The sequence below is a fragment of the Malaya genurostris genome, chromosome 2 (assembly GCF_030247185.1).
Source record: "Malaya genurostris strain Urasoe2022 chromosome 2, Malgen_1.1, whole genome shotgun sequence".
Classification (NCBI taxonomy): domain Eukaryota; kingdom Metazoa; phylum Arthropoda; class Insecta; order Diptera; family Culicidae; genus Malaya; species Malaya genurostris.
Genome location: NC_080571.1, coordinates 283,310,080 through 283,422,460, shown reverse-complemented (window position 1 = coordinate 283,422,460; position 112,381 = coordinate 283,310,080). Strand labels below are relative to the sequence as shown.

Genomic DNA, 112,381 nt, shown 5'->3' with positions numbered 1-112,381 from the left:
TGCTGACGATTTCGGCAATATTTGACGTTTGTCAAATTTGAGGGTGCCGAGACGTTTAGTAATTTTATTTCTGCCGAGATGATTGCTGATTACTCGGCTGTGCGAATCTCGGCATATTTTTGCCGAGACTCAGCTATAAAATTTAAGTGTGTACACTTTATTACGAGTATAGGGACCCTTGGTGGCGAATAGGCGAAAAAACTCTACCATAGCTTTACACTGTTACCATATGTTCATGCTGAATAAAATAGTCAAAAACCTGTTTTAATACAACATAGTGGTGTAATGATCCTTTTCTCACATCAATCATATTCTCATATATAATACTGTGGTATACTATTAAAAATGTTTCTCTTCGATTCTTAAAATAAACCAAAGAGGTTGTTTGTGCATCAGCTAGTATAACCTACAGAATGAAACAGTTCTCTGACATCGATGAGAAAACGAAGCGAGTTCCACTATTGTAGGTATTTCGGGCAATGGAACCCGAGAACCGGTATAATCGAAGTTGGTTCGTATGACCATCAACCAACATGCTCTACAAACTCTACAAGTTTTTATTCAAATTTTGAAGATTTAATATGTTTTTTACATCGTATTCTAAACGACGGTAGGAGCATAAGATCTTCCCTTTGAACCTATGATTAGAAATACCGGATTTCCATCTCTGAGAAAAGTAAGTGAGATACTTTTTTGAGTATATGACTATTTTTTGCCATCTTTATTCGAAAACCGGCAACCATAATAGCCGGAATCGGTTTGTTTTGCTGCCTAATGTCTACCTTTTGGAATACTTTCAAGACCAATTTATTTTTTTTTTACTATTTTGGTATTGGTACACAATTTTTAGGACACTTTACCCTATCATTCCGGAACCGAAAGTCGGATCCGTATGAAATTCAGGTATTCCAAGTAGAACCACGAGACCTTTCATTTGAATCTAAGTTGGTCAATATCGATTACGTCATTTCTGAGAAACACACACACGCACAGACAATGCTCAGCTCGACGAACTAAATGAAATGGCATATGAAACATGGCCAATTTTTACTAGTCGATTTTCAAGTGATTGTATAATCTTTCTGCATGAGAAAGGCAAAACAGTTATCCTATTCAAAGAATATGAACCATCCTGCGAATTATTTGAACTTTTAGTTAAAATTTGACAGTCGAGCAGTTATTTTTTATCAAGTAGTTAAATTTATCTAAAACTGCGGCCAATTTCAAAGTTGGACGGATGGAAAGTTATTTGGGTCTATTTTGCTCTGAAAATAAAGTAATAGCAAGTGGTGTGATAATTGCAATTCAGCGAAAGTAAGAATAACTTCGAGATAAACTTACTTCATTTAAAAATATTAAACTTTTTATTGGGGTATTTTCTTTGAGTGAAAGTACAAAAATAAATTACACACAAGCAATTTTTACTAAAGATATGAAATTAGAATGTTTTAGCAAGATATTTTTCAGTGTTTCCGGTCAAGTCGATTAAAAAATCATTTAATGTGCTGCGAATATCGTTTGAGTGTTTGAGTTTGAGTGAATATGATAAATATTATACACAAATCCAACTGCAATGACAGAAAATGACGTGGCCGTATTTAGATACAGAATGAAGAATTCGATTCAAAATATAATAGTTATCCTATGTTGAATAATCGTTCGCACCACACGCGAATAGTTCCTGGGTTCGGAAAAAAAAATCCACAGAGAAAATACGCTAGAAAGTATTTTCAAACTCAGTTTACAAGTTTTGCTATGGTAGGATTATTTTTTTTTTTACTTGCCGCCTCGTGCGCTGTCGTCGCTGGGCCAACAAACGACGCCCTCGTGTACGGTCCCTATACCAATAATCTTATTACCGAAACAATAATTTTTATTTCGACATGTCTTCAAAAATCACAATCAAAATAAAATTATGTTAAAACCATATGTTTTGTATATAGGGCTACGATTTCAAAATACGGAAAATAAAATCTTGTCAACAGTGCACAGTTGTCAAAATCATGTCAAAACACGCATTTTTTAAAAATTTATACAGACTTATAAAGACACTGATGAAGAACGCAAAAAGAGGTTCGAAATACCGGTATCTGGTCGTTCACTATTACGTTAGTATCATAACGAAATAGTTTTTTTTTCATAGTGGAATTCAAAGAAACCTTTAATTTCTTTAAGACGGTTCACGTATTTTTTTTGTGCTTCAGGGGTTGATTTTGAAGCTTTTATGTTTCCAGAATATTTTAGGTTTGAAATAGTCTGCTTCCACCTACACAGTTTTAAAATAGCATGTCCTAACATTCCCCAATGTATATTTATCACCCTAACATACAGTATATTAAATAATCCTGCACCTTAAATTCAATATGGATCAAAGTAAGCGAGAAAATAGGAGCAACAGAATAAACAACTTTCCACAAAATACTGAAACATAAAAGAACTGCGAGGTCTCCTGATACAGTGTTCCTCCCAATCAAAAATGGGTTGCAGGGTTGGTGAATACTGTTTTATAGGGTGCTAAATGTTGCTGGGGAATGTTGGGACATGAAAAAAGGTGTGTTTTCATAAAAATTTAAGCGAATTTAAGTTGTAACTACTAATTTTTCTGATAGTGTTCTGATAATACTTTGTTGAAAGGTACCACATATTTCCACATTATGGAGATATTGATACTTGAATATGTAGTGTTTTGTAATTAAATTGCTCAAAAACTTTTTAGCTTGTGAACTTAGAAATATGTAACCTTTGACAAAAATATGTATTTTGATAATTAAAATATAATTGTACAACATTCTAAAATTCATTGAAAAAAGTTATGATGGAAAAACTTGATTTTGGATTTTCTAATAAATAAAGCATCATAACACATGGATCAATAAGTCCCGAGACTAAAGCAGAGATGACGCTCGTAGTAAACCAGTAACCACAGCTTTCTAGAGTACTAACCTTTGCTTGAAACGGGTCAAAATTTTAAGTCGATCCGACCAGAAACAGCTGAGTTATCGAGGTTGGAGTAAAGTCGTTTTGTAGTTTGTTTGAAAAATGGAAAAAACCGAGTTTCGTGTTTTGATAAAACATTGTTTTTAATGGGTAAAAATACCGTGCAAGCGAAACAATGGATTGAAAAATGTTATCCGGACTCTTTTCCATCAAAAGCAACGATTTGTCGGTGGTTCGCCGAGTTTAAACGTGGTCGTACCGACACAAATGACGCGGAACGCTCGGTTAGACCTGTGGAAGCCGTTACACCGGAAAATGTGAGTGAAGTGACAAAAATTATAATGAAAGATCGTAAAGTGAAACTCCGTGAGATTGCTGAGATGACACAGATACCATATGGAAGTGTATTTACTATCCTTAATGAAAAATTGAGCATTAAAAAGGTGTTTTCCAAGTGGGTGCCGCGATTGCTTTCGATGGAAACAAAAACACCCTGCCACAAGTCGATGAAAACAATGGCGAAATTGAACGAATTGGGCTTTGATCTGCTTCCCCACCCCCCCATACTCGCCAGATTAAGCCCCCAGTGACAACTGGCTCTTTGCTGATCTTTAAAAAAATGCTCCAGGGAAAAAGATTTGGCTCAAATGAGGAGGTCATCACTGAAACTGAAGCTTATTTTGAAGCGAAAGATAATTTTTTTTATAAACATGGTATTGAAAAATTGGAAAAACGTTAGAACCATTGCATCACCCTAAAAGGTGATGTTGATGAATAAAAAAAATTTTGCAAAAAAAATGTTGTTTCCATTGTTAGTCTCGGGATTTATTGATCGATGTGTTATCTAGACACCGATGCATTTTGAAGTGCTCATGTCTTCGGTATGTTTCCTTGTTCAAACATGATCTATAATTTTTCTGAATACAGAAATGCTCTATCGCGTATTGTATGCAAAATATTTTTTTAGCTAACTTGTAGGTGGATAACAGACAACTTTGATTATATTAAAAGAAGCAGATTATTTCAGATTGACATGATTGGGACCACTGGCAGTGGTCAGGTTTTGAACATCTATAGCTCGACCAATTTGAAACAGATCTCGGTTCGAGTATATAAAACTATATATAAGTGGACCAGTTTTGAATTTATTGGCCTTATGCGACAGACAATCTTTCGACGTAAATATGTCTTACTTTACTATAGGGAAACCTATTCAAAATTCGCTCTTTTTTCAACATATCGGTGAAAATTTCGGCAATTTCACGGCGAATGTTGTCCCGCAGATCGCCCAAGATCCTGGACTTGTTGTGGTAAACTTTACTTTTGAAATAGTCCCATAAATAGAAGTCACAGCTCGATTTGTCCGGTGATCGCGTCGACCAAGGAATATCAGTGCTTCGCAGTGTTCAGTGTTTCTCGCGTTGAACATTCTGTGGTGTTTGAACAGTTCGGACGTGTCCCGGAGGTTTTATTTTGGTCACAGAACCACCTGCTTTACAAAAATTTCTCACCTACAGCCTCCCAGTATTACACAAAGGCATCGACATTTTCCGCTCTAATTTAAAATTTTTTTAAACTCACGAATAGTTGTACCGTAGGACTGATTCTTCAAAAACTAGTTAAAAAAAAACGTGGCGAGCGACATTCCAGTGCTCCATGATGGAAAACTACTAGATGAAAATAAACCTTAATTCTTCTACTTCTACGGCATTGAGTACGGTTTCTCCCTCTTTTAATATGGAACCGGAGAATTAATTTTTCATCAGTGCGAAATAACTTTAAAATTAGGTTTTTCAAAAAAACTTATCACGCTTGCTTGCCTTTCTCGTACCCGCGACGACGGCTTTGAGGTAATCAGGCACGTATCAGTACCGATGTTCAATCAAACGAGTATAAAAGGAAAACGATGGTCGAAAATTGATCACGAAACTGGACGCGGTGTTGAGGATCTTCCATTTTTGGATTTTGGACGTCGTTTCGAGCAGTTTTCAACTAGTAGCAGCAACAACCACATTATTGGTTCTGTTCCAGATTACCCAGGTTCAGAAATTAAAAATTCTGACTCTGGAACGGATTCCTTATTCTGGATTCTGGATCTGGTATTTTGGAACTAGTATTTGGAACTGAATCCAGTTCCTTTCTTCAGGTTCGGAATTCAGGTTTAGAGTTCTACAACTTCTGGGTTTTTAAAAATCAGTTCAGTTTTATAATCCCAGAACTAAATCAGGAACTTAATTTTTGATCTGGATTTCGAGCCAGGATTTTGCAACTAAACTCAGAGTTTGTTTCATATTTCGAATAGAGCTCTTGAATTCAGTTTCAGACCAGAGTTTTGATTCTTAAGTATAAATAAATAAATGATGGCAAAAAGCACTTAACAAAACATGGGATAAATTCCGCAAATCAGTTTTTTAAGAACCTTTTAAATATTTCAAAAGGATTATGTGAGGTATTTCTCTATTAAGTGTGGGAATTCACATCAAAACTACTGAAACATTGTTTGTTCTATTTGTTTATTCTCAATTGTTATTTAATTTATTGTAAGGTAGAAAACGTCATCATTAGGCAGCACTTTAATATAGAAGCACCGGTACAACCCTGCAAGCGAGAGCAGTAAAAGTTGTAAAGTTCACACAATCAACTAATTCGAACAATTATCTATATTCGAAAGTGTGGAAGAAGCAATTCAGTTCTATTCGTATTCACATCCTCCAGTTATGTCTGTGACATTACCCATCCGCCTTTTTCATAGGAATTCTTCTGATACTTCACATTCGAACAATGCTGGATAACCGTGATCATCAAGTGTTGGATGACCTTTTCCAACTGCCAACCTAGAAACTAAACTGTTCTTTCCAAGACATCCGATATTTTCTAGAAAATTGTTTTGAACTGAACAAAAATGGGTTACCGAAGTTCGGTTCAGTTTTACCGTTTATCGAGATTTCGATAAGTTAAAATTATTAATTTGCTGATTTCAATAAACGGTCAATTGCTGGTAAACACGATAATTTACAAAACCGAATATCAGTATAATATTTTGAATTATCGAGAAATCGAGAATAAAAAGAAAAGTATTTTGGAAAAAGATATCTTTCCCGAAATTTCAGTTCGTTTTTAGGCGACATCAAAATTAAGTTTTGAGTGTGTAAGAAGAGCTTCGGAGTAACAACGTGACGTTAATGTAAAACGAATTTAACATAAACTGCTAATGCACTCACGAGTCAAAAACGAACCTAAAAAAATAAATTCAACAATGATTGTCGAAAGATTTCTATTCCGAACCTGAATTTCACCAGACGTACAGCATTCCGGATATGAGAAACATTTGACGATGAAAAGATCTTTTCGGTGGTATACTATGACTGTATCGAAAGGGACACGAAAGCAAACTTATTCAATTTAAATTTTAACAAAGTAACTCTTTTATCAGTACATAACCAAAAGCGATTTTGGTAAAAGTTAAACTAAGTTGAACGTGTATTAAAAGCATTGAAATTTGTAAATTTGGCAACGATCTATCATATTATATGCCCTTTTTACATGTTGGTACCGAAATAGTCTGAAAGCTATTATACATGGAAGACGTTAATACAATTTCTCAAATTTTATACTCTTTTTTGTTTCGGTTACATTATACGATTTTGAAACAAAACTTTTCAACACAGAGAAGATTCAATTGTCAACAACTTATTGGCAGGCATTAAATTTTGGTAACAAGAGCACAATATCACAGCCATGTGATTCAATCGTGAAAATGAAACTCACTATGCAATTTTTATTCTGTCGATGAATAGCCCGGATTGAATAATAGACCAGAGTGACATCAATCAATAAACTGTTTCCTGGTACCAGGTTTGAAGCATTCCCATTCATCACCGTCCGCGAATGTTTTTCCTTCTCACAGAGCCACTACGCAATATTGTAATACCAGGTCTATATCGTTCAAATACATTCGAATCGGCAGCCGTATACGCTAGAGATGAACCGCACTTGAATATGAATCGAATTTTTACTTTGCTTAAACAGTGATCAGAGTTGCACAAAATTTTCCCGATCCAGCACTGAACCTTTTTCTGCAGCACTTTTCCGAACTGTTATTTCGGTTTAATCAACGAAAACTCACACAAAACAGACAATTCATGCCTAGTAACATTCATTCGGTTCATTCATAACGAAATATTATCAAAATAAACGAACGAAACTGATGCCCCGTTTACACTTCTGCTGGCTGCCAGCATGCTGGTGTCAGTGTACTGCCCTCTTAGGAAAAAACGTTTAACGGTGGTCCAATGATTGAACGTATTGGACCAACGAAGGACCACCGTTGAACTTTTTTTCCTAAGAGGGCAGTACACTGACACCAGCATGCTGGCAGCCAGCAGAAGTGTAAACGCTACATGACAGCTGATATTCCCCGTCAATTACATATTGCACTGTTATTCACTGTTACTAACTTTTTGGAAATTAAAGCTGTTCCTAAAACACTGCTTCAACCTAAAAAAATGATTCGGCGTTATTGAGCCGACGAACTCCAATAGCGTGCTATAGACCATCGGGCATCAGCTGTGCTCCTTGTTTTGGTATCTCTTCATTCTTTTGCACTAGCGATACACAATGTGAACGTCAATCTTGTTCGCACGATCACTTGTGGCTACTCGCAGTGGCATAAAAGGTGTTTAACTCAAAATTGGGTAGAGCCTTATCAAATTGATTGATATTATGTATGTTGAATGTGCCACTGACTTCGAGAGACATCCGTTATACATCCACAGATAAACAGACAGGGCACTTAAATTAGATTCTTAAATCATTTTAACGGTAATTTCGAATGTTTCTTTGTTTGTGACAGTTCTCGCACGTACCATGATGCTTCTACCAAAGATAAACTCAAGATGAAGTACTCTATGATTTTTCATATACCATTCAAATGGGACCCCTCGAAAAAATCGGTTCACCGTCAGTTGCAGTACGATTCTTAAACCAAACAACAAGCGTCGAATAGCTACATGCGTCGTAACTATGACAATGCTTGTTTATGTAGAGTTAATCTTAAATTGCAATATGTTTGAAATCGTGGTATTTTGATACATATCGAGTGGATTTTGAAACAGGAAAACAAAAATCAATTAGAATTGTTGCTAAGAATCTGTTCAATTTGCAATATTCTTATCTTAAGTAGCATTAAAGTGAATGTATGTTACAACATATTTTGTGCGGTATGTTTACATATGTTTACTTCCTTCCAAACTTGTTTTGTTGCTATGGCATTTTACCGTCATTTTCAAATGTTTATCGACGCTTATTTACGAAGGGTCAACAAAATCACACTATTACTTAGTTCACTGGTTCACGATTACTGGTCTGGTATTTTTCGATGGATCGTATGGGACATTGTAATCTTGAGTTTTTCTTTGCTTCTACGTTACTCTATCAAAAACATCATGTCTGTCATCAAGACTTTGTTTATTTTTCCATATAACAACAGAGTTGCCATTCATACACGATTACCTGTAATGTGCTGGTTTGTATGCGCCTATGAAGATTTTATACTTATTGCCCAAATAAATTCAGAATTGAGCCTACTTCTCCAAATATATAAATATTGAAAAAAGTTTGTCTGTATCATCTTCCAAAGCATAGATTTTTTCTATGAACACCGACAAATATATTTTGAATGGGGTAATGCATTAGTATATCATCTCGTTTTATCAATGCTTGGTACAAGAATTTGGCTGATGCAACAATGACGTGGAATACAATCCAGAGAAAACTTTTTATTTTTCCCAAAGACATACGAATTATATATCTTCTATTCGTTTTTTTATCTTCTAAATAATACTGGTTAGTTCGCAGATATGTGCTTTATGGGTGCAGGGTCATTAGTTCATTTTTCATCGTACTCAATAATAATATTTTTAACTTCCCGTACAATTTGCATACTTTTGGAAAACAAACTAAAACGAAGAAATATTATAGCTATGTGTATACCACAAAGCAATAATCTGTTTCACCTACCTGAGAAGTAATTTCTCTAACAACGTTGAGAAAAATAAATCGTCGCTTTCAAACATCGACAAAATATGAAATAAATAATTATCAACGTAATCCCATAATTTTTGCGTCGTTAAATTTTCATATATAGTACGAAGCCTGACAGCTGATATTTGTTGACAAACGAGAGGAGTGAACTAGTGAAAAAAGGTTACATAATACAAGGGGTGTACTGATAGTGCATAGTTCGCACAGTTTAATATATGTGAAGTAAGTGCCCCTCGAAAATTTATATTTTGAAGCATTTACTTATAGTGTCATGTCAGTTTATCTGTCGTACATCGGCCAAAGTATTCTTTTTACTACTACAGCCTGAATTCGTTAGATGAAATGTTTTGCATTCCATCTAACGAATCATGTTCGTTAATCTGAATAACTGACAGCTGGTTGATATTTTCAGGTTTTATTTGTTTGTTGCCTGGAACTAGTTTGTGAACGTTTACGATAACGAAAACGTATTTGTTATTTTTAAGTATGCACAACGACTATTCCTTTCCAAAAAATGAATTTTAATATTATTTTTCTCTACCAGAAGATGACATAACTTAATTCGATTTTAAGATTGCCGTTTTCAAATTCATGGGTTCTTATCTCGCTTTAAAAAAAACATCTAAAAAATAGTTATAAAACTTTTTGATCTAACTAACGAATACTCAATCAACGAACACTCCAACTAACGAGTCCCATCTCTAATCGATTTTTGGATAGGTAAAGCTTTTGAAAAATTGGGTACTAGCTCATCATTTTTTTGCAAAAACCATGCCTACCAAAAAATTGAGTATTTGTATAAAGAAAAAATTGGCCGATGTGCAACGGATGTTATTTGAAGTCAGTGACACTTTCATCAGACATCAATCATTTTGATAGGGTTCTACCAAAGTTGAATGTATTGACAAGATATCCAGCTCTCACATTTCCCGAACAAATCATTGGCAACATCATTTTTTTGCGAGCATGACGCCCTCAGGCGAGTCCGCATCGAATCTTGTACATACAAGTAATTGAGAGAAATGTCAAATTCGTGCGCACCCAAATAGAAGCACTGCGCACTCATGCAGTTGACATGATATTTTGAATGTTATGCCGTGCGAAGGCGTTGCTGAACTGAAGATTAATTTCGCTCTATGCTGGCAGGGTCTGGTTCTACCAATTTTGGGTAAAACACTATAACACTTGAGTAAGCGTGCAAAACGCAATCATATCCAGTTACCTCGATTCTATTACTACAACCGATTCCGAACCGATCCGAATCGGAGTCGGTTGTTGCATCTGATTCGGTATCCGTTTGGAAATAATACTGAATTCCGCATCAATTTTCAACGAGTTGGCTGGGTAAGCTTTCGTGCTCGAACCGTCCGATGTTCAAATTTACTGTTTTGGAACGGTTTGTAGTAAAAGTAATGTACAGGTATTTAGTGTTTATGAGAAAAACAATGGAAGTGACACATCCAAATAGCAATCCAATCCAATTTACATTAATCGACGTTACCCTGATAGCGTGCTATAAAGCATCGGGCATCTGTCGTTCTCTTTGTTTTTTATCTCTTCATTATTTTGCATTAGTTATACACATCGGACCGACAGAGCACGATGTCGGCCCGATCGTAGCGCTGCGATCTGGTCATCATCAGAAAAATTCGGCATCATCTACATTATTGGGTCGATGTCAGTCTGTTAGCAAACTATAGAGCATTGGACAACCGTGCTTTTTTCTTTTCTTCGTTTCTCTTTTGTTCTACACTGAAAGTCGAGTTTATTTTGAAGAGAAATCGCTCATTGTCGAGCTCTTCTGTGAGTTACTCAAAGTTAGGTAGTCAAAAAATTTGGGTAAATAACCGATTACTTCATAGTGGTTTAGTAACTGAATCGTAAACTTTTACTTGATAGTAAAAAATAGGCAGCGGCTTTGGGCAATCTTACATTTACCTAAACATTTAACCCTTAAAGTTGCGAAGATTCACTTTAGTTGATTTTGGGTAGATTTTGACCAAAAATTGGGTAGCGGCTAGTGAGATACAGTGTAAACGTTATTTTTTCCGAAACTCTGGGAAGTTGTTACATATTTTGATTAGTTTTTGTTTCGATTATAGAGGTTTTAACATTAAGGTCATTTGCTTCTTCGAGCCAGAAAAACTTTCTGACCATAAGTGCGGGGTTGAGGATTGAATCCAGGCGGAATCCATCACGTTATACTCAGCCGCTACCTAATTTTGGGTCAAAACCTACCCAAAATCAACTGAAGTGCATCTTCCCAATTTTGGGTAACGAGTGATGACCTCAAAATTTAGGTAAATGTAAGTTTAGTACAAGTGTTATGACATAACAAAGCACGCTTCCCATTTTTACCGATCTTTGAGTAGATAACGACCTAATTTTGGTTAGCTTATATACCCGCATACGCATGGCTGCCAGATGGCTGACTAAACGCTGCGAGCTGGACAAATATGGTTGGCAGACATTCTGGTGACCGACTGCCTCACCGCTGCCAGATATACAACTCAAACGATACAACCGTATCAACCAGGATTTTTCCACATTGAAATCTTTGACATTTTCGGCAAAGGTGAGAAGATGGAAACGCTCGGCTAACTTCGATACAGGCGACTTTGTTTGGTCAAATTTGATTTGACTACCGTCACTGAATCAATATTGGTAGCCGTCTGGTGGCCATGGCTGCCCAGGTAGCCAAAACGCTATGCTGGTAGAAGAGCTCGACAATGAGTGATTTCGGCTAAAAAATAGGTAGAAATGATTTTTAGTGTACAGATTTTGCTTATTTAAGCAAATTCAGTGAGCTGGCAACAGTTACCGCCCAGTTACGATAAATTTGTTACGTCGATTGTATCAGGCCCCGTTCAAAGCGATAAACTTAACGAAGAAACAAGTACTAAATTCATCGCATTTCTGTCAAACTGTTCTGAAGTCTGAATCCGATTCGCATTTTGATCTGTTCGGTTTGCTTATTTGCAAAATTAGTGAATATATTTGATTCGTGGACATAATTTGTGCTCGTTTGTTTGCCTCCACCGATTCGTGTTACTATTCAGAATGGTAAATTATAAATCTAGTATTTGGCAGTGTTCGTTGCTTACACCATCTAACTTCTTCGTTTTCTTTGTTTCCCCAGACCAATTTTACGGAAGATCAACTCGCTGGTAAGTTCAATGATTTTTCTACAATCGTGTTGTACCGAAATTCGGTTGATTTTACTAAATGTTGAAACAATCGCTGCATTGCATTGAACCAATCCATCGTACCTAGTGAAAACTAAACCATACAATCGACATCCTGTTAAGGTGACAAAATTCCATTACTATGACGTCACTCGAATGAACGACATTCACGAGTGAGTAATGCATTCAGTGATATCACTTTGGAACGAAAGTGACCAGCTGTCGATAGTGGTTTATGCCCATCATATGGTTTTCGATTCACTATAGTCCGCTGTCCCAGATCTGAGTGGAAGTTACGTGGAAATTTAGCTGAAAACGTAGTATTATGACCATGTTTTTTTGGATTTTTGCATTCTTTGACTGCGGAGTGAAATGAAAAAAAATCAAATAAATATGAATGCTAAAGTCTGGTACAGTTAATCTTAATCCGTAATAATCAATTCAAGACTGGAACAATTAGCACGTCAACTTTTGTGGAAGACTCTTAAAGGCAGTTTCAACGTTTCTTTAGTAAAAATAGTTCCCTTTTCGTTGAGTCTTCATGTTTTCCACCTGGTACCCATTTGTTGTACTCATAATGAGTATAACATTGTCGTCATCTATGAATTACAAAGAAGAGTCTGTTAATTTCGAGTACTGTAAATGTCCGTGTACGGATTTGGTTGAAATGGTGGTAGATGACTGGACGATGAAGAGCGATGCACATTGCGTGATGATGCAGAACTTGTACAGTAAAGGGCTGATGTTTGTAGCCGCTTATGCATATAATGGCAAACGAGCGGTATATCATGACATAGCGAAAAAACAAAACAATAAAATTCGGAACCAACATAAGGGTTTCTGGAAAATTTTCCATCCGTGGCAGAATTACACCGGCCCGGAAAACAAGATTCCAGTGGTGATTAAAAACATCTACGAAGAGGAGTATTTGGCTACGACGAAAGAAATATTCAGGACAGAAAATCGTGTTGTAAGAACGATAGAATCGTTGAACCAATATTGCTTCTGGGAATATGCGGGATCTGCGAATGAGATGAAATTCAAGAACGTACAAGAACAGGAGTGGTTATTCGGACATGAATACTTACAGGACAATTGGGAACAAGGTGGAGTGTATACGGATGTCCTCAAACGCAGCACGTCAGTTAATTACCCGGGAAAGTATGCTTTCTCCGTTTTTTCATGTTATGTGTAGAAAAATGTAATAAAAGGCAATAGCAGAACATTGTTCTGTTAATGATTCTTGTTCGACATTTTGTACGACAGCAACAAAGTAACGATGACAAATTAATAAACGATAACACGATCAGTGAACCAACCAACTCTCAACCTTTGTTGGGTAATAGTAAGAGCTAGAAACAGGATGAACAGTTCATCTCAAAGAACCGTTCAAACTTGATAATTCTACCGAAAGAACTAGTTGACGTGAACCGTTCTTTCGTTTTTCACAAATTTGATTTTTTTCTGTTAAAACAGTACGATAGCAAATAATTATATTTCGTTGGTAAAAAACTGTTTAATGTAAATGCAGTAACTCTTTGGACGTAGTTTAAGTAGCAATCGTTTACTTTTGTGCATTTTTTCTTTTGGTAAATACATACCATTTATATTTTTTATTATTCTCGAAAATATTCTTCGCGCTCACCCACATGGCAAGTCCGTTTGTGCATAAACTACTACATGTAATGAAAAGTCCCGGGCCTCTTACAGAAAAGACATGATAAGTTTCGAATAATGTATATTTTTATTGAGAACAACCCTCCAGATGACCCAATACCAGTACAGATGACCCAATACAGGTACGGATTGTTTCACCATCCCCCTTACTCTCCAGACCTGGCCCCCAGCGACTATTATCTATTATTATCGGCTATTATTGTGGACTGCTATGCACTGATGAGTCAAAGACGAAACGTAAACATAACAGACTATTATCTATTTCCCAACCTGAAAAGGTTTCTCCTGGGAAAATTTTTTTCGTTCGAATGATCTCAGATTGCAGAAACGGAAGCCTATTTTGAAGACCTTGACAAATCTTTTTTTTTTTCAAAGGGCATCAAAATGTTGGAACCGATGGGTCAAGTGTACTCTAGATGGATACTCATTATACTGAAGAATAAAAAAAAATCAAGTTAAAAAGTCGACTTTTTCTTTATTAGGCGCGGGATTTTTCTTTCCATGTACTACTGTGGGCAAACAATAGTAAAATTTTGTCCATAATTTTAAAAATCTTTATTTACTCTTCCAAATCTTTTTCGTCCCCCTCAAAGCAAAACCCGAATACTCTCGTGCCAACGTTTTTTCCAATTCTCGAAACATTTGGTAAAGTCAATTTCCGGAATAGCCTTCAATGCGCTTAGCGATTCATGTTTGATGTCTTCAATTGACTCAAAACGGTTTCGTTTGAGTTTGCTGAATAGCCAGAAATCAAACAGAGCTAAATCAGGCGAATACCGTGGTTGTGCAACGATATTGGTTGAATCAATCAATTATTGATTTTAGAACGAATCGTGCTTTCGCTTTACTAAGGTCCAAATGATCTTTCAAAATACTTTTTTCTGATCCTTCCGATATTCCAACGATCCCAGTAAGATCTCTGACTGTTAATCATCGATTCTCGAGCACCAATTCCTTGATTTTATTGACGTGTTCATCATCAGTTGATGACTGTCCTGGACGTGGTTTGTCGTAAACGCGTTCTTGACCCACGTTGAACAATTTGTATTAATCAAAAACATATGCAATTATCACCGAAAGCCTTTCTGAACATTCTGAACGTTTCGGCACCAGAAATTCGATTCCGCACAAAGAAAGAATAATGAACTTCTTTGTTGAATAATTTCACTCATTGTAAAAATCGTGGATTGTACTTTTAATACTTCAGAAAGACAGACGAAGACTAGTGAATATTTTGACGTCACACTTGGCACAGATGTCACTGAAAGTCTAGAAAGGGAATATTTCGACGAATAAGGTTTCCGCGCGAAATATAATTCAAAAGTCTTACTACTTTTTTTTTGCCCACAGTAGTAGTAGTATAACCTACAATATGAAAAACTTCTCAGATTGGTTAGACCATCTCTGAGAAAACAAAGTGGGTTCCACTATTACAGTTGCTTCCGGAACTGGTATCATCGAAGTCGGTTTATCTGATCATCAACCAACATGATCTACAAACTCTACTTGTTTTAATTCAAACTCACAAGATTTTATACGATTTCTGTCTTTGTTATGTGCACTTGCCATAATGAATAATATTTATCTAAAACGTGAACGAAAGCAATATTTAAAAAATACTAAACATATGCGATTTGGGCCTGTTCGACAAACCGGGAATTTTTTATTGCTGTGGATTATCGATTCAATCGGTAGAAACTGTCGGAACTCGCTTCAAAGTATCTGATTTGGCAGGCAATATGCACTTCTGCTAAACGAAGTAAATCATTCGTGACTGAGGACAGTATGAACGATGACATTAGCAAAACTCAAAACAATGCCTCGATGCAAAACGTTAAAAAACTGCTATTTTGGTACGATTTGGCTATGTCACTATTTTCGAATTTCGCACTAAATCGTATTCGGCGTTGGCAGCACTCTCTCAGATTTTGATGAATCTTTTTTGATACGTAGACTTTGTCACAAAAAGCCACTCTGCATAGTTTGTTTGGTCTAGACTGTCTTTTGAGAAGTGTCAAACTTTTTTTAAACATTTTTTTTTCAAAATTGATAAAAAATCCTTGACTCTTTTCACGTCACGTCGAAAAAGGATAAATCCCGCAAAAATGTGTTGAGATTTTCCCAAAATCAGTCATATTTTCGAATAAAAATATCGAAAAAATTCTTAATGTTGTCATAAATTGTAAAAACAAACGATTTTAAAAATTTAAAGTCGATTTACAAAAAAACGCTATTTTTGGATCTGATAAAAGTTTTTCCCAAGATCGGTAATTTAGATGCAAAATAGAAACTTTTAAGAGGAACAAGCTTTTCTAACAACAGTTTTTTCTTGTCCAAACTGTTTTATTTTGTTTAGTGTCTTTTTATCGAAAAAAAACTAAACTGGAAGTCATAATCGTCCTAGCATTTAATGGAATTCAATTTGTGAGGTGATTTTGCAGAATACTCTTTTGCTAGTTTTCGAATAAGGCTTGTTCGCTACAAAATCTGGACACCCCTAAAAACCTATATCTTTGGAAATATTTCATTTACGCGTGAAACATTTCGCAGGATTGACAGAACGTACGTACGAGTAAAATGAATTTTTTAGATCGAAAATGGCGTCGAAACAAGAGCAAATAGAAATCAATGATGTGTGGTCACAATGAAAATCCGGAACTTTCAGTAAGGAAACTAGCAAAACATCTTAGCTTTCCTGCGAGCACTGTCTAACGTTCTTAAATGTTTCAATACACGTTTGACAACAGCCAGAAAGGCTGGGAATGGAATAAAACCGGATCTTAGGAACCATCAGAAGGATGCGATGCCGAAGCACAAATTGCAGAAAAGACCAGATCTTTCGGTACGTACTGTGGCTAGAAAAATAATAATCTCTCCAACTTTCGTGTATACTTCAAAGTACCCGCAAGGTATGAAGTTGTCCATGGTGAAAACTGTACCGAACCGTAATGATAAACAGAATGTGACGGCTAAAACTCGGGCTCGTAAGTTGTATCGCGACTATTTTCCTGTGTGATAATGGACGATGAAACTAATGTGTTTTGAAAACTTTAAGCTACTTCTCGGAATGTCTTTTTTACACTGCCATGCAACAAAACAACGTAGAGGAGCTTTTCAGGATGAAGGAAATGGCCAAGTAAGCGCTAAACAAGCAGATATACCGCGAAGAATGCCTAAAGATACAATTTTTACCATTCCTACATAGTCATGACGCTCGCACGCTATTCTGGTATGATTTGGCATCTTGCCACTACGCCAAACATGTTTTGAATGGAGTCCATGTTTTACCGACAGAGGCGAATCCACAACAAGCTACAACTATAGAAAAATTTGGGAAATTTTGGACATGAACAGCTGAATTGGTTTTAGAGAAGTGGTCAAAATTTCGTATTTTCTTCATGCATTCTATAAAAGTCACTGTTATAAGTTTCAAGATGACAAACGATGCACAATTAAATGAATAGAAAATACATCTTGGATTGAACGAACAGCTAATGAATTTCTTTTATTCCAAGTTCACTCTGTCCAGATTTTGTCACGAACAAACCTTATTAGCAAAAATAATAAGACTGGATGAGAAAAAGTTCTAGTTAAGTTGCAATATATGGACGATTGGTAAGGAACAAAATTTCATCAAAATCAAAAATGGTATCGATTTTGAATGTTTGAAAATTGAATAGTAGAATTCGATTAGCAATTTTCCCAATATTTTATTTAAAAATTCGACTAAATTTCGTGAACATGACTAGCAAAACACATTTTTGGTAGGATTTTTCATCGACTATAACCATTTCTGTATAAAATTTTCATTACGACAGTAAAGTAAACAGTGTTGGTGATTGCCGAAAATTTGACAGAAGATGCTACATGAACTCGAGTCTCTCAATACATGAGCCGCGAGAGATTTTTCTACATTTCTTCGCTCCACTTCATACTCTGAGTATGTCACGAAAACTTAGAAAGAATACAGTCTGATAATGATTGGTGCTGTGTGGAGTTTACCAAGAGAGAATCGCAAGTTGACAATTATCGCAGAAAATCGAATCGATTATTCAACTTGATGATTCTCATACTAGGTTGCAATATTTCAAAACCCTTGTGTGGAGCATTCACATACATTTTCATAGACACAACTTATACAAAGGTTATATGCACATAGTTAGAATAAGCGGCAATAGTAAAATGATTCTATCGCAATTATCAACTGCCTAGATAGAATCGGATCGCGAAACGAGAATAAGCGACCGTTTGTTGCTTCAGAGAGGATCCCCACAGCAGCGTGCTAACCTTTGATTCTCAGAAATGTCATCGAGAGAAATTCGCTCTCGCACTGGTGTCGATTCTATGTTAAATGAGCCATGCCAGGCTTTTGTTGTTGCGATGATTTCCGTTTCTCTTTGATGGCACTGATTCAATCATTGAAGAGTTGCCAGTGAACGTTCTTTGATACGATAAAAGCCATCCTTGAATGTAAACAAAGTAAATAAACCGAGTTTTTTATTGCATTTTGTTAGGATTGTTTTAATAGGGAGCGGGTCATTTCGCCGAAACCCGTTTCGTCATCGGAAGCGGCGTTTGACCGGTCTATTCAAAGCTAGGTTTCTTTGCTTTAGTTAGGTCCGAACGAGCGGTAGCGAGGTCGGGCAGCACACGAATCAAATCGATTTATCGAAGCCGTATTAGATATTTTTCACTTAATAAACGGAAAATACCACATACATTTGCTTGATAGATACACCTATGCAATTGCTTTGATGCTTAAACGCTAATAGTCAACAAGTTTCTTTGGGTTCTGAGGTTCATGAATCAATCTTTATTCAAGAAGTACAATTGCAGGTCAACAAAACGAGCATTAACTTATTATCATTCATTTGTGTTCATGTTAAATCAATTCCAATTATAATATTAAGACAATTGCAGGAATCGGCGATATGACCCTCTCGGCGAAATGACATTCGGCGAAGTGGCTCATTCGGCGAAATGTCATTCGGTAAAATGACTCTTTCGGCGAAATGACTTTCTTTATTAAACGCCGATTAATTTGGAAAGAAACTGATTTGTTCCCAATCGTCAAACGAAAGTGAAAGTTCTCAAAACCCACTAAAACCGAATCGACTGTCAAGTTTTACCACTTGATATGCGAAACCAGCTATCACTAATGTTTCGAGCAAAACTGACTTTCACACAAGTGCGAGTAATAAAACGACACGAATGTACACAGCGACTTTCGCAAAACGTCTTAACAAACAGAAGAAAAACGACTTATGTGTCAAGTCAACCATAAAAAAACGACCTGTCACACTGTCCAATGTACACGACCAAATTACAAACGACGTAAGTGTCGTTCTTGCCTAAAAGTTATTTTTGGAGCTTTAGCGAAGAAATGAAATTATTTCAAATACTCATTTTGAAATAGCCCTTAAAATTGTGCGATTATTTTTCAACATCGCTTATGCAGCTTTGAAATAAAGGAAACAATAATCTTTTGCCTTTTTCAAAAAATGGTCTAGATCAGTTTTGAAATTAAAAAAAAAACAAAGTTTCATTAAAATTCTGAGACAGTGCTGCCAAATCCGAATACTATTTGAAGTGCGATGATGAAGTGCGAACTTCGGAGAGATGAAGGATGAAAAGGAAATGATAAGACAGCGGGAAACATTGAGTAAACATTCCGGAGGAAGTTGACGAGGGGTGTCAATCGCAAATGTCGTTCTAAACTTGAACCGACGTATGTAAACTGAAATAAATACCTACACTGAACAGTTCGCAAACAAAATGGTTTCATTTCGATAACTGTAACTGATATACCAATCAATCGAAATCCCATCGACTCATTCTTCGGTGGATTAATCCGGAACAATCGATTAGAGATCGGTGTAATTAGCGAACGAAATCATGACGAACAAAACTGTTGTGTTCTGGAGTGTAGTGTCAGCGTTCAAATAGTGTGAAGCAAGAGCTCCCAACTCCCGTTGATTGCATACCGATGTCATATAACTGGTTCTCGTTGTTAGTAGTGCTCTTAATGAGCACTTCCTTACTAGCTCAGTATACCGAAGAAGTTATCGACTATGAGCCCTGTGTTTGTCCGTGCGTTGACTTGGAGAAAGTTCAAGTGGACCCACTCTTCGACACCGACGCCAACTGCGTGATGGCAAAGAATATGCGCAGTAAAGGACTCATGTTTTCAGCGGATAACGAATATAGCGGCAAGCGAGCGGTGTATCACGACCTCTCGGATAAAAAACCTCCACGGCATCTGCATAAAAGCTTCTGGAAAATGTTTTTCCCGTGGCATAATCTGACCATCGTGACCCCACAAACTCCGATGGCGATCCAAAACATCTACACGGAAGAGTTTCTGGCGTCGACCGAAGAAACACTTGCGGGAGATAATCGCGTAGTGGCAACGTTAACGCCTCTGACAGAAGCTAGTCTATGGCTGTATATCGGAACTCCTGCTTCGATGAAATTCAAAAATGTCTTCGTAAACGAGTGGCTGTTTGCTCATGAAACCTACAAGCAGAACTGGGATCAAGGTAAAATGTTTACGAGTGATCTGAAGCATCTTACTCCACAAGATCTACCACCAAAGTATGCTTTTAATATCTTTCCATGTTATTAGTAGGAACATATGATTTTGAATAAAACTTAGTTTTTGGTAAATCTTCAAAATGTTGGGCTTATTTTTGTTTTACAAGTTGGAAGTGAATTAGCTGCAGTCTCCTAACGCCCTTATTCTGAATAACGTTGTATCGTTTTTTCCCTCGTATTTCATTTGTATTCCCCATAACGCTAGCAAAATCAAAGGTAGCTATGATTCGATAGAACCACATTCGATCGAAAAATCAATACGTCGTTATTCAGAACAAGGGCTTAAATGTTTGGTAAAAAATAATCTTATGCAGATTGCTGTTTGTTTGTTTCTATATCGAAAAGTGATCAGATTTTTAATATCGATACTTCAGCCAACTATGATAGCCTTCTGCGAGTCTAAGACCCTGTGCTGATTTACGGACTTTCCCTATCACAGACGACGACGTTGTAATAAGAAGCGACTTATGAGCTGGAAAACACCACTCATTCAAAGTAAAGGTAAAATAGTAAAGGTATTCGCCTCCATCTATAAATACAAGTAGCTTTTGGTTTGCAGAGTTAGAATCTGTGTGTAAAGATTCGGATATTGAGTATATGTGACTGGCGTCATCATTAGCAAATTCTACTTATTTGTACAAAGATAACGAATTGAAAAATTTTTAAAAGTAGTAACTGCATAAAAATTGCATGCTTCTGGGCGTATTGAAATAAATTTCTCCAGGTTCTTGAAAAGCTGGTGCGTACTGTGGCTAACCTCTTGATTTGCGTATCGGTCATTTTTCGAATATTTACACATAGAACAAAATCTTTCGATTCTATTTGACTAACGTACGATTGTAGTCTTGTATGATCTTGTACTTTGATTTTCATTCACGACTATTGGTTTCACAGTTTCACAGTTAAGCCTTTTTTCTCAATCGTTTTCAAACTGTGGTTTCGACTGCTGAAAGATATTTCCTGAGATGGGCCTTCGTCAATGCCCGAAATTCTTTAATTGGTCGAATTTTTGGACAATTTGTTGTTTTTTGGAATGATTTTTTAAACGAACTGGAATTTTTGGTGGTATACAATTCTACCGTTGATTTCGCATAATGGCAAGCCGCAAGATCCGACCAGAAGACAGAAGGATCCTTGTGGCACCGGGATATGGATAGACGTCGTTTTTGTAAACATTCCATGACATTGATTTCACTGTTTATCAAAGCAGTTTTGGCGAAGGGTTTCGAAATTTCACCGTAGCTACAATAAGCTTGCCAATCCATAGCTTTTTTCCAGTGGCGTCTCGTGACAAAATTAACTAGTTGTGCACTGTTTATGTGGTATGATAGCAGATGTAACACTTCGCTTGTTTTTCAATACAATGAGATAACGATATACTTTCGAATGGGATTTTTTATTAAACAAATCTCAGAGCTGAGTTGAGTAATTATTTCTCTTCTTGAATCTGTGCAGTAACTCATGTGCACGGAAAACACTAACACAGCGACAACAAATACTTGAAATTTTATGTCTGATGTATATGAGATGCGTGTAAATACACGCAATTTCGGTGCGATCCAACCTGCTTTCATCGAATATCAAGATTCTAAAAAAAATTGAATTTGGATGGGGTTGGGAACGCAATTCATTCCTCCAATTTGACCGGTTGTGCAGTGCACGAGGTGCACATGAGGACGAGACGCCACTGTTTTTTTTCCAAATTTTACGTCGATGTCTCTGACTGTTTCAATACTTACCTTTCTCGTAAACTATTATTATATGATTATATAGTTCGAGTACCCAGCAAGCATCGCATCGTACAACTTTTGATCTCTGAGCCTGATTGATGTTTTTTGTTTTTAGCACGGCGAATATTTGACTTCGAAGTGCTAACATTTTTGACCCCATTCCGCACTGAAACCTCATTTTTCTGCTTGAACGCCTTCACCTACACGTTTATTCAAACCCGGGATGGAAGTACATTAAAGATATTATCTTCAACGAACTTCTTGATCGCCTTTCGTATGGGTTTCTCACTCAATCCTATTTTTATTTTTTTTTATCAGTGCCTGTGCGTGAACGTTGTCGTGGTACGAATTGACTCTCATGTCTTGTGGAGCATTCTGACTCTCATGTCTTGTGGAGCAGCAATATCGTTTGAGCAGCTCCTCAAAGTACAAGACACATTTTTGATCCCATCAAATGTACAGCATTGCTTCCTTTTTGAAGCGATTAGGTTTTGCAGTTGATGTCAATGGTTGGTCAGGGCCGTCACATGATTTTCTGTACTCTCAGAATATATCAATTCATCATCTTCCGTCACAATCCATTACCGAAAACCCTTTGCTTTATGCCGAGAAAGCAAAATTTTGCTAGCCGTTTTTCGCGTGTTCTGCTGTCTTTCATTTAGCTTATGAGGAACCCATTTTCTCACCTTATGAATCTCATCTCACAGAAATGGCTTGGCGGTTAGCGTTTTATCTCTCCGCCATTTGTTTTTGAATTTGGATGTTGTATTCGTTCAACAATTGCGCATCTTCAAATATTTTGTGTTTGTTCCCTTCTTTGTTTTCCACACTAAAAGCGACAGATTTAAACCTGTTTTAACAGTCGCGCATGCTCCCCGTAAGTTTCAACAAGAATTTGATGGGATTCAACAGTATTTTATTTTCAAAACATAAGGAGTGTATCGAAAATAAGCTATCCACAAATTTTTCTTTCAAATCATGATAAAAAACGATATTTTATTCAAACTCAATATTGTTCCTTTATTGTACGAGGTTGAGCTTGAGCATAACGGAAACCGGATGAAATTTAAGTTATTCCTTCACGGATTTTCGAGCTTTTGATCGAACGCTCTTTATTAAGTTCCGGACAAGTGTTGCATCGCATTTTTTAGACGCTTGAGCCCAAATTTTTTGAACTGCATGTTCCCAACTGCCTTACCAGTCTTCTTGAAGACCCTCTTCCCGATTGCCCAGTAACGTTCGATGGGTCGAAGCTGAGGGCAATTTGGTGGATTGATATTTTCCTCAACGAAATTTATACCCTTTTCCGCAAACCAATTGAGAGTGGTTTTGGCATAGTGAGCCGACGCTAAATCCTGCCAAAACAGTGGAGGTGTACTATACTTCCTGTATAAAGTTAGCAATATCTTCTGGAGACACTCTTATCGATATATTTCTGCATTTATAGTTCCGGTAATGTAAAAAATCCGACACTCGTTCCTGCTTTTTTGGCCAAATCAAGTATTGACATTGATTTGTTCTTCATGATTAGAGATACCACTTTCTGATTGGAAAAACCGGGTTTTCTGTCTCTTCCTGGTAGCTCGCAAGTGTTCCCCAAACATATTAATGATGGTTTTAACACTGGCATGATGAATTCAAAACCGCTTCGCAAATTTTCACAAAGTAATACCCTTCTCACTTAGCCATGTGTCCAGAACCTTAATTTTCACTTCCTTTTCAATGCGCGACATTTTGAAAACGCAGAATTTCAACCGCACAAACAAGTAAACAAACGAAAGCTGACAGCCAAACGCACAGCATGCTGTGATCTGAGCATTAAAAACCATCACAAATACATGCGTACAACACAAATGTATGTGGATAGCTTATATTCGATACACTCCTTAGTAATGGATTTCTCGCAAATTCTTTTTATTTGGAAAAAATTTACACAAGTTCACTTCACTAAATGCATATGACACTAACTTGCACTTGACAAAAGAGCAATGTTGTTGTGGAATGTAATGTTACAGAAAAAAATGACTGATTTCTGTTTTCATATCTCTTGAAAAAAAAGTCCGCATTATTACCTGGCACACCTGGACAATCGAGCTACATATTTACCAATCTCAAGCATCTCGTCTGCGAAACCATCATCTACATCCAGCTTACAGCGTTTCCCAATTCTGAAAAAAATAACAACGATAAGACAGTTAAACCTTATAACAATGATTTAGTCGACAGCACCAATGGAGGAGGACACGAATGGTGAACCATTGCCCTGGATTCGCTGGACTTTTCTCCTTCGAAATGGATAACAGTGTTCCAGTAATGAAAATTAATTAGTCATTTTAATTTTTATTACACAAAATATAAAGCTTTAGCTTCACGGTTACGAGTCACGTCGTGTCAAATGAATTAAAAAAAGGTGTATGGGTAATGACAGAGACATAACTGGAAGACGTGAATATAAATAAAATGTCGTGTTTCTTCTACACTTCCGTATATCAATAGTCGTTCGTATAGATTGATTGATTGTGTGAACGTTTACTGGTTCCATAGTCTATACTTAAGTATGACTTAACTTCGCATGGTTCTTTGAGAATATTTCAATGGTTCTAAAAATAACCGATTTGTGTTCAGTACTTTTTGCCATCGTTTATTTATCTACACCAGAATCTGAATTCTGGCCATTCAGGAACTGAATTAAAGAACTTAAATTGGACGCTAGGACAGGTTCCGAGTGAATTTGTTAAATTTAGGTTCGGAATCCGGATAAAGAATTCAATTCATGAATTTAGCAAGCTCTGAATGCCATTCCAGCATGCATGGTTCTGTATACTGAACCTGAATTCTGGAAAGTCTGGTTCAGAAATCTGTTCCAAAATTCTGATTCCAGAACTCATATCTAAAACTTTGTTCCAAAATGCAGATCTTCAATTTTGTTCCAGAATTTTGAAGTTGAATTCCCGAATCAGAATTCTGGATACGTATTCGAAACTTAAATTCAGTTCCAAAATCTATACACCAATTCCAGAATCTAGAATTAGGAATCAGTTTCAGAATCTAAGTTTTAATTTTTGAACCTGTATTTTGGAACTAAATACTGAAACTGAATTCCGAAAGAAAATTCTAGACCTTAAAGTTTAGAATTGAGTTCCATAATCCATTCGAAATGAGGCAGAAGGTCTGTTTTTACTGCTACTGGTTAAAGGCGACTGTGCAAAAGTACAAGAAGAAGCTATTGATTTTTGAGCTGTAAAGCAGCTCAGAATAGATTTTTTATACTTATGGAATAACAAGTTACAGTATTTTTTAGCTTGACTTTACCTTGTCTAAGTTCCGCGTAATGATTTGCTTTCATTTTCGTCTAAATTGTGTGCATTTAGAACGCTGTAATTGTAGAAACGAGCTTCCTTGACCTTTGCTGAAGGTTCATAATCCAGTTGTTCCCAATTATTTCATTGTCCCATGAGTTATGGCGAAGGAATTCGGTCGAAACACGTTATTTTGTGTAATGAAATCAGCAAACATCAAGCAGCTCGTAATTCGTTACTCGTTTAGGTGAATTGATCGTTATCAGCAACGTCACGATCCGCTTTGGGAAAAAATCACAACAATTCATTTGTGTTTGGAAACGCTTAAAAGCGATACAAAAAGGTTCAAATAACTTAGTTTGCAGACGTTGAACAGCAATGTCGTCTCACACGAAGTGTTCGTTATTTTTAGTACTTCTGATTACCGTTACACTGTTATGCGAAGAATTCATCGAGGATTTCATAGACTATGACTTCTGCAAGTGTCCCTGCAAGGAGGTGACTGAAGTTGAGGTAGATCCAATGTTCGCCGGTGAAGCCAATTGCGTAACGATGATAAGCCTGTGGAGTGGAGGGCTCGTGTTTGCGGCGACATATGCTAAAGACGCTCTACGGCTAGTGTATCACGATTTATCACCAAAGAAAACCAGAAAATTTCGAGTTCCCCACAAAAGCCACTGGAAGATCTATTATCCGTGGCGAAATATTAGCAGCACCAAGGACGACGTCCCACTGGTGATTCAGAATATTTACACGGAAGAGTATTTAACGGTGAGAGGTGAAATTACTCCTAGGTACGGTTGTCGGGAAGTGTCCACATACTTTTCACTGATATCCTTCAGTCTGTGGCATTTTCATGGTACCTACCAAAATCAGTTTCGAATGAAAAATCATGTCCTCGGAGAGTGGCTGTTGGCTGATGAGTTTCTCACGGATGCGTGGGATCAAGGAAAAATGTTTACGGACATTTATAAAAAAAATCGATCAAGTGAATATGCCGGCCAGTTCAAATTTGTAATTTACCCATGTTATATGTAATAATGTGTTCTTAATAAACGTTGTTTTGCTAAATCAAGATTGGTGCTCAGTGTTCTTAACGTTACCGAAATCGTTAGGTGTTCGTAATTGCTGGTATTGAAGAGCAGATCCAATAATTTAGGTACAATTTTACAAAATACTAAATTAGAACAGAAAAACAATTTTAACTCATCATTGAAACGACTATGAAAAAAAAACTGTTTAACCACTACTTCCTGCGTTTCCGACATGGGAATAACAGAAGTGAGTAGCTAAAGAGATTAATGTTTTGAAACTGTTTTAAAACACCATTTGCATCGTTTTTTTTTGAACGGGGTATGATACTCATCATCCTATAATACTGGAACCAAAGGTCGGATCCGGATACAATTTAACAATCATTTGGAAGCATTCGAGACCTTTTGTTATATTTAAACTCATGAAAATCGGTGAAGCCATTTTTGAGAAATCGAAATAAGTTTCGTTTTGCAGTTTTTGTCCACAATTTCCGGTGCTTCCGGAGCCAGAAGCTGGAAACGGGAATAACCAAAGTTGATTTGTTTGACCTTCATGTTAACCAAATCAAAGTTTTTACATCCATTGCATCGTCGGTATCATTTTGTTAATATTCTTCTTCACCCTCTTATAATTATGATAGTAATATAGTAATAATGCGAAACTGGTATAACTGAATTGAGTGAATTGGTAGCAAATAACAAATTTCACGAAATTCATCCAATATTTTAGGAAATATAACATAATCCCCAATGACAAGACATTCTTGAAAAATTAAATTTTCACACTAATCCTTATGTAACCCAGGAACTGGAAATCGAATCCGGATAAGATTATATAGGATCATATGTCTTTTGTTTTGAATCTTAGTTCTGTGAAAATCGGTTTAGCCATCTGTGAGAAAATTGAGTACAAATTTTTCAAATTTTTGCGCATGTTATCTTACGACTGCAGAACTGGAAGTCGAATCTAGACAAAAATCAAAATGATGCCATTGGATTTTTCTATTGAATCTAAGTTTGGGAAAACCGGTTCAGTGCGCATCTGGGTTAAACACATTTTGCAATCTCGAGGATCTGAGTCGAATGGTATATAACATTCGGGCTTTCAGGCCTCGGCTCAAAAGCTGCTTTTCACGATGATTGCGTTGCCTTTTTATGTGAGAAAATCAAATCTTTGAAAATTAGCTCCAAACTTTGCCTCTTCGTAGTACTTGTTAGTTTATGGTCACACAAACTCACTTCGACTATACCGGTTACCGGTTTTCCATTCCGTAAGTACCGGAAATATTGATCAACAACTTCTTCCGGCTCCGTTATTATTGGGGAACGGAACTAATCTTGGCTTTTCAGAGAAGACTGGACCAAATTTCGCCAAAATAGGTTCAAATTAATCTGATTAGGGTTTGAAACTATTTTAAATTGTAAATCTTGTAAGCTGATATCCAAACAAATATTCTTGTTTTGTCTTTCTCTATAGAAAGGTGTTAGAATTGCTGGAAAACCCAACTTTTGAACGAAGCCTCGGAGACCCACAGTGTAATATACCAAACAAGATTGGAAAATGTATGTTTGTGTGCACCTTTCAACAAGTTTTTTACTGCGTAATTTCCTCAGAGATGGCTAAACCGATTTTAACAAACTTAGGCTCTTCCGAAAGCTACTATCAGGCCATTGATCACGTTCAAAGATGTGACTTCTGATTCCGAAGATGTGATGGTATAAGTGACGTAACCGACAAAACATGTTGTTTTCTTATCACTAAATTTTCTCAGAGATGGCTCATCTGATTTAAAGAAGCGTAGACTCGTTTAAAACCTTCTATTGGGCCTTTGATCAAGATCGAAGATCAAATGGCTGGCACTTCCGTTTCCGGAGATATAATGGTATAAGTGATATAAGCGACAAAACGCCTTTCATTTTTACTTTTCAATTTTCTCAGATATGGCAGAGCCTAGGTTCGTTTTAAAGCTTCTATTGAATTTTTTTTATAAAAGTATTTTTTTTCAGGCCATTTTGCGTACATGCTTTACGTGGCCGATTGAGCCATGTTTTTTTAATAGATAAAATAATTTTTTTACCATTGGATCTCGTTGTCACCCTTTTTATAGGGGGAGAGGAGCTTCCATTTTTATCTTGCGATGATTGAGGGGTACTTTTTTCGAGGCTCGTCTTGTCATCCATTGTTGCATCGGTGGAATCGTTGTTGGTTCCCGTGTTTTCTTCGTTTTCCTTGTAATTCGCAGTCTTGGGCTCGTTGTTAGTTGCTGTAGACGCGCCTTGTTGTACATTAGTTGCAGTTGCTGGTTGGTTTGATGGTGAAACAGGAGTACTGCGCTCACTAGTTTCCGTTGTTGGGCGGTTGTCCTTGTTTTTGTTTGAAGATGTCCTTTTCGCAGTTTCAGTGCAAGACTTGCCGTAGTGTGCAGGTTGTTCACAAAACTGACATGTAACCAGTTGATTTTCATACGTAATCAGCGTTTTACACGGATGTATCCCGTCTTTATAACAAATTATGTAAGATGGAATTGCTTTACGTAGTTCCATACGTACCACTCGAACGCCATTCCGCACGGAAAAAAAATTCCGCCATACTTCTCTTTCGATGGAAAGAACTTCACCGTATTGCGACATACTTTCCCGCACGAACCCATCGCTGATCTGCGGAGGAAGGTCATGCACGCATACCAGGCATGTCCAAACACTGCACTGCACTGCGTGCTTCATATAACCACCGCCACCGCGTGTATTGAGAATGCCATTGCGTGCCAGTGCACAAAGAGAAACACGAAACGCAATATCCGAAACCACGGTGCTCGTGGAGCTGTTTTATTTTCGGCGCTGGTGTTTCAAGCTTCGGTATACACCGAAACTGCGTGTTTTCAGTTTCGTTAAACACCGGAGCCGAGTGTTTTCAATTTCGCGAAGGCACCGAAGAGCACCCATGCGTTGGTTATAATGTCAATCAATTGAATTCAATTAGACGCGTATTGATGAAAAAAGAATTAATCATTCAAACGCATTTTTCGTCATACCGTGGTGCTATAGGTGCTTATAGTACAAGCAACGTATATGGCAAAATCGGAAACACTCGGCTTCGGTGTTTGCCGAAGTCAGGAACACTCGACTTCAGTGCTGCCCGAAAATCCAAACACCGTTGCTTGGCAATTACACGACCACCGGTACGGGTGCTTTTTCTACTGCGTTCGGTGTGTGTTTTTCAACACGGGCACGAAGCGTAGCATTCAATACTCCTGGTGGTGTGCTCACGAGTGATGGTGAGTACCGTGCAGAACGGATCCGTGTTTTTGCCATGCCTGACGCATACTTCTATGGCATTGTCCACCATGTACACAGGGATTTTATATTTAACATTGTCATGATCAACACTGTGCACCATTATTAACTGAAGCAAATGCAATTGCATCTTTTTCACGTTTGAACATAATGTACACACAGTTAGACGCCTTGTTGAATTCGTTCCTTAAGCAAAATTTCATTCTGAATTCGTTCCTTAAGCAAAATTTCAATTTCGGTTGCTGCTGGTCTAACTTTGCAGCGCTTGAAATCAATACAAACTAAATTTGGCCTTGTAGGCCAAGTTTCAGGCTTTTTTAAATCGTATTTGCCCATTTCGTACACTCTATTGTTCACTGCTCTGTATTGTCTTTGTTTCTATCGTCTCGACCGTAAGCAATTTTCGCTTGTATCGGATGAGATGCAAGCAAGAACTCTTCTATTGAATTGTTGGTGAAGTTGGAAAACCAAATAGTTGACACTTCTGGTTCTGAAGATATATTAGAAGATATCGGCTGAATTTTCTCGCAGATGACTCAACGAATTTCGATAAACTTATTTAAAAGCTACCAATGTCAATCAAATTTGGAAGGGTTATGGCGAATATTTCCGGTTTGAGAGATGTAATATTACATGTGACGTAACCGACAAATTCCAGTGTTTTTAATGGAACAAAATTTCTCGGAGATGAAAGAATCAATTTCGACCTAGACTCGTTTGAAACCTACTATTAGGTTATTTGATAAGCTCACAATACTAATCACCTAGGATAGAATCTTACAAATGCTTCAATGAGACTATTTGAATGGCAAGAGAAAGGCATTATCGCACTACTAGGTGGATTAAGTAGGGTTTTGATGGTTTGAAAAGTGCGACGGGGACGAAAGCAAACCATTTGTCGGTGTGATGCTGAGTTTAAACGTGCTCGTACTAACGTGCTGACGTAAAGACATTATATGGTAGTGTGTATACTATTTTGCATGAACATTTACCAATGAGGAAGCTGTAGTCAAGGAGGGTACCGCGTTTGCTCAAGGTGGACGAAAAACAATAACGTTTCTTTAATTCCCAGCACTGTTCGGAACTGCTTCGTCGAAATTTATCATTTTTTTGCGTCGATATGTGACAATGGACGAAACCTGGTTCCATATCTACACTTCTAAGTCAAAGCAGTGGTCATCCGAGTGAACTGCAGTCGGTGAGCACCGTTTGTAGTGGTTAAACACGCAAATGGGGGCTGGTAAGGCTATAGCTTCAGTATTTTGGAATGCTCCTGGAATCTTGATCGTCGACTACCTTGAAAAAGGTAAGATCATCAATAGCGAACGTTACATTGACCAATTGATGTGTTTGAGGAATGAAATCGGTGAAAAACGACTCCGAATGAAGAAGAAAAAAGTGTTCTTTCATCAAGACAATTCGCCGTATCACAAGTCATTAACCATGACGACATTGTATGAATTGAGCTTCGAATACTACTAACTACTATAACTCCCATATTCACCGGATATGGCCCCCAAAGATTACTACCTGTTGACAAACTTAAAAAAGAGGAAAGAGATTCTACTCCCACGAGGAAGTCATTGCTGAACCAAACTATTATTTTGAAGCAATTGTAAAGGTTGAAATATTAGAAAAGCGTTGGAGTGATCGTGTTACTCTCGAAGGAGACTGTGTTAATGGATAAAGTTGAGTTTTACCATAAAAAGGCGGGTGGGTAATGTCAGAGACATAACTGGGTGCGGGGAACGACCCAAACGTGGTTAATGCCGCTAATAAACGACAACAACAATAACAACATAACTGGATGTCATGAATACGAAAACAACTGACATATTCCTTAACACTTCCGAATATCAATTAGTTGATCAATTGTATGAATTATGCAAGCATTCCCCCTTCTCACATTTTTCACAAAAACAAAGGCTTCACTTGATCTCGATTACTGTGAATTTTACAGTGCACAAATCTAATCAAACTGTTCCAGATTTGCACTAAACTGAGGATATTTACCTTCGATATGCCAGCAAGAAATACTATAAGTTCTTTAGAAAACTTTTAGAGCCATTAGAACGGCTGATTTCGTGTGATGCTCTCCACCGTTGTCCTCTTTTCGTTGTTTTTTTCACCAGTGCAAACGACTGGCAGCTGTGACATAATCGCTCTTGTCGGAAGCGAAACTAGCTTTGCAAACGACACAAAATACATCTGCTCGCAGTGGCGATAGAATCCAAACTGATCCAATTTTTGTTAAGAGGTTTCTTTTTACCTGATTTCGTTTGTAGCTTTTTCACTAATGGGCGGTCCTAATGGCTATAAAAACAGTCGCATACAGAATTTAAATTTCGATTATTTCATTTCGGCTTTGCATTTCATTGAAAGAAACTATCAGGATGCAGTACGGGATTCATTCCTGCCTTTCAGAAGGACCAAATTGTAGAACTAACTACGATATTAAGCACTGTTCGGAACATTTTTCTCGAACGATTTGTTGTAAAGCAGCAGATATTTAGTTCTCTTCCTCAGAATGCGTTCTGGATCAAATGAGACAGGTTTTTCAATAGTGTACTATTGAAATGAATACTTCAATGCTGTTGCTATACACGTTTAAGTTGAAAAATTTCGATTCTATTGGTAGTTAGATTATATAAATCCTTTCACAGATCACGGAGCTATGAGCTTTCAAAATACGAGAAAGGCAAACGCGTCTTATGAATTATCGTCTTTGATACTCGTTTATATCAAACATTTCAGAAAAGTTTAATTTTGAATTATTTGAGATTATGTCACACAACTGAAAATTTTATCATAAAATTGTGATCATATTTACGATGGCATGTAGCAAAAATTATGTTGATTCGTTAGATACAACAAGAGATATTCACGATCAAAAACTTATCACTCTCTCAGAGAGTAAATTTTGAAAAGGCGCCCCATAGTAAGTAAGTCTGTTCTGTATCGGAAAAAAATCATCCTGCTTGTCTGTAGTCGGTTGTCTTCGAAATTTCTTTGTTAGGCCCGGGACTTCTAATCCCATGCTTGGGAATGCTGGTTGGCAAAACTGCGGTTGTACTTTGCGGTTATTCACCTTACAGAATATCATTGGAGTATAAATTAGTTTGTGCCGTTTTCTGATAGACGGCGTAACTCGATTTTTATTCCAATGATTTACCTTTCTCATAGTTTGAAAGCTACTGCTGAAAACAATACTTATTATTATTATTATTATTATTAAGATTATCGTTTTTTATACCCGGCTTCAACCTTTAGTGGTCGTTCGCCGGGTGAACAATACTTTTTTTACAATGAAAGTGTAGAACTTTACGGCGAATTAAGAGTTCTTGTGCAACATGTGAAGCGAATCTATCTGCTTACAATCTGTCAGGCAACGTATGGATATTCCGACCATACATCATCATTGACGGCCGTTCAGAATATTCATGGCCTGAAGGTTATAATCTGTATATGTTGAGACCAGCTGGGTGTGGTGTATTATAAGCTACTGTAGCTGACCATCTCGCGAATTATTTTAACTTTTAGTTAAAATTTGACAGTCGAGCAGTTATTTTTTGTCTAGTAGTTAAATTTAACGAAAACTGCTCCCCAACCTAGAACAGCTAAAACTAAAACAAACGTATCCTCTTGTTTCAGTTTTAGTTCTATTATGAATCGCTCATATAAAACTTCCAGCTGCTGAATTTGTTCTAAGAAGAACTCCGAACAAAACTTACGTCGTTTGACAATGTGTTGGAGATTTCTATTTTTTTGACTGAAATATAAAAAAAAAAGATTACATTTTTTGTGATTTTTACTAAAGATCTGAAATTAGAATTTTTCCCAGTGCCGGAAAATAAATATCGAAATGTAAAATTTTAACTAAAAGTTAAACTAATTCGCGAACTGCTAATTTCGCTTTTTGCACAGCTCGTAAAAACATACTTGGAAACACTCAAATGGGAAGGCCTTCACCACCCGTCGTATAGCTCAGACATTGCTCCTTCCGATTACTGCTTGTTCTGGTCGATGCAGCATGGCCTGGCTGATCAGCACATCTCTAATTATGATAAAGGCAAAAAATAGAATAGCGGCTAAACCGGTCGAATTTATCATAAAGGGGATTCGTGAATTGCCAGAAAGATGGAAAAAGTAGTGGCTAGCGTTGGTCAATAAAGTTTTAAATTTCGAGGCAACGGCACGAATTTTTTTATAACCTTAATAGGAAAATGAACCATTGTTGCTAATGGACCATTATCATTAGAAATACAGGATCTAGGATTTCTTATGATGGATAATTTACGACGTAAATGAACTCTTTCGGTGAATAATTCAAGTCGATTGGAGTAAGAAAACAATATTGAATTGGCTTTCGGTAAAATATTATGACTCATTGCACGAAAACTTTTTATTCAATACGAAAATGAAGAAGTTGTTATCGAACAAAATATGATGAATAAAGCTACGGAATAATAACATATTAATTTCAATAACCAGATCTCAGGAATATTTTGAGGTCGATCTGTACAATCAGGAAACTTTTTTTTCAAATATCAGTTGACACCATGTACTTGGTATGGCAGACCATTTGCAGCTGCGGTTGAAAAAGACTAAGTTTTGAACACCATGAAGATTACTCTAAATATTTTGTTTATCTTGGCATGGACAGAATGTAGAATCGCATGGACAGAATGTAGAATTTGTTTCGTTCTCATGCACTTTTCGATAGCAAATAAATAAATTAGATATATTAACAATGTTAGTGTTTTATATTAAACAGTCAATAACAATTCCCATTTAAATTTCTGCACTCACTCATTTTCACACATAGCATGGAGCAATATAAAATTCATACTTTTGAGGAAGATTCCATGTTTTCCCGATCGGAGTTTTGTCAGTTTTGTCCGTCAACACTTTGGCTTTATTCCACGCGTCGGTTATCTGTTCGTCCGCGAGCATCCATTCTTCAAAATGTTTGTTTTGGATTAGGAACTGTCCGTGATCGCCAGCGACAAATTTCCAGAGACTGGTGTGAGTTAGATCCTTCTGAGTTGCTACCTCTCGGAATTCTATGCCCACACTTTTATCCGTTGCAAGTACGTACTCAAGCGTTTGAATATTCTGAATGGCCAAGGGAACGTCAGACGCGCCGCTCATGTTTTTCCAGGGGTAGTATATTTTCCAGTACGCACTTTTCGGATATTTCAACTTATAGGTTTGCGTATGCGACATGTCCAGGTACACTCTTCGCACACTGCCGCTTTTCTTTTCCGATGAATATATCAGTCCCTCGACGATGGGGTTCAGCATCACCACGCAGTTATTGTCAGTCGAAAGAGGTTGCTCAATTTCAATCTCGCTGAGGCCAGCACACGGACAGTTACAGAAGTTGTAGTCTACATCTCCGTCGTTTTGCTGAAACGTCAGCTCCGCACACAGTAGAAGTACCACAATCAACCAGCGCACTTCGCAGAACATGTGCATTCTATGGCTAAGAACGAATTCGATCCGTAATATGCTTTTGGAACTGCATTTAAGTTCTTTGGGTTGTCATACCTTTTCGCTAATTACTGCCGATTAAGATAAAATTTGCAGTGCTCCCAGTTAGTCGATTGTATTAAATATCAAAAAAGTCGGCTCTGGGACTTTTTTTTGATATTTTCGATATTTTAACACTAAACCCCGACGAAGCATCGAAAATTTTTTCGATATCGGAAATTTCATTGGTAGTTGGTGTGTTTCAAGTTGGAAATTGAAAAATGGTGACCGTCGAATGTCACTAACCGGTAGTGTCCAAAAGCTTCGGCAACTTCTACACAGTTCCTATGCCAAACTTTAGTCAAACCAGATCATGCACGGTTGAAAATCCATCGCCGGTACCATGAATAAGAAATTATGAAAATCATGAAACCATTCTTCTTATGGGATCATGCCTATTACTGAAGATTCTATGAGCAAAATGATGAGTTTTTGCTCATGATTTGAATCATTTTGCTCATAGAATCATCATTAATAGGCATGACCCCATAAGAAGACATGTTTCATGATTTCCATAATTTCTTATTCATGGTACCGGCAATGGATTTATATTCGTGTGGGAAGTCTCAAAATTGATGATTTTTGAAAAATTCAAATAATTCCAGAGTCGATTTTTTCACGAAAATTGTTTTTTCGAGATGAGATACTACTGTGGGCAAAAAGTAGTAAGTCTTTTGAATTACATTTCGCGTGGAAACCTAGGTTGGCACGACTGTCAGTGACATCTGTGCCAATTGTCACGTCAAAATAATTATTAGTGTTCGTCTGTCTTTCTGAAGTATTGAAAGTGCAATCGGAGATTTTTACAATGAGTGAAATTATTCATCAAAGAAATTCCATCAAATTTTGTGTGTGGAATCAAATTACTGGTGCCGAAATGTTCAGAATGTTGCAAAAGGCCTTCGGTGATAATTATATGTCGCGAGCAAGTGTTTTCGATTGGTACAATTTGTTCAAAGAGAGTCAAGAACGCGTTGACGACAAACCACGTCCAGGACGGCCATCAACATCAACTGATGATGAACACGTCAATAAAATCAAGGAATTGGTGCTCGAGAATCGACGATTAACAGTCAAAGACCTACACACTTAATACCGCTCGGCATAATGAAATGCCGAATTAGATCGGCAATACGAAATTTTATTGATTGTTTAATAATCCACATGCTCATTGCCGAAATTCATTATTGTACAGTTCTGATATGTCGGTAAAGCGCATTTTATTGCCGAAGTTTGGCATAATATGTTACTGAACTTGTCCGTAAACAACAAATATACCGAAATCAGCAAATGCGTTTGCCGAGATTTCGAACAGTTTGTTAGCTTTTATTGAAATTCGGCGCGACACTTGTCATCGAATGTCACCTATTGATTTTGTACAGCATCGAAATGTCGCCATTTTTCATGGAGCTGAAAAATATATACGCTGGCTTCCGTGATAAGTTTTTCGTGCAATAATAAAGCAAAAACCTTTCTACACTCGATTACTGATGACTCGGTAATCCATGATTCGATCCCGATCGCTTTTGCCGAACTATCAGCAAAACTGCTGCTGACTAGTTGGGCAATAATTGACAGTTCAGGATTGCCAAGATTCTCAGTAATTATACATTTTGCTGAGACGGTTACGGTTATTTCGCTGAGATTCAGCAATAAAACTTAAGCGTGTAACTGGGATCGTTGGAATATCCGAAGGATCAGTTTGGGCCTAAGAAAAGTGAAAGCACGATTGGTTCCAAAATCACTAATTTTTTTTCGAAAAACAACCTTGCCAGAAATTCGACCAATATCGTCCGTAACCACTGTATTCGCCTGATTTAGCTCCGTGTGACTTCTGGCTATTCAACACACTTAAATGACCGATCCGGAAAAAAACGTTGGCACAAGTGAATTGGGGCCGGGGAGATTACTTTGAGGGGGACGAAATAGATTTGAAGAATAAAATAACATAAAATTTAGAACATATTCATGTTTACTTTCTGAGCTAAACGAAGTTTTATGTCGAACGCACTACGATTTCTCTGTGATGGCTACACTGAATTTCAAAAAATTCAAATCTAATGAAATGGTTAACAATCCATTAAGCGAATTTACTGACTTCGGCTACACCGATCTCCGAGTTCCGTTTCCGAAAGTCTCGGGAATAGACAAGCTAAAAGAATGTCAAAACGTGAATTGAAAAAAACTTATGGTCCCATACAAAATTGGTGAATTTTATCCGATTCTGACTTCCGATTTTGAAATTACAGGGTTAAGTTTTTAAAATTCAAGCGGTCATAGAAGATGACGGTGCCAAAAAATCTTCAAAGTTGGGCTCCAAACTATTTCAATTCACTCGTCTTACTAATTCATGGATATACAACCTTTTTTAGGATATGCTGGTCTCTGAATACTGTTTCTGGAAGTACCAGAAATAATAACAAAAACTTCAAAGAGGAACTCACTTCTACATCTCATGGAATGCAATGAAATGAATCGATTGTCACACGTTTAGATTGAAAGGAATAAATTCAGAGTTTCATACCATTTCTATCTTCTATTCGTCTTGCAGTTCCAAAATTTTAATAATTTATTCATTAAAATAATATCATAAAAACTAAACACAACGAAGAATATTCACTCGAAAAACACATGCTGATTGATAAAAAAAAGGTCATCTCACTGCTAGGTGGATTAAGCACATTTTTCACCATCACTTATTGAAAAAATACTCAAGAAATTGAAAATATTCCACTTATTAAAGACTTTCCCAGAAAGTATGGACGCAACGAAAAACCGCTGCCATTTCGCAATGGTCAATTGTTCTGTCAATTTTTATGGCTGCGTCCTGTTGTTTACACTCTTCTCTAACCACTTGTGCAGTTGTTTATTCGTTTTCATTAGTTTGTTTCGAAATGCGTGGACTTTCAACAGAACAGCGTCGAAAAATTGTGTAGCAAAAATGGTAGGAGTAAGCGAAAAAGCCGTGCGAAATGCAATCAGGGTTCGGTGGGGATAACACTTTTGAGGATAAGCCGAAAACGGGTCGAAAAAAAAGGTCCTGCTAACCCTCAGTTGGATAAACGTATACTGAAGGCGTTCGAGCAAAAGAAGTTTGAATCTTCGAACCTATAAGAAGCAGAAACAACCAAAACGTAGTCCGAAACAAGAAACATCGATCAGGCCGAGGGTTCGAAAGCTGTACAATACGATTCTTGCTGAAAATTTGAAGTGCATAATCATGGACGACGAAACCTACGTGAAACTCGATTACAAATCCTTGCCGGGACCACAATATTATACGGTGCGAGAAGGGCAAATGTTAAACCAGTCCGAGACATCGATTGAAGTCGAAAAATTTGGTAAGAAAGCTATGGTCTGGCAAGCAATTTGTGGCTGCGGTAAGATTTCGAAACCCTTCATCACCACTGCTTCAATGAACAGTGAAATATATATATCAAGGCATGTTTACAAATATATATATCAAGGCATGTTTTTCTACCCATGATTCGAAGCCACAAGGATCCTGTTGTCTTCTGGTGAGATCTTGCTTCTTGCCACTACTCGAAATCAACGGTAGAATGGTATACTACCAAAAATGTCACTTTCGTCCCAAAAGACATGAATCCATAAAAATGCCCACAACTTCGACAAATTGAGGAATTTTGGGCATTAACGAAGGCACATCTTAGGAAACATGTCTCGTTAGTCGAAACCATTCAACAGTTCGAAAAAGATTGGAAAAAAGTGTCAAAACTTGTCGCCAGGAAGTCTGTACGGAATTTAATGAGGAACGTACGCAAGAAAGTGCGCCAGCTAGTCTACAATGGCTAAGTAGCAAATGTTGAGAATAATATTCTGTTGTTGTAGTCTAATATTATCAGTATATCGAATAAAATTTGAATATCTAACACTTGTGAATTATCTACAGCGAAATCAAAGTGCGTCCATACTTCCTGGGACAGTCTTTAAACGAAGTTTTATGTCGAACGCACTTCGATTTCTCTATTCTAGGAAACGGAGAATAGAGAAAACGTAGTGCGTTCTACATAAAACTTCGTTCAAAGACTGTCCCAGAAAGTAAGGACGCACTTTGATTTCGCTGTAAATAATTCACAATTGTTAGATATTCAAATTTTATTCTCTATTCTCCGTTTCCAAAAGTCTCGGGAATAGACAAGCTAAAAGAATGTCAAAACGTATTAAATGAACAAAAGTTCAAATTAAAATAAACTTATGGTGCCGTACAAAATTGGTGAATTTTATCCGATTCTGACTTCCTATTTTGAAATTACAGAGTTAAGTTTTTAAAATTCAAGCGGTTCATCACTTGAAAAAATACTCATGAAATTGAAAATATTGGCCTTATTACGCTGTAACTCCGAAACCGGAAGTCGGATTAGAATAAAATTCAGGACCATTTCAAGAATTCTTGAAGCCTTTCATAAAAAAATCCCAGTGTGTGAAAGTCGGTTAAGAAATCTTCAAGGAAAATGGTTGCACAATTTTTTTTATTAATTTGCACATTTCCCCCAGTAACTCCGGAACCGGAAGTTGGATCCAGATGAAATTCAATAGCAGACTGTGGGACTTTAATAGCTTTCACTTAAACCTAAGTTTGTGAAAATCAATTCTATCATCTCTGCGAAAAGTAAACGCATATTTTTCCATTTTTTCGTGCATATCACCCTGTAACTCTGAAACTGGAAATCCAATATCTGCACCCTATGGGACCATAGGACATTTGAATCTAAGTTTGTGAAAATCAGTTCAGTCATCTCCGGGAATTCACACAGACATTTACTTTACATTTATCGATTACTTCTTGTGACGGATTGTACAAATTTATAACAAGCAACCGGAGTGGAAAAGGATTGACGAATTATAAGGCAGAAATGAAAACAATGGACGAACCACAGCGAACATGTGCGGTGGTTCTGTTCAAATTTAGCTACGCAGAGTTGTTTGTCAAATTCAGAGTAGTTACACTTGCCACCAAAATGACCAAATGACCAAAAGGTTAAAGTAGAGGAAAAACAAATACACTGAGGGTTATTTTCATGCGGTTTTTATGAGTTTTTTATGCGGCTTTTTCACGCGGTTTTCCGAAGCTGCGTGGTTTTCTTGGTTCGTCTTAGAAATGCATCTAGAGCTGGTGTTATCCCGAAATTTCAATGTCAACTCTCTGACACCTAGAAAATTTCTTCAATTTTACGATAATAATTTTCTGCTGTAAAGCCGATTTTTTCAAAAAAAAATTTTTTGGGAGTACACCAGACGTTTCATGCATTTCTAAGACTTTTGGAACAAAAAAAAATTCGATTTCGGAAATTTCTAAATTTGTCAAGTCCCCAAGTCCCAAAAGTTTTTTTTATATAACAGCAGATCTGGACATATTATGCATTTCTAAGATATTTGGCATCAATTTTTTTAGTTTTGTACGTATCCCTCGCGTCAAAAAAAGAGACTTCAGAACTGTAATAATAGTAATAGTTACACCGGGTTGGCGGTTCAATGCATAGGGCGCTGGTCTTTCAAGTCAATTGTCGTATGTTCGAGCCCCGACCTGGAAGGATTCTTAGTACTAGTCATGCAATGATTTTGAACGCTAAGAATCGGCCACAAAAGTTTCCAGTAAAACAGTAAATTCCACAAAAGTAATGTTATGTCAAGACTTAACTTTTTTACACTTGAAAAACGATTTCTCCGGATAGGGAAAGTGACGTGTTTGGGTACCGTCTCAATGGTAGTTTTTTCGATAAAAAATCAGTGGCTTTAAATTTTGGATGTCGTCAAATCTCTGGCTTAAGGGGCGGGTAGGGTCTAGCACTTTTGAAAAATCATTTATTATTTTCTTTATATTGTCATATAGTAAAACATTTAAAGAATATTTTGTGAAATTTTCAAGCCTATTATAACGAAACTATGGAAGTTATGGACCTTTCTGCGAAGAAGCAAGAGCTCGTCGCACAGGCCTAAAATTTCTATTTCGATTGACTTCAAAACTTGACAAAACATTCTTGAAATGCTTCATTATAACAAATTATAAAAGATAAAATGTGATTTTTTGAAAATTTTAGACCCTATGGGCTCACTGGAGTAATTAATTGTTACCATTAATTTTATAGACAAAAACCTGCAAACGCATTTTTCCCGAAAGCAGGTTTTGAAAGTCCGTGTCCATCGTCATTCGAAAACTACTGCACCAATTTTTTCAATTTTTGCACACATTTTCTACATATAAAAAACCAGACCCCAACGTTTTCCTTTTCGTTGTTTGTTACTTTGGGGAGGTTTAACAGCTACAAAATGACGAATTTTCTCGTGAAAATCGTAGTTTTCACTTTAAACAACCACCGAAAAATAAATAAAATTAAAAAAAATTAAAAAAAATCAAACTGAAACGTTGGGGTCTAGAAGAACTTCTTCTCTAACTATGCTGCGTTCATTTGTTCACTTCTGATTAGTCTGCGCTGAGATACAGTGGACACCGCAAATCATGATTTTCAAGAAGCTTCTTTAATTATTTGGCCTTATTGAATTAAGAGTACATAATAAACCTTTGAACGAAGCCTCTGTTCCCTTATGCAATGTATTTTTTTTCTGCAAAAGTTACATCATATAAAATTTATCCACTTTACTATCATCACACGCGGCACGAGTGTAGGAAAAATTCATACTCTTCCGGAATTTCATCATGATTGGTGAAGTCCATGCTGCCAAGTAACATTTTTCCTTCATCCCAACCGTCTTTGTACTGGTCGTCTCCGAATAACCACTGCCCCACTATTTGGTTCTGTATTCGGAACTTGTTGTCCCTTCCGTCGTAGAATAACCAGAGACTAACCTCGATTAGAGCTGAGTATGTCGCTACAACGCGATACTTGTGTGCCACTTTGTTGTTCGATGCCATCATGTACTCTTGCGTTTGGATATTCTGTATGACCAAGGGAACGTCATCCGTGTCGCTCACATTTCGCCAGGGATAGTAGATTTTCCAGTAGGCACTGTACGGATACCGTTGCTCTCCCGATATGTCTTGGTACACACGCCTTATGTCTCCAAAATATTGATCCGAAGAATACAGTAGTCCCTTGTCAAGGGTGCTAAAGAATACCACGCAGTTATTGTTGCCTTGATAGAGCGACTCGATTTCAGCCGCCGCTAGGTTGGTGCACGGACAGTGACATAACTCGTAGTCTATTGCTTCCTCAGTATACTGGGACAGTAGCGCTGTACTCATCAGGAATAGCACGAATAACGAACAAACTTTGTAGGACATTAGCGTTCAACAGCTGTGGACGATTGAGTGCAAACCGAGCGTCAACATTGAAGTTGCATCAAAGATATTCACAGTTATGCATGTCAACATGTTCCGCGAATTACTTCGGATTAAGATACAACTTCTCAGTGCTCCCAGTTTGTCTGCAGATTTTGCAATCATCGTTATTGGAATTTCAATTCACATATAACCGTTGAAATGTTAGTAGTTCAATTTACTACCGTGTCTCGTTCGGAAACCATCATTCCACAATTTCCCGGATGATGGAATTATTCAAGGAGACCGACACGTTCGACCAGCGGGGGTAGACCGCGACCAAATGGTGAGGATAATTAACCTAGTGAAGATCAGAAAGCGTCAGTCTATTCAAACGAAGAGCTAAACTTTCGATCCGTTATGCAACGTTATGATCAGACCTCGTGCAAGAAAATTGCACCAAAAGTAACTGACGAAATCGTGGTAGGTCATGATGGATGATGAGACTTTCATCAAAACGGAATCGAAACAGTTTCCATAGAACGAGTTTTTTCGTTTCCAAATCACGATTGAACCCAAAAAAGATTCCTCCAAAAATTCTTGGTTTAGTGCGGCAAGATGAATGATACGGATATCACTAACGGACAAAAGCTATCAGGACGAATTTCTCCACTACACCTCCAGGTCTCACGGAGATGAGATCCTATTTTCGGTGAAATTTGGTATCCGCATTACGCAGTTAGGTTTTACACGAACATGACATAACCTCACAAAATGAACAGAATGACAGCCGCCGCTGGTTTGTTTACCGCTTAAAAATTCATCAAAGGATACTGGGAACGCATACAGAGCAATATTTTTAGTTTATTTCACACGTTTTTAACAGGCACTTTTTCGTCATTTTACAATGTTTACTATGCAGTCACAAAACAGAACAAACCACCGTAGTTAGACTTATTCGACTAAAAATGAATTATTTTCGAGCATGAGGTTTTACACGATGACGACACAAATGAACTGCCGATTAATCAAGTTCATCCTTGACAGCTGCCGGTGGTCAAAAGCAAAGCCTTGGTACTACATTCCTGTAGTGGAATTTGACCTTCTGTTTCAACAGACTTCGCCGCCGATTCAGTGTGTACAGAACCATTGCATGGCTGGTGCTACGATTCTACTGACACTACGAATCCTTCCAGGTCGAGGCTCGAACATGCGACAACTGGTTTGTAAGACCAGTGCCCTATGCATTGAATCGCCAACCCGGGACGATGCCGGTGGTTTCTAATTCTAATTCTGGAGTATTTCATTGACTTTCTTGTGGTGTAGATCATGAAAACGATTGGTAATCAATTTCATTTATTGAAAGATTGGTAACAAGAGGATTTGTTTCTGACATTAGAAGTGCTGTGCGTGTTTTGTTAATATGTGCTCAATAAGGCCAACCACTTCATTGGTTGTGCTGCACTACCTGATAGAATTATATCCAGAACAGATCGTTAAAAAACCGATAACACTAATTGATTAATCTTTGCTTCCACACGGTGCAGTTAAACGTAACCGACACAAAACGTTTTCAAATCACATGGTAATGTTATGGAATTCGTTTCTTTGTGATAAAAGCGTTAGTTATGGTTGTACTTCCCAAGTGAAACCATTTCGAATTAGATTTGCAACGGAAGGCTTTGATACTTTTCAATGGCCTGGATTGAACGCAGTTTTTATTTTAATATATAACACATGGATCAAGAAGTCCCGAGCCTAACAATGGAAACAACATTTTTTGCAATTTTTTTTTATTCATCAACATAATCACCTTTTAGGGTGATACAATGGTTCCAACGTTTTTCCAATTTTTCAATACCATGTTTATAAAAAAAATTATCTTTCGCTTCAAAATAAGGTTCAGTTTCAGCGAAGACCTCCTCATTTGAGCCAAATCTTTTTCCCTGGAGCTTTTTTTTAAGATCAGCAAAGAGCCAGTAGTCACTGGGGGCTAAATCTGGCGAGTATGGGGGGTGGGGAAGCAGATTAAAGCCCAATTCGTTCAATTTCGCCATTGTTTTCATCGAATTGTGGCAGGGTGCATTGCAGCAATCGCGGTACCCACTTGGAAAAAACCTTTTTCATGCTCAATTTTTCATGAAGGATAGTAAATACACTTCCATATGATATCTGTGTCATCTCAGCAATCTCACGGAGCTTCACTTTACGATCTTCCATTATAATTTTTGTCACTTTACTCACATTTTCCGGTGCAACGGCTTCCACAGGTCTACCCGAGCGTTCCGCGTCATTTGTGTCGGTACGACCACGTTTAAACTCGGCGAACCACCGACGAATCGTTGCTTTTGATGGACAAGAGTCCGGATAACATTTTTCAATCCATTGTTTCGCTTGCACGGTTTTTTTACCCATTAAAATACAATGTTTTATCAAAACACGAAACTCGTTTTTTTCCATTTTTTAAACAAACTACAAAACGACTTTACTCCAACCTCGATAACTCAGCTGTTTCTGGTCGGATCGACTTAAAATTTTGACCCGTTTCAAGCAACGGTTAGTACTCTAGAAAGACGTGGTTACTGGTTTACTACGAGCGCCATCTCTGCTTTAGTCTCGGGACTTATTGATCCATGTGTTACTTGCGTGTTTGCGTATGTTATGTTTCCTACCAAGCGTCTATACGTAATAAATCGGACAATTTCAAGCTGAAAAAGTTTTTCTAACACGACGGTGGTAATTTGAACCCAGCTGCCAAGTATGGATTATTTATCAAGCAGATATGTGTTTCTGTGGCTCAGTCCATTAACTGAAGTGCTTTATGATCTAATGTATCTCGGTTCAAGTCGCGCTGTTGTTATCGATCTTTTGTTTTTATTTCGTTCGATTTCAAGCCATGTTATTTTCAAAACACAATTTTACATGTTCTTGAATATAAATTTGTGTGAAATACGACACTCCACTTATGTGCATCGTATGAGATGTAAAATCAGTAAGATTTTTCCGAACTGTGTATATCCCATACTGCAGCCTGGTTTGGATACTCCTGATGAGTGTAGGCAGTGCATCGACATCGGACTATCGACTTTAAATAGGCCTCAAATAATGTGTGACTACTCCCTAAATTTAAGCATATTAATAAGGGGAGGAAAAGAAACTATGTTAACAAGCCGAGCGAAACAGGAGAAGCTCGCTACGTGAAGGCAGTACCGTAAAATTTCTTTTAATTTAATTAAATTGAAATCGACTATACACAGCCGAGCAGTTGATTGTACTATACTTCATACTCAATGCATACACCGTTTACTGACACACTGAGTGCAGAACACTCAGTTATTCATCCGTTGTGCCGTCAATTGAAACTCAGTTGAACCGACGTCAGTTTCTCCCTTGAAATAACAAACATTTCTTTCAATGAACTCCTAGTGAATATTCAGTTGGTTCAAGATAATAATTGAATGGTAAACACGGTCAAACACAGAATGTACTTAAATTTATTGCTTTATACTCCAATCTTCAAAGCTAATACTTTGAAATACATCTCAATGCAAACCAAAAATTTCAACTCAAATGGAAACCGATACCTTATGTTTATTGTACCAGTGGGAATAATTTTCTGTCATCGAGCTTATTTTTTCGAACTTGTTCACTGTGTGCTTATTTTTTCGAACTTGTTCACTGTCGGCGACAGAGAAACAGATGGATTCATTGACGCTTGAAACGAAGCAAGCGAAACGTCAAATGACTAGGCATGGTTATTCAATTGACGATGAATCCAGTGGGTTTCATTTGATTATGCCCACAAAGTCAATTGAATGAATTGGAATATACTGATAGTGAAAGGCCAGAAATTTCATTTTCATCTGAATAACTCCATTCGAAAATGAAATTTTACCGCACTGCGTAGCGGTGATACCCATCTTGTATCTGATTCCGTGTACTGGAAATGTTGTTATCTACCATAACCATCGGAGCCTGATACAAGTTCTACTAGAATGTGTCTTTTAGTCACATAGAGGAGATAACACATTGAGTTATATTTTATCACATTTCGTTGATTGAAAGTCAAGTAATCCGCTAAACAACATGGTGATTACTAATGAGATGACTATTGATACAATAGTACTATTCATAGATTCCCTTTTGTGTGAAAGTTCGTATTTTGCAGAACGGTGTGATATTTTTTCATGCATAACGTAAAACCTCCCTATACTGACCAAATCAGAACTGCTACCGAATGAAATACCAGGTAGGAAGCAACGGTCAAAAATGTCGATCGTGTTAGAGTAATCAAAAGAATAACAACATTATGGTATTCTGTGACTGGCTCGTGAAAACATTGATCAATTTAAATCGATTTTTCACTGGTGTACTATTGAAATACTAAAACGGCGTTGCAATACGTGTTTAAGGTAAATGTTTCTGAATCGATTAGTTATTAAATTATATTAATGCATCATCAAATGACTGAATTATAAACGTTCAAAATTATGTCAGAAAAATGTTATGCGGTTAGTTTAGAATTTTTTATCTGACACCCGGCCCCGTAACTTGGATTGAAATATTATAATCACATAACCATGCTGTGAAATTGTATGCGGATCCGACTTCCGGTTCCGGGAATATAAGCTATTAGAAAATTTAAACCGCCAAGGTGACGATGCTTTGACTGGACAAACTCTACGAAACTTTGCTAAAAATTATTCCAATATATAGGTCTTGTTTTTTGATGACTAAAATATGGTCCAGATGCGGTTTTTGGGTCCGAATTACAAGTCTTCATTTAAAATGACTATGCAGAATACGTAAAAAATCGTACAAATTAATCGAACATACTATTCTTGTTAGTTGATAGCTGCACAAATTTACTAGGCTATTCCGATACTGGAAACAGTGTCAAAAGTCTGAAAATAAACTTACATCAATTTCGCAGGTCGAGACTTTTGCCCGGGTTCAATACATAAGGCGCTGGTCTTACAAGCCCCGATCTGAAGGGATTCTTAGTGTCAGTAGGATCGTAGTACTAATGCAATGCAATAATTCTGTACGCTAAGAATCGGCTGCGAAGTCTGGTAAAAAAGGAAGGGCAAATTCATTTTTTAAAAGGAATGTTATGCCAAGACTTTGGAATTTGGCATCATTCGATCATGATTTTTTCGAGAACTAAATCAGTGAGGTTTTGTGCGCAACGAAATCTGAACAGTTTAAATTTGGAATTTAACAACTTTGCTGTTAGTTCTTCCTAAGATTTATTGATTGTTTTTTTTCTGTCCAAGCAATTTTCTTTTAATTATGCATTAATATGCACTAATTACGGTTATTTAATTAGGCTGCATGAAGAAACTACGAACTTTTGAATTTACTCTAGCCATTATGGTCTGTGCAGACTTCTCTGTCATCGATTCAGATATTTTTTACCAAGATTTTCGCATTTTTTCTTTAGTTGCAGCTTGTTTTTTTTATTTAGAGAGAGTTCTCTCTTCGCGACAGCAAAATACCGCTCGATAGGTCGCAACTCCGAGCAATTAGGTGCATTCGCCTCTTTCGGTACAACATGTACTCCATTCACTTTATACCTTTCCTAAACATCTTTGGCGTAGTGACAAGATACCAAATCAGGTCAGAATAACGAGGGAGCAGCAACATGGCGGTAGATTAATGGTAACAATCGCTTCTTTATGTATTCATCACGATATATTTCCTTGTCTACCGTTCCGGTAGTGATGAAACTTGGTTGACCACAGCTGCATATTGGCTGCCAAACCTAATATTTTTTTGAGAAACATAACCTTTTTCTCCATTCTGAAATGATCCTCTACGCCGTTCTGTTGCATGGCAGTAAAAAAAGGTATTTCAAGAAAACTTCGTCAAATATTCACGATACAAGTGGGAAACCCGGGTTTTAGCCGTCACTAGGCGCGTACCTAGAAAAAAATTTCGGGATGTGTTTTTATAATATAGAAGATATCGGGGCTATATCGGACACTTTTTAGAAATTGAAAAAAGCATCCATTAATCCCTTAACGCTCATGAGGAAACATTTGTCCCTTCTATAAAAATCGTGTTCGATTCTTTAATTATTATTAAACCTATGTTTTTTTACTGAAGTTTGAAAAAAATTATTTCCAAGGCTTTCTGAACGAATACAAAAAAAGAACTGTCAATCTATATTGCACTAAAAAAGTTTGTGCAAAACGACTTATAGAAAAAAGAACACATAATAAATAAATAAATAAATAATAAATTTTCTAGCTACGTACCGAAAGATTTGATCTCTTTTGCAATATTCTTCTGGCGGATTTTGAGATGCGATTTCGTTCCACTTCCAGCATTTTGGCTGTTATCAGACGTGTATCGATAGATTTAGGAACGTTAGGGACAGTGTTTTCAGGAAATCCAAGCAAGTTTTCTTACTGACAGATCCAAATTTTCCTTGCCGTCACGAACAATTGCTTTTCGCACTTGCTCTTCTTCAGCCGCCATCTTCGATCTACAAGCTTGTAGCTTCACTTTGTGAAATATTTCACGCATTGGGGAAGTATTTCCAGAGACAAACGTATCTAGGGGTGTCCAGATTTTGTCGCGGACAAGCCCTAATCATCTCAGAATTCAAGGAAACTCAATTTTTGAGGAGGTTTTGTCTAATTAAGTGACTAAGTATGCACTTACTACAGGGTCCGGCACTCGAAGTGTAACGAATTAAAAAGGCCATAAATTCAGTTTGGAAAATTACTTTTACTTAATTCAAAGTACAAAATGTGTAAAAATAATACAAAATTCAGAATCAATTCACTTTGCTCGATATGACCACCTTTTGCCTTGACTTGATGACTTGAGAGAGCGAAGGAGTTGCTTCGTTTGGCCGGATGTGACTTGCAGGTATTTTGGCCCACTCGCGGACAATAACTTTTTTCAGCGCCTCGAGACTGGTGTATCTTTTAGTTCGGACTTTGCTCTCCAAAATGGCCCAAAGAGAATAATCCATTGGATTCGCATCTGGTGAATTCGAGAGCCATTGTGTGGACGTGATGAAGTTCGGAACGTTGTTTTTCAGCCAGTATTGGTTCACTCGAGCTTTGTGAGACGGTGCCGAGTCCTGCTGAAACGTCCATGGTCTGCCACCGAAATGTTTGTCTGCCCACGGCTTCAAAACAACCTCCAGAAAACTTTCCCGATAATATGTCGCATTTACCTTGACGCCAGGCTCGATGAAAACGATTGGAGAGCGCCCACCTGCGGTTACAGCGGCCCAAACCATTATCTGTAGCGGGTGCTGCCTCCTGGTGGCCAATCGATGACTCAAATTCTCGTATGAACGGTCGGTCAAGTAAACCCTATCGTTTTGAGAGTTTACGAATTGCTCAATTGGAAAAAATTTCTCGTCAGAAAATACAATGTTCGGAAATTGACCGCTTTCGGCCAAACGAAGCAACTCCTTCGCTCTCTCCATCACTGATTTTTTTCGCGTTCACTTTTGGCAAAATGCTTTCTTGCGCTTGTAAACAATACAACTCCGAACTGTCATTTAGCAAATTTCTAGAGAGCTGATGCCCGTGCGTCAGCTGCGCGAGCGGTCTGAAGTTGGTTACACTTCGAGTGCCGGACCCTGTAATCAATAATTCCATTTGAAAATAGTGTATTAAAGACGAATTTCGTGCCTCGAACTCAAACAAATGTTGGCCCTGTCTGAGTTCAGTCAAACTTTTTGTGTCTGTAGATTTTGTCACTAAAAGCCATTTTGAATACTTTAATTCGAAATTAATCTAGACTAGCTATGGGAATGTTGTATTATGCGTAACATTCGAAGTTTAAAAAAAAGTACTCTTCTGTTGCCGAATAATGGGAGAAACAAATCAATGTTCACTTTTGCATCTTCCAGTTGAATGTTGTTCATTTGAGCTTGAGCGACCACCACTAAACTCAATGACTTTCCGAGTGAACGTTTCAATAATATCCTATATTGAAGTTCCGGGGAAGTCTTGATTCACAGCTCTTATTCGAGGAAACTGAAGAAAAACTTGCAATACTATCGCGTAAAGAATAAAAACTTCCCTATTTTTGCCTTTCTCTATAGAAAGGTATTAGAATTGCTGGAAAAACCGACTTTCGAACGGAGCCTCGGAGACCCATAGTGTTATATACCATTCGACTCAGCTCGACGAGATCGGAAAATGTCTGTGTGTGTGTGTGTGTGTGTGTATGTGTGTGTGTGTATGTGTGTGTGTGTGTGTATGTGTGTGCACTTTTCGAAGATATTTGAACGCGCTCAATTTTCTCAGAGATGGCTCAACCGATTTTAACAAACTTAGGCTCGTTTGAAAGCTACTATCGGGGCATTGATCAAGTTCGAAGATAAAATGGCTGTGACTTTTGGTTCCGGAGATATGATTGTATAAGTGACGTAACCGACAAAAAGCGTTGTATTTGAACGCGCTCAATTTTCTCAGAGATGGCTGAACCGATTTGAACAAACTTGGACTCGTTTGAAAGCTACTGGCGGGCCATTGATCAAGTTCGAAGATCAAATGGCTGTGACTTTTGGTTCCGGAGATATGATTGTATAAGTGACGTAATCGACAAAAAGCGTTGTATTTGAACGCGCTCAATTTTCTCAGAGATGGCTGATCCGATTTTAACAAACTTGGGCTCGTTTGAAAGCTACTGTCGGGCCGTTGATCAAGTTCGAAGATCAAATGGTTGTGACTTTTGGTTCCAGATATATGATGGTATAAGTGACGTAACCGACAAAACACGTTGATTTTTACCGCTCTTGTATATATAAGGGTGCCAAAATTTTGGGATCAACTCTATTTTCGTAAAGTTCTAGTGCTCAAAAGTTTAAGCACCTCGAAAAAAGCCTTCATGCAAAATTTGACCTAAATCGGACATGCTTAAGGGGTGCTGCCCGGTGGTAAAGGTTTGACAATTATCGATCTTGAAAAAGCACCATAGGGGGGAGTACATGAAATTTCCAAAATCGAAAATTTTTTTTGATGCCAAAACTCTTAAAACTGCATAAAACATCGAAATTTAGTGTCATCTCAAAAAAACATTTTTTTGAAAAAATCAACTTTCTGGGACTTAGAAAAATTTTCATATTTTTTCTAAGTCCCAAAAAGTCGATTTTTTCCAAAAAATTTTTTTTCGAGATGACACTAAATCTCGACGTTTCATGCAATTCTAAGCCTTTTGGCATCAAAATTTTTTTTTCGATTTTGAAAATTTCATGTACTCCCCCCTATGGTGATTTTTCAAGATATATGAAAATTTCACTAAGTGGACTAAGAAGGCTTTTTGCCTTTCTCTATAGAAAGGTATTAGAATTGCTGGAAAAACCGACTTTCGAACGGAGCCTCGGAGACCCATAGTGTTATATACCATTCGACTCAGCTCGACGAGATCGGAAAATGTCTGTGTGTGTGTGTGTGTATGTGTGTGTGTGTGTGTATGTGTGTGTGTGTGTATGTGTGTGCACTTTTCGAAGATATTTGAACGCGCTCAATTTTCTCAGAGATGGCTCAACCGATTTTAACAAACTTAGGCTCGTTTGAAAGCTACTATCGGGGCATTGATCAAGTTCGAAGATAAAATGGCTGTGACTTTTGGTTCCGGAGATATGATTGTATAAGTGACGTAACCGACAAAAAGCGTTGTATTTGAACGCGCTCAATTTTCTCAGAGATGGCTGAACCGATTTGAACAAACTTGGACTCGTTTGAAAGCTACTGGCGGGCCATTGATCAAGTTCGAAGATCAAATGGCTGTGACTTTTGGTTCCGGAGATATGATTGTATAAGTGACGTAATCGACAAAAAGCGTTGTATTTGAACGCGCTCAATTTTCTCAGAGATGGCTGATCCGATTTTAACAAACTTGGGCTCGTTTGAAAGCTACTGTCGGGCCGTTGATCAAGTTCGAAGATCAAATGGTTGTGACTTTTGGTTCCAGATATATGATGGTATAAGTGACGTAACCGACAAAACACGTTGATTTTTACCGCTCTTGTATATATAAGGGTGCCAAAATTTTGGGATCAACTCTATTTTCGTAAAGTTCTAGTGCTCAAAAGTTTAAGCACCTCGAAAAAAGCCTTCATGCAAAATTTGACCTAAATCGGACATGCTTAAGGGGTGCTGCCCGGTGGTAAAGGTTTGACAATTATCGATCTTGAAAAAGCACCATAGGGGGGAGTACATGAAATTTCCAAAATCGAAAATTTTTTTTGATGCCAAAACTCTTAAAACTGCATAAAACATCGAAATTTAGTGTCATCTCAAAAAAAAATTTTTTTGAAAAAATCAACTTTCTGGGACTTAGAAAAATTTTCATATTTTTTCTAAGTCCCAAAAAGTCGATTTTTTCCAAAAAATTTTTTTTCGAGATGACACTAAATCTCGACGTTTCATGCAATTCTAAGCCTTTTGGCATCAAAATTTTTTTTTCGATTTTGAAAATTTCATGTACTCCCCCCTATGGTGATTTTTCAAGATATATGAAAATTTCACTAAGTGGACTAAGAAGGCTTTTTTTAGATTAGCATCATTGTTCTCATACAAATAGGCAACGCAAATGTCAAGCACTAGTTTGGAAAAATGATGCTGACTGTGTGACATAAACACTGAAGCATGCTTTTGTGAACTACTCGAGTCAATCTGAATCAATTGGCGTCTAAAATTATTTAATAAATGTATGAAACATATTTTCATGAGACTGTTATGAAAGAAGAGAAAGGCATTATCACACCACTAGGTGGATTAAGAAGGGTTTTTTTATTGAAATTACGTGATACAAAATAAACGAGTGAATAGGATTTAGACAAAATAGTTGATTCATTGCATTGACATATTCTAAACAGTTGTTATAAAATCATTTTAAATCACCAAACAAAGGTCAACAGATTTCACGCGCGTCTTGATTCTTCATTATTTCCGCTTTATTATTCTAATTATTGATTGGTTATAGCGGCTGATAGAAAAGTATTAGAATTGCTGGAAAAAACCGACTTTCGAACGGAGCATCGGAGACCCATAGTGTTATATACCATTCGACTCAGTTCGACGAGATCGGAAAATGTATGTGTGTGTATGTGTGTATGTGTGTGGGTTTGCACTTTTAGAAGATATTTAAACACGCTCAATTTTCTCAGAGATGGCTGAACCGATTTTAACAAACTTATGCTTGTTTGAAAGCTACTATCGGGCCATTGATCAAGTTCGAAGATCAAATGGCTGTGACTTTTGGTTCCAGAGATATGATGGTATAAAATACGTAACCGACAAAACACGTTGATTTTTACCGCTCTTATTTTGGGATCACCTCTAATTTCGTAAAGCGCTAGTGCTCAAAAATTTAAACACCTCGAAAAATGTCCTCATGCAAAATTTTAGCTAAATCGGACATGCGTAAGGGGTGCTGCCCGGCGGTTACGGTTTGAAAATTCTCGATCTTGAAAAAGCACCATAGGGCGTACATGAAATTTCTGAAATCGAAAATTTTTTTTGATGCCAAAAATCTTAAAATTGCATGAAACGTCGAGATTTAGTGTTATCTCATAAAAATTTTTTTGTTTAAATATCGATTTTCTGAGACTTAAAAAAATTTCGATATTTTTACTAAGACCCAGAAAATCGATATTTTCAAAAAAAAAAAAATTCGAGATTACACTAAATCTCGACGTTTCATGCAATTCTAAGACTTCTGGCATCCCCTGCCCCCTCCTATCGTGATTTTTCATGATCTATGAAAATTCCACTAAGTGGACTATGAAGGGTTTTTGTAGATTATCATCACTCTTCTCATATAAATATTCAACGCAAACGTCAAGTTTGGAAAAATGATGTTGACTGTGTGACATAAACACTGAAGCATGCTTTTGTGAACTACTTGAATCAATCTGAATCAATTGGTGTCAAAATTAGAATCCGAAATTATTTAGTAAAAGTATGAAATATATTTTCATGAGACTGTTACGAAAGAAGAGAAAGGCATTATCACACCACTAGGTGGATTAAGAAGGGTTTTTTTTACTATGTATTCAATATACCGATATATGTTATCTCTGTTATTAACTTTGTAATATTAACGGATTTGCGCAATAGTTTATTTTTATCATTCAATTTATAATCCTGAAAGACAATCAATAACATGGAAGAAGAAAACATTCCAAATAAAACTTTTCTCCGAAGTTAGACGGAAATTGATAGGTTGAATTAAGAGATAATTTAGTAAAATAGAGTAATCAGAAGTGAAACATTGAAAATATCTGATAACTGAAAGGAAAAAGAAACTCCTGCAATTGTCGCCTTTTACGACATGGAAGCAGGAACCCAGTGGATCTATTCTTGGTTCATTTTTTTCCGCCGGATTCCACACGGCATCTAGGCTGGTACTGTCGGAAGAAAGCTAGTAGCAGGGTGGCAAGTGACCGGGAAAATCGGGAAAACCGGGAAATAGTCGGGAATTTGGTTTTACCGGAAAAAACCGGGAAAAAGTCGGAAATTTTAGTGCAAATCCGGGAAAAAAATTTACTAGTACTAATTTTAGTAACGATTTTTAGCATCTTGATTTTCCTGATACAACAAATGAAAAGATGAAGGCCATTTGAAGTAGAAGTTCAGTACAAGTTTTGAAACTTCATATTGTCCCTCACAGGTTCAATCGAGCCAACACCTTTGCAATGTTATATCAATAAGAGCTTTCTTAGTTGTCATCAATCACAGCAAAATGAATGCTCATAATGAAAAATAAGGATAATTTGGATGCTTCTGCTGGATTTCTATTAAATCTCGACAAATATTAGAAAAGATTCCAAGTTTAAATGACAGTTTCTCTTTGTTTATTTTCTCTTTCAATTATTCCTTTCCAACATTTTTTTAACAGCAGATCGAAAGTTGATAGTTTCAGTCGTTTTTCTATGCAAAGTGTAAGATAGAGGAACTGTCATTGGCACTTAGGACCTTTTCTAGTGTTTTCTTCGAATTTCAGAATAAGTATGCATAATGGTAAAAGTAACATCAGGTGACATGTTTGATTTTTTTTAAAGAATTCTTAGGAGCCGTGTTTTTAGTTGCCAGGCAATGATTTCCCCAATTTCACCAAAATTTGCCTCAGTAATGTCAAATTGTGACAATACTTGTTTAGTAATCTTGGTATTGATTTCAATAGGATTCACAAAATCGAGCTGTCGACTTTCATTTTATTTACCATTTGCAAGGAGTATTTGATTTCCTTCTTTGACAGCTGAAATTGGTTTCGCAGATTTCGTAAGAGCCTGTTCAGTGTCGATGATAGGAGAATCAAATTTAGATCATCTCAGTCACTAGAGGCATAGATTGTTGTTGTTTTTCCAAAATAAGAAGCGTACATTTTAAGAATTCTAGAAGGATTTTGTTCTCTCGCCAAAACCAACTCTGAAAGAATATCGTATATGTTGCTAGCAATGGCCTCTCGTCCTTATGTGCACCTCGTGCACAACTAGTCAAATAGGCTCTGTGAGAACTTGTATGCACACATTCAGGAGATGCTTCAGTGGCTTATGCTTATGGTAGTTGAAAACAAATTGCTGTGTCAGTTGCAAAGTCGAAACGGTTCTGATATCATACCGTATAAGCAGTGCAAAAAGCAAAGTCCTGGCATTACACATTCCTTCCGTGGAATTTGGCCTTTCATTGCATGGCTAGTGCTACGATCCTACTGACACTAAGAATCCTTCCAGGTCGAGATTCGAACATACGACAACTGGATTGTGAGACCAGTGTTCTATGCATTGAACCGCCAACCCGGGCTGATATAAGCAGTACACAACCCGTAATTTTTGTCACGAGACGCCACCGGTTGTTAGAAGGAATCGGGTTTGCGGGAGGAGTGTTGTGCTTTAGTTCATTCATTTTTAATTTTTAACCTTATACTATACCAGGCTAAAAAAGTTTTGGAATACACTAGAGATGGGCAGTCCGCATATGGTCCAAAAGAACTAGTTCTCCTCGAAGATTGAGTGAACTGGAGTTCTTTATTGAAGAATGATAGCTCTCTATTCTTCTCAATAGAATAGTTTGCTGGTTTGAGGAATTTGGTAAAATTTCGCGAAATTTGAATAAGTATACAAAAGATAGTGATTATTGGTAGAACACATGCAAAAAGACTTCACTATTATTGAATCTGTTTAGTACAAAATATTATTTCTAGCTCTCATATTATTTTCGAAAAAACATACAAAGTTTCAGAAAAACGAAAGAACGGTTCAATAAAATAAGTTTTCAACAGTTCTTTGAAATGAACGATTTTGCCCATTTCTAGAATACACTCCTAATTTGCATAAGTTTTTAAGAAGGACTGATTTTCCAGATAGCCTTTAAAGACTGATTCAGTGGTAGTCTTGAAATAGATTGGATAGTTCGAAAAATAATTATTTTAATTTTATTTGTAAAAAAACTACAAAACACCACCAATAATCGTCGAATATGATGTGAAAGTTGCGCTTAAGAGCATTATTGGAAAATGCAAGAAGTTTAAATAAATTGTGTTGATTTTTCAAGAAAATTGCACGAATTTTGATGCTTCATTCCTTCGTGAAATGCAAGACTGGTCACGTTCATCACCGTTGGCCAGATATGTTTCTGTTTTAATCCTATCGAAGTTACTGGCGAAGTAAAATACAAAATAAAGATGGAATACATTGGGCTGGATGGTATTGTTAGTTCAGAAGATGAACGTTTGGAACAGCTGTGGATAAGAGTTTTAATCGTAGTTTCAAGGAGATACCCGAAAAATACTTATTTCTCAACTCTCGATGTTTTTTTGGACATGTTGAAAAACCGGGAATTTTTAGTCTCGCGCACCGGGAAAACCGGGAATAAACCGGGAAATTGAAATCGCTAATTCACTTGCCACCCTGTAGTAGGTACTATCAATCTCCTAGTGGACCCCAGCCTCTATATTTCAGTTGAATGTTGTTCATTTGTACAATAACCAACCTTGTTTCGATACTTGTTTCATCGACTATTTCGGTAATTTCAAACACTGACGAAGGCCGTAAGTATTCGTTCATGGACCCTAGTACTTCTCACCAAATTTTCAACGTTTATTTCAAACGAGACAGTATCCGAAAGTACACAGAAATTTATCCAGAAACTAATTCAGTTCGTGCACTATCACTTTTCACGCCACTGAAAGTTAACAGTACTAGGCTCCATGAACGAATACTTACGGCCTTCGTCAGTGTTTGAAATTACCGAAATAGTCGATGAAACAAGTATCGGAACAAGGTTGGTTATTGGCCTTTCAATAGTTTGACATCTTTTCATTTAGAGAATCAATGAGAAAATATTAACTGATTGAAACATTTCGATTACTTTTTCGATTCATAAGTCGAGGCAATAGTCGCAAAAACAATCACGAAATCCCAAGGAACCCAATTCCTTCTTAATTTGCCATGTGTCCAGTGAAATTCTAAGTACATTTCCAAGCGTATCGTGAGTTTTTGCCATTCTACTGGTATGTCAGTGTTCGCCAGTTGAAGGTGGTCCGAGCCTTCTTTGATCAACCTGTAGGCCCAAATATGTCGCTTATGTGCTTGTGGCTAGTCCCAGCCACCGGTCGATCGATCGTACGCTGTAGGACATGAGGGGGGAACATAGGAGTGTGATGTGCTGAAAAGACGAGGAGGGTAACCGACGGAGTGACTGGGTACCCTCTATTTGGTATTAAATCGACGGCGCAAAGCCAACCGAGGTCTGCGTGTCTTCCTTATAAGGCATTACAACTCGCGCGCATTCAGCGGATTTCGCTTTTACGGCGTGCGTCCGCACGACACTTCAAGCAGCAGCGCCAGTTTTGAGGTCACTGCAGCACTGCAGAGAGATTGTATGTGCTGTTCGTGGGGGGATGGAGGGGTACGAAATACTACCTAGGCATCCGAACAGGCAAACAGTTCTGGGTGCACCAACGGCAAACATCGCAAGCCGCCGGTCGGTCAAGCCAAACGATTCTCGGACGAGGTTAATGGTGCTCCTCTCCTGGTGCGCACCCCCCGAAAGCAGGGGCTCTGTGTGATATGTTTCTTATGTTTACTCGGTTTCGTCCTGTACCGCTAAAACAGGCTGCTGCTGGTGTCGTATGATTGCGGGGTGGAACACTCAATTGCCAAATTTGGACAATCTGCTTGTTGGCGCAAACGATGCATTGAGTTGTTTCAGCCATCGAAAAGTGGCTGGCTTTATGGGTAGCGTCGGGAAAGAAATCTGTAAATTTGTAATTGAATATGGAGAATCCCTCTGATGGGTCGCTCCATCAAAAAGCTAGTAGAAACATGTTTTCGATAAAATATTGCAGATATTTTTTTCGTTTCGGAACTATTTTGGAAACAATTTTTTTCTGATTTAACATAAAATGATCAAATTTGGTCACACGATCGATATTTGCAACATTGTCCGGACTTGCCTCATGCCGAATAAAGTTTTATGCCTGTGAGATAAGGCTAGGCAGTCGAAGAGCTTGCCATTTGGGTGACAAAATTAATTCATCTCGAGTGCGGTGGGATTGATTACACACACACGACCTCAGCCGACACTTGTCGGCCCGATTGCGCAACCTTAACGTTAACACTGTGTCTCCACGGGTAAACCACGAAACGTTTTGGTTTTGTCACGCATCAATTAATTGTGAGCAATACTTGCGGTTATCTGCTTCATTCGTCACCGGAGATGGTTTTGAGGCAAGCCCCCCCCCTGTCGTTGGGAACATCCACCGTAGAGTGTTGCGATGGCTGCCGCTGCGGGTCGCGTAGGCAGTTTTTCTTCAAGTGTGGTTTGAAATTGATTAAAATCTGTTTACCTCTTCCTCTGCCTGTTGCCTAAAATGGATAGAATAAATGATGGAAATTCAGGTAAAGTTTTTTCTTTAGTAAAACAATTTACTTTCAAGTTTTATTCGTCTTTCATTGCTTCATTCATTCTGTATCGATTATGATGGCTGCATCATTAATATTCCTCTGAATTGTAGTGCAGATTGTAAGACACGAAACAAAGCTCGGCAGGGCTCTGGAAGAAAAAAAATTGAACGTGTTTTGGTGCGATTTAATTTTTGCTCAAGCTCGAATTGGCCAAATTTCCAAACGAATAAAGACATGTCAATGATGGAGATAAGTTACTCAATGGAAACTGTATGTGTGGTCCAAAAATTCAAGCTTTCATTTGGTTTATCTCCTGCGTCACAAGTCAACAAATCTGATTTTGTGAGAGAATCATAACAATCGATAAATCTTGTCATTTTTATAGATATAATATATTGTTAAAAAAAATACAATTATCAAAAGCAATCCCGCACCGAACCTGTTTGCGATCGATTTAAAACTTGTTCGTTTCAAATTTCTAAAACTAGACTTATTGGACTAAATGCTATAATTATGATTACCATGGAACCGGGAATCTCGTTAGATTCTCTGATTAGCCATGATATAGTTTGACTATCTTGAGAAAGGAAATGGCAAAGTCGAGCATTTATTCTCAGGACTGCGAACAGCCAGTAGTCGATGGGAGCCAAGTCTAGCGAATACTGTGGACGTGGGAACAATTCGAAGTTCAATGCATGTAGTTTTGCCATTGTTTTGATTGACTTGTGACACGGTGCGTTGTCTTGATGAAACAAATTTTTTTTCTTTGTCATATTCGATCGTTTCTTTGCAATTTCAGCCTTCAAACACTTATTGGACGCTATATAATATTCACTGTTAATTGTATTTCCTTTCTCAAGATAAATATTACACCACGTCGATAAATATTACACCACGCACATTCCAAAATATCAAGGCCATAATCTTTCCAGCCGATGGTTGTGCTTTCGGTTCGGTTCGCTTTGGACGAGGTTCACCAGTTACTGTCCACTCAGATGACGATCGTTTTAATTCCGGTGTGAAGTGATGAATCCATGTTTCATCCATTGTCCCATATCGACGCAAAAATCCCGGTTTGTTGCGTTTAAACATGGCCAAACACTGCTCCGAATCATCAACACGTTCTCGTTTTTTGATCAACAGTGAGCAAACGCGGCACCCACTTTGAACAGAGCTTTCTCATAGTCAAATGCTCATGCAATATAAAGTCACCACTTTTTTTATATCTTTACGATGTCAGCTAACTCACGCAACTTCACATTTTACTTATTCAAAACGATTTTGGGATTTTTTATGTTTTCTGGTATTACCGTCTCATTTGGACGTCCACAGCGTTCTGCATCATCGGTGCCTCTACGACCACGTCGAAAGTCAGCAAACCAACGTTTTATTGTTGTTTCTGATGGAGCGGAGTCTCCATAACACTTTTCAAGCCATTGCTTCGCTTGAACGGCATTTTTCCCCATCAAGAAGTGTAAAATTTAAACACGAAATTGTTTTTAGTTTATTGTTCTGAAAATCACTCTGAGCACAATAACTCATAAACTAATAAATAGAATATCATGAAATTTTAACAGCTGTCTTTTGTAGATTCGTATTAATTGGAAAAAAGGGGACTGCAATCAAACTAGCGCCATCTATGTGTTGGGAATTTTCAGCCCATGTGTTAGTTATCGGATCAATTGCATTTTTTTTTACACAATCTCTACAGACAATACATTTTAAATGCGTTGTTTTTATTTTCGAAAGCACGTTTTAAACGTACAATTTAAACCGCTAAGCAGACGCAAAGTTCGTACTATTTATGCAATACTTTAATAATATTGCACACCAGGGCTGGGGTCCACTAGGAGATTGATAGTACCTATTAGCTCTCTCTGGACAGTACCAGCCTAGATGCCGTGTGGAATCCGGCGGAAAAAAATTAACCAAGAATAAATCCACTGGGTTCCTGCTTCCATGTCGTAAAAGGCGACAATTGCAGGAGTTTCTTTTTCCTTTCAGTTATCAGATATTTTCAATGTTTCATTCCTGATTACTCTATCTTACTAAATTATCTCTTCATTCAACCTATCAATTTTCGTCTAGCTTCGGAGAAAAGTTTTATTTGGAATGTTTTCTTCTTCCATGTTATAGATTGTCTTTCAGGATTATAAATTGAATGATAAAAATCAACTATTGCGCAAATCCGTTGATATTACAAAGTTAATAACAGAGATAACATATATCGTTATATTGAATACATAGTAAAAATACACTTGATATTAACATTTCAAACAATGAATTAATATTTTTCTAGGTAGTCGGCTGCCCAGATCAACCAATATAACAAATTATTAATTTTATTAAATAATTAAAATAGTAAAGTGGAAATAATAAAGGATCAGGACGCGCGTGAGGTCTATTGATCTTTGTTTGGTGATTTAAAATGATTTTTTAACAACTGCTTAGAATATGTCAATGCAATGTATCAACTGTTTTGTCTAAATCCTATTTAGTCGTTTATTTGGTAATTTCATTTAAAAAAATAGGGAAATTTTTATTCTTTACGCGATAGATAGGTGCACAGGTGCAATATTATTTCTGATGTCTCAGGCGTAAACGAGTGACGACTTATTATTGGCCGCCGCAGAATGTGAACATTTAGCAATTCAAATTGAACTGCCATCTCCGCCTAGCAGCTCAATTTCAATTTGAACTGTCTACTGAGTACTGATGAGTCGATGATTGCACAAACCAACAAACCATCATGAACAGTAACTCATCTCCCATGAGAATGGCATGTTTCATGATTTTTTAACCATGACACCGGCAATGTATTTTTATCCGTACTGGTCGTTTTCAGTAGGTAACGGGTGCTGTTTTAGGAGGTTTGTTTTCCCAAGAGGGATTACTCTATTGTCTGAAAGTTATTTTGACAGTGTAAAGTAACGTTTCTACTCTGTATTGTTTGGCAAATCATCAAGAATAGGTTAAATCCAGAATAGAAGCTTGGAAATCGTGAAATTTTTTTTCAAAATCAGTGTTCAATTAAATTAGTTTATAGAGTACTTCGCGAATTGTATGGTGCACTTAATCGTTCGAAGAACCATAAAGCACATAATTAGTAAATTTCGGTCTACATGCACTCTTTTGGATACCAAACCATCGAAAAAAATGAGAAGAGTCGAAGAAAACGACAATTGATCGCTTCGCCGCCGTGCGCAAGAAGTTGGACTTTGTACATCGGTTTTATGGAAAATTTTGCGTAAAGATTTGAGTTTGGTGCCATACAAAATTTGGCGCCGTGAATTCAGTAATTGGTCGCTTAATCAATTGTACGAAGATCAGTTTTTTTACTGCAATATTCTCGTCAGTGATTGAATTGATACATCAACAAGCAAAATTGCCGTATTTGGAGCAAAAATAATCCGCATGCCGTTCAAAAGTTACCGGTGCATTTTGATAAATGTACGGTTTGGCCCGGTCTATGGGCTGATGTAACCATTGCAGTGCCCTCACTAAATTTTCCATGGAATTTCGGGAGAAAGTCGGATGAACTTTCGACCTAAAATCGCGAAAGAGAGAGACTATACTAAAAACTTCGTGCTTCACCCGAAGTAAAAGTTAGGAGGTTATAAACCCATAGTTGGGAAGAGTTAGGAGTTACTCAGTTTTCAAAATTGGAGTGATCTTAACTCAAAATTTGAGTTCCCTGCACTCAAAATAAAGAAATTCTTCGTTAATGTTTATATACAAGGATTTCTAGTTGAAGTCATTCTTCTTTCTTTTAAATGGGAAGTGCAAAAAATTCGATTCCAAACCATTTCCTTTTGACTGGTTTGGAGTCAAAATTGAATAATTGTAATATTTATTATATTTTATGTTAGACGTCTCACTTAGCATAAATGCAACCATAAAATTTCTATTGAAAACAACTATGATCGATGATTTCTGGTTTCGAAAATCGGATCTAGAGACGGCAATGAAAAACGACGTATTCTTGCAAAAAATGAAAACGCACTGAACTAAAAGAAGCATTTTTTTCACTCAACGCTTGCTCTAATGCCTGAGTAAATTTTACTCAAATCCATACTCAAATTTTGACATATTGTGCCAGTTTATGAATTTGAGTAATCGCAACTCAAACCATGAGTTATGTTCAAAGAGCGTGAAGAGCAACAAAATGTTGCATCCATCGCACAGCCTGCTGCGATTCCAATATATTTATTCAAGTATGACGTTTTGACTAGAGTGCCTCTAAGGGCAAATTCAGCAGCTAGAAGTTCTATATGGAAGATCTATAATAGAACAGATACTGGAACAAACTTATCCCCAGCAAGCCGTTCTAGTTTCATTTATTCGACCAGTTCTTCTGTCAAATTTAAAACTGGTCTACGATTCCGTTCTATTTATTGTATATTTGAAACACGAGTAAAACACTGCTGGGGCTGCCAGTTTTTTTGTTATAAAATCCAGATTCAAATTTTATAACTGACATAAATTATGCATCTAGAACTAGAACACTACTGAATATGCCCTAAGTGGAGTGACGAAAGTTGTTCGTTCGGAACAAACAGCATCGTTCCAAACGTGCAAGTGACCTGTCAGAAAAAATATACACGCTTACTTGTTGCTAATCAGTAGTACAAAATGGATTAATATCAAGAGTAGGTATGGTATTTGCAAAAATTAGGTAGCTGGTACCAAATATATTATATACCAATATTGATCACTCCAGCGAATCCAATACAAATCGAAAAAGACATCACAGTTACTCGATCTCGCGGCGGAAAATGTTACTATTTCAATATTGTTTAATAGTTTACGTTTTACATGCACCAAAATCTGAAATGTCAAAACTAATTGAACATGATGCCTACTTAAAGGTGACAACTTTTCTATATTTTAAGTGTTGTTTTTCTCTGATACTACAATCAAAATAACAAAGCGTTCTATGTTCTGTGTTGAATTAGAATTAAACTTATCGTCTTCACATTCAAAAGTGATGAAGTGGTGTTCAACTTTTCTGAAAATAAAACTGCTTGCTATAGTGTATTTATACCACTGGAATCGGAAATCATCATCATCATCATCATCATCATCATTAACCTGAATAAGCGGATTTATTTCTAAAATCATTTCTTCGGAAATGTTGGAGAAATTTTGGAATTAGCATTACAACGAATTCGTTTCGTTCTGCGTTAACTATTAGAGCTTTACATAAGTTTCATATACACTTATATCAAAAGGAATTTTTGATTTAGCAATGTATTCTCTCTCGAAGACCCTAGGCTTTGGTTGATGAGCTACACGGTGCATACCCCCGCTTGGCGGATGGGGGTGGGAGTCAATTTACATATCTTGCAAGGTAAAGAAGTTGGACACAGTCAGACCATACCGAGATCTATCGTTTGCTTATAAATGTAAAAATCTAGAATTGTTTTGTTTTCTAGATCGATCACGGAGTGGATATGGCTAATAGTGCTTGAAATAGACAATAGGTCATTAGGTGGTTTCAAGCATTCTTATGCCTGGAATTGGTGACCAATTTGGATTAACTTGATGTTCGGATGTTGTTAACTTGCATGTTCGGACAGGTGTAAATAAACTCTCAATTTTGACATAGAAGTCACCTTTTAACTAAAAGTGTAAGATGTGTGTTTCTGGAATAGTACGGTTCACGTGAACCCTTTCATACAATAACACCTAGAAATACTATACGAAATACATGTAATTTTTGTAACAGACAGCAATGTTGAGATTGTAGAATACTTTTTAGCTTCCTTTTCCACAATACCTAATTTCTTTCTTACTCTAACTCCATTACTCTCAGGACGGAACAACGATTAATAAAATAATCAAAATATATTTCTCAAAGGACTAGAAAACTGCTCATAGTCCTCAGCACATTGCAATGATTATGACAGTTCCAATACTGCCCACTGATCTGTGGAAGAAATGAAATTTGCTAACCAAATCTTACATGATTGGTGGTATGTATGTGTGCATAGATTACAATGTGTATTAACTCAATATTTCTGTTTCCCCTGTTCTTTGGCTCAGGAAGGGGAATGGAATTATCTCCTCTTTATAAACTCTGGGAGCCTCAAACAACGTGGACAACATCGTCCAAAGTCTGCACACCTAGTAGTTTGATTGCATGTTCAATGTCTCTTTTCGATTACGTTGTATTTTCTATGACATTCGTTACTTTCACTCAGTTCCTTACTAATTCTACACTCACTCATCAATCATTATTCATATCCCACTATGGGGATGCAAAATAAATACAAAAAAAATTGATAAAGATAGAAACAATCAGAGAAGATTAGAAAAGTTAGTGTTAGTATACCAACCATTTCGATATCATTTCTAAATAATTAAAATAATAATTGTATGTACCGCTTTAGACATGAAAAACTATAGGAAAGCAGAGACATGACCGAAGCGGATACAATACGAAATTCTCCGAAGCAGTTGGTAGGATGACAAAATACCGATACGATACCGACGCACGACCCACTGATTTACTGGTTATCGGGTGAAGCACATTTCCTGCCGTAGTGACACATTTTTTGGTGAACTTGCAATAGAAGATACCCGTAAATTGGCAACCGTAAAGAAAACTGTCGCTTGAGTTACGAAGGTTTTTTCCTACGTTGCTGGTGTTCATTTGGGCATCATAGCCTAGCTCGTCCAGTATGGAAAGTGTGGAGCCTTGTAACCCCCACCCTTGGCCAGAGTAGCCCATAAAGGGATAAAAAAATGTATTCTCTCTCGAATTAGTAAAAAATAGTATTTTAAGCCGTATTAACATTTTTTTCGTACAGCGCATATGTAGAAATGTTTTATATATTTGGGGTTGTTTGGCTCAGTATACTGATATGAAAAACTGTTATACGTGTATAAAAAATTTGTAGTGTATTAGTAACCTTTTAATATATTTACTGGTACCCGATTTTGCAAAAACCGTACCTACCCAAAAATTGGGTAGTTGTAGAAAGAAAACGTTAGCCGATGTACGACGGATGTCATTTAAATATAGCGATACATTCAACTGACATCATACCAATCAATTTGATAGGGTTCTACCCAATTTTTGGGTAAAAAACCATTTTGTGTCACTAAGGCTGTGAATCATCTCTCGAATTATTTTAAGTTTTAGTTAAAACTTCACAGTCGACCAGTTATTTCGTCATCGTCAAAAATAACCCTGCTCAATAGTTATTTACGACACTGAAAAAAATCTAGCGAAAAAGTTCTAATTTCAGACCTTTAGTAAAAATTTCTTCTATGTGATTTCTTTTTATACTTTCAGTCTAAGCAAGTACACCAATAAAAAATTCCAATACATTTTCAAACGAAGTAAGTTTATCTCGAAGATCTTCTAACGTTCGTTGTATTGCAATTAGTATACCACTTGATATCATTTTATTTTCAGTTCAAAATAAACCCTAATAACTTTCCTTCGTCAAACTTTGCAATGAGCCGAAGTATCAATTAAATTTTACTACTTGACCAAAAATAACGGCTAGACTGTCAAATTTTAACTTAAAGTTGGAATAATTCTCAAGATGCTGGCTGCCAACATTTCGGATTGCATGTTTTGAGTTGTTGCCAACATTACGGATGAGGTATCGTCACTTTACTTGCAGGCTTTCTGGGTTTGACAATTTACTGTTTCCTGTACTTTTTTTGTTTCTTTTTTTTTGTTAAAGAGGTTTTAACCTAAAGGTCATTCACCTCTTCGGACCAGAAAAACTTTCTGACCTTATGTGCGAGGTTGGAAATCGAACCCAGGTGGGCTGCGTATTTCCTGTACTCTAAACTTAATAGCGTCTTTTTTCAAACAGTAGTTTAGCCGAAAATGATTCAATATTTAACACTATTTTGATCCAACGTGTATAATTAAAATTATGCTTATCAAAAGCTTCAACATTGTTGGTGTGTCTATTATCAGCTCATATTTCAACAAATTGTAGTCTCATTTCAATGTGCACTGTCGACAGTCGGCAAATTAGTCCTTTCTTTTGTGGGCTCAAATTATTCTTCTGTTCGTTCTTTACAGGCTTTCTCTTATTTGCATATCGACTTATTTGGTTTGGGAACCTTCGCAACCGATAACTGGTTATTATCATTAGTAGCAACTGCTCGTTACTTCTTACTGACTGACATACTTCGGTGTTGTTCGTTATATTTAATAATCTCTCGTTATGTCAGCAAACTTGCCTTGCTGGTCATCTACACTTTCGGGCTGTGCTGTGCAGCATACCATTTTTATTAATACATATTTAGCGTTTTTTTCTCTCGCACAACCAGCTTCCAATTGTAAGTGATAGCGATCTTGATCTTTTCGGTGCGAAAAAAAAAAGCTTGGTGTCTATGTGTGTATGTGTGTTGGAGTTTACGATCGTGGTCTCTGTCTGTCTGCACTTTTGCAACCTACCTTGTTGCGATTTTTTCCCCATTGTTAGGGTAAAACGGTTACGTTTGATCTTCGAACTATGAATGTGTTTTTTTTTAAATTTCAGTTTGTATTGTAACTGAAATGTGCTAGTAAAATATAATTGCATGATTCGTTTAGTCGATTGCTTTCGAACAAACCGAAACGAAACGACAGTAATACACCCGGTTACCCTAGATATTTAACCCCAGCCGTTCATCGTCGGAGCGGTAGCCGCCACTGGCCACTGGCAGAACATCCTAATATAATTTAATGAAATTATCTCCCTTCGTCAAGCTGATGGCGCACGGAGATCGGACGGACGGACGGACGGACTGCTGTGACAGTGCGCAACATTCGCACAGTCTCGCAGTAACGATCGTACGCTGAAAGCGCTTGCACGCGTGTGCATCGGCGCCGACAAATTGAACCCGAATTGAACGCGCATAGCCAGTACTGGGACCTTGCAATTGTCGTGAAGCCGCCGGTCCAATCTAGCCGCTCCGTTCGGTCTGTGCTCTGTGTTCGCTGTCTGTGGGCTGAGATACCGCTGGATTCACGGTTGATATCAATTGAAGAATAAAGTGGATTATTTTACATCCGTTCGATCGCCGCTCAACAGCTGTTTCGTGTGTGTTTGTTTAGTTGTTTTGGCTTTTTTTTTCGTTGTTGTTGTTGCCGGCCAATGCTCTATCGGTGAAAAACTGAAGGCATCCGTTTACTATCTGTGTTACACAATCGTGAGGTTAAGAATTCACAATCATGTACATGTATGAACCACCAAAGAAGAATAGCTTCACTTCTGTCGAAGGTGAGCATATTTTGCACTGGTCCACGGTATTACATTCTAAAGGATATCGGTTCTACACCATCAGGAAACGTTATCGTCGGATTGTGAAGAATACGAGTCAACTCTGGTAACTGATCGGTGGAAAACATTGTGATTGTAGTGTATGGAAGTATTAGAACGAACTGGAACAATTTCAGATTACTACTGTAGGACTTGATCTGGACCACACAACTACGGTATTCGAATTCACGTAGATAAGGTCTCGATCATGGATGACTTATCCGGTTTATAATTCAGACTTGGTTCCATCCGAATACCATTCGTATCGCAGTTATTGTAATCTACACGCTTAAAATATATCACTCAGGGTGGCAAGTGACCGGGAAAATCGGGAAAACCGGGAAAAAGTCGGGAATTTTATTTCACCGGGAAAAACCGGGAAAAAGTCGGGAATTGTAGTGAAAAACCGAGAAAAATATTACTAGCTCACCTATGAATAACAGTTGTTAGCATAATGATTTTTTTTAGCAATTGAAAATTAGGAGACAATACCCAATTTTACGTTTGAGTGAAATGTTCAGTACAAGTGCTGAAACAACTTATTGTTCCATACAGTTTCTATGCTGAGCATTCCATTGGAAATTGGGCCAACACCCCATGTCTCGTTCAACGATTTTAAGAGACTTGCAGGCAGTTTTAAATAAAACAGGAAGCGTTTTTTTAGTTGTTATCAATAACAGCATAATGAAAGCTCATTTTGAAAAATAAGGGTAATTTGGATGCTTCTGTTGATTTTTTATTAAATTTTTGAATAAGTATTCAACACACCTGCAAAATTTATGGCAAAATCCCTAGGTAACATAGGGCAAATTTTTAATAAAATTATTGAAACTGGTTTCTGAGGACCAGTATAGAATCTTAGAAAGATTAAGAAAATGGATTGATTTGTTCAGTGAATCTATGTTTCATTTTATTTTAAAGGTCCTCAATTATTCCATAGTAGGATCACTAGAACGTTGATATTGATGTAGATGAAGGTGAATTTAATTTAGTTTGAGCTTTTGGAACTTCAATAAAGTAATGATTTAAATTATATACGGCTATATCTATATTTCCCACAACAATTTCAGGGTTTACATTCAATAGTGTTCTAGTCGATTAGTTCTAAGCCGGTAGAATATACAACTAATTGTACTAATCATTGCCTAATTTGAAACCATGAATATTATTGATTGATCTGCTAGAATCAGATCAATTGTAGAAAGATTTCTCATAGAAGATAAATTAGCTAAGTTATTGGGAATAAAACTGGTTTTAAACCAATTTTAAACCAACCAACGGAACTCGTACTTTCTGATTATTTTTCGGATTCCTCTACGAGCATTTAGAATTAGAGCATTTAGGAAAAAAAACAGATCGATATATTGTGCATTTAAACAGCTATCATTTGATTTATTTGCCCATCAACGCATTGAAATCGTAAACATTGTTTATTGACTAAGAGATACATTAGAAAAAAATGGGGTTTCAAAAGAGCAAGTCGTGGCAGCCGAACGGTTTTGCGAAATCTTAGGTATACGATTTTAAATTCAATTCTATTAGATGAAAATTTCAAAATTTTGGTCTGACATGACTTTGTTAATAATTGTTTTTATGATTTTCATCACAATCACAGCATGATAATTCATCTGAGGGTATCGTTCATTGAACAGATGTGCTACATAATTTGAACAGTATATGTCCATATAACAATTTATTGTACCATGGCCGAAGCCCTGGCAATGACGATATTATGTTAGATTCGCTGTGCCATCATCAGTGTTGGTGATTGCCGATAATTTGGCAGAAAGCGGCTCGATATTTATCTGTATACAACATTTTCAATCTGGTAGAAGATGCTACAAGAACTCGCTGTCTCTCAATGCATGAACTGTGAGAGAATTTTTCTACATTTCTTCGCTCCACTTCATACTCTTCTCTTCATACTTCACAGCCCTTAACAAAATATATACAGTCCGGCAATGATCGGTGTTGTGAGGAATTCACCAATTCACCACCCTGGTCTGGAGCATTCACATCTATTTTCATAGATACAACTTATACAAAGGTTATATGCACATAGTTAGAATAAGCGGTAATAGTAAAATGATTGTATCGCAGTTATCCACTGCCCGTATAGAATCGGATCACAAAACGAGAATAAGCAACCGTTTGTTGCTTCAGAAAGAAACCTCACAGCAGCGTGCTAACATTTGATTCTCAGACAGGTCATCGAGAGAAATTCGCTCTCGCACTGGTGTCTATTTTATATTAAATGAACCATGCCGGTTTTTTTTGTTGCTGTGATGATATCCGTCTCTCTTTGATGGCACTGATTGAATCGTGTGAAGAGTTGCTAGTGAGCGTTCTTTGATACGATAAAAGTCGTCCTTGGCCATCATGCCGTTTATAATTTTCCCGCCGAACTGAGATTTCCACTTTCACTTCTGGAAGGAGCGAAGAAAGCTCTGTGCAAAATGATTTGAAGTTGCAAGCATAGATTGTTGTTGTTTTCTCCGAGTGGCAAGCGTCCGTTTTTTGGATTGTCATTCATTATTGGTTTGATTTCAATCATATGTATACCAAAAAAATAACAAAAACAGTCATGTGCACTCGGAAAAAATCGGTTACGTGTAACCAAATGCACATGTTATAATGAATATTTTCTATTTATACATCAAAATGCCTGGAAAGTATTTGAATCCTCAACTAGCGGACCTATTACAATAATCCTTTTCGGACATGGGATATTTGTTTAAAGTTTGAATTAAAAAATTTTTAAGAAAAACTAAACAGGGACGATTTGAGCCTATTTCAAAAACCGGGAATTTTTATCTAAAAAAACCGGGAAAAACCCGGGAAATTGAAATCGGCAATTCACTTGCCACCCTGATCACTGTTTCGGCCCATTGCTCATACAAGAAGATAGAGCCGTCACTGTGAAAACCAGTTTTTTTAGTCGAGTCCCGGAGAGCCAAGTGTCAGACCATTCGGCTCAGATTGTCTGTTGGTTCATACAGTGGAGTTGCCAAAAAAGCGAATGGGTAATGTCACAGACATAACTGGAGGATGTATCAATATCTCTTCTACATAAGTAGTTGGAAATGGCACCAAAAGGTGAACAAAAAAAAAGGTCCCACGACAACCTTTTCTCATGACTATTCGAGCTAAAAACCAAAATCGGTACTTATCTATGTAATCCATGAATTATCGATATTTTGGGAGTACATATCTGTATTGCGGTATAGAGGTCAAACATCTGTATAAATACCGAGGTATCGGCATACCTGGCAACGTTAGTACCAGATTCCAGTTTTGTTTTATTGTGAGTACATGGCTACTTTGATGGAAAACTGCTGTTGTTGAAAAGCTTGTCAATTGACATAGCCGTAAAATGACGGAAAATGCTAGCAGGGTTGTGCTTTACTGACAATTATATCATGTTATTTCGGGAAAACATGTTTTAATATGACGTTTCTAAATATGAAATAACGCAAAAGTAAAACATGTTATTTCGCTTAAAACATGAAATCAGAGTTAAAACTTGTTTTAACTCATAGTGTGAACATAGTATTAGATTCAAATGAAAGGTCTTGTGGTCCCATACACAATTCCTGAATATTATTTGGATCCGACTTCCGGTTTCGGAGTTATGGAGTGAAATGTAAAAAAAATGAAAATATGTGATCTAACTTTTCTCATTGAAGGTCCTGTGGTCCCATAAGTAATTCCTGAATTCCATCCGAATCTGACTTCCGGATCCGGAAATATAGGGTAAAGTGTGTTAAAATTTTTTTACCATCACTGAAAAGAGCGAAAACCCGTAAAAAATTTTCTAAATCGACCTCAAATCTTCTCCAATTGATAGTTCTTATCAGTAGACGGTCAGCAAACCGATTTCGGTTATTCTTTTAAGAATCGAAGAAAATTGGTGTGAAGAACACCACAGTATTATATATGATATTCTATTATGTTTGTTTACCTCTTTCATAATAAATAGGTATAGGATACGCTCAAACAAAAGAAAAAAAGTGCGAAGTTTGGAAAAAACATGTCAGTTTTATTCGTATTCACGTCATCCAGTTATGTCTCTGACATTGCCCACCCGTCGTTTTGCCTTTCTCATATAGAAAGGCTATGCAATCACTGTGAAAACCGAAATTAAGGAAAATAGGTGTATTGAATTTTCTCAGAAATTGCTTAACCGATTTTCACAAATTAAAATTCGAATGAAAAGTCTTTTAGTTCTTCAAAAATTTCTGGAACATTTCATCCGGATCCGACTTCCGGTTTCGGAACTGAGGCGCGATAAGTGTAAAATTTTTTATTTTTTTTACCCTCGTTGACAAGAAAGGGTACAAATCCCAGAAAACTTACTGATAGATTCTTCTAGTCTGCAAAATTTGTTAGTTTGTGGGAGTATAAACATAACTCGGCACTACTGGTTCCGGAAGCACCGAAGGTAGCGAAGAAAAACTCCAAAAGTAGAGAACTCACTTCGATTTCTCGGCGCTGCTTTTATCGATTGTCACAAATCTTGATATTATTTCCTGGAGAAATATTGAGAAATAGGTCGGTGAAGAAGTATTTTTAAGGAAGCGTCTTAAAAATCACGATTTGCGGTGTCCACTGTATTTCACCGCAAAAGTATCAGAAGTCATCAAATCAAAGCGGCATAGTTATAGTAGATGTTTTCCTAGACGCCAACGTTTCTGTATGTTTTTTTTTTTCCAATTTTTGGTGATGGTTTAAAGTCAAAACAACGAGTTTTCATGAAAAAAGCGGTCATTTTGTAGCTGTAAAACCTCCCCACAGTAACTAATAACGAAAAGGCAAACGTTGGGGTCTGATATTTTACATGTAGAAAGAGTGTGCAAAATTTGAAAAAAAAAATGGTACAGTAGTTTTTGAATGACCATGGACACGGGCTTTCAAAAGCTCCATTTCGAGAAAAACGCGTTTAAAGTTTTTTGTCTATAAAATCGAAGGAAACACTTGAGGAGTGTATCGAAAAGTAGTTAGCAACATTGATTATTGAATAAAAAAGCAAAAAAAAACATATTTTGACATCAGTTTCCGATATATTGTAAAAAAATTACATTTTTATGCATTTCACTGGTTATATTGAAGAAAATCCTAGTTTATGTGAAACGCTCGCACTTTGGACAGCCAAATCCGACCAGAAGAGAGGAGGAGCCTTATGCTTTCTGTACAGTGGCTGCATTCTCTTCTTCAAACATTCTTTCTCGTACACCTTGGCGTTAATTGTGCCCTTCATGAAGAAAATCGACGACCGCAAACCACAGGTACAAATTGCTTGCCAGACCAACACCTTCTGCCCAAACTTTTCCATCGCCACCGTGGTGTCAGCGTCGTCCAGGTCCTGGTGCACCGATTTCGTATAATATTGCGGTCCGGGCAGCGCTCAAGAGTCTTCCTTGGCGTAGATTTCGTCGTCGATCAGGATGCATCCGTCTTTATTCTGTAAAATCCGGTTATACAGTTTTCGCGCTCTTGTTTTGGCCTGAACTTGCTGTAAAAGGGACTTTTTCGGCACCTTCGGTTTCTTGTACGTTTTCAGGGAGTTCCGAACTTTGATCCATTGAATCAGTCCGATGCTGGTGTTGAACTGCTTGGCCAAATCCCCCGTCGACTCCGATGGGCTTTTTCTGATGTACTTAACCACTTTTAAGTCCCGGCCGGGCTGGCTGGTTTTCCTACCGGATCGGGGCAAATCATTCATGGAAAGGGTCTTACCGAACTTCTCGATAATATTTTTGACACTGGTGTGGTGCATTTTCACACGTTTTGCAATTTCGTTGTACGTGACACCACTTTCTGAGCACCAAGTGTGCAGAATTTTCTTTCGCGTTTCCGGATCAATTCTTCTTTCTTCTTCTTCTTTTCTGGTTGGCGTCACCTCACTTGAGATGATGCCGAATTGATGACACAGCAATTAAGGCTATATTGCCAGTTAATTTACGTTTATAGTCCAGTGGACTTTCTTTTCACTTGACTACAAGCGAAAATCTCGCTGTGTGGCTGCGTCGAATCGTCAAAGTGCGGCTGAAAATCCTTTCTTTCTTGCGAAATACTCGAATTTTCTCCGGACTAACACGATGCAACGTGCTCACCCGTTGAGAGTTTCACCGGAAGTGCCGGATCAATTCGACTCATCATTGAAACGATAAACCGTACCGAAACCAATCGAATGCGCAGCTGTTATTGACATGTAAACAAACATGTCACCGCAAAACACGTTGCAAAAAATTAAGCCATTTCAGAGTAATTACTGTTGCTAACTACTTATCGATACACTCCTTACTTAATTCGCAGTATGAGATAAGCAAAGATAAAGGCTCATAACTTGCTGCGTTTTGTTTCGATAGGCTTGAAAATTTCACAGAATATTCTACTATAAGAAAATACAAAGAAAAAAAAAAGATTTTTCAAAATTGACTCTACACATCCCTTAACCGGTTTTCACAAACTAAGATTCGAATGAAAGGTCTTATAGTTCTTTGAAAATTTCTGGATCATTTTATCCGGATCCGACTTCCGGTTTCAGAGCTGAAACGTGATAAGTGGAATATTTTCAATTTCAGAAGTAACAATCAATGGCACAAACAGGTACAAATTCCAGAAAACTGACTGATAAACTTTTCTAGTCTATAGAACCTAATACTTTGTTGGTATATAAACCTAATTCTCACTAGTAGGCACTAGTAGTCCTTCGTTTTCTGTTCCGACAGCACCGAAAGTAATGAAAAAAAAAATACTCCAAAAGTAGAACTTACGTTGAAATTTTACCCGGATCCAAGGATGGCTTTTATCGTATCAAAGAATGCTCACTAGCAACTCTTCACACGATTAAATCAGTGTCATCAAAGAGAGACGGATATCATCGCAGCAACAAAAACCCGGCATGGTTCATTTAACATAGCATGGACACCAGTGCGAGAGCGAATTTCTCTCGATGACATTTCTGAGAATCAAAGATTAGCACGCTGCTGTTGGGATCCTCTCTGAAGCAACAAACGGTCGCTTATTCTCGTTTCGCGATCCGATTCTGTATGGGCAGTGGATAATTGCGATAGAATCATTTTACTATTGCCGCTTATTTTAACTATGTGCATATAACCTTTGTATAAGTTTTTGAAAATGTCGGTGAATGCTCCACACAAGGGTTTTGAAATATTGCAACGTAGTATGAGAATCATCAAGTTGAAACATCGATTCGATTTTCTGCGATAATTTCAACTTGCGATTCTTTCTTGGTAAATTCCACACAGCACCGATCATTATCAGACTGTAATTTTTTTGTAAGGGCCGTGAATTACTCAGAGTATGAAGTGGAGCGAAGAAATGTAGAAAAATTCTCTCACAGTTCATGCATTGAAAGACACGAGTTCTTGTAGCATCTTCTACCGGATTGAAAATGTTGTATACAATATAGCAGCTTCTGTCAAATTTTTGGCAATCACTAACACTGCCCGGATCCGACTTTCAGTTCCGCAGTTTCAAGGCGATGAGCATCAATACTTTAAAACAGTTATGTAAAATGACAATGGTGGTACATGCTGGTAAGGAAGAAGAAAACACAACACGCCTTTACGAACGAAACACACAGTGTGTTTTGTTCAATTTCGTCTCTATAATCAATATTCAGTCAATTTTCTCAAACTGGGTTCGAAACTATTCCCATCGTTAGTCATTTTCAGTAAGCCGTACTTCAAATTAATTCCGGCTATCCTGGTTACCGATTTCCTATTCCGGCCAGCACCGAAAATAGTGTTCAAATACTCCAGAATGGAACTCAGTATATATTCCCAGAGATAGTTCGACCGATTTTCGCGAACTTAGGTTCAACTTCAAAATTTCTACTAAGTCAAGCGTTAAAAATTTTATACCGTTATCTAGCGACGAATCAAAGTAGAGAAAAATGGTCCAAAAACTGCCAAAATGATCATACTCACTTTTCCTTAATCGAATATGAAAAACTTATAAGCTGCCCTTACACGAGACAATATTATTGTCAATACAAGGAGTATTGACAATACTTTTGATCGTGTGATGGAAACTTCATTGGATTGATGAAAATATTGTCAAAAAATCAAAACCGCTCATCAATCCGACAATACTTTCTCTCAAGAGAGAAACTGTTAAATATGTGCAATGACCTCTTCTCTCAATATTTTAATATTCATTTGCAATATTTAAAGCGCCAAACGCTTGAATTTTTCGAAAAACTCGGACTCAAGTTACCAAGCCAATTGGATTGACGGTATTGACAATACTTTGGATTGACAATAATATTGTCACGTGTAAGGGCCGCTATAGATTCAAAGTCTTACGGTTTTATATGGAATCCCTAAATTTGTTGTGGATAATACTTCCGGTTCCGGAACTATAGGGTGTTTAGTTTTGTAGATTTTGCTAAATTACGTTCAAATATACTTTCCTGTTTCTATTCAATGAACAGTTTTTACTAATGTTTGCAACTACACAAAGGATTCGTACAGATTTCAAGGAACAGACGCTCAAGGTTATCCGGTTATCATTCAACTTGTTGCAAACTAGTTCTTACCTTTTTCGATAGAACAAATCTCTGTTTGTTGTCGTTTCAATCGTACATGCTAATTTTTATCGGCAAAATGATTTGCATTGCTTCATGTTTTCCATCATCACTCGTGCTAATTTGTTGCATTTTGTTTTTTTCCTCTTTGTTCCACAGAATTCCAGGAAGCCTTCAATCTGTTCGACAACCGCGGCGATGGAAAAATCCAGCAGCAACAGATCGGCGAATGTCTGCGGGCTCTCGGCCAGAACCCGACCGAGACGGACGTGAAAAAATTCACGATGCAGCTGAAGCCGGACGAGCGCGTTTCGTTCGAGGTATTTTTGCCGATCTACCAGGCAATTTCGAAGCAGCGCACCGCGGACACGGCGGATGACTTTATCGAGGGTTTGCGACACTTCGACAAAGATGCCAGCGGGTTCATCTCGTCGGCCGAGTTGAGACATTTGTTGACGACGCTGGGTGAAAAGTTGGCCGACGATGAGGTACGTCTGAGGATGCGAGGATGTTTCGTGTCGAATGAAACGGATTAATTTTTTTTCTCGTTCGATTTTAGGTCGAACAACTTCTTCAGAACCAGGAGGACTCGCAGGGTAATGTCAACTACGAAGAATTTGTTCGTATGGTTATGAGTGGTTGAACACCATTCGTTAAAACAAAAATTACTGAGCATCCACCATATTTTTCTAATATTCCAATAAAAGCATTAAAATTGCATAGAAAGAACAAACTAGTTACAAGTGGATACATCGAGTAATCGTTAGCCTGTTTCTACCCTATTTAGAGCATAGTCGCCATCAACATGTTACTTAAAAGAATTTACTTTAATTACGCAGTTCCGTTCTTCAATACCAATCTCAATAATGCTTCAAAATTCTTAGTATTATTATTATTCCTTACGAAGGGAATTCAGTTCAAGGGTTCCACTTTTTGCACATGTAAGATTCCTGGGAACGTAAAAGTACAGTCAAATGCATTTCTTCAGCTGTTATTTTTTTTAACTGAAACGAAAGTTACACCTTTTTGAAACTATTTTATTTTAAATTGAGGAATAAAAGCCTAATTTATACATTTATGTTTTCTGGTGTTTTTTTTTATTTTGTTACTCTAAAACATGTCCTAAAATGAACAACTAGTCCGCACGCTCTGCATCTCTGGGTAACCGTAACAATGTCTACGTTACTAACAAACCATGATCTGCATTGCGTTTTTATTTGATTATTGCGTGTTTGGATGCAGTTGCAGTGCGCTGTTGTAATGTGATGACGACGATGGACTGATTCGGGATCGGTAGTTCAAGATTCTTCGAAATCCCACTCGAAATTACCTCCACTAGTGTCCATCGACATACCTGAGAATTCGTTCGATAAATTGAGATCGTAGTCTAAAAATTAAAAAGAAAAACATTGTTAAAGTATTTGTTTTAAAGCGATTCAATTTGTTCAAAATTACCTTTAATAGTGTTAAAATCCGCAGTCTCTATGTCGCATGCGGCAAATTGTTCCCGTATGTTGGTGTGTTTGCACTGCTTGAACACGGGATGGTTAAGCAGACCTATTGCACCTGGCCTTTCGGTGGGATTCCTGTCAAATCAACGAAACGAAAAATAAAACTCAAATCACACTTTTCCAAGGAACCAAACAGCACACTTACGAAACCAGACACAGCTCGGCAAATCTGTGCATCGCATCGGAAATCTGTCTGGAGGCATAAATCTGCCGGGTCTGCGAAGAATTGCTATCGCCGATGCCGGAATCCATTGCTTGGGCAAAAACTTCTTCGCTGGGGATTGTGGTGCAGTCGAGCAGTAACGGCTGATAGCCTCGCATCTTTTCCGTCAGCATCAGCGTAGTCTGGAAGTTACTGAACGGTTCCACCCCATTGGCCAACTCGCAGGTCGTGATTCCCAGACTGTAAATGTCCGATTTTTCTGTGTATCCGAGCAGATTCTGTGCCAGCACTTCCGGTGCCAGCCAGTTGAGACTTTTGGTCGAATGCGGTGGAAGTTCGTGCAGGGTTTTGACTCGCTTTCCTTCACCCAGGAAACTGGTGCATACACGAAAGCCACCGATTATGGCTCTGGATTCGTTCAAAAATATGTGACTGGCCCGAATCGACCGGTGGATGTAACCTTTACGATGCAGATACTCCAATCCGTGGATTACGTCCCGCAGGATGCAGGCCAGCAGAACCTCTGGAAACCCGGTTTCGAAATAATTGCTCATTGTGTCCCGACAAGAACCGTAGCACATCAGTGGAAGAATAAAGTACAGATCTAGGTTGTGCACGAATGCGGTGTAATAGCTGAGAATATTTGGGTGATCGAATTCTCGCAAATGTTTCGACTCTTCCTAAAATTGGCAACTTTAAATGGTTTCGTTTTTTAATTAATAAGCTCAGTATTACCATGATAAGATTGAAGTCATTTTTCAAATCTTCCATGAGAAACTTTTTGACAGCTACGTGTTGTTTCGTGGGCAAATGTTGCCCCAAATAAACAATTCCGTGACCATTGAAGCATTTTGCAAGTTCTACTTTCAAGTCATAATTTCGTAAATCGTGATCGAACATCTTAATACGGAAATTTTAAAATTGTACAACGGTAAATTACCGTTGTAAATGGAGCACTTATTAATAATAAAATAAAATAAAATATCGTTATAACGAATTATAAGCGTATATTCCGAATACTGAACTTAACACAGCCGATGATTGTTTTTAATTTCAATGTTTTGACTCGTCGTTAACATTTTCGATTTACGCGTACTGTGATAGCATGACGAGAAACAACGCCCGTTTTGCAAATAGGGCACAGGTACACACGCTACCAAAAAAGATCTGATTAATAGATACTAAGTTACACGTAACGAAAAAATAAATCGGATGGTCGAAAAACCAAGAAGCCACATCCTGTAAAAAAATAAACCATTGATTTACCGAGGGGGACGACAGATCCGAACTATCCCAATAAAATGAAAAAAGTCGTCAAAATATAATGAAATAGCATTTATCTATAATAAGACATCTAACCGTTCAAAATCGTGTCTAACCGTTAGTAAGAAAGTCGAAGCACATGCGATCTCTTGAAGAATTTTTTTTTATTTATTAGTGACATTAAACGAGTTGTCAAGGTGGATCAATAAATCAAGAAAAGTGATGGTTGAAAATTATGTTTTTAATGTATTGTATTCATTAAGTGAATAGTTTGATTTGTTTGACATGAATTCGGAACTGCATGATGCATAGGAAAACCTGATCATGACTAAGGATCTATTAAAAAAAAATGGATTGGTTTTTTTTATTTGAAAACATGGAAAATCCGAAACATTTCGTTCTTCACATTTGGAGAGGTATTCTTGAGAGATAGTGGAAGCTCGATAAAAAATGAAAATATTTGCATACATGATTCTTCCATGAACTGCATCCATACTTATCGAAAATTATTAATATTAATTATTATTTATTAATAAAATTATTAAATTATTGATATTTGTTTTTTGTTACTTTTGTATCGCAACCATTATATTCTTCAGATCCACAGTATTTAATGAAAATGACTGAACTCCAATCAATAGTTTCTTAGATCAATTTGTGGTATGAACATTCCCTTTTTATAAGATCTCTATCGCTTCTTCCTTAATTAGCAACGTTTCACAGATAAAAACCCTGCGATGAACACTGCGACAAAAATGTAATTAGATATAAAAATAGTAATGCCTGAATTGTTCACACAATAAAACTATAGCATGTTTCGTGTAGTTCAATTTTTTAACAATATAAGGAAAATCACTTCCTAGAGCTGCGTTGAATATTGTGTTGAGACAGGATCTGTAATGGATGTTACCGTATATATTTAAAATGTACTAAATCCTCTAGAGAATTTTTACTTCAAAGACCTCTGATTGACTAGAACACATAGTCAACATTATCATAAATCGTACGTTCTCCTTGTCCACATCGAAAAATAATCCTACAAAATATTGATTTCAGTTCGCTATTCGGAAAAACTCAATTTATTAATTACTATATATAACCGTGACCACTTGGGAGTCACACTGGGTTCTGTGTCTCAATTTTGGAAATTCGCCATTCTAGTCATAGTGTCAGTTTTATTTACATATGCAAATACTGGTATCAATAAGGTATAAAATCACCATGGTTATATTTTTAACCAGCAAAAACTCAGTAAAAGACGTTCGATCCGTCTCCAACCGTTAGTATGTGTAACAAAGATGAACAAGTGTTTGCAAGGATATGCACAACTGAAAAAAGAGCAGTAATCCTTTCGGATTTGAGTTGTATTTGTTGAGTGTCGTCCGCCTCGGATTTTACAGCATAAACAATTGATTCACTATTAGATCTTTTGGTTACAACACATTTTATTGTATTGTATCTTGACATTTTTTTTCATTTCCGACGATTCAATATATTGTTTCTACGATTCACAATTGAATTTATTGTACACATGATGTTTCAAACAATATGCATACTGTACATTTGATTGTTTTCCAAGAAAACATGAATGATTAAATTTTATGATTTGAATTGTTACGATACTTAACAACCTATACTTTATATTGTAAAAAGCGTGTTCACAATCAATTATAAAGTGTATAATAATACATTAAAATAATTTTCAATTGTCAAAGCAAAATTGTGGAAGGTTTTATAACAACAAATCATATTGTTTTTCGACAGTTTTTTTTCGGGCACTCCAAGTAACATTTTTAATATTAATAAATGCTTCTAGCTGTCTTCAATGCTACATAATAAATCTTGCATTAAAACTTTAAACTCCACGAAAGCCTACTGAAAACCTCTATAAAAGCCTGTTCCTGCCAAGTGGACCATTCTTTAAAAGGTTTATAAAGCAAAGTAAAGAATCAGCAAAATCTGCGTCAAAACTCCAAATTCAAGAAAATTCTGAAACCAGCTTTTCGATCAACTTTAAATTTATTCGGATTGAATTAACTGATGATTTATATTTTTTTAGAGTGCCCTATTGATTGATTGATGATGTATATTTTTTTAGAGTTCCCTATTGATTCCCTTCCTATATTCGTCTTGGATGCCATTTTTGTACGATGAACGATTTCCGAATTACAACGAGACCCGTAAACTGTTTTAGCTGTAATTTCTTTATTTTTCAAAAGGCACGGATAGGACAGCCATCAATCTGTAGGTTTTAAACATCTTCAAAAAAAAAATTATCTAAAAAAATTGAAACCATGCTTTTTTTATTTAACTTTTTCGGATTGTTTTGTAATTATTGAGAAAAAAAACAAAATTTTTTTTCAGTGTATATTTTTTTAGAGTGCCCAATCGTTTCCCTACAACATCTTTCTGAACGCCATTTTTGTACAATTAACGGTTTCCTAGTTACAACGATTTGAAAAAGGCAATTTTTGCGAAATGCAAAAATACATACGTCCTTTTTAAAATCAGTCGTGAGTCGGATTGACCTCTCAATCGTTTAAAAACTTATGGTCTGTCATACTGAAGCCATGTGCAAAGTTTCATCCAAATCGGAGAAGGTCGATTCTGATTTTGTCACTATACTAGATTTTAATTACAATATAACTAATCGCTTTGAAATAAATGCGTTTTTTGCGAAAATCTCCATGAAACTATTTCGTGGCGTTAAAACTTGTGCATACTTTCTGAAAATGAATCATGAAAGTCCATCGTATTTCCTCGTTTTGGCATTTCGAAGTTTATTTGATGTCAATAAATGCTACGGTATAGGACATCATAATGGCGGCCAATAAATTTCTTTGATGTACTTTAGAACACTCAAATTTGCTCTGAAAGAAACAATTGCAGAAGTTTCTTTTTCCTTTTAGTTCTCGTTTCATTTCTGCTTACTCTATTTTACTAAATTTTCTCTTCATTCAACTTCATTCAAATTATCAATTTGCGGCTACCTCGAAGAATAGTTTTATTTGGTATGTGCATTCTTCCATGTTATTGCTTGTCTTTCATGATAATAAATTGATTGATAAAAATCAACACAAATCCTTTTATATTACAAAGTTAATAACAGAGATAACATATATCGGTATATTGAATAAAAAGTAAAAAAAATATTTGTTTGTTTGATAAATTAATATTTTTTTATCGGTAGCCGGCTGCCCGGTTCAACCAATATGTCCAATTAATAATTTTAATAAATAATTAAAATAATAAAGCAGAAATAGCAAACAATCAAGTCGCGCGTGAAATCTGTTGACCTTTGTTTGGTGATTTGAAATGGTTTTATAAAAAAAATTTAGAATATGTCTCTACAATGAATCAACTATATTTGTCTAAATCCTATTCACTCGTTTATTTTGTAGAAGGTACATCAAGACTTTTCGGGACTTCAGTATCGAATATTGTTGAAATGTTCACTCGGGAAGTCAGTGAGTTTAGTGGTACATCCGAGCATCTTGAAACCGGAACATACTAGGTCGCACGGTAATACTACCATTACTGAAATTTATACTAACAAATTTCCTTCTCCCGTGACACTTGTGGAGTGCGTAGTAGTATATACGGCCTCTAGTAACAACAAGTGTTGGACTAACATCACAGACTAACAGACAGGACACTCAAATTAGATTCTTCAATCATTTTACCGGTCATTTCGAATATTCCTTTATTTGGGACAGTACTCACATGTGTCATGATGGCGCCACGTTACCCTATCAAAAACATCCTGTCTGTTATCTAGACTGTGTTTATTTTTTCATTTACCAACAGAGTTGCCATTCATACAGAATTACCTGTAATGTATTGATTTGTTTACGTCCATGCGAATTTCATGCAGGATACAGATTTAATACATATTGCCAAAACTAAATACATAATTGTGCCTACTTCTCATCCTCCAACGGAATACAAAATCGAACCCGTTTTGTTACAATATTTACTTGCTTCTGGTCTGCCGCCACTTAATTTCGGGTGAAAACTACCAACACAATAAAAAATAGTCTTTATGAACAACGTTGCGTCAAATAAATGGTTATCTTCGCGAAAAAGTTAAATGTATTATCAATGTAATCCAATAATTTATTGTGTCGATTCATTCTCAAATATGTTGATGAAATCAGGCATCCCTGCAAGCAGCTGATCGGTGTTGACAAACGAGGGGAAACCAACTAGTAAAAAAACTTTCACATAACACAAGGGGTGTACCGATAGTAAATAGTTCGCGCAGTACAATATAGGTGGAACTAGTGCATCACGAAAAATTATTTTTAAAAGAATTTACTCATACTGTCATGTCTGTTAGTCTGTGCTAACATCCCTTTCCATTCCTTAGACGATCTACGAAGCTTTAAAAACTGTGACACTTATTATAGTTGTCATAAAACAGGTAGGGATTAAAAAATCATTTACAAAACTCCTAAAAATTAGAATCAAAACCATAAGCATTCGAATTGTTACTTGGGTGGTTATCTCACACATAGCTGAATAGACTTTTGAAGGCGTGGAGAAAAAATTATTTCGTTGCGTTTAACATAAATTGAAATATTCATGATTATGAAGTCACACAGGGAGATTTTGTAAAGGGTAATGAAGTAAGATATATTCACTTTCTGAAAATGTCACAGAAATATTTTGAAGTATATAATGTAACTATACTAAATAAGTCTTGGGATATGCTTCTAGTTTGAAAATGTCTAAAGAAAGACTGATTTTCAGATAGCCTCAAAAATCATTTGGTTGATCAGTCCTAAAAAAGAATTATATTTTTTTTTTGTCTCGAAAAGGACTGTTAGCTCGGAAAACAATTAAATGAGCACTAAATCACATGTTTAAAGTGAATAATGGCAGATGGCTCATTGGTCTTTATCACAAATTAAATTGAATCCTTGCATGTTCATTGTTTTGTATGAAAACTGGCACCGCTGCAAGTGCGACTTTCGTTGACAGTTGACGGGCATAGCTGTCCCGAGGTGGGCATTGTTGCAGATCCACATCGTCAAAATCTTGACACGTCGCGGCTACGTTTCTCATTTACGCTAGTCTGCTTTTCGATTTTTGTCTCGTCTCAGACAAGTCGTTCACGGAGCCAGCCGCACAGAAGTGTTCAATTTGTGTTTAATCGCGTAGCATATCTAAAGTACTTGTAGTTGACAATGGCCGATAGTAAAAACTCTGGATTTACAAAGGAAGAAGAACTGCTGCTGCAAGATTTCAGTCGGAACGTAAGCACCAAATCGAATGCCTTATTCTACGGAAATGGCTTCATCATTTCGGCTGTTCCAATTTGTAAGTGAATGCTTTTAATGGTAATCCTTGTTTGAGTTTCTGATTGTAACGTATTCGTTGTAGGGCTCTTTTGGAGGGTGCATCAGATGGAACTGCTTCCGTCGGTTGTGTTCTTCGCAATCGTGACCGGACTGTGCACCTATCTAATGGCAATGGCCTACCGGAACACTAAGTTCACGTTAAAGCACAAAATCGCTAACAAACGCGAGGATGCCGTTACACGTGAAATGACCGCTTTGTTGGCTGACGACAAAAAAATCAGTCGCAAAGAAAAGGATGAACGTATTTTGTGGAAGAAAAACGACGTCGCCGAATATGAAGCAACCACTTTCTCCATCTTCTACAACAACGCTCTATTCCTCGCGATTGTGATCTTCGCTAGCTTCTATCTGCTGCGTTCCTTCACACCGACCTTCAACTACATCCTGTCGGTTGCCGGTGCGGGAGGACTAATGGCTCTGCTGTCTACCGGAAAGTCTGTGTAAACCAAAATCACCTCGGAGGACCGTAACAAGCCGTCGTGTGTCAGGCGCGTGAAACATCCAGTTGTGTTTTTTTTTACTCACTCGTTTTCTGTAGAACTCAAGACTTACATTTAGATTAAGCAGGCAGACTTTCGCGGGCAGTGAGTTTAGTTTAACAATCATTCATTTACAAATGTATCCATCGTCGATGCTGTGCTGATCGAAGGGCGTCGTTTTTGCCTTTTGCACAAGTAACAGAAACGAGAATGAACAGCGTTCTAGAAATGAATCTGACTAGAGTTTTAATTTATTTATGGGGGTCCAAAGAATCACAAATCTGGGATGCTTAAAAAGAATATTACGTGGTCCGCATTTCCAATATATTCATTGAGCGGCGAGAAGTTTCACCAATCGTTTTCTGTTCCTGTTGTTCCAATGTATCTACATCTCCTTTTTGTTTTTGCCTTTCGCATATAAAAAGGTTGTACACTCACTGTTTTTATCGTAAGTTTATGTTTTTCATCGTCAGAATATTTTGGAAGTTTGCTTTTACTGTACATATAAATAGTACCAATGAACTTTCAACAATAAATGACTTCTGATGTCACATCAAAAATCCTTATTCTGGCTTTCGCTGAACGCTAATAGTTCTCTGCTTTCCCTTCTATTTTAATGTTGGAAAGTACACCACGTACTGTACGAATTAAGAAAATCTTTTCTCTTGAGTCCAGTCTCATTTTATAGATAAATAACAATTTTATTTTCGCCTGAATTTACAATTAATAGTGAGAACATTGACATAAAGAGAGTGAAAATACTGAAACAATGAAAATACAATCATTATGACCAAAATTTGACCAACATTCTATCACTGTTCCCAGCAGCAAAATATACACACTTTGGCCGTGGAATCGTTCGCACTCAGCCTCGAACTTCATCGGTGTAACGGTATTCGTTGGATCACGCACACCGACACGTTTGCATCCGTAAACACTCGTGTCTGTCTCTTCACGACCTCGGCTATCATCGCCATTCAAGCGACTTCGTCATTCTTCCGTCGCTCGTTACTCTGCTCTGCTGTTGTTATTATACTGTACTGTACTGCTCAAAACAAAGCATAACCGTGTTCGCTTGTTTGTAGCTTGCTTGAAAAAATCGATATAAGTGGGGAAAAGTTACGTGGATTTGTGGAAAAACTAGTGGAAAACATTGCCAATGATGGACTACGACGAATTAACCGTGGTGGAAGAGCAAAATCAGCCGGTAAGTGTGCGAAAAATGCAGAAAAATATTTCCTCTTCTGTACGCGTGGGGAACATATGACTCGCCTTTTCGTTTAGCACAACAAAGATGGCGATTGGCAAGGCGAGCGTGAGTTGTTTGTTTTTGTTTTGATCGCCAGCAGGCTCGCATTAAGTCGCGGGTTTCGCAAATCAGCCTACCGAGAAATTGATGGAAACTGCCCCAGTTGGGTCATGTCATTAGTATTTTTCTCTAGAACGTGTAACGAAAGGAAATAATCGGTTTTATAGTGGAATTTCATTCAGATATTTTTTTTTGTATAGATTGTGAAATAGCTGAACGAGATTGGCATAAAAAGCAGGGATTATTTCAAAGCTTGTTTTCATTTAACGCGCTCTATATGTGTTTATATAGATTCATTCGGTATTGGTAGAAGCTTACATGCGCACTGAAGTTTGACTAATATGATGACGTAGTTGGTTCCTTTCTTTTTGTTTGTTTTGACTAGATATCTTGCAAGTTTGAAAATTGCGAAACATCTTAGATTATGAGTGTGAATAGTTTCAAACTCTAACAGAAAGGTTCAAGAAGAAGTATTTTCAAAAGTATGATTAGTGCAGAATTCTTCAATATAATTCGCAAAATGCTTTCGATTTCCCTTCCACATTTTTTTTTAAATTCTGCGTAGTCCATTTATACTAAATATAGTGGAAGTACAGGGTCCGGCACTCGAAGTGTAACCAACTTCAGACCGCTCGCGCAGCTGACGCACGGGCATCAGCTCTCTAGAAATTTGCTAAATGATAGTTCGGAGTTGTATTGTTTACAAGCGCAAGAAAGCATTTTGCCAAAAGTGAACGCGAAAAAAAAATCTTGACTTGAGAGAGCGAAGGAGTTGCTTCGTTTGGCCGAAAGCGGTCAATTTCCGAACATTGTATTTTCTGACGAGAAAATTTTTCCAATTGAGCAATTCGTAAACTCTCAAAACGATAGGGTTTACTTGACCGACCGTTCATACGAGAATTTGAGTCATCGATTGGCCACCAGGAGGCAGCACACGCAACAGATAATGGTTTGGGCCGCTGTAACCGCAGATGGGCGCTCTCCAATCGTTTTCATCGAGCCTGGCGTCAAGGTAAATGCGACATATTATCGGGAAAGTATTCTGGAGGTTGCTTTGAAGCCGTGGGCAGACAAACATTTCGGTGGCAGACCATGGACGTTTCAGCAGGACTCGGCACCGTCTCACAAAGCTCGAGTGAACCAAGAATGGCTGAAAAACAACGTTCCGAACTTCATCACGTCCACACAATGGCTCTCGAATTCACCAGATGCGAATCCAATGGATTATTCTCTTTGGGCTATTTTGGAGAGCAAAGTCCGAACTAAAAGATACACCAGTCTCGAGGCGCTGAAAAAAGTTATTGTCCGCGAGTGGGCCTAAATACCTGCAAGTCACATTCGGCAACTTGCGATTCGTTTTTTGACCGTCTCAAGGCCATAGTCAAGGCAAAAGGTGGTCATATCGAGCAAAAGTGAATTGATTCTGAAATTTGTATTATTTTTGCACATTTTGTACTTTGAATTAAGTAAAAGTAATTTTCCAAACTGAATTTATGGTCTTTTTAATTGGTTACACTTCGAGTGCCGGACCCTGTAATATATAATTTCGTATCTTGTTACCGAAAGTAATTCTTAAAATTTACCAGCAACAAGATAACAAAAAGTTCAGCATATTTCAAATGAAAAAGCTTTTGATTCCAAAAGCTATGAAAAAATTTGGTTCAGTATCGTTAGTTAGTTCAAAGTTTATTTTACTCCGGTGAATTACAAAATTCCGCTCTCGTGAACCACTAGTCAGAGTGTTCTTATATACAAAATATCAAGAGATAAAAAGACAATGCATTAGGCTTCAGAATGCTTGTTTTCGATAAGTGGTCGCATACACTGATAAAAATCGACATGTTATACTGAAGTGTTCAACACTTCAATTCGCCGTATATAGTTCGACACCTCAATTGCAAATCACTTCGAATCTCATTTAAATTAAAATATATTAAAATCTTTTGATATTACACTTGATTTTAATTTCCATATACACGTAGAGAAAAAATTTTTGGAATTGCAAAACAACAGATATTTTACTTTTAATAATAATTATAATGATTTGTTATTTTAGCTTACGCTTTTGTTTGTTAAAATAATACATTTTCGATTGTCATTTAGAAAAAAAAACAGATTTCTTCCAAACTTCAAGGTTATTTTTAAACTCCTTTTATTTCGATTTTTGTCCATTTTCAAATTGTCAAATGCTTTCAACAGTAGTTGTGTCCTTCCGTTGTAAGACGATTTTCTACAAACCACAATCAAGGCCAGGCCTAGGAAAATCACCGAAAATCAATAACCATCGATGTTCTAAGATCACTGCTGATTTTTTAAAGTTTTTTTTATTCGGCTCCTTTACACTTAAGTTTAACGCGGCCGTTTTACAGTAAAAAATATTTTTTTTTTGCTGGATCGTGTTGTAATTTTTTTCCTTGGAGGAGAGGCGCTTTCGCTGTTATCTAGTTGGTTCAGCATCACTGTTATTGGCGAAACAATCGTTATTTTTTCACATGCTTTGGGTAGGTTATTAGCTGCAGATGGTGTACTTTGTTCTATAGGGGATACTGATGGTTTCGTTAGGGAGGATGCTTCATTGTTGTTGGTGGCTGTCACAGATGTGCTGGGGTTGCTTGGGGTTGGTGTGAAGAAAGTACCGTTGTCCTTTGGTGTGGTTGTCTACTTGTCCAGTTTATCACATGGCTTACCGTAGTGAACAGCTTTTTGGTAATATTAACATGTGGCCATCTGATTGTCATAGGTCCGAAAATCACATAAGAAGGTATAGGCTTCTTCAAGTGTATGTGTAATAAACGTACGCCATTTAGAATACCGGGGAAAAAATTCTTCCACTTTTCTTTTTCGATAGAGAGAATCTCATCGTATTGGGACATAGTTTTGCGAATATAAGGATCGATGACGCTTAAGGGAAGATCATTCACACGCACTTCTATAGCACTATCTTCCATATATACTGGAATGTTGTACTTAATGTTTTCATGCTCCACATAGTGCAAATTATTATTGTCTTTTGCGAATTGAATTGCATTCAACTCTATAAAACTGGATGTAAACAACATTATTTGTTTTATTGTATTGAAGTAAATGCACACGTTTAATGTCAAGATACATTTGCTCCTTAAGCAAACCTTCAAGTTCTCGTATCGAAGGTCGAATTTTGCATTGCCTAAAGTCTACAACAGTTGTATTCGTTAGTGTCGGCTGTAGCTTTTTTTCGTTTGGTTCACTCATTTTCGAGGTCGTTCTATTGTTCACTACACAATACTGTACTTGATTTCTTCCGTTCCGAACCTAAGCGGTTTTGTTTTATCGACTAACTTGGATGAGATGTGAAAGCGAATTGACTGCTGATCTTAACATCACTGATCTCATACGTAAAAAAATCATAGCTGATTTCATCACAAGTGATCTTAGCCAAGGAAAAAATCATCGTTGCGAAATTACAACTGATCTGATCTCTAAGTGGTTTTAATTTTTAAATGATTATGATCATGTTAAGTTGAGATCAGTAAAGATCTAAATCAAAAAAAAATACTACTGATTCGATTGGAAATGATTTTTTCTGCGATCAGCAAAAATGCGAGTAAATTAGCGAAATTAATAAATTTGCCTAATATGAGTATTGAAAGATGATGCTTCAAACGGTTGAACTTAAGTTATGCACTGATAATTTTAGGCAATTTATATAAGCTTAGTAGACCTGTGCGCCGCCACATTTTATTAATGCCACCGATTATATTACATCAGCCGAAAAAAACGATTTTATCAATTTGGAAAATTGTTTACAGTTTTCATTTAAATAGTCAATACTATTTATTGCTGATCTCCAAATAATCACACTCATATTCATCTCAATTTCTCCTCTAATTCGCTGCAGTCGAAATCATTTACCATCTCTATTCACTACGATGGCTTTAATGGATCACATAAACATTAGGATCGTTGATTGTAGGTAGAGAAAATAATAAAATAGAAAAATTGTCCTGTGTGAATCAATATTAAAATTAATAATATGTTTATAATTGATTACGCTGAATCGTGCCGACTCCGCCACCGATATTTCCAGGAAATGTTGAAAATTTTGATCGCGCACAGGTCTACTTGGGAGCACCAATCGGTAGGTAATGATAGGTGGTAAGCAAGGATTTAAAAAAGCACAGCACTGCGATTGTGTATCACGGCGCCGGTACGAAAGTCTGTTACCAGTGTTTGGTTTTAATTGCACTTGCACAGCGATTGAGAAAAATCATAGCCACTCTACTAGAAGTATGGCAGAAAAAATAACAGAATTTCAATGAGTTTGGTCGGTCGCATCGGAATATCATACTTCTTGATGTATTTGAAATTCATTCTATGATTAATAATCATAATGATAAAAAAACATGTTCAATCACAAAGCATGTCATGCAGCCGATAAATTTACCCTATTTAGCTTGAATTTCATATACAGAAGTAACAGGAGTGCAGGTTTTGCTACGGCAATTTAAACGCGTCATTCAAACGCAGTGTCTGCTGTTTTCAAACCCTGTGCTCCTGTTACTTCTATAAATTAAATAGTGCATGAACAACATGAGTGTTAATGGAGCATTCCCCAAAGATACACAATTATCCTCAGTTATACATTCCTGTAGGATTACGGTTGTCACTAATTTTCACAAATCTCAGCAGGGGATCTACGATTTCAGACGTAGATCAATTGGCATTCATGCCTGATCTTGATCATATGTGATTTTTCTCCACCAAGATCAAAGCTGATTGAATCATCCAATGGTCGATCTTACATGAATCAAGAATCATATTAGTTTAAAATCAATACCGATTTTGTGTGACGGAAGATCAGTACCGATTCTGATCGATGGGATTTAAAGATAACTGATCAACGGATCTTAAAAAGATCAGACTAGTAGTGATCTTCTTCGGTAGTGATCTCGATTTGACGATTTTTTTTTCTAGATTTTCCCAGCCCTGGAAGGGTGGCACAAAACTTAATTCCAACGAAGAATTACGTTTTTTTTTGTAATTTGACTTCCAATTTTCAGGATAAATTTTTTTCAATTTAAAATTCGATTAGTAATTTTATCAGTATTTTCGTTTGAAATTTAGACTTCTTTTGAGAAAATCAGAAGCACAATTTATTTTAGGATTTGTCATTTTTCTACTTTAATTATTTGCAAAATTTGGTTCAAAATGTTTAGTCCTTTTCAAAAGATAGTCTAGATCAATTTTGGAATTTTTGAGCAAATTGGCTTTTTTGTTATAAAGTCTATATGCTACCTGCTTCGAATACGATTTTGTGCGAAATTCGTTTATTTGAATCCTACACTGAACAAAATCGATTTTCAAAATTTGAAGACAATTTACAAAAAAAAACACCTCTTTCGAATTCAACGAAGCTTTGTCCCAAGGTAGGTTATAATGTTCCCTTCCAACCGTACATGTATTATTGTAAGGCGGGAACTTTAAAAAAAAGTTGTTTAACTAAAACTTTTTCTTGTCTATTACTGATACTGTGAAATCTCGTTTTAAATTGAGATTCATTGAATTTTTGGATGATAATGACCTTCAGTTTTCGATAAAAAGACAATGTAATCAAAGTTATTTACGTTTCGTCTTTGATTGATCAGTGCGTAGCAGCTTATGTTGAGCTGTTAGCGCGACCTGGCGGTTCAACATAAACCGCTAGGCAGACGTAAAGTTGATGCTATTTGCAAAACACTTTTTGCTATCAGAGATGGCATTCCACCAGAGTGATACACGCTAGAGTCAGATTTTTGCCACACCGAGGATGCAAAAAACGAAGCACCGCACAAAGAGGAAAGCGCACTTATTCTCAGTGTCGAATAGACAGCATTTGAGTGTGTGCTTGTGGTTAAAGCAGCTGGCGCGAGTGAAACACATTCTCTTCCCATGAATCGCTCACACGCTCTCTCGTCTAAATACACCCAAGTGACCACTGGCGCGTGATGGTGAGCGAACACTTCTGTGAACTTCAATTAATAGAGAGTAGATCTGGCCTTGCCATGAAAAATTTGCAAGGAAAACCGAAAATTTTACGATAAATTGTTTTATTTTGCTGATTTTGCGTGTCCACGCTTCATCTACGAAAACCATACAGCAGAGTGCTCACCGGCGTGTACACCTCTGTGAAAGTATCTGCATCCACCTCAGAGAATTTATTAGCTAATGCTCTAGCCCTTTGGTGCGATTCAGTGGAAGAGGTAGAAGGAAATAAACAAACGCACTCATGATGCATGCACACTTTACACAACAGTGGTGTATAAATGCGAAAGAGAAGAGCTCTCGTTGAAGTTGTCAGTGCGAGGGGAGAAATTTTGCTTGCTCTTCGTCACACAGAGGAGATAGACATCTCTGTTTGCTATTACATTGAAGTTTAATGTCCAAACTGACGTCTCGGACGAAACAGATTTTTGCTATCTAGCCGTACATATTTTGATAATTTGAAGGGGGAAAAAGCTTATTTTTCAATCTCCAAATTTATGCAAGGTGCACATACATACATATTTGTAAGTAGTTTTTAAATTTTTAAAGTCATTTCGATATGAAAGTTTAGTATTTTTATTGAAAAATTTAACTGATTTTGTGGAATCACTAGTATAATACTTTTTGTAGGCTGGGTCAGTTTTGGTCAATTATTTAAAAAAGAACTATTTAAAAAAAATGATTGAGAAAGTTTAGCCCTTTTTGAAAGACGGTCTAGATCGATTTTAGAAAAAAAGTATGCAATGTGACATGTAGGACAAGTCCAGAAAGTTTCATTCCAATCTGAAAAAGGCTGCCAACTGTGAATATGATTTAACGCGAAATTCGTCATATTTAAGTCAATTATAAAATTACTCATCATGTTCTGAAACATCCTTCGACGAAATTTTCTGGGTACGCGAAGTGCAGCTAATGCCCTAACTGTGATTTTTTTTAAAATTTCCACTAAAAATCGAAAACTTGTGGTTTTAACTTCAAAGTTTTGCGAGTAAAGTAAGATGTCAAATATATAATCATTCGGATACACTGTGGAAGAAAAAGTGAAACTGTCATTTGCAGTTAGGCCCTTTTGTCGTGGGATTATCGAATTGTTTCTTGCTAATTTTCCTTTCTGGACCACTGTGCAATGTTACGAAAATAACGGGTTGCTTGATTGAATGTAGATTTAATATTTTCTTTTATTTTTTGGCATTAAAAATGCCTTACTCTTCACTATGTGGGGCCGGGTGTCAATTAAAAGTTTCAAAAATAGTCGCGTAACCTTTTTGTGTCATACTTTTGAACGTTAATAACTCGGTCATTTGTTGATCAATTGATATAATTTAACAACCAATCGATTCGGAAACTTTTAACTTAAACATGTATGACGACGTCGTTTCAGTATTTCAATAGCATACTATTGAAAAAATAGTTGGAGTCGACCTATATTTTCATCCACCAATCCCTGTTGTACAAAATGACGTCAACTTCTTGTTCGGCATAGGAGGCTTTGCGTCATGCATAAAAAACACCGCATTGTTCTGCGTAGTATGAAGAGAAATCTATAAATATATGCTGCACAATATTTGTTTGCCTAGTTGATGTTTGACTGTGAATGAAACAAGTAGCTTGTCCAGTGAGCTGATGACTGGATTGTATGTGCGTTCACTTGCTGGATTGTCGCTTTTGCATTATGCGTTGGTGAAATTTCCTGTTGTCTGCGCAACACCGTGCTCGCTTGAGTATTATCAGCGTGTTTATCGATTCTTTCGAAATATCCCATGTATTTTACAAATTTTTGGTCGATTTTACCATTAAAAATGCCTATTATGGATTTTCCTAATTTAAATGATTCCAAAGCTTCAATATTGTAAACTTAAAAATGTTATAATTTGCCAATGGATCGGTTTGCATACTTAAATCTCAGTTCCCATACGAACAAAACGTGACAATGTGACTGAACAAGTTGTTGTCCCACCAGGAACGCTTCAAAAGATTCAAAATTAAATTCTGAAACTTCTAAAAGCGGTCTCCTCGGTTTAGTAGTATAAATGAGTTCCACAGGTTCACATATACAGAACTATTAGATGCAATATCATATAGTATCAAAGATAAGCTCAAGGTAAGTTTACCTGCGATTTTACATGTATCGTTTGAATAGGAACCCTTGTAGAATTTGGTTAACCGAGAGTTTCAGTTCAATTATTATTTGCTTCAAAACAATAAGCGTCTGATGGCTACACACGTTGTAACTATGACAATGTTCATTCATGTGTTAATAACATCAAGTTACAATATGAACAAAGTTTCGGAATTTTGTTGCGTATCCATTCCGTATATTCCTAATATGCCAAAGCGAAAATCAATGTAAGTAACTAAATATTTTATGCGGATTGTTCGACATGTTTTCTTCCTCGTATTGTTGCTATATTATTTACCGACACTTTCCGAAGATTATCGACGATTTTGAAGAAGGATTAATAAAATTACACTATTACTGAGTACAACATTTTTCGTTAAAATAAATAAAATCTTCTCTTGGATCGATTAACTGTTTATAAAATTAATAAGTTTGTACGTTTCTCGAAAATTATTATCATGAAATAAAAAAGTTTCATTTGTTCAGGTTTAAATCTTTAGGTTGTTTGTATCTAAAATTGAGCTTTCAAGTAACTTTGAATTCATCATAATTGCAAAGCAAAGCCTTGGTATTACATTCCTGTAGTGGAATTTGCCTTCTGTTTCAACAGACTTCGCAGCCGATTCAGAGTGTACAGAACCATTGCATGGCTAGTGCTACGATTCTACTGACACTACGAATCCTTCCAGGTTGGGGCTCGAACATACGACAACTGGTTTGTGATGCCAGCGCCCTATGCATTGAACCGCCAACCCGGGACATTGACTTCTAGTTAAAGGACGTTATTCAAAAACTTAACAATGTAAAAATTTGTGCAAAGGGATCAAAATTGAATAGAATCAATTATCAAGAAAGAATCTAATTGTCAATTTTATCATTCACTAACAATCTAAGCGCCTAAACTAGAGCAAGTTTGTAATTAGTCAATTGAATAAGTTTTTAGTTTAGTGTATCATCATCATTATCATCTTTATTTTCGTATTTATTATGGGAACTCAAGAAACATTTTATTTTTAATGTTATTGTGCTCGGACGTGTCTTGAATACAACCCTCTAATTTTTTTTATTGGAGGTAGATCCAGTTTTTCCTTCGTTTCTCTCTATTTCACATTGGAAAATCAAGTGAAATCATTGCGAAAAGGTTGAATGCTAAAAATTTATAAAATTTTTGCCTTGGTGGGTATTGGAAATATTAAAGTGTCGAAAATGGGCAATTGACCAAAAAAGTTTGGGAACCACTGAGTCTACGTGCTCTATGAGCGATCGCTATACCATGTTTACGCTAGTCCCTTTTTTCAAAATAAATTCTCTTTAATCTAAGCCAAACTGAAAACTCCTAACACAACACGTGTGCATATATAGTATAATATATTCCTGTAATAGAACGGAATTCGCAATTGACGCCTGTTGCCGGCCAGGTTTGGAAGATAGCCAGCACCAGGCATAAGGGCAAGATAACTCGCCATTCACCGGCAACGCAAAACAAATGCGTAGTAAAATTTACTCCACGCCAGACTGAGATCGCGAGACCGTTTACCCGTGAAGACCACATCAACATACAGCAGGCTCTCTGTATGAAGGCGTGCAGTGGAAGTTTTTATTGCGCTGTTTCTATTCGCTGAAATATTCATACCTGAACGCGAGTTTAGCGAGAGAGAGAGAGAGAGAGCATAGAGCGAAGGTACGACTAGTGTTGCCAGTCGGAGAAGGAAAAATTAAAAACCTACTACTTTACTATTTTTAAAATACTTTCAGAACTTTCTCTTTGCGTTATTCGTGAAACAATGATCACAAATTGTGCTTGAATGGCAAATCAACTTGAATTACTAAGTTTCACTAGTGACTCAATTTGAACTGCTGTTCACTGATGAATCGAATATGAAACTAAAACAAAAGAGGTTAAGGCATGACACTTATGAGATATATTTTTTTAGTTAGCAACCATCCAGTCATTCAAAATAAGTCCAAAGCGAATCCAAATTGGCATCACTGACGCAATGCAATGCACAACAGCGACGCGAGAGAAATGGTGCGCTCTGATGTGAGTCTCGGCTGGCCCACCAAGGACTGGTCGCCAAGTGAACATGAATCAGTTGCGTCTTAAACCTTTCAAATGTAACATCATACCGGGAGGCGCTCTCCGTCGACAGTGTCCGTTGTTCACTGATCAGATTACCCGGGGTTCGATCCGTGCTCCGCCAGAGGTCTTACGAGTGAGGAAACCGTGGCTGTGCGTGTGTACGTGACTGAAAGGGGAAGAAGAAGAAGAAGAAGCGGTAGCGGTTCCCGTAGAATTAATTTGGCCAGCCTTACCGGATTAATCTCGAGACGTAGTAGCAACCATCACATTCACGCGTGAGGTCATCTACGCATCGGAGGTTCCACACTTGATAAGCAACAGGTCAGTATCGTTTGCCCTCCGGGAGGGGACGGCTTCCCGAAGCAAGTCCTGACCCAATTTTGGTGTCACTGTTGCTATGGTTGCCTCTTGCAGCAGCTCCAAACCGGCGTTCTCAATTGCGCCTCTTTCGCGGGTGAGTCGAAGGAAACGGCGATTACATATTACGCCGTACAAAAATCTGCAAGCCAATTGTGCTGCCATGTGGGCGCGGGGTGGGCCGGTCGTTCGGTCGGCCGAGAGCATAAATCCACGACGCAACAGTATAATATGGCATGTCCGAAGAAATGCTGTGCTCGATACAAAACCGATGCATGAATGTTCCAACCGACACGGCTGCTGACTGCGGCGGCGGCGGCGGAGTGGAGCGCAAAACTTAAACTGCTATTTTAAGGTATTGGTAGAATGCTCGTTACACGGCTGCAGTTGCACTATCGGTGACACTCGAAGTGCTTACCTAGTACCAGCTCGAAATTGCATTCGTTCGATTTTCGGCAGCTCCGTTGTCCGTTTGTAGTGCGAACGATTTATGAAAATGTTACTGCAAATTTAGTGAAGCCGATCGGCGATTTTTTTTAAATCGTCTGTCACAATTCAAACCGAAACACTGCACTGTGCTATTAAATAAAAAAAAATCTCTTCCTAATCCACCTAGCGCACAGTAGTTCAAAGGCCCAATTTCACGCTCTTAATTGTTAACACGTTCAAAGCGTGGTTTTAGAGGTACACTATCTTCAGAAAAGTTGCTCAGAATAGTAGGCGCCGTCCTCAGGATTTTTTAAATAATGATTTCCCTAAAAGTGGGATAAAAATATTGGTTTAGCTTTAGTTTAGGGTCAATATTCTACAATTTTATTTTATTTGGGAGCAGGGAAAAGCCCGCTGGAGCTGAAATTTACAATCTCTCTATCTCCAGCAGGCATAAAACCTCCTCATCTTTCTGTATCAACAGATTACAAATATCCAAATATACTGCATAGTATTAAGGGCTTAAAGTAAAATTACTCCCGGCGAGAGTCAAGAGTGACTGGACGGTGACGTTGAAGGCCGCATCCTGCTGTCCGTGAGGGTCCGCGGGAAAACCCCCAAGTCACAAACACTCGGCGGGTGTCCGGCATGCTGGACATCAAAGAGAGTGGCCCTCGGAGAGCGGTGAATAATAGCAGTGCAGGAAAAAAAGGAGAGAAAAAGAGAGAAGTGAATATTGTAGTAAATGGAATTACGAAGGGGTGGAAAGGGGAGGGAGGGGGGGGAGGGCGTTTCGAAAAAAATTGAAAGCGGCAAAATATCAAGTTAATTGTCTCAATAGATGGTGTCTGCTACTAACGCAGAAAGCGATAGCACCCAGCCGTTCTGTTGACCAAATGTCATCATAGACACACGGGGAGGCATGAGATAGGAACCTGTGAGCACTTAACACATGGGTTGAAAAGTTCCGGGCCTAACAAAGAGAACATTGCCCTTTTTTACCTTTTTTATAAATATAAAAAATAGGTATAGAATTCGCTCAAACTTTAGAAAAATTTTCTGAGGCCCGGAGGGCCGAATGTTCTATACCAGTCGATTCAGCTCGACGAAGTGAGCAAATGTCCGTGTATGTGTGTGTGTCTGTATGTGTGTTGTCAACTAAGAGGTCGAGATCTCAGAGATGGTTGGACCGATTTTGATCAAACTAGTCGCAAATGAACGGTCTCTCCGTCACCCTGAACGCTATTGAATGGTTTTGAGATCGGATGTTTACTTTTTGAGTTATACGAAGTTTTATGTCAAAATTTTCAGTTTTTTGAAAGTATCTGTCACAATTGACCTTGAAAACAGAATATATTTTCAGACTTAGATTCCGCACGGTAATACCTATCAAGCAAGCCATAGATTGTTAAAATACGTCCATTTCTAACGGATGTATCAAAATTTCTGTGTAAGCGACTTTTTCCCCTATTCTAGCAGTAGAAGTTTTGAGCGCTGTCTGGCAAAGAATTGCTTGGGAGCAACATAAAACACGATTTTTTATACTGTCACATACATTTGTTTCTAAGTACCCAAAAGACTGTGTACAGCATCATATTTTGCCTTGGACCGATTTTAGCACGGTTCGTTTTTGGCAACATAATTGTTCGAATATGACATAAATAAACTAGATGATGGCAGCATTTTCGAGTTGAAAGCAATACCATAATTATATTGATTTAAACTACTTACAGCAATAAATGCTGGAAGGACATAACAGCCATATACCATTCGAATCAGTTCGTCGAGATCAGCAAATGCGTGACAAATAATTTCACTCAATTTTCTCGGAGATGACTCAACCGTTTTCTACAAACTCAGATTTATATGAAAAGTCGTATGCTCCCAAACAAGGTTCCAGAATTACGTTTGGTTCCGACCTCTGGTTCCGGAGCTACAGGAGGACATGTGAAACGAAATTTAAATTGTGTAACTCATTTTTCTCGTAAATGGGTGAACCGTTTTAAGATTCAAATGAAGTCTAAGAATTATCCTAGATTCAAATAAAAAGTCTTTAGATTCTATAAGACATCTTGCTTTTCAGTCAGATCCAACTTCCGGTTTCGGGGATACAGGGTGATTAGTATAAAAATGTCTATTTCACATAAATTAATCAGGTTTATCGGGATAGCAGATTTGGATAGTCGATAACCAAATAAACTTATTTCATTTTTGGTTGTATTCAGTTTTCGTTTCGAAAGGCACCCAAAAATTTAATTCGCACTACGATTTCTCAAAGATGTCTTCACTGATTTTCAAACATTTTGAAACAAATGAAAACTATACAGCTACTCAGGTGAATTTGTCTGACTTCGGCTACACCGAATTTCGAATTCCGGTTCCAGTATCGAATCGTTTCTCAAAGCTCAATCGTTTTCTCAAAAAAGCAAAAACGAATTTCAGAAACAAAAATTCAAATTAAAATAAATTCTATTTTATCCAATTCTGACTTCCGATTCTGGAATTGTAGGATGATGAATTTTTAAAACTCAAAGCGATATAGGAGATGACAATCCCGAAAAGCTTTAAAGTTGGACTCAAAAATATTGCAATTTATTCGTTATATGGCCATACGAATCGGTTTGGGATTATGCTGGTTCCTGAATACCGGCTCTGGAAGTACCCTAAATTACCGTAAACTCTAAAGTGGAAATTACTTCGACATATCATGGAATGTTTAATCGATTGTTACACTTTTAGATTTAAATTCGATCCGATTTGCAGTTTCGACATTACAGAGTAATGAGTAATTAAAATCTCAAATTGCCACTTAAAACGACTGACATTAGGATAATGTCATGAAAACTGAAACACCGAAAAATATTGATGCAAAAAACACATGCGGATCATCTCACTGCAAGGTGGATTAAGCACGTTTTTTGGTTCAAAATTGATTTCATTCATCAACGTAATCTCCATCAAAAGTAACGCAATCATTCCAGCACCGCTCTAACATTTCAATACCACTTTTGTACAACGATTTATCTTTTGCCTCAGAATAGGCCTCAGTTTCAGCGATAACCTCTTCATACGTGCGGAATTTCTTACCGGTGAGCATTTTTTCAGATCTGCGAACAGCCAGTAGTTGCTGGGAGTCAAATCTGGCGAATACGGTGGATGTGGGATATCGCGAGTGAAATCGTGTTTCGATTTCCATGTCCCGCGCAGTCGAATTAAAACTAGTTTTTTTAAATATACTTAGAAATAATCATTAGGACCATATTTTGTCTGTTGATTATGTATATTAGTAAATAAATAAATAAATAAGCTGGTCTTACAAGCCAGTTGTCGTATGTTCGAGCCCCGACCTGGGAGGACTCTTATGCCGTTTTTCATTGAAAAACACTGGTGGCGTGGATTGCTCTGGTTTTGCACTTTCGAGCAGAAATGCAACATTCTGACGGTGTTTCATTGCAATTTCTGCTCGAAAGTGCAAAATCAGAGCAATCCACGCCACCAGTGTTTTTCAATGAAAAACGCCATTAGTGTCAGTAGGATCATAAAATTAGCCATGTAATGATACTGTACACTAAAATCGGCAGCGAAGTCTGTTGAAACAGAAAGATTTTGCTTTGAAAGCACAAATATAGGCACAGCGGCCTTCTAAAGTTCCCCTAGATTAAGCTGGCTGCCACTTATTGATGTCCGATACCGATACTTTGAAGTATCGATACTTTCTTTCGAGAATCGGGTATTTTTTGTATCGATATCACATCAGAGCGAAACTGTTAGTATCGATACTTTAGGTCTCGATACTTACAGTATCGCTACCAGGGCTTGCAAATTTTCAATTCGTATTTCAGATAGAATTCACAGCGCAACCCAAGCAAGGAAAGCTGCTTCGTTCGTTCATTAGTTCATGAATATGCCCGCTATCTGAGACTTATGCTTCACGAGGTTAGCATTTGATGAATGGTTCTCATATTGAAGATGCCTATGAAGAAACTAGATTCATAACTTTCAGTTCCGGTGAATAATAATTTAAAGAACATTGCTTTTAATGTTTCTAGGATATTTACACAGTGTAAACTCCCAAGAAACAACTGGATCGTTCTGAAAATGGGCTCAAATGCAAAATTTCTGCTATAAAATGTTTAAAGTATGTTTGAAATGTGATCAAATTTGGTCTTAGAATGCGAACATTATGTTTAAAAATGATTTCTGTAAACCTACACTGTGAAAACACCGTAAACATTGCCTATTTGACTTTGCTTCGCGTCATGTAGCACGTCGTGAAGCAAGGCCTTCTTTCTTATACAATTCTAACGAGAGCGAATCCTACATTTCATTACATTGCCATGGATTGCTTAGTTCATGTGTTAACTGAGACTTAAAGCACAGGCAATTTACTATAGGCAAGGGAATTGATCTGCTTAGTAGCATATGCTCTCACGCATTTAGTTTCTCTCTAATATAGGTCTCTCATTCAGCTATGTCAAGCAAAGTGTTCACAGCAGATGTTTTTTTGTTGCTTTGTTCGTTTGAGGATTCACAATACAAGCCCTGATCGCAACAGATTGAAGTCAATTCCCATTACTACGGAATGTTTTTTTTCGATTATAGAGGCTTTAACCTTAAGGTCATTTGCCACTTCGGGTCAGAAAAACTTTCTAACCCTATGTGCGGGGTTGAGAATCGAACCCAGGTGGGCTGAGTAAAAGCAAAGACATCATATTAACAAGATATCCAGCTCTCACATTTCCCGAACAAATCATTGGCAACATCCTTTTTTTCGAGCATGTCGCCCTCAGGTGAGTCCGCATCGAATCTCATACATAGAAGTAGGGGAGAGAAATGTCAAATTCGTGCGCGCCAAAATAGCAGGGCTGCGCACCCATACAATTGACATGATATGTTGAATGTGATGCCGTGCGATGGCGTTGCTGAACTGAAGATTGATGTCGCTCCGAGCTGACAGGGTCTGGTAAAAGGCATGGTTAGTCGATGTCACGCTACACCCGTCACCGATGGAACATTATTATGGGGCGCCTTTTCTAAATTTACCCTCTGAACGAGTGGTTTTTATCGTGAACATTTTTTTGTTTTATTCGACGTATTATCATAATTTTTTACACGTCGTCGGAGATATGATCAGCAATTTGTGATAAAATTTCCAGTAATATAACCACAAATAACTCGAAATTCAAATTTCATATTTGACACACTCCCCGCTGTCGTCTTGAAGAAATGTTCCAGCGGTATTGCAACACCCTTATGTCAACTGTTTCAACAGTCACTCACGACTGGAGTATTTCCTGTTGTTTGGAAATCTTCTTATATGTTCCCAGTGCACAAAAAAGGAGACAGGAAGAATATCGACAACTATCGCGGCATTACCTTACTTAGTGCAATTCCTAAGCTGTTCGAACTGGTTGTTCTGGAACCTATTTTCAATCACTGTAAGCAGTATATCGTAGAAACTCAGCACGGATTCATGCCGAAACGCTCAACTGCTACTAATCTATTAAGCTTTACGACGTTTTATATACGGACCTCTCCGCTGCTTTTGACAAAATAAATCACGCTATTACTATCGCCAAACTGGACCGACTGGGTTTCGGTTCCTGTATTCTTCAGTGGACTGAATCGTACCTCTGCAATCGACGGTTGGCGGTTAAGATCGGTGATGATCTATCTAATGATTTTTATGCTTTTTCTGGCATTCCACAAGGCAGTCATCTCGGACCACTGATTTTCCTCCTGTACTTCAATGACGTGAACTTTTTACTGAGTGTCCCACGATTATCATTTGCCGACGACCTTAAGTTATTCAAAATTATTAAGACAACTGAGGATGCCATTTCCCTCCAGAGTCAACTAGAAATTTTTTCGGAGTGGTGCGAGATTAATCGAATGACATTAAATACCAGTAAATGCTCGATCATTACGTTCACACGGAAAAGAACACCTATACGTTTCGACTATTGTCTCCGAGGATCTACGATAGATAGAGTTACATGTGTCAAGGACCTTGGGGTTTTTCTTGACGAACAACTGAACTACAAGCAACATATCTCGTACATTGTTGCAAAAGCTTCACGTTGCCTGGGATTTGTAATGAGAACTGCTAAGCACTTCACAGATATCTACTGTTTGAAGTCTCTCTACTGCTCGCTTGTACGTTCAACGCTCGAATATTGTTCGGCGGTATGGAACCCGCTTTACCATAATGGGAATATCAGAATCGAATCAATACAGCGCAGATTTGTTCGTTTCGCTCTTCGCCAGTTACCATGGAATAATCCTCATCAGTTGCCGAGTTATGAAAGCCGCGGACTGCTTATCGGACTCGATACACTGAAGGTGCGACGTGATCTGTCCCGTGCATTGCTAATCGCCGACGTTTTGTTGAACAATGTCGATTGTTCAGCACTTCTTTGTCAAATAAACATAAATGTTCGCGCACGAGCTCTTCGCAACAACAACCTCCTCAGAATGCCTTTACGCCGCACTAATTATGGAATCAATGGCGCCATCATTGGATTGCAACGTTCTTTCAATGCTGTTTCGACGGGTTTCGATTTCCATGTCCCGCGCAGTCGAATTCAAACTAGTTTTTTAAATATACTTAGAAATAATCATTAGGACCATATTTTGTCTGTTGATTATGTATATTAGTAAATAAATAAATAAATAAATTTTAAGTTCAATTCAAGTAGTTTTACCATTGTTTTGATTGACTTGTGACACGGTGCGTTGTCTTGATGAACAAAAATTGTTTTCTTTGCCACATGACTTCAAACGCTCCAATAACGCTATGTAATATTCAGTGTTAATGATATTACCTTTCTCAAAATAGTCGATCAATATTACACCGCGCATATGCCAAAATACCGAGGCCATAACCTATCCAGCCGATTGTTGTGCTAGCAATTCATAATCTGCCAATTTCTTAAGTTAATCCGAGTGGTCTTTATCTGACGATTGAAATCGATTATCGTTCATAAAATTATTGAGGTGGACAATGTTTCCTGTAAATTTTCGGAACTGTACTGTAACTTTTTTTTTAGAAATTTATTTTAATTTGAAATCCGTAATTCTTGGCATAAACTTAAACATGAAAAATTTTTCTGAACTTATTAAATGTGTGTGATTCGACGGGTGTTCGATAAATTTTCTGATAATAAATTTAAAAAAAAAAGGTTTTTTTTTACCGAAAATGGTTTTGTTTTTAAAACTATTCGCCAAGTAGATAAATACATTTATTTGTTTACTTGTTAAAATAATTCATCTGACAAATAATAGTCTAAATGACGGGAAAAAGGTACAAACGAACTTGATCAATGGCCCGACAGTAGCTTTCAAACGAGCCCAAGTTTGTTAAGATCGGTTCAGCCATCTCTGAGAAAATTGAGCGCGTTCAGATATCTTCTAAAAGTGCACACACACATACACACACAGACATTTTCCGATCTCGTCGAACTGAGTCGAATGGTATATAACACTATGGGTCTCCGAGGCTCCGTTCGAAAGTCGGTTTTTCCAGCAATTCTAATACCTTTCTATAGAGAAAGGCAAAACCAAGGTTTTTTTTACCGAAAATGGCTTTGTTTTAAAAACTATTCGCCAAGAAGATAAATATACTTTTGCATGCGATCGAACCAATTTATGAACTACTTTTCCAACTTTCAAAGAGGTATATCTAAAGCAAGGATGCAAACTGCCTCCCATTTTTATTACTGTAGTCTGCTTACCCACATCTACATTTTTTTATTTTTCTTACTGTACCGCGTTGATGCATCCAAACTAAAATTCTATTACAGTAGCCGTGCGAAGCAGTAACGCGTAAAAAACTACGGCTGGAATCATAGCCGTTCGAAGTAGGTAGAAATTATATTTTTCCACATTTTACTGCCTCCTTGTTCGCGCTACTGTACCACAAAAAAAGTAGCTCGTGGCGGTAGAAAAAAAGTACTTTGCCGTTGTAGAAAAGTGTACATGAGTGCGATAGAAAATGTACTTTACGGTAGGCGCTGCACATTGCCTATTTCGTTCATTATTTTGAAGATGACTTCGCACGTGTGACTAGTCAATGAATGATTTAAGGGCTTGTTGGTTGGACAAGTAAACTGAACTCGGCTATACTGGTTACCGTTTACCTATTCGGGAAGCCTAAAAAGTAATGGTCACAAAAGATTTCAAATGAATCTAACATCGATATCTTTGAGATGGTTAGATCGCTTCTCGCAGTCTTCGAATCAAATAGAAGGGCCCTTCGTTCGGAAATAATAATTTAATCGTTCTCCGGTGTGAAATAATTTTAACCGTTATATAAATGAATATAAATATAAATTAAATTAAAGTTTTTAGATTGAGTGAAAAATTTCCATTTTCCGCATTTCGAAATGTTTTGATTGAATGTAAAAATGTGATTCTGCATTTCGAACAAGTGATGTTTTTTGTATGGAAAGCTCAAACTTCATCGAAATACACAATAGGAATGACTTGTGCGACTCCGTACATCTTCAGTACATCATCGATTTTTGACTTTAGGAATTTACCAGTCTGGCGACATTTAACTTCCATCATTGCTACAAAACAAATCATTTATATGCTTATACTACTTTGGCAAAAAATAAAATAATAGGGTTCTAATAATCACAGTACCATCTTTATTAAATTGCGTATTTATGCCCACTACATGACGGCCACATCGGGTCGCAGAGTCGACTTTAATGCATATTAATCGACCTTGCATTTCAGCTGCAATTTTTTCCCTAATATTTGTTGCGCATTGTTCAATATGACAAGAGATATTGTCTCGATTGATTTTAAATTTAAGTGCTTCGCAAATTGGATCTAGCAGTTCTCGAAAACCTTCCCATTCAACGGCGCATAGGGGCAAGTGATGAAGTGATACCATTTTTACCAAAGATTCAACCACAGCTTGTCTGTCGAGTGCTATTGATGTTTTAAGAATTTTCCTTTTCTTTTCTGGTGCATATCCTTGCTTCAGTAGTCCGTATTCCAGAGCCTTTTCCGGATGCACATTTCGTAAATGCTCAACAAAATTTCCGGGATCATAACTACTTCTTAATTTTTTGTACGTGCAGATTTGAGTAGAATCGATGTTACAAATTATATAATCATCTTCACACTTATAACAATCATTGGCTATGTCCCGATAAAAACGCTTTATTTTCGATGAATCAGTCATTTTTCACGATCACGAATCGATTTGGAAAAAATACGATTTCAGGAACAACAACATTCACTGCTAATGAAGGGAAAAAATTGACAAGTCGACGTAACCATTTCATAAGGTCACAAAAGTAAATTGTTTCTCTTTGTTTACTTTTTCATCTGCTAAAATCTAATCAGTACGTTTCAACGCAGCAAAGCATTGAATTCTTCATTTAAAAAGGGTCTTGAAAACAAATAATTCATTACACCATTCGGGAAGATTATCAAGCATATCAAACGATCTACTATTTAAATAAAATATAATCTGGTCTTGAGAAATAAAAAAAATCGTCAACACATAATGTTTATATATTAAATAATAATCATTTGTTAACGTTCAACGTAAACACGTGCGCTACCATTTTGAGCGAACAATGTAAAGTACAGCGGTAGAATACTTTTTTTCGACGGCGGTAGAAAGCTATATTACATTTTTAAAAGCGGCGGTAGCTATGAGCAAATGTATCGCCCAGCCTACTGTAGAGTGCTGTAAACCTAAGAAAGAGTAGAATGAAGCAGAACAAAATATATTTTTACCTTAACCGTTCTCATCGTCGCTGGTACACTCTCTAGAGTAAATGTATCTACCAGCAGTTGTAGCAGGCGGTAGCACTCAGAGTGTGTAGAATGTAGGGAAAGAAATGTACTTTACCGGTACCGTTCGCATCACTGATCTAAAGAATGCGTTTTAAACTGTTTTTTCAGGCTTCGAAAAACAAAAACCGCGCAATTAATTTTTGATGTGTGACGTTTGAAGAAATCAGTGGGGACTAATGATCGCGATTAAAATCAGGAAACCATCAAATCAAGGCTAGTGGATTGGTACATTGTTGTTTAGAAGAAAAAAACAGACACGGTGAAAGTCGTAATGAATCGTGGAACGAGAATATTCGCGAGATAATTTCGTTTTTGTGCCGAATCGAAGTGAATAGCACAAGTAGACTTGAATGAAAACGTGTTCTGAGCACGCATACCATTTAAACGATGCTGATGTTAGATTTATCGTATGAAAATCGTAAAATTTTTCGAGCGCGGAGATTTTTTCTAGAGAATTACTGTCTACTTGAGTGTCAGAAACGATGCATTTAAAGATGATTCTGGGAATTTCAAGGGCCTGTCACAGCTAAAATGCTTGCTGGTATTGATAGGCTAATTATTCAATCATAACGACGTAAACGCGTGAGCATTTGCTACTAACAAACTTCATGTTGTGATGTGAAGTACGATACCACTCTCCTCTTCATTGATTTATATTTAAACAGTTCCTAATAGCTTCGCTACTGGAGGCTCTTATCATGAACTAGAACAAAAAACGTGATAGTTTAATAGTGTAATTATTACCTAAAAAGCGGTCCGATCAGAGTTTTCTATTCGGTTACAATGCAGTATTGTGTAATCGATTCGTTTTTACTTCCAAAGAAAGCAGTCCAAACAACGCGGAACTAAGCGCAATTTGTGCAGTTTTTATGCATTATGCACTTTTTTTTTCGTTGTAGTTTCACTGCACTTACTCATGATACCGTTCAGCTCCTAAGCCAAAGACAACGGCAAAGGGTTGGGCAGAGCTACAAACATTACCATTCACGATTAATTTTTTCTTTTCTTGTTCTTTTTTCGGTACCATCAGGAAAGGAAGGAAAGCGGCAAGCGGGGACGTAAACCAGGCCGCAAAGCATCAACGGAGCGGGTCGATATGAAGGCAAAGCTCGGTAAGTTCACACACACACACACACACACACACACACACACACACACACACACACACACACACACACACACACACACACACACACACACACACACACACACACACACACACACACACACTCCCTTCGTAATTGCCATAATCATAACAATCAAATGAACCAACGCTAAGTTGTTAACTCTTTTTTTTTCTCGCGCAGAACGCAGCAGACAGAGTGCCCGGGAGTGCAGAGCTCGCAAAAAGCTGCGCTATCAGTATCTGGAGGAACTAGTCAGTGACCGCGAGAAGGCAGTGTACGAGTTACGCCGTGAGCTGGAGAAACTTCACTACTGGGCACTGGAAGTCGATGCCGGTCGGTTCCCCGAGGGTTTGCAGGAACTACTCGAGGAACTGGGTGCCCTGAAGCAGGAGTAATCTTTTGATTTCGTCCTTCGGTTTTGGAATATGTTTTTTATGCATTATGAGATCGTACTATTTATTTGGTAATGCTGGTTTGGTTCAACTTTAGATTCGATTCAGTTAGGAACGATTTACATATTGCTGTTCGAATAGGTTTGTTTTAGTTGTATTGTAAATTAAAGTTAGTTGGGTTATGCGTTTTAAGTTTCTGCATAAATGCGTGAGTAAAAAACTACAAAAAAATATTGCAAAACGAAAGAAAAAAACAACAAAAAAAATCCCTAACATTATAAATTACCTCATAGAATGGTAATGCTAAGTACAACAAACCCAAATATACAAATAAGATACGATACACGTTGGACAGAGGATACTTTTTCGACAACTAGTGATTGACACACCCAAATGTTACAAACATAGCACCATAGTATTGGTATGCAACGTGCTTTAACACTAACGCTGTGTTGAAAATCTACGGTGAAATCCTTCGCACATGAAAATAAAAAGATACCACAAAACAAAAATCAGCTTATGAATTTGATTGTTTTCCAGTAAACCGACGGTTATACACTGCAAATGGTGTCATATAGAATTAAACAAGCATCTATTTTTGTAACACACATTTTAACAAGTACCAATAAATTACAGTGTGAAAAAAAAAATTCTGTCGTTTTACTTCACAGGTCGTTTGTTCCAAAGTGCAGATACTGTTTAGAAAATTGTTATTCACTGGTGAATCGCATCGGGCTGTGGATCAGAAGCTGCAGCTAGGCAGCGGTTGGAAAATTTTTACCGAAATTAAAACTTTCGGATCAGCTATGAATTGCCCGGACAGAAAAAGGAAGTGCGAAACGGATACGAGAACGGCTCCAGCCATTTGTTCCCAGTTAAACTAATCTCCTTCGCTAAAGTTGAATAGCAAAGTCGATCGAAAACACCAAAGCTAAACAAATTCAAATAACTTAAGGAGCTTGAAGAAAAAGCTCCTAGAGCTCTCGAAAACGATTATCTGGACGAAAAATTCTACATTCAAGATGTTACATTGAAAGCAGAAAGTTCGTGTGTTGTGAAGGCACGGTGAAGCATGGAGGAGGAAATGCTTTGGTCTTGGGGCGTTTTTGGTGTATGTTAGAAATCGACGGGATTGTGAGGGTAGAGCAGTGGGAACACCAAAAGGTTTCAGTGATCCGTGATCCGTGAATTTTGAATTTCTGCGTTTGGCGAAGACCCGAAGCCAGGAACTCGACCTTATCGAGAATTTGTGATTTTGGATATGAGATAATAAAGATGTGTAATTCCATTCAAAATTTTCGAACTTTGATGAATTTGTCGAGGATGTCAGTTTTGACAGACTGCTAAACTTCACATTTAAATCAATATCAATTTTTAACGGTATCATGGAAGACATTTTTGAAAAACTCGATGAAAGACCGCAACTTGGTTAAAGCCGGGTAAAATAAATGAATATAAACATAACATTTTCGAACCGAAATGTCTTCTAATGTGTTTGTGTGTTTTGTTCGAATTTTCTCAATATAAAAAGTTTCATTTGGGTTTCGACAAATTGCACATCATGATAAAAGAAATTGGATGAATTTTTTATGAATCTGCAGATTTCACCTTAAGGACAACAAAGCATTTTCAACAAACTGCTTTCCATTATGTGAAGAGAATGATCGTGTACATTAGGATGGGACAAAGTTGTATGGGAAAAAGATGTAAAGGTTTATTTTCCAGCTCCACCAAACTTTTCGTGTTTCTTCTGGGTCCCTTAAGAACTATGAAAAATATTCACCCCGATTCTGTATTTCGTTCGAAGCGGATTATTTAGATCGAATGTCAAAATTTGCAAATCGATCGAGTGATGCTTTTGTATGTAAAATTTGAACTCGATCGAGATACAGAATGCAAAATTTCGTATTCGAACGCAATAATCCGATTCGAATGAAATACAGAATCGGGGTGATTAGCTCGATCGGTGAAACTATATTTTCGCGCCCGTCCGTTTAAAATTTGTATGATATTTTGTATGGGAAAATGACCATTTAACAAAAAAAAAAACGCCCTGTAATTCCAGAATTGGAAGTCATAATTGGATAAAAATTTTAAATTTTGTTTTTTTTTAATTTGAATTTTTTCTTCTGAAATTCGATAAGGCTTTTTTTGAGAAAATGATTGAGCTTTGAGAAACGATTTGATACTGGAACCGGAATTCGAAAATCGGTATGGCCGAAGTCAGATAAATTCACCTGAGTAGCTGTATAGTTTACATTTGTTTAAAAATGTTTGAAAATCAGTGTAGGCATCTTTGAGAAATCGTAGTACGAATTAAATTTTTGGGTGCCTTCCGAATCGAAAACTGAATACCACTAGAACTGAAATAAGTTTATTTGGTTATCGACTATCCAAATCTAACTAACTAACTAACCCGATAAACCTGATTAATTCACGTGAAATAGACTTTATACTAATCACCGAAACCGGAAGTTGGATCTGACTGAAAAGCAAGATGTTTTATAGAATCTTTAAACTTTTCATTTGAATCTTAGGTGATTCTAAGATTTCATTTGAATTATAGATCGGTTCAGCCATCTACGAGAAAAATGAGTTACACAATTTTATTTTCGTTTCACGTTTCATCCTGTAGTTCCGGAACCAGAGGTCGGAAGAAAACATAATTCAGGAACCTTGTTTGGGAGCATAC

At 37.2% G+C, this 112,381-nt stretch overlaps 5 protein-coding genes across 7 annotated transcripts; 3 read left to right on the top strand and 2 right to left on the bottom strand.

Moving 5' to 3' along the window:
• Positions 1-11,884: 11,884 nt before the first annotated feature.
• Positions 11,885-78,356, top strand: LOC131430341 (myosin-2 essential light chain). Of its 3 annotated transcripts, XM_058595238.1 has the most exons (4): positions 11,885-12,042; positions 12,119-12,146; positions 77,438-77,766; positions 77,838-78,356. In XM_058595238.1, the coding sequence occupies exons 1-4, from the start codon at positions 12,040-12,042 to the stop codon at positions 77,919-77,921; spliced, it is 444 nt and encodes a 147-aa protein (XP_058451221.1). In that variant the 5' UTR covers positions 11,885-12,039; the 3' UTR covers positions 77,922-78,356. The 3 variants fall into 3 exon arrangements, with proteins under 3 accessions (XP_058451221.1, XP_058451222.1, XP_058451220.1); XM_058595239.1 differs by lacking the exons at positions 11,885-12,042; positions 12,119-12,146 and adding an exon at positions 59,319-59,443; XM_058595237.1 differs by lacking the exons at positions 11,885-12,042; positions 12,119-12,146 and adding an exon at positions 68,236-68,685.
• LOC131430340 (uncharacterized) lies at positions 41,728-43,187 on the bottom strand. The gene has a single exon (XM_058595236.1). The coding sequence runs from the start codon at positions 42,583-42,585 to the stop codon at positions 41,950-41,952; it is 636 nt and encodes a 211-aa protein (XP_058451219.1). The 5' UTR covers positions 42,586-43,187; the 3' UTR covers positions 41,728-41,949.
• LOC131430339 (STE20-related kinase adapter protein alpha) lies at positions 78,300-80,049 on the bottom strand. The gene is made up of 4 exons (XM_058595235.1): positions 79,688-80,049; positions 78,935-79,632; positions 78,734-78,864; positions 78,300-78,665 (listed from the first exon to the last, which is right to left on the bottom strand). Exons 1-4 carry the CDS (start codon positions 79,850-79,852, stop codon positions 78,577-78,579), a joined length of 1,083 nt encoding a protein of 360 aa, XP_058451218.1. The 5' UTR covers positions 79,853-80,049; the 3' UTR covers positions 78,300-78,576.
• Positions 80,050-85,241: 5,192 nt separating this feature from the next.
• LOC131430336 (translocon-associated protein subunit gamma) lies at positions 85,242-86,290 on the top strand. The gene is made up of 2 exons (XM_058595231.1): positions 85,242-85,537; positions 85,601-86,290. The coding sequence occupies exons 1-2, from the start codon at positions 85,405-85,407 to the stop codon at positions 86,020-86,022; spliced, it is 555 nt and encodes a 184-aa protein (XP_058451214.1). The 5' UTR covers positions 85,242-85,404; the 3' UTR covers positions 86,023-86,290.
• A 754-nt stretch (positions 86,291-87,044) lies between these two features.
• Positions 87,045-110,339, top strand: LOC131430337 (REPTOR-binding partner). The gene is made up of 3 exons (XM_058595232.1): positions 87,045-87,264; positions 109,201-109,282; positions 109,478-110,339. The coding sequence occupies exons 1-3, from the start codon at positions 87,217-87,219 to the stop codon at positions 109,690-109,692; spliced, it is 345 nt and encodes a 114-aa protein (XP_058451215.1). The 5' UTR covers positions 87,045-87,216; the 3' UTR covers positions 109,693-110,339.
• The last annotated feature ends 2,042 nt before the right edge of the window (positions 110,340-112,381 follow it).

Excerpts from the sequence above, each read along its gene's own strand:
- LOC131430341 (XM_058595237.1), top strand. The coding sequence starts at position 68,637 with ATGTACATGTATGAACCACCAAAGAAGAATAGCTTCACTTCTGTCGAA. Across the intron at positions 68,686-77,437 it reads TAGCTTCACTTCTGTCGAAG|AATTCCAGGAAGCCTTCAAT; the intron begins GTGAGCATATTT and ends TTTGTTCCACAG. Across the intron at positions 77,767-77,837 it reads AAAAGTTGGCCGACGATGAG|GTCGAACAACTTCTTCAGAA; the intron begins GTACGTCTGAGG and ends GTTCGATTTTAG.
- LOC131430337 (XM_058595232.1), top strand. The coding sequence starts at position 87,217 with ATGATGGACTACGACGAATTAACCGTGGTGGAAGAGCAAAATCAGCCG. Across the intron at positions 87,265-109,200 it reads TGGAAGAGCAAAATCAGCCG|GAAAGGAAGGAAAGCGGCAA; the intron begins GTAAGTGTGCGA and ends CGGTACCATCAG. Across the intron at positions 109,283-109,477 it reads CGATATGAAGGCAAAGCTCG|AACGCAGCAGACAGAGTGCC; the intron begins GTAAGTTCACAC and ends TTTCTCGCGCAG.
- LOC131430336 (XM_058595231.1), top strand. The coding sequence starts at position 85,405 with ATGGCCGATAGTAAAAACTCTGGATTTACAAAGGAAGAAGAACTGCTG. Across the intron at positions 85,538-85,600 it reads CATTTCGGCTGTTCCAATTT|GGCTCTTTTGGAGGGTGCAT; the intron begins GTAAGTGAATGC and ends TATTCGTTGTAG.
- LOC131430339 (XM_058595235.1), bottom strand. The coding sequence starts at position 79,852 with ATGTTCGATCACGATTTACGAAATTATGACTTGAAAGTAGAACTTGCA. Across the intron at positions 79,633-79,687 it reads ATGACTTCAATCTTATCATG|GAAGAGTCGAAACATTTGCG; the intron begins GTAATACTGAGC and ends TGCCAATTTTAG. Across the intron at positions 78,865-78,934 it reads GCCGAGCTGTGTCTGGTTTC|GAATCCCACCGAAAGGCCAG; the intron begins GTAAGTGTGCTG and ends TTGATTTGACAG.
- LOC131430340 (XM_058595236.1), bottom strand. The coding sequence starts at position 42,585 with ATGTCCTACAAAGTTTGTTCGTTATTCGTGCTATTCCTGATGAGTACA.